This window comes from Anastrepha ludens, chromosome 3 (assembly GCF_028408465.1).
Source record: "Anastrepha ludens isolate Willacy chromosome 3, idAnaLude1.1, whole genome shotgun sequence".
Classification (NCBI taxonomy): domain Eukaryota; kingdom Metazoa; phylum Arthropoda; class Insecta; order Diptera; family Tephritidae; genus Anastrepha; species Anastrepha ludens.
This window is the reverse complement of record NC_071499.1, coordinates 21,624,366-21,746,261: the sequence shown is the minus strand read 5'-3', so window position 1 is coordinate 21,746,261 and position 121,896 is coordinate 21,624,366. Positions and strand designations below refer to the sequence as shown.

The window sequence follows — 121,896 nt, the reverse complement described above, 5'->3', positions numbered from 1 at the left end:
ATTACTGCGCAAAAGGGGTTTTCAAAATTCCGAAGTGGTAACTGCGACGTGGAGGATGCCCCGCGCGCTGGTCGTCCTAAAATCTTTAACTCCGACGCCTTGCTCGAACTCGTGGAAGCTGAGCCAAATTTGACAGTCTATATGATAGCTCAGAGGTTAAATTCATCGCATGGAACAGTTCACAGGCACCTGGTTTAGTTGGGGAAATGGGTTCCGCATAGACTTTCCGTCGCCAACCTTCAGCAGAGAGTGAATGTGTGTTCTCAGCTGCTGAAACGGCTTGAATATGAAAGTTTTTTGAACCGTATCGTTACTGGTGATGAAAAATGGGTCCTTTACAATAATCCTGTTCGCAAACGCCAATGGTTAGATAAAGATGAAACACCAGAACCGACCCCTAGAGATGGACTCTCCTGCCTATTTGGTGGGATATGGCCGGTCTTGTTTATTATGAACTTCTGGAACAAAACCAGACGATAACTGCTGATTATTATTCCCATTTCTCATCAGCTGTAAAACCTGAATGAGTCGCTTAACAAAAATCGACCGTCTTTACTGAATAGACGCAAAGTTTTGTTTCACCACGACAACGCAAGACCCCCTCATACCGCAAGGCAAACATTAGGCAAGCTGAACGAGCTCGGATGGGAGCTAATGCCCCATCCCCCATACTCTCCGGATATTGCACCTTGTGATTATCACCTTTTCCGTGGACTTCAATCCCATATGAGTAACAAGAACTACTCCTCAAAAGAAGCTATAAAAAGGGATATCGAAGCGTATTTTGGCTCCAAGGACAAACAATTTTTTGAGCAGGGATTAAAAATTTGCCTAAACGTTGGGAAGACATTGTAAATAATGAAGCAAAATATATTATTGATTAATAAATACTTTAAACACCTTTTTTTTTAATTTTAAAACCACCTTTAAAAAACACACGAACTTACCTGTGTGGACTGATCTGATACTTTGTAACATTTATTACAAATTAACAAGTTTTGATGTTCATGTACACAAAAAACTTACAAAGTAGGGGAAAGTGAGAGAGCAAAATGGCATTTCATTTTGAGGGGAGCTGCAAGTTTTTACTGTATGCATTTATACTTGTAGGAATTTGAAAGTGAGAAAAACTGCTGATCGCAAAGTAAAAAGAAACACAAATTCAAAATTTGCGAATCGAGTAAAGTTCTAAATTTAAATAAAAAATGCGGCTAAAACGGAGAACGAAAGTAAATATACTTTAGACAAAATTTATAAAGTTTATTTCAAGTCATATATGTATTAAATATGTAGGAATCGGGCAATAAAGAATTCGGAATACAGAGCATGCAGCTTCAAATTCAAAATTTTTGTGAGAAATGCAAGTTACATATTTTTTTATTTGTATATTTTTCTATTGAGGTAGGCTAATCACCTAACCTGCCAGAAATCAAATAGATTAACGAAACCAACGAGACACAAGTCTTGTCGACGCCCTATACTCCCTAAAAGAGTAAACAAGGAAAAAACAAATATTTTTCTATTGGGTATTCAAACAGGATTTAAAAACAATTGTTCATGCAGCATTTGCAAAATTGATGTCAAAAAAGAAGTCGGACATCTGGCATTTTCCGATTGTTTGGCACTTTAAAACGGGGAATCCCACAATTAATTTGCTCTCGGTAGAACAGTGCAAAGAAAGAACCAAACGTAATAAATTAAAATAAAATTTCAGTCGTGTTTTGTTGAATAAAAGTCAATTTTATAAACATGGGCACACAGCTTGGAAAAAACTCAATTGAAATCAGAAATTTAATTATTAGTCATCATGAAAAGGGTAAAACCGTTCGGGAAATCGCAGAAATAGTGAATAGACCCTGTTCGACTGTATACGACGTGATAAAACGTTTCAAAGAAACGAAATCCGTGGAAAATAAGAAGAAATCGGGACGACCAAAACTGTTTTCGGATGCAGATGAACGATGGATAATGCAACAAATTAAGAGAAATCTAAATTTAAGCGCTCCTAAGCTCGCAACAGAAGTCGCCCAACACCTTAATATTAACAGCAATCCCGGAATTATACGTCTAGTGATGCAAAAGAATAATTATAGTAGAAGAGTTGCACGAAAAAAAACCTTCATCAACGAGATTAACCAGCATAAGAGAATAAAATTACCAAAGCGTCATGGATTTCGAGTTCTTAAAGCACATTTTATTTGCAGATGAAAGCAAGCTTAAATATTTAGGTCAGATGAACAATCATATGTGGAGAAGACCTAATTAAGAGTTGCTCGAAAAAACTTACGTTCGACAGTTAATCATGGGGATAGGCCGGAAATGGTATGAGGTTGTATGTCCGCTGCTGGTACTGGAAATTTGTGCCTCATTAACGGCAATATGGACCACAAACAATACCTAATAATTCCAAAAGAAAATTCGGTCCAAAGCGCTGAAAAGTTTCCAGCGACTAATTTCCAGTACTATCAAGACAACGATCGCAAGCATGAGGCAGTTGATGCCCATCTGCGGCTTATATAAAACTGCGCTAAAATACTTGAAACACCTCCACAACCTCCAGACATCAATGTAATTGAACATCTGTGGGTTCATTTGGATAAGAAACTGAAAAATCATGTTATTAGAAACAAGAAAGAGCTAAAAGATGCTATTAAAGAAGAGTGGAGGAAAATAGATTCTTTAACATGCAAGAAGCTAGCCGAATCCATGCCAAGAAGACTGAATGCTGTGAGAAAAAAATAATTGCTTCCCGACTAAATACTAATTAATTATATTGTTTTTTCTCAAATAATATTTGCCTAACTCTACATTATATAAATGTCCGAGTTCTTTTTGTCATGTAGTTGGCTAAGTTTTTATATTTGTATTTTCTATATACGAACGAATGAGTTGAAGTTTGTTTATGTTTTTTGTAGTTTTGAAAACTACGCTTGAAGAACGAAAATAAATGAGATACATAAACGCATTAGATTTGCATTTTAGTATATATTTTTTTAATTTAAAACCATATCACTTGGGTGTCCGAGTTCTTTATTGAGCCACTGTATAAATATTTCTGAACCACAGTCACCAATCACCGTTGCTGCAGTTCCCAAAATACAAATCAGAGGCATTGAAAGTATCCGTTGTGTTGTATGCTTGTACTTCTTAATTTGGCAATATACATACATATATACATACATACAGCAAGGAAGCAAAAAAATATGAAAAAAGCTGTGTTTGCAACAAGACAATTTCCAATGGAATATCCTTCAACTAACAGGGAGGATGAAATGGAGCAAATTATTATGGACAAAATGAAATCGTGTGATGCCTAAGATTATTTTTTTAATTGAATACGGTAGCTCAACGGAAAAAATTTTACTTTTTGTGGTTTTTCCCGCTAACAACTTAATCAGTTGTTCGTAAAACTTGCAAATTGTTACTGGTTTTGCGGTCACGTACTTTTTTATATTTTTCGCTTTGATAACGAATTCTCGGAAATTAAGTTACTGGATTATTTTTCAATCTTATAATAGTAAGAATAATATTTGAACTAAATTTTAGCCGCGCTCAAGTTTTAACGTTTTTATAGTATATGCATACATATATTTTTATATGTATGCGTAGTGCCAGCTACGCAGTTAAAATTTAGTCCCAAGGCGGAGGCGAATCGATTGGACAATCTTTATTATTTTTGTGTCGAACCATTCATGAAATTTATTTTTTAAAGATAATACCTTTCAAATGTTGGCTGCGACTGCGCAAACCGTGTAATTCGGCCATCCGTAACCATCACATTTGAATGACTCGCTGGAGGACAACGGTCGGTATCTCGTGAATAACTTTAGCAATATTGGCTTCCGATGCCTGAATCGAAGATGGTTTATCCACAAAGCATTTAGACTTAGCCTCGTCCGTTATTATTGGTGCGTTTTTTCTGGCAACCCACCATTTCGCCTATCAGCTGTTCATCATCCCGTGAAGTGTGAATGCCCCAAGTTTTGAAACGAGTTCAAGGGCGCGCTCTCACTTAAAATGAAAGAGTTTCGTACCCTATGCTATGGGTGCCACACACATAATCACATAAATCTGCTGATCGATCCAATTTATGGGCAACACTCGATTCGATTAGATTAATGCCATAGTCATAACCGTAACCCAGGCTCATTAATTTAAGGTGGTGTCACTAGACCAATAACACTGTTATGTACGTTTGATTGTCAAAGCGAAGTATTAAAAAACTTGAAAACACGTAATAAATTCGCCTTGTTTCATTCTGAGCTAACATGGACACGGCGAAATGAAAAAAAAACAACTCAGCTGATTTACCAACACCACCTTTAATAGATTCGCCTTGACCGTAACCGTACAGACCAATTAATTGACTTTTGGTTTTTCGCCGTAACCATAAGCAGCTGATTGTTGATTCATTGCATTGTGGTATATAATGCCATTATATTATTGAATAAATTACTAATTACCTAGTCACTGCTCATGATGTTATGTTTTCTTTAGATTCTGCCTTTTCGATATGAACAAATAAATGACAATTTATGCAAATATCAGTTGTTTATGATATGCCACCCATAGTAGATGACAGAAAAAATCATTGTGGTTAACAACACGGTTCAAGTTATTACGTTATGGTATGCCACCTCTAATTCAATCGTAAATCTGGCAGTGCTTCAGACCTTTAAATGCAACACTGACAAATATGTATGCAGTAGTTTTCTGTCAAACAAAACAGTTGATATTTATTTATATTTTTTATCAGTAATTTTAGAAATAGGTGGAATGGAGTTTTAATATAAATTTGTTAGAGTCAAATTGTATTGTTTAAATTTTATTTTGGCAAATGAGAGAAATAACGCATCAAAGTTGGCACTCTTTCTGTCGTACTTGTCTCCAGGAATTGGGAGAAAAGTCATCCCTATCGGGTGAAAAGTATAGACTGCATGATAGTGAGGATCTCGAGAAGCTAGTAATAGCGCACAGTTCAATGGCATTAGCGGAAGATGTTGAATTACCCGAGTTCGTATGTGATGTCTGTTATGAGAAGTTGCAGTCTTTCTACGATTTTTCTTGTAAAATTAAGCAGTCAATTTGCATATTATCGGATATACTCAAAGATAGCAATGCCAATAAAGCCATCGAAGAGAATAATATGTTGGACAGTGGTCAGAGAAATGAAGAACCCCTGGAAATTAGTGATAATGGCGGTTTGAGGACAGGAACTTGCTCAAGTTCACATCCAACAAAAAGTCGGGACCAACTTCAAAACATCATCGAAAACACGGTAAATGTAGGAATAGTTGTAAAAATGTTCCACAATTTTCTGTTGTAGCTTATAAAGCAGGTTAGATTTTAATATGCTTACTTTTCATTTACAGGTTGTAAAAGATTTAAACGATCCGCTTGATTCCTATAAGGACATGAAGAATGTCTATAATGAGGAAATCTTCTATGAAATTGGAATCGGATTGCAAAGCAATATAAGCGGCACAAAATCAAATGCAAAAGATTTTACCACCATAACACCAGAGTCTTCAAAGCATGAAGATGCATTAGAAGATTTAGAATTTTCTACAGATTGTGAAAATTATGAGGATAGATTAGCGAGTCTAGATATTTATACACAAACGCCAGCTTTGCAGGACAAAAAGGGTGACACCAGCTGTGATAGATTAATTGTTGAACGTACGAATAAATCACCAGGGACATCAGGAAAGGGAAAGAGTGGAAAATACAGATTAAAAAATAATAAAATTTCGCCACATAAAGAGACGAAAAAAACAACAAAAGCAGTTAAAATCGTGTCAAGAAAAAAAGCCACTAAACATGGTCAGAGCGATATTAGTGGTATAGCTAAATTTCAATGTGAACAATGTCCTCGCCGTTCAGTTACGTGGGAAAATTATGAGGCTCACTTACGCACCCATCAAGGTCTCAAACCATATCTGTGTAACGAATGTGGTCACAGCTTTAATAGAGCAGCCCATTTTCGTGCCCACGTACGTGAAGTTCATGCACCTGTGACACTACAATTTATCTGTTCCTTCGAGGGTTGCAGCAAAATTTTCAAACGAGAAGGCTCATACAAAATGCACTACCGCCTCAAACACTCACCGGCTTATGTCAATCGCGAACCTAAGAAATATATTTGTGAGGATTGTGGAGGCACATTCAAAAATGGAACGAAATTTAAAGAACATCGTTATAAACATGCACCCGTCGAGGAATATCCATTCAAATGTAACGAGTGTGGCAAACGATATCGTTCGAAACGTACTTATAAGGAACATCAGTTGCGACATTCGGGCATAAAAAATTTTGTTTGCCCGCATTGTGGCATGAGAAAAACTACACAAAATGAATTGCGATCACATATTAACTACCATACGAAAGAGAAACAATGGCCATGTTCAAAGTGTCCAAGTGTATTCAATAGTTCGGCGAACCTGGGTATGCATGACCGTATTGTGCACAAAGGCATACGACGTTTCGCGTGTAGCTACTGTAATCAAAGTTTCGGAAAGCAGGACACTTTAAAGCATCACGAAATGCGTCACACTGGCGAAAAACCTCACGGATGTGAGTTGTGCGGTAAACGATTTATTCAAGTGGTTGCGCTACGTGCACACATGAAGACTCATAATAAACAAATCTCACGAAAGTCCATTAAAATACCAGAAAGAGAAAAGCCTGTAATACTTGCGCAAAGCGTTCTGCGATACGAAGCAGAAGGTATTGTGGCAAAAATAGATTAAAATATGTTGTTGTTATGGAAACTATAATTGTGGTTTTACAATTTTTTGTACAAATAAATTAAACATTTGTATTTGAACGACGTATTGTTGCCTGCCTGGGTCAGCTGTAAGGAAGTCTTTGTTTTGGTAAATGGTCGTATATTTTTTACTAGCAGTGAGTGCAAAGCAAGGCGCATTTATTAAAGGTGATGGCACTAGACCAAAAACAATGATTTGTACGTTTGACTGTTACGGCAAAGTGTCATCTATGGCAAAGTATTGGAAAAGTAGAAAACAAGGCGAATTTATTACAGGTGACAGCAAACACATATAAGTAAAACCCTACATGTATTTGTTGTTGCGTTTGGTCCAACCATCACGTCAAAATCAGCAAGCAACTGTAAACATACCAATACATACAAACAAAGCATATCATTTTGACGTAAGCCATACCTACGGTGAAAAATTCAGCTGGGTGAATGCTGTCACCTTAATAAATCCACCTTGGTAGAAAACAAATAATTAATTCGCCTTGTTTATACTGTGCTGACACAGCGAAATAAATCAAACAAATCAGCTGATTTACCAACACCATTTTTAATAGAATCGCCTTGGTGTAAGGCGAATTTATTATAAATCCACCTTGAGGTACTGATGCCAAAAATAGGGATATTTCCCTTTGTAGTACTTTCCAATAAGAAATTTGCTAAAAGAACAACAAATATGAAATTTAAAAAAAGTACGCTTTTCATGTATCAGGTGTTCTTTTAAAAGCTTGAAAACTTAATATGATATTACAAAACAGAAATATTATTAGAATGAATCATTTTTATTATAATTTGTTTGATAAATGTTCGGCATTTATTTCTTGGACATGATAACCGGCATATGTCCGCCGCAGCTACGAGTTACATGGTCAGCGTCTAGTGTTTTTAACGTGAGTACCTGCTGGCGACAGCTCAAACCCACGGTACCCAAAGGCACACGGATCAAAACAATGCGTTAATCAGCGCCCCAAAAATGCAAATGGCATGGACACACTAACCACCTTGGTAGGGCTCGAGGCCTACCCATACCTCTGCCGTTCTGAAGGTCCCGGCACCTGGTTACAATGCAACTCTACATCGAGCCAAAGGCTCTACCCGCGCTTTAGGTCTCAACCACAGCCACCACGAAAACCTCCCCGAAGGGCCGTTCCCAAGAACAGATCAGAGCGAACTCTGAGGGCTCCTGTTCCCCGTGGTACCGAGTTATGGTCTCCGGTAAGACATCGTACCCGAAGACACTGCCAGTTGAGCATCCATACTACTCAGGCACTAGTAAACCTAGATTTTAGTCGCCTTTTACGACAGGCATACCTTACCTCGGGCATATTCTAACCCCTGCACCGCTGGGGGAGAGCTACATGATCAATCCGGTCAGTCCAAATTTTTGGCGTCAATGGTGACTTTAATATTTCAATAAATCGAGTGTTAAGTGAGTTGTATAGCAAGTTGCGCGGTCTTTTTGGAACCAAATGGCGGCGATGTTTAGCTGATTAATTTTTGGAAACATAACTTTGGAAACAAAAATTCAATCAGCTTAGCTCGATAGCGATCGTTATTCGCCAGCTCTTTCCTCATTTCGAAAGAAATGATGATGCCGCTAGTGCTCTATGAACATTGCAAACAGTTTTTTTTTTTCAAAGTAAATTTCTATAGTTGGAAAGCGTTGTTCTGGTGTTAAAGGATTGATGATGAGTTGCCAAACATTACCGAACAGCAATATGAGCACAGTTTGCCATTCTCAGCACCAAATATATTGTGTTGAAAACAATCACGCTATTTGACGTTTCAGGAAACGCAAGTTTTAAACAACTTTTATGGCAAAAAAATGCAATACTGCTGTAGAAGATACATATATCTCTTGAGTATAAAAACATAACAGTTGTATTTAATGAGAAAAGCAACTAATTTCAAAAGTTTTCCATTGATCAACTATGTATGAAATTTTATGCCATAAATAAAAACTTTAAAGATGATTACGATTTTCTAGTGAAGTGAAATATTCAAAAAAAAAAAAACAAACATGAGAGTGAATGCATAAAAGTTAAGCGGGGTAAAATACCCTTTTTTGGCGTTTTTGGAGGAGAAAGAATATGGCAAGTGTGGTGAAGAGCATGCTGATTTAGACTGGATGGAATTCAAAAAGCAAAAACGAAATACATGTACGTGTTTACTTAAATGCGGATGCCATCACCTGTAATAAATTCGCCTCGCCCAATACTTTGCTTTGACAATCAAACGTACAGAACATTGTTGTTGGTCTAATGCCACCACCTTTAATGAATGCTCCTTGCGTGCAGAGCAAGGTGGATTTAATAAGGTGACAGCATTCACCCAGCTGAATTTTTCGCCGTAGGTATGGCTTACGTCAAAATGATATGCTTTGTTTGTATGTATTGGTATGTTTACATTCGTATGTTTACATTTGCTTGCTGATTTTGACATGATGCTTGCACCAAACGCAACAACAAATACATGTAGGGTTTTACTTATATGTGTTTGCTGTCACCTGTAATAAATTCGCCTTGGTGCAGAGGTACCGTGCGCTCAAGTTGCCATCGCTGATAAATAAGAACATAAGAACGTTGCCTGGTAGTATTGTGGCAACACTGTTCTACTGTTAAATATGACAACAACGCCAACATTCAGTCAAAATCGATTATCTTGAGAGAAAATTTATAGTTCTGGCAGGAGTAAATTAAAAATAACAATTGTGCAACGGTTTAATTGAAAAGAAAAACCATGAATCAATTATCACGGAATAATATGCAAGAATTTTGTCGAACCTGCCTCAGAAGTTTGCAAAAACGTCGCCGGCAAGAGAGGGAAACGACGCCCACTAATTTGGAATTGCTGACGACCTTTGGAAATGATTCTGATTCGATAAAGAGTTATAATCTAAGCCTTTTGCCCCAATTGCGAAAACTATTCGTATTATTTACCTCATTGGATATCTCCGAGGAAGGTGATGAAGATGCGTATCCGCGAAGCCTCTGTCAGCTGTGCTATGACAAGATGATCGACTTTCAAGAGTTTCGCCAGTTAGCGATTAATTCAGCGGAAGTCTTGTACAAAATTGTAAACAGTTTAGATGATGATACGATAAAATCAACTGAGGACACTGCCAACCTACAGCCGAATGAAAATCATGCAATAGCATGCAAAACAGAACTTTTAGAAAGTGGTTACCAAAATAGGGACGATGACGACGACCAGCTGGTAAGAAGCACAAAAAAACTGTAAAGTAAACTTTTTTTAACATTATATTATTGTCAACATTTTTTTGTTTCCTGCTTTTCCGCTTCAGCTTTTACCCGAACTTGCAGATTTGATGGAAACATCAATAAAAACAGAGCCGTCTATTGATATTAATAGATCTAATATCCCTTCTTCTGAAATAATACTGCCGAACAATGATATTTCGAAAAATCCTTTCACTGCGGTTGTTAAGAACGAAATTGAATCGGAGTGTGACGAGGAAGAAAACAATTCAATCAGTGATGATGCCGATGACGAGGAACACACGTTAAGAAATGAGACAAACACGTCCAGGAGATTGCGTAAAAATGTATCATCTACTGTCGGAATTAGACAACGGTTTTGTGGCCAGCCACGAAAACGTGATCGCAGCAAGAAAGCACTGAAGTGTCCTCGCTGTGATAAACAGGTGTACAAGCAGGTTTACCTGGATGCGCACATACGCGCTATACATGAAGGCTATGAAAAACCATTTCTTTGTACGCAATGTGAAAAAGCATTTACACGCTACGGTCAATTACATACGCACATTGAGTCGCAACATTTATCAGAAGACAACTTTTCATGTGATTTTAATGGTTGCGATGCTGTTTTTAAATCGAAAAATACGTGGGAGACACATAGACAAGTGGTACATACGAGTAAGTTTGTTGTTTATTTAATTGCCTTATTATATTAATATTAGCTTCCCTATAATTAAGCCCTATTTCGTTGTGGCCTCCAAGAAATGTTAGAGTTTCATAATACACAGCTCAGTAACGAAATTGGGACGGATCACATTTGTCATCAGTGCTTCAAGAAGTACAGCTCCAAACGCGCTCTCACTGAGCATCTGAAACGACATGCCCAAATCAAGGATCACGTTTGCAAGGTGTGTGGTGCAGCCAAGGTGACACGTACAGAGCTGCTAACACACATGCGCACACACAAACCCAATTTAGAAAAGTTCAAGTGCAGCATTTGCCCACAAGAATTTAATCACAAAAACGCTATATCCAGACATGTGCGAGTGGTGCACGAAGGTCAACGTCGTTTTCCTTGCAGCTATTGCCCAAAGCGTTTCGGCACCCGTAATTCGCAAGTCTGTCACGAACGTTTGCACACTGGTGAACGTCCTTTCAATTGTAAGCTATGCAACAAACGTTATGCACAGGTGGAAGGACTAAAATCACATATGAAAAGTCATGATAAGAATTTGCGTAAATATGTATGCTCATTTTGTTCGCAACGATTCATCACAAGGAAAAATCTGATAGATCACGAAAAGCGTCATCGAAGTGATAAACCGCATATATGCAATGCTTGTAGTCGAGGCTTTTTTTCGAAGGAAGATCTTCGCGTGCACAAACGGGCACATACCGATGAAGAACTACGTGAGAAGACCGAGCGGCGGAGGCGTTATGAGACGTTTCAAGAAGCTGGTGATAGTCTTGGAGAGCAGGCGACGGAATCAGCTGGTGAAGGAATTTTAGGCTATAGCAGTTCGCAGAGCAGTAACTGAAGGAGTGGATTATTTTTCATAAACATGAAGACTTTGTGGAATAACTCAGCAAATTTATACGCATGTATCAATCAGTACATAGATATAGAAGTGCTATATAATGCCACAAATAATTTTAGTTTTAAATATGCAGTTTGCAAAGATATATGAATTGAATCCACACATAAAATGTACCTCAGAAAACTTCAGTCGAACAAAGGGAGAAACGAGATTGTTAGTATTCTTGCTTTGTTCATTCTTGAAGATCTCATAAAATTTATTTTCAATTATCTTGAAATTTCAATACACTTTAGCATTACTTTCAGTTAAAACTGTTTTTGTGACAACCTTTTTTTAATAAAATTGAGCCAAAAATTAAGAATCTCGAAACTGTTATTTACGACTTAACCAGTTCTTTCATATGACTACAGAAGGGCTTATCTGGCTATTTGAGTGAGGCATATTATTATTATGTTGGGGGGCAAAAGAAGTCCGTTATTTTCCCGGTAGCTGACTGTAGTGATCAATATCACGTAAAGATTATCTATGTCGCATAGTACCGATTAAACATTTTAAAGTTTATGTGCGTTGTCAAGGTGACACGCTAAAAAATTTGTTTGCTGTTTTTTGTTTGTTTCATTCAGTTGTGAGTTACAGGGTGCTAACAATGGAAGTCAACAAAGAAAAAACTCGATATATTTAACAGTTTTCCTTTGATACAGGCGAAAATGCAAGCCAGTTTATGAATGTGAATAAAGAAATTTAAAAATGTTTACGTCAAAATTTTAAAGTTTGTGCGTAAGTTTCAAGTTACTCAAAAATCGCGTTGATTTTTTTAAATTTGTTTCTTGCATACGACGCTGAGATTATTTCTATTTACGGTCGCCCATCGGCAGGCAATGGCAAAGCTTGCGATTAGTGGAGCTCATATCACACACTACAGCTACGACCGGATAGCTTGCATTTTGAAGTGCCAAAATTATGGAAAACAAAATGTCTTTCGTCATTTGACAATCAAAATTATAATATACGGGCTGCTTCCACAACTTTCGTAAGCCACGTGCCATCACTACTTGAACGTAGTTTGCGGGCTTTCGGACGTGGTCTCCTGCTTGCTCATATTCATATGATTCGACGACTTTCATTTCATCGAAAGCGAGAACACAAATTTTGTCATCATCACTAAGTTCAGACAATTGTTTCATGGAATCAATTGAAGCAGTTAGGATACCCTCGCTTATATCAATTTTGCGATACCAGCGCTGTAGTGTAGTCTCGTGAGGAAGCGGAAATCCCTTATCATACAAATGGTTGTATGCCGGGGCTCCGCTGCGTGCAAGCATATGGCGCTTGATATGTCTTCCCATGACCACATCACCTTTCGATCTATAATAAATAGATTAGTATAAAATGTTTTTTGGAAATTAAAAATGAGACATACCGGGGAAAACTATTTTCCGAATTTGGCCTGCGGTAAAAATGCTTTTAAAATTATTCACTACTAAATTCGCTTCCTCCAATTGGATTCTTAAGTCCTTCGCCTCTGTTTTCAATCGCCGCATTTTCTTTTTGTGCTCAGAAATTTCTAACCTTATTGAGGAACCCACTGCAAAACTAGAAGCACATTTGAAAATTGTTATGTTTGAAATTGTCAACGAATAAATGCTGCTTTTGTTCACTTCCTCCATTGAGTTTCACTATCCTTAACCGACACTTTACTTACGGGTAAAGAAATAGGCAACCTAATTATACTAATCAATATATAATATTACGTTATAAAATTAATTAAATCATTATTTTATACATACTTATATGGCGTATCAAAATTTTGTTCAACGTTAGGTATTTCTTCTACCATCGCGAAATCGGATCTGCATTTCAATAATTTATTTATAATTTTTTCTTTTTTCAACATCTACGCTTACTGTGTTTTCATCAAAATACCGGAATCAGGTATTTGCCACTTCAAACTAGTCCTATACAAATCATCAAAGTTGACACTTCTTATAAACTAAAAGATCACCACTTACCCTAATTTTCAAAATCTTCCGCTGGAATCGGTGGCATGTAATTTGACGTACTTGCGCGAAGGGGTGCAGGTTTGGGAATGGCTTTTGGCAACAATCGTACGGTTTGGCCCGTGTGGGCAATATCCGCCTAGGCAAAATGGTCTACACATATTACGTTTTTCCATCGTAGATCCATTCGACACGAATTGATCCATACTTGCCGTTTTCCTTCCTCAGCGGGAACTGCGAAAAAGGTCCTTTGCCCTTTTTAACTACTTTTGCACATACTTTACATTTTTTCATTTTGGTATATGTATATTATTTTAATATTGAGTTCAATTCAAATTTAAAAATTTCAACGTACAATCACAAATGTAAACATACAAATGTATACATACCAATACAAACAAAGCATTTGTTCATTTTGACGTAAGCCATATCTACGGCGAAAAATTCAGATGGGTGAATGCTGTCACTTATAATAAATCCACCTTGGCTCTGAGTGTCGCAAAGTACCGATTAAACATTGAGTATTTCTGCCATGAAAAAACTCATAAAAAGCATATGCATTTGGAGGCGCATAAAACTGCGAGTAAAACTGTAAAATAAAAATTGTCGGTTTATTATGCAAAAATATAACTAGATAAATTTGCCTCAAATATACATACATATGTAACCAAAAGAAATCAAACCTAAGAGGAAAAGCCAAGGTGCATTCATTTTTTGTACGTTTGACTGTCAAAGCAAAGTATTGGCGAAGTAGAAAACAAAGAATGAATTCGCTTAATTTCATTTTGGGCTGACAGTTACATGGACACAGCGAAAGAAAAAAAAAATCAGCTGATTAACCAACTCTACCTTTAATGATTCGCCTTGGATTCAACTATAAGTTAAACAGGTACAACTTTTAAATGAGTTTCTAATTAAACGAATTTATAACGAAGTGCAAATTTTTCTTTTCCATTTGATCCATGATTTATATCCAATGAAATATTTTTAGAAGCGTCAAAAAATTGTTTGTTCATATGAAATATTTGTAACTGTACCTTAATTCAATCAGTAAAAAACAAAATACTCGCAAAAAGCCTATTGTGAACTGGCAGTAATAAGTGAAGAAGCATTGAGTAAACGTCAGTCTGATTTGCCGAAATTTCTTTTTTATAAATTGGTTAAATTAAAAAGGACGTAAAACTTTGTATTTAAAGCACTTCATACAAATTTAAAAAGTGTTTTCTTTTAATTTTAAGAAATCATAAGTAGTGTGAAAGTTTTTCCTTTAACAAGTGTGATGAACCCCTGTGCTGTACCAACGCAACGCCCAGACGTGGATGGCGACGAGCGCTGGATTTGGTATGAAAATTAGTTCCCGATCTAATTGACACGCTCTACAAGCGCGTTGAATATCTCTCAGTTGCTAATCTTATTTTTTTTTGTTTCGTTTAATTTTTTGTAGCATTCATCGTCGCTTCATTTCCGAATGTCGTGAGAAAGATCCTGACGTCATATTTCTAGGGGATTGTGTGTTAGAAACACTGCAGGATACCGAGACATGGAATCAATATTTTGCACCAATGCATTGCCTTAACTTTAGTATACGCGGCGATCGAACGGAAAATGTGCTGTGGCGCGTAGAAAATGGGGAACTGGACAATGTTAAACCCAAGGTAAGATCCTACACAAATCACAGGCCATTTTTTTAGACCAAAGCTAATAAGTAATTTGAAATCACTAAATAAGAGTTTAAATTAACAAACAAATACCCTAAACCAATTTGGGTTCTGATTAAAAACAAAGGACTGCTTAGTTAACATGCTCTCGATCCCTATAACCGGTGTGAGAAATTATCAGACCCATTCAGCGGATTGAGGGCATTGAACGTTAGACAAGAAAAGCATTAATATAAGAAAGTATAGCCAACATTTACTTTAGTTCCTCTTAATGCCATTTACCACTCAATTAACGTACATGTTTCTAATTAAAATACAGATTATTGTGTTGCATGTGGGTACAAATAACATTGAAAACAGTGCTGAACAGATAGCAGAAGGCATTGTTGAAATAGTACATAGAATACGAGCGAAACTACCGGGCACATATATCGTATTACCAGTAAGTTTTAAATAAAAATATTTCAACTACATATGCACATATGCATTCTTACGTTTAATTAATTTTTTTTTGCAGACTTTACTGCCTCGTGGCCATCTACCGAATAAGCTGAGAGAGAAAAACGCCGAAGTAAACCGAATTGTTAAGGAAAAGGTGATCGGACTGAATCAGGTGCAAACGGTTTGCATCGACAAAGGTCTGTTGCAAACAGACAATACCATTAGTCATCATGATATGTTCGATTATAAGAACTTGACGAATAGTGGAGCGAAAAAAGCCTTTGAACCGGTACACGATTTGCTTTCACAAATTTTGAATGAGAACGAACCGGAAAAAGATCTTACTCCATCGGAATAGTTGCTTGTAAAAACGGTGTTCGAACCATCGAAAGTCGCAAACTGTAGACACCGTCTTCAGCGTTACGGCAACGGCATCACAAGAATTGATTGAATAGAAAAAAGACTACAAACGCCAGACGAAAAGTTTTCTTGGCAGCTTAAAGCGGCAACTGGTCATTTTACAAATGCTCACACACTAACGCTAATTTATTTACACAAAAAAAAAAAAAATATGTCTCATTAACTAAAATATATTTTATATTATTTATTACATATATTAATTTAAAATGCATGGATTTATAACGGAACGTGTATATGTAAATTTTCCAAAGAGTATGATGGCCTCTGCGCTTGCATAAATGAAAAAGAAAATTCTCATATCTACTTTTGATAGGAATATGCTTAGAAAAGATCTCAAAATCAATTGTAGATGTGAAAAGAAGAAAACATTCCACATCACATACATGAATAAAGAAATAAAAATAAAAAATTAGCGCCACCTTACGAATTAAAAGAAAAATAATAAAAATAAATCAATATACATACATATATTTATATATATTCTTTCATATTATTTTGTCTATCTGAAACGCACCATATTTGTATCTTTATTTTTTTGTTTTCTTATTAAATTATAAATTCCATAAATATACTTACTATTTTAAGTTGAAAATAAATAAAAACAAATATTTTTCATGCAGAGTTTAGTTGTTGTAACAACAGAAAAAAACATTCTCCATCAGTTTTTCGTAATGCCGCTGCAGTACGTACTTATCCCCCTCAGATACTCGTATGAACTCGAGCAAGCATCAGAAGCCCGAGAAAGAGGGAGAGACCCGAGAGAGAATGAGAGAGAGAGTGAGAGAGAGACCGGGGAGAGAATGAGAGAGAGGGAGGTAAAGAATATATATCTAAATAAATTCACAATATTTGCAGAGAATAAAAATAGACAAAATTCACGAAAAACGGAGAAGGGTCGACCGGTGTAGGTAAACGCCGGACACAAACCGTGGCAACAACGCGCTTTACTCCGAGCGTTTATCACCCGCACAAACGCAGCGATTCCAGGACCGCAGCAACGGCACAAATTACCGCAAGGCAATACCAATAAATCCGACGTCGAAATGGATAGCACTTAATAGTACGCACAAGCACTACCCAAGAAACGGAAATAAGTTCCAAAAAGTAGGCACCAAAAAAACGCCAAAAAAATTGGGACCAAAAAACGCCCCAAACAGTAGGCACCAGGAAATATAACGCCAAAAATATATTTCCTACATGTTTGCACCAACAAACAAGCGCCAAAAAGTGGGCAGTGTAATTTCTCACTAGAAATTAGCAACCACAAGGAAAAACTCAGGAAAAATAGCCTGAAGTGTATTTAAGATATATATAAGGTATATCTCTCTCTCTCTCCTTTTGCCCTACGTTATATCTATTTTCTCTCTCGCGGAACGAAAATGCCCAAAACGTTGCATGGCCTTGAAATTTTACTCTCCAATCTCGCTCGTTCATCGACGCCTAAGAAGTTTCACTTCAAAAATGCATTGGTTGTTAAAAATACCAGTACTCGGAGAAGCAATTAATATTAAAAACAAAAACGATTTAAAACTGCTGATGACAAGAAAGTTCAATAAAAATAGAGGAACTGATATATCAAATAAATGTACACTTCTGCTAGATGATTGGTCGAGCTGCTCCTATTTGTGGCTTACGTCTTTTAAGTCAACTCCGAACGGCAAATGGTTTTTATGAGCAGCTTTTTTATGGGGTTAAGGCTAGTCAGAATTTTCAAAAAAAAAAAAATTTGTTTTTGCATTTTCTTAAAGTATAATATCTTAAAAATATTGTGTGAAAATTTAAAGTGAATCCGACAAATACTTTTCGAGTTATTCAACAATTAACAAAGGGCGCTCGGGCGCTCCGCAGCGTTTTGGAAGCTGCTATGACGGCTGAAGAACTATTATATGGCCGAGGAATAGATGACACAGAGTAAATAATTCGTATAACTCTACATGAATCGATAACAAAGCTTTCAATGCGTTTTTCTCAAAACTATGTTTTTTTGAACTGGTGATCACTGCAACCTAAATCCCGCTTGGTAGATAAAAAACTTGTGCCTGATCGAAGGATTTTTTTAACCTCTTCAGGGACGAATTTCTTAAAGTGAAAAAACGTTAATTTTATTTTTAATGTTTTTCCTAGTTATTCAAGCTTACATTTATAACAATTCAGTAAGATAAGAAAAATATAGAAAATAGTAATTTTTACAAAAAAAAAAAAAAAAAAAAAAAAAATAAGGTCCACATATGTGGCCATTTAGCGTAGAAAATTTCAAAAAACCTAACCGTACACATATGTGCCGATGTCCCTGAAGAGGTTAAATTTCGATTGCTTTAAACAATTAATTGTCGGTTTTTTTCTCGAAAATTTTAAAAATATTTCCTGAGGCCGTCATATTGTTAATTTTGAAAAAAAAGCTTCGGTCAGGCACTTGTTATGATCAAGGGTCTTCTGGAGAAACGGACTGCATACAAACCGCGATAACTTTTACAATTATTATTATTTTTTTTTTTGAAGTTTTGCTAAAGTCAAGTCGAAACATGATGTATTAATGCTACGTTTTTATTTTTGTAAAATAAAGCAACTGACTAGCAAAAAAAAATTATTGAAAATCATAATTTTTTCGGGCCTCTGACTACCCCTAACCCCTTCATCCGACTCCGAACGGCAAATTGAGGAGCTTTTAGGGCAGAAAACAAATCGGAGGTTTGCCATTGCCTGTTGGGGGCGATCGCTATTAGAAAAAAACCCGTTTTCTACATTTTGATGTTTCATGGTGTTTAGAACCTACGACTTCCAAATGGTAGTCTCGCACCAAGCCATTCAGCTACGGTGGCCGCTTTCCGAACTTTCTTCTTCTTGATTGACGCTATTTTTGCCTAGCTCAACAAAGCGCGTCAGTCGTTTCTTTCTCGTGATAACCGGCGCCAGTTGGAAACATCAAGTGAAGCCAAGTCCTTCTCTACCTGATCCATTTGATCCCATTCCGAGGAGGCCTTCCTTTTCCTCTGTTACCACCAACTGGTACCGCATCGAATACACTCAGAGCCAACACCCAACGTAGCCGCGGGATCTTTATTCGCTGCGCAACGTCTATGCCGTCGTAAAGCTCATACAGCTCATCGTTCCATCGCTGTCACAGTCAGCAACGTGCAAAGGTCCAAAAATCTAGTGCAGAATCTTTTTCTCAAACACTCAAAGCGACGCTTATCGGATGTTGTCATCGTCCACGCTTCCGCGCCATACGTTAGGACGGGCATGATGAGAGCCTTGTAGATTATTAGTTTTGTTTGTCGAGAGTGAACTTTACTACTCAATTGCCTATTTAGGCCAAAGTAGCAGTTGTTGGTAGGAGAGATTCTCCGTTACATTTCAAGGCTGCACGGAAATATTAACACAGTCTGCCCTTCTCAGCTGTCAAATTGTCTGGCTATCGGCTTGATGGAAAAAATAATGAGATGGCGTCTATCCTGGTACCGTTACTTTGCTTTCAGCAAATTTGACAATGAGTGACGTCGTATTAGCAGCAGTATGGCCAGATTACCATTTTCGTAACTTAAAAGGAACAAAAAATTAAATTTTCACTTTCAAATTAACAAATTTTATTAGAACCAACAAATTTGTATTGACATTAAAATGTTCTCAGAGTGACTCTTTTTAACATTCCTTTGTTTAATAACTCATTTTTTTTCGGTAGCCTTAAATTAAAAAAAGAAACTTAAAAATTTTCGCATTTTGGCTATAAAAAAGCACTAAATTCATTGCAAAGAGCTAATGGTTGGCAACACTGCACAACTCAGCTAATGCGACGTCACGCGCTCTCTGATGGGTGTATTTATTTTTATTTTTTATTTTTAAAAGCTTACATGATTATAAAATTATAATTGAACTAAGCAAACGCAGCGCTAGCAGCAGGCTTTCGGCTGGCTGGTGATGTATGGTGAATCAGATACGACGGAGTAGGTCGGTGTCCTTCAGAAATTTGTAAATATTTTTGATGTTTTCTTCAGTGGCTTCTTTTAGAAGTAGAAGGGGATCAGTGTTGCTGAAGTGGTGATGCCTTTGAGAAGCAAGTTCTAGGCAGGATACCAGTAGATGATGTACACTGACTGTTGCTTGGCAGAAGGGGCAGGTGTTGGATGTATTACCCTGTAATAGGTGTACGCTAGTAATTATGGTGTGCCCAATACGGAGTCGTGTGTATGGGGTAATGTGGTTGGTGGGTACCGATGATGGATAGGCAGGTTTTGAACGTTTGGGGTTAATGTTGGAATAATGATGTTTATAATACGACCATTCACGAAGTAACTTAGTTTGCCTCTGTTCATGAATAAGTCGGTGTATGTCGCTGGGTAGGATGACTTCTGATGTGACTGTTGGTGTAATGGACATGTCTTTGGCCATTGTATCTACCAGTGTGTTACCCTGGATGCCGGAGTGCCCAGGTATCCACATAATTTTGATGCTACTCCGGTGGGTTATTAGTATGTTTTTGATACTGTCGATTATTTTGCTTGATTTTTTGTGGTTTTTAATGGCTTGGAAGCATGAATCAATTATTAAAGGTTTGCTCACTAGTGACATTCGATTTTAGAGACTCCCTTACAAAAGGTTGTATTTAAGAAGGTGAATAAAGTGGAACAAATTAAATCCTTTTTTGTAAAAATGGTAGTAAAAAAGTATTTTCTTACTTAAATGGAAACAAACTGCGAACGGTTCACAAAAAATTAATTTTAATTAATATTTGAATGTAAAAAATGGTACAAATAGAAATTATTAGCGGAAATTGCCAAGTCTAATATTAAAACAAGAAATTATTTCACCTAATCCAAGATTTTATTTTGTGAATTTAACAATTCAAAACCGATCGCGAAGTTGCGCAGCTTCGCCAATATGCAACTATTTTGTTAAAAAGAAATAAATAATTGGCACGTACAATTCTGCTAGGTGTTTGGCCGAGATCCTCCTCCTATTTGTAGCGCGCGTCTTGTTGTTGTTCCACAAATGGAGCCGTTTTGAGCCGTTTCCGGCAGATAGGTTTTTATAAGAAGGTTTTTCATGCTGGTACTGTGTTTTGCTAAGCCTCCTCTGGACACTTCATCCGTCCAGGGGAAGGTGGGCTCATTATAAACAAGTTCCGTCAATGGCAACTTTTTTATAATGAAGTACGGAATGTTACCGATCGCGTCGGGACTATCCAATTATTCTCCCTGTTGTAATTCTTTGGCAAATGATAGTCTTTGCAAAATATGAATTCCGTCTAAATCACCACATCCAATCTCGGTATGTATTTCATATCATACTATTCTAGTCCTGAACATACCGAAGAAAATTCTTTAGCGACTTGTTGCTCGTAAGCAGACCATTTTGAAAATGAAATGTTTTTTCTACAAATTTTACTTTTCCTCCACTTTTATTCAAAATTTCTAGAGCTAGCAACCCAGTGTCTTGCTAAGGGAGCCGATTTGTCAAGACAGAATGAGAAAGCTGCTTACTGAGCATACCTTTTATCATTGAATCATGGCTTGGAAGCAGGACAAACTGTCGGAGCAAATTATATGTTTACCCTTACTTTTGGCGCAGTATTGAACGGCTTGTAATATGGCGGTTGCTTCAGCGGTGAAAATAGAGCAGAAAGGGTGTAATCTTGTTTCTATCATTCTTGGGCTATCGATATCGATAGTTCTCACGCAGCTAAAGAAGCACCCAAATATCAAAGAAATAAACACGAAAAATCATACTTTTTATTAAAGCCGTACAATTTTTATTTATTTATTAATTTTATGTCTAAAGTGGTTTATAGCTTTTTTATTTCGCTATTAATACAAACTTGAATCACTTAACTCATTCAAATGGAATTTGCAATGCAGAAAAATGGTTTTCAGTTAATTTTTCATTAGCCCGCGTACTCCTCAACTCTGAGAGAGCTATACATTAAATTTTAACACATCCGTGTGATAATCCAACTATTTATGGCATTTCTAAAGGTGCACAGGAGGCATTTTTTAACTTATCTACATATTTACAGTTACAACATCTGTTTGAAGTTTTTGTTTTTTGCTTTACATTACAGTGATATTGGAGGGGAAAAACATTCCACATATAGGCAAACTTTATTGGGTATTCGTGCTTTATTATTTCAGTTTTTTTTTTTAATTCTTAGTGCATTATACCGCTAAGCATTGGAAAGAGATGTTAAGCATAGCAAATAAGTAAATCTAATCTAGAGCAATTCAGATAATTCATTCAACAAACGAGCGAAAATAAAATTAATTCGAATACTGCAAAGCTGTGTATGTACTAGAATTTGCATGGTTTGGAGTCAAGCAAATAAATTCATTTAATTTGAACTAACTTAAACTAGATAGCAGCTAAAATTATCATTGGAATATTACAACAAACACACATACGTAGAGTAGAATGGGGTAAGATAGGTATGGGGGCACAATAGGTAGGTGGGGTTTTCGTCGCACTGTTTTTGCAGAGGTCACTCGTCTTATGTGAATTGAATACGTGGTGGGGAACAACGTTTGCGACTGTTATTTCGGCCGTCACCATTCATTAGTTATCCTAGTTCTGGCGTCGTTTAGTTTTTTGTGAGCTTTTCTCCGACATAGCATTTTTTTTATTCTACGGTGCAGTGCATTTAATGTATGTAAATATTTGTCAGGTGAGTTTTATTTTACGTAGAAAATAATGCTGAACACGAATAATGTGTTAGTTTTTTGATATTATTGTTTAAAAAAAAAATATCGACACTAACATAAAACATGTGCTTGGGGGCACTATAGGTCAGCCGTCTGGGGGCATTATAGGTCACTACTTTTAATTGAATAAAATAAATTTTAATTGTTTTTGCAGCAAAATGGTGCGTAATTATGTGCGAAAAACGCCGAAACGAAATGAAGAGGATGTAAAAAACGCAATCGCGGCAGTCCGAGATGGCGCTAGTGTTCGATCAGCCTCTAAACAATTTAAAATTCCGTTCGAAACATTACGTGCTCGCGTGATGAATTAAAGAAAAATTCCTAACTTTTATAACATGTGCAGTGTTCATACTCTATAAATAAAAGTTAAAACGTTAATTTCCAAGCCATGTACATTGTTCTTTTCCTCTCACACATAGTGACCTATCGTGCCCCCCGATTTTGAAAATATCGAAAAAAGTACCTTTGTCTTATTGAATGCAGCTTCCTAAAAATATTTAGCCAAACATAAGTCAGTATAACCAAAATGTTAGCAGATAAATAACCTTTCAAAATCTTGCTTATTTTTCAAAACCAATGCAAAAACACCGTAGCAAGAGCTCTCCAAAAAAAAATGACCTATCTTACCCCATTCTACTCTACATGCATATACTTATGCATATGCACCTTCATGTAATATCAAACCATACAGTTCAGCTGTACATTTACTCCTATGTAAAATTCATTGTATGTAAGTGGGTGTGTGTGTGTGTGTGTACAGAGCGCTAATTCGGATAAATATGTATGTATATCTTTTATTTTATATGTATATAAAAAAGCAAATAATTGGTACACATCAAACATCCTCATGGGCATCTACATCTACATACAGCCATCTATTTTTCTTTGCTGTTCTATTATTTTCTTATCTTAATCGTACAATATGAAGAACGCAGCACACTTAAAACAATCGACAATCAACCAAATAACACAAAAATCCCCAGTTGTATAACCTTTGGCGGTGAGCAATCCAGACACGCTCCGGTCAGCCCGCCGCCCATCGAGCCAGCTCGCTCAGCTAAACGCTTTACTCGATCTTCTTTTTCAGCTTTTCCTTCAGTAGTCCAGGCAGTAGTGAGACGAGTGCGCATATGGACAGCAATCCCATCGATGTCCATGAGAATGCCTCGCTGGAGCTAGTCATCTTTTGCAATGTTTTACCTGCCTGTATGGCGACGATAGAGGGTGGTGCCACACCGAAGAAGGTGCCCAAAGCGAAGGTGTATACGGGCACGCCGATCACGGGCGATGCTAAGTTGATGAACCAATTCGGCAAGATGGGCGTCATGCGTAGGAAGAGCATATAGTTGAGCAGACTGTCCCGATGCTTCTCCACATGCTTTGACCATTCGCTTGTCTTCTTCGGCCAGAAGTGACGAATCAGTCGACGGCCAACCAAATTGGAAAGGCTGTAGCAAAGTGTTGCACCCAGCGAGGAACAGAAGCAAATGAGGAAGAGAGCGATGGGGAACTTGTAAAGGAATCCCAATAGAATGGATAGAAATAATGATCCTGGAATGGCAAATGTTTGTAGGCTGTGTGTGGAGAAAGTTAAGTTAAGGAAAACAAATCGATTTATATATAAATGGAAATATATAAAATATATGTTTTAAAAGAGTATATAAATAGGAGGTATGGCTACTTTTTTATTCATAATTGGCGCGTACACCCTTTCTGGGTTTTTGGCCGAGTCCCTTCTCATATTTGTGGCGTGCGTCTTGATGTTGTTCCACAAATGGAGAGACCTACAGTTCCAAGCTCAGTCCGAAAGGCAGATATTTTTTATGAGTAGCTTTTTCATGGCACAAATTCACTCGGAGGTTTGCCATTGCCTGCCGAGGGGCGACCGCTATTAGAAAAATGATTTTCTTAATTTTGGTGTTTCACCGAGATTCGAACCTGCGTTCTCTCTAAACCCCGAATTGTAGTCACGCACCAAGCCACTCGGCTACGGTGGTCGGTTAGGTTAGATTAAAATGGTTGCCCAAGGAATATGCACACTTGGACGAAGAATTCAACCAATAGGTCGAAAGGAGAGGTGGGAATGGGATGGTTAGAAGGATGGGTTCATTATATGTGGATTATGAACGATGACTGTGTTGTCGTTGCTTTAATCGCTTTATGCTGCTGATGAAGATCATCAGATTTATAATGTCCAGGCCTGGTATATTAGCAAGCCTAGCAAAGTAGTAAGAGCCACGTTGCCTAAATCTTAGCCCCACAAGAGCAGAGCAGCTAAGGAGAAGGTGCTGAGATGACTCTACCTTATCCTCTATACAGCTGACGCAAAAAGGACTCGAGGTAATTCCAAGTCTCACAGTATACACACCTCGCAGATAGTGCCCCTTGAGGACGCCCACGAAGTTCGAGAGCTGAGATTTTGTCAACCTAGGTAGATCGCTCGAGCGCTCCCGATGAGTACGTAGCGATTTTGCCACCTTACAAGTTTGTGCCCTACTTGCCCAACGCTCGTTGAGCGAGCGCGAAGCTCATATTTCCAGGAGCAGACCACAGATGTTCAAGGAGTTCCCAATTCTCTCGCTCAGGAGCTCAGATGAGCCTTGAGTCAAAGAATTCGGATGCAATCGAACGTCAATCCAGGCATTCCCTGACCAAAAATACACCATCATTGACCCTATCTATTTACCCGTCCTGTTAAATAACCAGATTAACTTTGCGAAGGATTTTATTATGAATTAAAAAAAATTTATTTATTATTATCACCTGCAATATACATCCCTACTCTATCCCTGCACCGCTCCATATGAGTCTCCCATTGTTTTAAAGATAGCTGGAAGTCTTGCGCTGTCAGCTAAGGATGCGTACATGTACCACGGTACCAAATGAGGTGTTTCAATAATTCACAATTCTTTACATTCCCATACAATCCCAGGTGAGGAGGGCTATCTTAAGAACATCCAAAGCTACGGCTCCCTTACTGGGTGAAGGTGTGATATCTGGACCGAGGAAAAAATATTCAGAAGCGCTAGGCAAGAATAGAATAGAATAGGGTCGGATTCGGTCTTAGAAATCATGCCTTTAGCGATATCAACGCGTTCCCTTTGCTGCAACATGGCGCAAACTGAAATCATTAACTACAATGCCTTGGACTCACGATTTCTTCTGAAGCGTTCATGACACTCGTAAACAGTTTCCCAACATTTTTAAGATTTTTGCACCAATGAATCCATTTTTAACGCAAAATTTATCGTTGTTACAAATTGAAATGCATTTTTAAAACTGTAAAAAAATCGGAAACACATGCAGAGTAAGCTTTACTCAAAAGGGCGTAACTTTCACAAATGTCAAGCTATGGGAGAAACTTAAACAGATGTGGCAATCTAACAAAAAACAAAAACGGAACTCAAATCAGTTGACTTAGAGGCACACCTGCCGGTCGTTTCGGGATCATTTTGATCAAGGTGGTATATATATTTTTTTTATAAGCATTGTAACATAATTCTATATCGTCTAAATTACAAATCGGCATCCCTAATTTCGGGTTTTAGATCATCAAAGCAAACTTAAGGAATCCATGTAACGCATACAGGTATAAAAGGAACATTTGCTCATACAGACAAGCTACTCGTCTTAACGACATTAATCGCGAGTCCCTTGCCTCCTTCATCATCCCTTACCATTCTCGCTCCCCAATGTATTGTAGTTATCGGAGTTTAACCACCGGCGACAATTGCAGACGAAGAGCATCAGTTGCCTCGTGTGATTCTCGTTCCTCTGGCATAATTAGGTTCTGGATATTGTAGCACATTAAACTCTTATCCAGAATTGTTCTAGACAACTCAACATACATATGCTCGTTATGTGAAGGTATACCGCATGACACTAACCAACTCTTCACCTACCCACTGAAGCTCATTCGTCTAAAACCCTTTTCCTTTTGGTGAAGACGTGGGTTCATGAGTACGACATGAAATCCAGACATCAGGCTAGTGAGTGGAAAGCTCTGAATGAACCAAGACCAAAAAAACCACGACGTTTTCGATAAAAAATGGAAGTGCTGCTAACGGCTTTTGTGGATTACAACGGTGATGTACACAACAAATTTTTGACAGAAGGTTAGACACTTAATAAGGACTATTATTTGCGCGTAATGAGATATGTACGTGAAATAATTCGTCAGAAAAGAAAGGATTTGTAATAAAACAACCCTTGGATTTTGCACCATGATAACGCACCATCGCCTGGTGCCACCATTATCCGTGAATTTTTGACCAAGAACAAACCGAATATCATCCAACAGCCATCGAATTTACCTGATGTGGTGTGCTGCGATTTTTGTCTGTGTGATTGAGCCAAAAAACCACTATGGAGAATACGTTTTAAAAGCTGAGAAGAAGTAATGGAAAAATCAAAGACGGCATTGGTTATACCGAAAATAGAGTTCCACAAATATTTCGCGAGCTGGGTCAAACGCTTGCAAAAGCAAATTGCAGTTGATGTGGAGTACTTTGAAGACGACAATATCACTTTTGAGAGGTAAACTAGTAAATATTTTGTATTTCCTGAATATATTCCGGGAACTATTTGATCAAGGTGGTTGATATGGTTTGTGTCTATGATGAAAGGAAATTTCTCTCAAAAATCAGGCAATCGCTTGAATGGTCTGCACTACAGCTACAGTGAAACATTATTTCAGCATTCTAAGAGGAGTAAGTACTTGGTTGAGTACTAAATGATGGAATCTCGCCTAAATGATAAATAAAATAATTGTAACCTTATTTTAGATGAGTCAGCAAAAAATACGCGAAAACTTGTTTTCATTTAGGTTTTTTTTTAATTTTTTTTTATAACGCTATAAATAAATTTAAGTATTCAGAAAATTATCATTAGAATGCATAAGTAAGTTTTCTCAAGAAATTGCAGCTAATTCAGTGTCGCAAATTAACAATCAGGAGTTTATACCCATCGATGCGAATTTTCTCAAAGTAATTGCTCGTGCATATTTTACACTTTTGCAATTGTCATTGGCAATAAAATAATGAATGCATAATGAGAAGTAATCAACTTGAAGCTATAGAAACTTAATTGACAGCACGTTGCCCTCTATTTTCATATATTATACATAAGTAAAGTATAGGGTGTCACACTAACAGTTGCTCTAATGATCCTACCTATTTAATGTACTCTGATTTGAATGTGCCTTGGTTTGTGCTCAAACTATTTCAAGTGAAACGAATGCCTGGTTCTGTAGAAGTACAATAACTTCTTCACCAATTACGAACCACTTTGCAGCTCATGGCACCGACATTTGTCCTTCTTCAGAGTGTGAAATTGTCAAAGCAAAATGTAGCAAATGCAAAGTAACGCCCTTTTCGATCACTACGATCGTAATCTTGAGAAATTACCCGCATAACTTATTCGGGTCGGTACGGACAGATGATATGAGCTTCCAAATACAATAGACACATTTTAACAAAATATAAACTAATAAACTGAGGTACTCATTCTAGAGTCAGATCAGTGAACGTTGGGCAAGATCATTGACTTGCCGGAGTTAAGCGACCTTCTCACCGAGACTGGAGCCGGTCGATGGAGTTTCTGAAACTATCAATGCCGCACCTCTCATTAGTAATGGGGGCTCAACTGACTATGAGGAATCCATCCAATGAGATACAATAGTACAACTTACAGTCACTTTTGCAGTAGCGGCATGGATAATTATGCGATGAAGCTTTTCGACTGACACGCGTTTGCGTGGTTGAAATGCAAACATTTTGTATCTCACTTTCTACAAATGCCTAAGGAAGTTTAGTACCAACGCGTAGCCGCCCTGAACCTTTGCCTATATCAAGCGATAAATGAAGAGTTTTTTGTTTTTTTAATCTAAAAGGGCTCCTAGGGGTTCTAATGATGATTCTAAAGTCATTAAGAGCGCACTTTGTGGAGTTCCCTCTAAGGTGTTATCATAATGTGTTTGTGTATACTTTAAACTAACCTCAACAAGACACTGCTAACCACTTTAGACACCGGGTTGTTTGTGATGAGAACACCGGTTAGTTTTTTTTTCAGCGGTAATTACATTGTAAACACGATGTAGAGAATACATACAGAAAGTGGCGCCTTTCGATAACGGCTAAATTATTTTTAGAGAATTTTACAATTGAGAGTGGACAGTACAGAAAATAAACACACCTTTGTGTGCAACTGTATGCACGTGTAGATGTATATCCTTTAAGATGAGGTCCAAAATAAACAAGAGTAATGTGAAATAGGAACGGCAGGATAACTTCTAGTTTATTTATTCAAAATAGTCCCCTCTGGCCTCGATAAACTGTTTTGTGCGATCTAAAAGCTTTTCTAAAGAGTGTTTCAGGTCATTGACTGGAATGTCATTCAGGCTGTCGGTACAAGCCTTTTGTATGGCCTCTTCGAACGCAAAACGTTTTTCTTTCATGGTCAAATGCAATTTTCCGAGTAGGTGAAAGCCACAGGGAGCCAAATCAGGCGAATACGGTGAGTGATTGATTGTTAAAATGTGATATCTAGTCAAAAAATCAGTAACAAGAGTGGATCGTTGAGATGGTGCATTATCATGCAATTAGCGCCAGCTTCCTCCTTCGCGGTATTCAGGCGAATTCGACGAATGCGATGTAACAAACACTTCAAAATGCCAAGATAGAAAATTGCATAGACGGTTTGGCCGGTTGGAACGAACTCCTTGTGGACAATTCATGTTGGAATCGTCAAAACAAATGAGCATCGACTGGATTTTTGACTTCTCCAAACGCGATTTTTTGTGTGGCGGCTCGTCTGGGCCTTCCATTCGGCACTTCGACGCTTAGTTTCCGGTTCATGTTGGAAATACCATGTTTCATTACCAGTTACAATGTTGTACAGGAAGTTCTCGTCTTTTCTCGCCTCTTCAATGAGGTATTTCGAATGTTGAATTCAGAGCAATTTTTGGTCCTCAGTCAACTTGTGCGGAATGAAATGTGCACAGACCTTTCGTAAGCCCAAATGAGCCAAGTTCAAATGCGATAAATCGATGTTTTGGAGATATTCAAATCCGATTCCATGAATTTCAACGATGATTTCGGTTAATTTTTGATAAATTTACGAACAATTTGGATGGAGGATGGATGATTACTGATTTTGGGCGACCCGTATGTTCATTGTCATTTATGTCCTCACGTCCTCATATCCTGAAATGTGTAAACCACTCATTAACTTTGGCACGAGATAAACAATCATCGCCATAAACATTTTTCATCAATTCAAATGTTTCGGTAAAAGTTTTACCGATTTTAAAACAAAATTTGCCATTAGCTCCTCCACTGTTAACACCGTGTAACTCACAACTGAATGGAACAAAAAACAGCAAACAAATTTTTTAGTGTGAAATGTCACCTTGACAACCAGTATAAATTTTAAATTGTTTGATAGATACTTTACGAGATATCCATCTACCGCGAAAATAATGGATTCCTTTTCCCCAAACTAATGTAATACTGCCAAGGGGAAAGTGTTCAGTTTTTTTCCCGAGACTAGGACAAAAATGAGTAGCTTGCTGAGCACCTTGTAACTAATGGCGTTCATAATATAAGCACTTATTTGGCACACAGTTGCTTGGCAGGGAAGGTATTTGCGCACGCGTTCATGCTACCAAATTTTCAACAATTCATTCGTTCACTGTGTGCAGAAGGCATTTACTTCATAAGTAGTGCTCGCACATAATTCAAAATTGGCATTAGAGAAAAGAATTTGAGAAGAGAAAGAAGAAAAATTTAAAAAATAGATGTTAAACAATAGTAAAGACACACTGAAAGCAGCAATAACAATATCAATGAAAGTCGTATGTGACAAATGTATGTTTTTGTGTGTGTGTATAAGTACAGACGAGCACAAGCAAATTGAAATGGGGTCAAGGCAATTGCTGTTACTTTGCTAGCGTCGTATTCGGTTTACCGGCCTCAGTCGCTGTGCTGCGACGCACCTTTAAAATATAGACAATGAAACCTTTAAAAAATTGTATAACATTTGGTGAGGCGGTAGCACACATACATACACATATTCGCATATACTTAAGTGGTAATTTGGCAACTATTTGCAAAATGTTTGTAGCTACAAGTATACATTTTAACTTAGTAATTAAACTCTACTTATAAGTTTGGGTTGAAGAATGAAAGTAAGAATATCCATATGTTTGTGATAAGTATTATTATCAAATTATTTTATATACAATATATTATTATTATTAAACAAATTTAATTGGGATTGTCGAATGTCGATGCAGTTTACAGGTCCACGAGCAAGAAAAATTCCACTAGCCCAATTAAAAGATTTATCCTATTAAGAGGTTATGTACAAATTATTTATTTTTTGTCTAGTTAGAGCAAATTAAAATACGAATTTTGCAACGTTCCCACAATAGTCGGTTCTATGTTACCGAAACGACTTGGCTTTATATCCGGCAAAGGACTGCCTCTTCAGCAGCATTCGCTGTACATGTATGGAGAAGGCTTATGCTGTTACAACAACAACGAATCCCGGTAAAGGAGCACAACAAACTAGTCAGCTAACAGTTTCTGCTTGGGTGCTACCGCCGGTCTCACCCATGTAAACACCTGCTTGAGTCAGAGCCGCCTTCCGTGTACGTCAGCGCAAACCTCCTCAATTACGCCGACGAGATCTAGGGCAAAACGAACAGACAAAACTACTGGACCAGACAGTGTTTAGACGGACTATAAACGACATTCATCGGGAGACCCTTATCAACTTCTTTAGCTCCCGTAATCGGCGTCCAACTACAACCTTCACCAGATGAAGAGTTCCAGGTTACCCGTGAGACCAGCGTAACACTGGCACAATTACGTTCTGGATATTATAGCAGGCTAAACTCCTACTCATCTAGAATTGACCAAGACATACCAAACATAAATATCTTATTTTGACAATCTCCAGGCGAAGACAAATGAAAAATTCAAATCAGCTTTTGTACTAATATCATCTTGAATAGATTTGCTTTGAGTTGTATGTTACAGCTTGCAGGATAAATGTAAACATCAAATAAAAATTTACATTTCATATATCAAGGCGCATTCATTAAAGGTGGTGGCACTAGACCAATAACAATTTTTTGTACGTTTGATTGTCACGGCACGGGCAAAACCACTTAGAGTAACACAAAGGACAAAATATCTAGGACTTGTACTAGATAGGAAGCTAAAAGGGGGCTCACAGTCGCAGACAGAACACGCAAAGCTATGGCCACGTTGTACTCCTGCGGAAGGCTAATTGGGAAGAAAAATCCTGGCTGGCACTTTGTGGCATCCTGGACTAGTGGACTATGCACTCCCGCCTACACTTGCCATTACACCATTTACGATTCTCCTACCCTCAAGGGAAGAGTGGGAACGGGACGATGTAAAACAGGGCGAGTCCATCCATGTACATACAGATGGCTTAAAGCTCGAGGGCAGGTTGGGCGGAGGTGTATACTACGAACATCTGGAGATCTCCTTTTCTCCTTTCGGCTCTCCGACTACTGTAGTGTCTTGCAGGCTGAACTGAAGGCAATTATGAAAGCCACGATAGTGATACAGAGTGATCCGATGTCCGGAAATGACATCTACATTTTCACTGACACCAAGGCGGCGATAGAATCTCTCAAAAAACAGTCGTCAAACTCCAAGGTAACCATGAAATGCCGCGCTTCTCTTAACGAGATGGCTGAGTCATTTCGCTTAAGGATAATATAGGTTCCTGACCATCGCGACATTGAGGTTAACTGTAGAGTCGATGAACTAGCGAGACTCAGCACCAAATTGACCGATGAGTGCATAGACAATGACATAGGGATACCCTTACAAACATGTAAGCTACTCATCTTTGAAGAAATCGTAAGGAAAGCAAACGAAAAATGGCGCAATGAAGCCACCTGTTAAATCGCCCGTCAACTGTGGCCGACTCTCAAAGCTAAACGTACAGAATCTTTGCTAAGCCGCCAAAATAAGCCCAGCCTTAGCACACTGATTTCCGTCATAACGGGACATTGTCTAATGGGATGGGTGTGCAAGCACATGATTTCTATAGAAGTTGTCTAGACGAGAACGAGGAAGAGATAATCTCGCACCTACTGTGCCACTCTTCTGCTCTATCCAGATGCAGGTTTACTATTCTAGGTATACAATTTTTTAATGAGTTGGAAGATCTCAGTTCTGCAGAAATCAGAGATATTCTAAAATTTTTGAAAAGCACATACTGACTTTAGGAGAGATAGGGAGCGTGGGGAGCTTACGCGGCATCACAATGGGCTATGAGCCTGAGTCTGTCCCACATTGCAAAACCGCTTCAACCTAACCTAAGCCTAACCTTACCACGGCAAAGTAGAAAACAAAGAATGAATTCGCCTTGTTTTATTCTGTGCTGACTGCCACATGGACATGGCAAAAGAAAAACAAAAATCTGCTGATTTACCGATACCACCTTTAATAGATTCGCTTTGTCATATACCAGTGGACCAATAAGTAGAAAATAAGGTTTCCAATTTAAACGCAACAAATAATATACATATTTTGGTGAACGTTCCTAATTTTCATTCCACAAGTAATTCGCCATAGGCGTGATCAGCTGATTTTGGCATTCAAATTAGCAAAGGGCAAGAACAAAATAAATGCAAATGCTGTTGCTTTAGTTGTTGCTCTTGTGCCACCACTAGAGTTGGGTTTCGGGAATTTCCCGACGGGAATTCTCGAGAAATTTTCGATATTTTTCCATCCCGAATCTCGAGAATTGAAATTTTTAGCATTTCGGGAAATCCCGAATCTCCAGAATGTTTCAAGATTTCTCGAGAAATCCATTGTTCTTTTTTAATTTTTGTTGTCAAATATTAAGAAAAAAAACAATTCTTTCAAAAGTAAAAGAATACACATACATATGATGAATACCTGGAAACACCAAACTGTAACGGCCATTATGTTACAAAGAATGCACACTACATACTGTTTCGCAGAATCACATACAATTCACACCATAGTTTCAATTGCTATGCGAAAAGCCACAACAGTATACATATGTAACTGTTCCATTTGTTTGTTTGTTTTTTTTTTGTTTTAGGGTGACTACAGAGTAAATGCTAGATGCGTTGCTATGCTATGTCGAGGGAAAGCACTGTAACATCAAGCTAATGAAGTTTAGTTTTATGTGTTTCTTATATGTAGCAGCAGTTAAGCAATTAGAAATGCTTTGAAAATAGTCAAGCAATTTCAATTTGTTCGCAGACTGCACAGACGACGTTTGTAAATTTATTTTTTGTAGTGAGCGGGTGCGTTTCATTTTGTGGTACCTGATTAAGTATAAATTATACACCGTATAATAAAATATTTTGTGGTCCAAATATTACTTATTTTTAAGTTTTGAATCGACGTATCGTTGACTGTGAGTACCGGTTAGTTACTTCCTTTAAAAAACAAAATTTAAAACAAATTTTGAATTTTTAGCATTAAAAATCATGAGTTCAGAATACGAATACGACCAAGTGTGGCAGCTTTTCAAGCGATTTGACGACGAAGCAACATGTTTGAAATGCAATAAAATCATTAAATGCAAGTCATCGTCAACATCTGGACTTCACCGTCACATGGAGAGGATACACAACATGAAGCGAAGGGAACATGAGGCTCCAAAAGAACAGCCACCAGCCAAGAAGACCCGAACTCTTCACAACTTTTTCAATACTTCTTCCTCGCCTGAATCGCTTGAACAAATTGTTGCAAAATTGGCTGCAAAAGATGGAATTCCAATAAACGCGATAACAAAAAGTGAGTTCATTCGTAATTGTATCAGCCGCTTAGGATTTCATCTTCCAAAGTGTCACAAAGCTGTTCTGGGTTTGGTTATGAAGTACTGCACGAAAATAAAAAGCGATTTGAAGATCAAAATTGAAAATTTTAAATCTGCACAGCGTAAGTTCAGCTTGAGCATCGACGAGTGGACAAGCGTGCGAAACCGACGTTACATGAACATCCATATACATATGTATATTATGACGATTGACAATCTGACAACCTTGGCCTGGTTCGCATTCAGGAATCATGTCCCGCTGAAAAAGTATATGAGCTCGTAAATGCAAAGCTTTCAGACTTCAATATAAAACTACAGTCCGACATCGTGGCTATTACAAGTGATGGTGCCAGTGTCATGATCAAATTTGGGAGACTATCACCAGCGCATCAACAGATTTGCTACAATCACGGCATACATTTGGCGGTCATGGAGGTAATGTACCAGAAACGAAAAGTCGCAAACAGAATATACGATAGTGACGTAAGCGATGGAGACGATTCGGATGATAGAGGCTCCGATGAAAATGAAAACTACGCAGCCAGTACTTCATTTTCCGACATTAATGCGGAAAACGCTTCCGATGACGAGGACGACAATATCGTATTTGTTGCTGACAAGACGGTCACTATAAAGTCTGCATTTGAAATCGTAAAAAAGGTTCGCAAGATAGTTTTGAAATTCAAGAACTCGCCATCATGCAGAATAATGTTAAAGAGGTCGAGAAGAAAGAGCTTTTCTTGCTGTTGGATTGCAAAACACGTTGGAATAGCCTGGAAACTATGCTGGCCAGATACATTTGCATCAGCAAGCATGTTCGTAAGGCGCTCGACACTCTTAATTTAAATTTTATGGCCACTACTGACGCAGAAGAAAAGTATTGCGAGGATATTATAAATGCTCTTAAACCTATACGTGTTGCTGTAGAAGCACTTAGTCGCCAAAATGTGAACTTACTTGCTGCGGATTCTATTCTCAAATTTTTGTTCACAAAATTGGAGAATCAGCACACCGAATTGGGCAATGAATTCTTATCCAGCTTAAAAAAAAACTTAACAGCTCGTAGATCTAGCCGTTTGTTATCGGCCTTTAAATATTTACACGATCCAGTTAACAGCTCTAGTGACAAATCTGAATTTTTCCACACCTGTTCTAAAACAGAATTGATAAAAGAAGCCGAAAACTACTTGGTTCGTCTATTTTCTACGAGCATTCAAGAAGACCAAGCAGTGTCTAGTTCTGACGATGATGACGTATTTGCAACCAACAACGTCGATGAAGAAGATATGGAGAAACAGCTTGAAAAATACGTTCAGCAATGCTCAAAACCGAAAGCAGACATTGCGCAACATGCGGCGAACCAGATGTTTTCGTCGCTTAGAAACGAGCTAAAACTATATGAAAAAACTGGAGAGAAAACACAAAATGTTGAAAGACTGATCGGGGCTTTTAACACTGTTAAGCCAACATCGACTCAAAATGAGAGGAATTTTTCTACAGCGGGTAATTTTGTGTCCAAAAAGCGTACGCGATTGTCAGACGAAGCCATTGACAGTCTGTGTTTTTTAAAACACCATTTTGGGAAATAATGTTTACAATCACTTTTTTCCCATATTTTAATAAGTATGTATAATCTTGAATTATTTTTGTTTTGAATTTTTTTGTAATTATTTTTGTTTCACTTTTTTGTTTGCAATAATTGAAATAGTAATATTTTCAAATATTTTTTTATGTAATTTATACTTTAATAAAAATAAATAAAAATAATATTTTATGAAATTCATTGCTCTTACACTGGTTTTAGATTTTTTTTTTAATTTTTTGGAATTTTTCCCGAATTTTCGAGAATTCTCGAGAAATCTCAAAAATTATTTTCGGGAAATCACGCATCTCGAGAATTGAAATTTTCGTTATTTCGGGAAATCCCGATTCTCGAGATTGGGATTTTCTCGGGAAATACCCAACTCTAGCCACCACCCTGTATGAATTCGCCTTGGCCACAAGCGATCAAACTTACGGGTCACTGTTTTCTCAATTTTCCCCTTTCTATTTGTGTTTGACGAAATAAAAATATTTTAAAGCGAAGCACTTTACGCTAAACCACCAAATCAACGTTTGCCTTAGTTCGTGTGCTATATATAAAATTAGTTACACGAAATATTGGCTGAAATAATATTTTGAAATATGTACGCATGTATGTATGTATGTTTGTAGGTATATGCATATGTATGTAGGTATTTAAATGTGTATGTAAGAAGATAAAGGGTGATTTTTTAGCTATTATATTTTTGAACAGTTGGTTTAAACAGCTGACGCCCGTTTCGTGTATTGTTTCACTGTCAAACATCTGCAGTTTGGTCTATAATTTAACCATGAATCCGTCTTACAAACAAACAACGCTTGCAAATCACTGAATTTTATTATACAAATGCGTGTTCTGTTAAGAAAGTTTATCGCGCGCTTCTTCCATTTTATGGTCAGTTTAATCGGCCCACCCACTGAAGCGGCTATTCGAGCTATTGTGACTAAGTTTAGAACCAAATTTACATTATTGGACATCAAACCACCAACACGCTTACGTAGAGTGCGAACTGAAGAAAATATCGCAGCTGTATCGGCCAGTGTTAATGATGACCATCAATTATCGATTCGTCGCCGTTCGCAGCAATTGGGCCTCTGTTACTCAGCAACGTGGATAATTTTGCGAAAGGATTTACACTGCACCCGAAACAATGGACTTGTTGAGAGGCGAGTTCGGTGAACATTTTATTTCACGTTCGGGACCTGTCAATTGGCCACCCAGATCGTGCGATATAACGCCTTTAGATAATTTTTTGTGAGGCTAGGTTAAAGCTCATGTCTATTCAGACAAACCTGCTTCAATTAACGCATTGGAAGGCAACATTAAAGCATTTATATGTGAGATACCGGCCGAAACATTGGAGAGTATGCCAAAATTGGACTAACCGGATGGACTGTTTGAAGCGCAGTCGCGGTCAACATTTGCATGAAATAATCTTCAAACATTAAATTATGTAAATGGACTGTACTATCGATTTAAATTTAAATTAAAATTTCATGCATTTTTCTGAATTTTACGTGTTTTTTTGAAAAACTTTTCTATAGCTCTTAAAAAATCATCCTTTAGATATGAGCTGTTTTGATCAAACCATTGTATTAATTGGAGCAGCATTTCAAAAAGGATACAATACATAAGCGGTGACTACGCCAAACATCACTTCGAAGTAGTACATGTCCTTGTACCGGTCCAAAACTTTGGCTAGCATTTTAGCATCTTGAATATCACGTGGTATTTTAATATGTTGCTTTTCCGATCTGAAAATAATAGAAGGAAAAATATAAATTTAAAGAAATGTATACAATGTGTCAGACATGCAAGGAGAGCAGGGTGAGAGAGAGAGAAAGAGTGAGAGAGCGATTTAGAATCGCGTGCCCGAATATATCGCATGCTAAGAGATTAAAAAAAAAAGCATAGCAAGTTGCAGGTGCAACAGAAGTGCTATACAGTAGGTTCTGTTTTTATGCGGTACATACGTTCCGCAAGAAACAGCATAAAAAAAAACAGCATAAAAAAAGCTACTAGTTCTATAGTAAAACTATAGATACGTTTCAAATGCTAAAACCGCATAAATCTGAAATAATGTAATAAAATCGCATAAAAAAGGGCACTAGTCCCATATTATTACTATAGATACGTTCCATAGACCGCATGAATCTGAAATAATTAAATAAAATCGCATAAACAAAATATTGTATCTTTGAAAATTATATCTTTATATATCTTCCATACTTGTAGGGTTAGCATTTCTGATGTAATCTGTGATGAGTTTTTGCTTAGCTGGTTTAGAATCTTGTTTATATGTACAATTCCCGATAGGTCGACATGCATTTTGTAATTTAAAAAAAAACCGCACTATTTCAAAACCGCATAAAAAAAAGCCGCATAAAAACAGAACCTACTGTATATACAATCAGAAGAAAATAAAAACAGAAATAAAAATTTATACAAAAAATGTTTATTTACGCTTTTCATTGCTTGGCACCGCCAAGTGCCAGAGTGCAGCTATCAAAACATGATAAATTCTTTGAAATTTAATTTCGTTATGACGTGGCGCACGTCGAAATGCGCTTTTAATTTACGATATCTCACACACCAACAGTCGTGCAAATTTAAAATAATCAAAAATGTAAAGGAAATAGAGTAGAAGTGGCATTGAACAGAAACGTGACAGTCGTGTTCGCAGAGCAACGAGTATTCGCTATAAATAATTTGCAGTTGTTGTTACATTTTAATGTGACACGTGTCAAATGAATGCGGTGACTTTATATAGGGTGTTTTATTTTATTTAGCTGCATAAGAACTATCGATGTTATTGTTGTTGTTGTTTTAAAAGTAATAGAAGCCCCGTCAGTGTAGACTATATCATCGGTCGTTTTCGTCTGGCTCATCTAAAGGTAGACCCAGGAAACATGCTGTTTCGACGGGTTGGGTCCACAGGGAGAGGGGTGTTAGATGACTAAGTTTTAAAGGGCATTTGAAAAGGTGGGTAGTGTCGTGCGGGGTGCCTTCACATGCAGCACATATGTTTAGTATGTCGGGGCAATTCTAGATAAGTAGGAGTTTAACCATTCTACAGTAGCCAGAACGCAATTGTGCCAGTGTTACGCGTGTCTCACGGGGAAGCTAGAGCTTTTCATCTGCAATAGGTGGTGGTTGGACTCCGATTACGGCATTCACAGGCAGCCGGTTCTACGTTACCGGAATGACTCGGGACTTTCCCGACCAAGGTCTGCCGCCTTAGTAAATTAGCCCTGTCTAGTGAACAGATATATCGATAACTGTGGTTTGATAACTGAGAATGACAAACTGTGCCAGTGACATTTCTGTGCCGGAAGGTTTGGCAAGTCAGCATGAAACTTTTAATGCCAGAACAACCTTCTCAATTTGTGGACATTTACTTTGAGAAAAAAAAATTGTTCGCGAAGTTCATAAAGCACTGGCGGCATCATCGGTAGTTATTTATTTCTAAATGAGGCAAGAGCTGCTATCCGGCCATGCTGACTGAATTTTTGTTTCCAAAAATTAATCAGTTAAAAATCGACGACATTTGCTTCCGACAAGACGTAGCCGCGCCGTCAGATTAGGTTAGGTTATGGTGGTAGTCGGTTCGTATGACCAACTCACTTAGACCATACAGGTCCGTTGTGATACCACTGTGCGACACGGTAACCCTGTTTATTTATTTTCATGAAACCATTTTGAGGCTCTTATGAAGCGCAGGAGTGATCTAATCCCCACGCCAGACAGTTCTGTAAGAGAATTGCAAAAGTGTTTACCGAGACAACCTGCTCTGATTTTAGCTAAGGCTGGACAATTGCAAAGGAAGTGCTCAACTGTTTTTTCCTCTTCCTCATCTCTATAAATTGTACAATATTCATGAGAGAATACTCCTAGTCTCAAGGAATGCCTGCCAAATTGCCAATGACCGGTTATACAAGTCACGACCTTCGAGATATCATCTCTTGAGAGACTAAGCAATTCCTTTGTCTTTTTCTTGTTTATTTGCGGCTATAGAAGCCTAGCTGTTACGCATGTATCTTAATCTTCCCATGACCTATTGGCCTCTTGGATAATTTTGTTTTTTATTATTAGTTTACTCGTGGCCATAGGCATCCCAATGGTACTTTTGTCACTGAGCAGTTGTAGAACAGTACCTAGCTAGATCATCGGATTTATAGTTTCTCTCAATATCCCTGTGCCCCGGAACCCAAACAAGGCTGACCTTGAATACGACGCTAATATCATTTGATCTTAGTATAGCCGCATTCATTGGCCGCCTGGCTATCCGAGAATATATTGGGCAGTCGCAAAAGTCTTTTCGTATTTTGTCAATAGATGTCGTTGGAGTCATCTCCAGTGCTACCAGTCACATTGTGTCATATCATATGGTGTTAGAAAGGTGACATTTTAAACTTCATTTAACAAAAAAAAAAAATTAAATTCGGAGAAGTTGAAAAAAAGTTATAGCTGTTCAAAAATTAGTGAAAATAATGAAGAAATTCGCTATATTTTGAAATTTTTGTATAAAAAAAAGGAGTCGAAGTTTGATTAGAAATACGAAAAGACTTTTTCAACTACCCAATATTTATAGTCGTTTTTGTTACGGCATGCGTATTTAGATATGTAGCCACTTCTTTTATAGCTAGAACAGCGCGGCTAACAATCGATTTATTTCAAAATTAATTTGGTGGCAAGTTTCTTTCAGAACGCGTCTGTATTGCTTTTTATGGGGCTATTGTTAAATCATTGGCTTATGCCGACAAACCAGCAACTTTTGAAGCCAATATTAAAGCCACCATTGACGCCATGCGGCCCGATTTGTTGGAAAAAGTAGTCGAAAATTGGCCTGACATATTTGCGACCGGATTTCATATTCAAAAAATAAATTCCATGAAATCATCTACTAGATTATAATAAAAAGAATTCATTCCAGCAAAATTTCTCTTTTGTATTATAATTTCAAGTTCTCAAGCTCTTAAAAAAACACCCAATATATAACGAATTCGATTAAAATGATAATAATTTCGAATTAGTAGCGTAATAAATGTTATCAGCCGCTACCAAATTTGTAAGGTTATTAAGGCGCCTATTATGCTATGTACATATGTATGTATGATAGTACTTTAAACTACACACTGTGGTCATTAAATGATTTAATATGGGAAACCGCAATGAGATCTGCAGAAATGAAATTAGCTTATATGTCACGTTTCCAAGAGCGCTTAAATCTAGAAAGTTGACCGAATACCGAATTTTAATATTATCGAACTCAGTCTGAAGATACCCAATCTTTAAAAATTGTTACTGTTATCTGCACATATACACACATATACAGTGAAACCTCGTTATAACGCACCTTGGTAAATCGAATTTTGATAAACATCACAAAATAGGAAAGGAGTAGGACAAAGCAAGTTCTAATGGAAGAATGGGAGAAAATCGGCTCTGATTTTACTAAAAAATTGATACAGTCAATGCCAAACCGATTGCTAGAAGTCATATGGTCCAAAGGAAGACAAACTAAATATAAAACACAAATACTTTATGTTATGGTTTTTTTTTTAATTAATTGTAAGTAATTTTTTGCACATGAATTGGTAACTATTTTATTTAAATAAATTTTCTTATGAGCAAATTAAACATGAATACAAAATTATTAGTACTGAAATGATGCAAATGTTTTTATAGAAACTACTAAATAAATAAAGGAAAACATTTTAGAAAAATGATAAATTTTGCATTTATTAAATAAAGAAGTTTTTTTATTTCTTAAACTAAGAAAATGTAAAATTTTGTATCTTTTAAATTCAGAAAAAAATTTAATTTTTTAAACTAAGAAAAAGTAAAATTTTATCTTTTAAATTAGGAAAATGTAAAATTTTGTATTTTTTAAATAAAGAAAAAAAATTTTAAACTAAGAAAATGTAAAATTTTGTATTTTATAAATAAACATTTTTTTTATTTTTTAAATCAAGAAAATTTTAAATTTTATATATTTTAAATAAAGATTTTTTTTTAATATTTTAAATTAAGAAAATGTAAAACTTTTTCTTTTATAAGTAAACAAAAATTTTGTATTTTTTAAATTAAGAAAATGTAAAATTTTGTATTTTTTAAATAAAGAAATTTTTTTTTTACTTTTTAAATTAAGAAAGTGCAAAATTTTTTATCTTTTAAATAAACAAAATTGTTTTATTTTATTAAATTAAGAAAATGTAAACTTTTGTATTTGTTAAATAAAGAATTTTTTTTATTTTTTAAGCTAAGAAAAAGTAAAATTTTGAATTTATAAAATAAAGAAAGTTTTTCTATTTTTTAAATTAAGAAAATGCAAAGTTTTATATTTTTTAAATAAAGATTTTTATTTTTATTTTTTAAATTAAGAAAATTTTGAAAGTAAGAAATTTTTTTATTTTTTAAAAAAAGAAAATGTAAAATTTTATATTTCTTTAAGAAAAAGATTTTTTTTTTAATTTTAAATTAAGAAAATGTAAAATTTTGTATTTATAATATAAAGGATTTTTTTTTTATTTTTTAAACAAGGAAATTGTAGAATTTTGTATTTATTAAATAAAGAAATTTTTTTTATTTTTTAAATTAAGAAATTGGAAAGTTTTATATTTTTTAAATAAATATTTCTATTTTTACTTTTTAAATTAAGAAATTTACACTTTTTTTATTTTTTAAAGTAAGAGTGTTTTTTTTTATTTTTTAAATTAAGAAAATGCAAGTAAAGAATTTTTTTTTATTCAAAGTTTTTTTATTTTTTAAAGTGAGAGTTTTTTTTTTTATTTTTTAAATTAAGAAAATGCAAATAAAGAATTTTTTTTATTCAAAGTTTTATATTTTTTAAATAATATTTTTAGTTTTTAAATTAAGAAATTTACACTTTTTTTATTTTTTTTAGTTTGAAATTTTTTTATATTTATGTATACTTATATTGTATATTTTAGTGACAACATTTATATTTTGTCCTAAAAACACGGGCAATTTTCCACTAAGCCAATTACTTTTTCGTCATTCTTTTCTGATATTCAAATTTTTATCGCAAATATCAAAACAAATGTAAAGAATTTCACAGCTGGTTACCTTTATGGGGGAAAACCGAGATTCAATAGAAACATACGGCTACGGTTACGGCGTTATGGTGCGACACCTATAATCGTTTACAGTCATGCCCATATATTTGATCAAAACAGCTGATTGCTATGGTTACGGTTAAGGTATGGTTCCACTAATCGCAGCTTTACTGAACACTGACTTTAAAGAAAAAATTTTCATATTGAAAAACGCTGCTAGTTCTTTACTCATTAAAATATATTGAAGTGAGGACGTAATCCTCTTAATTATCTATTTAATCTCCAAACTGAGCATAACCTCAGTGCCCTGTTTACGAATTAACAAAGGTAACCGCAGCCGTATTATTCTGTGTGTGATTTCTTAGAACTAGAAGAAGATAAGTGAAAGGTGTTGGTGATAAGGATTTTGGGAATACAGGAATGTTTACAAATTTTTCGTTATCTTAATTCTTTTGTACTTTACCCAAATTTGCTTATCAGCACAAACAAAAAATATAATTTTTTTCTCCTCGAAATTATGATACCCAGAAATGACACAGTTTTAATTAATTTCCCACGCATTCCCAGCATAGGAACCATAGTAGGAAGCTGCTACAACAACAACAACCATGGGGGACTATTCTTGATTTAAAGAACATCTATTTAAATTTTGATTTTTTTTTCTATGTTTATGCCGACCAACGCCGGGAGGGCCGGCGTAGCACATGCACCTAACGGCATACAAAAAATTAACATCAAATTAAAGATAATTAAATTTGCTATTTTTCGATTATTAATAATTTTCTCTTTAAATTGTAAAAAATATATACAATATAAAAAACGAGTTTTGCAAATAACTGCTTTATTGAAACTAATACATTCATATAAAAAAATATTATGTTAATACAGTGAAATTCCCCATTACGGACAGTCCTTATAACCGGACAGCTCCAATAACCGGACAAATTTTGTGCACACAGGTTTTTCATTCATTTTTTCATATAAATATCATCCTAATAAACGGACACTCTAATGACCGGACGCGGACAAGGTATTTCAAACCATTTTCATAAAAAAATTTCTCATAAACGCTTTGTTGTTCATTATAAAAATGAAATAGGTGATTCCCCTTTTAACATGTATGCACACATTCCAGCCCTGTGTTTTAAATTAAGAGTAGTTTTCCATTCAGTTTGTTAAGTCAGTTGCATGCGAATGGTTGCATTCAAAGTCCGTAATAATATGGCGCCGAAAAAGAAGGTACTTTCTATTAAAGAAAAATTGGAAATTATTAATGTTTTCGAAAAAGATAAATTATCAGTACGTGGAATTGCAAAAAGGTAAAGTATAGTGAGCCCAAAAATTTAATGGTAGGTACACGTTTCTTTTGCTTTGAAAGGTTCAATATTGGGGAAAACTCAAGCTGCTGAAATCAATAAAAATAAAGAAAAACTTCGGTCTAAATGGGAGTCTGCAGTTAATGTTCATCAAAAGCGAAGCTTTCTTAAAGAAGGCGGCTCTGAAATAGACAAGATGTGTTTTAATTGGTTCGCTAAGGCTAGAAGTCAAAACATTCCGATTTCTGGTCCCATTTTGAAAGGAAAGGCAATGGAAATTGCAGGCAAACTGGGTGTACCTAATTTGAATGCTTCAGATGGATGGTTAAACAAATGGCGAATAAGGAATAATGTTGCTTTCAAATGCGTATCTGGTGAAGCTGCAGATGTAAACCAGGATGGTGTCGAACAGTTTAGGACAAAACTGCCATCTCTGTTGACCGGTTACAAGCCTCAAGACATTTACAACCCAGACGAAAGTGCCCTGACAAAACCCTCGCTCTTAAATCCGAAAAATGCGTGGGCGGTACACTATCACAGGAAAGACTCACAATTTTGTTCTGTGCTAACATAGCTGGAGATAAGGAGCTGCTTTTGGTTTGGTAAAGCAGTCCGTCCTCGATCTTTTAAACATGTTCCAATCGCAAAACTGCCAGTGGATTGGAAGTCTAATAAAAAAGCATGAATGACTCGAGAAGTAATGGGTGAATGGCTGCAGCAGTTCAATCGAAGAATGAAAGCCCAGAATCGAAAAATTATCTTGTTTTTAGATAACGCGGCTTCTCACCCAAAGGAATTAAACTTAACCAACATAAAAATTATTTTCTTGCCGCCAAATACATACAACGGCAGTTAGCCAACCCCTTGATCAAGGTATAATCCAAAATTTTAAAACTTTGTAAAGAAGCTTAGTTTTAAAACACTTGCTATCTAAGATTGACGATACAAGTTCAGCCTCAGAGCTTTCAAAATCGATTAATGTACTAGAAGCTGTGTATTTCATTAAAGCATCTTGGGATAAAGTGGAAGCCGCAACCGTCCGAAATTGCTTCCCTAAAGCAGGATTTTTGGAAACTTATGAGGATCTTCCAGATTTCGATTTTGAAGATGATATTCCACTGGCAATCTATACTAGGCTTCAGGAAGGACTAAAAATATCGAGAGTCACTTTGAAAATGAACATTTTAAATTAAAGCAATCAATGTTTAAGCAATGAAGCATTACCGAATTTTTTCAATCAAACTAGTATTGAAATGTAAAGACTTGTACAATGTACTTAATCGATATATGTACATATATGTATTTATATGTATTACTAAAGTTTGCAAATATTCTCTACTTCCAAAAATTTCTTAAATAAACTATGTACAAAACAATTTATATGTGTGGTATATATTTTGTGACCTCATCCCTTATAAGCGGACACCTCCCATAGCCGGACAAAAACACTGCGACGGTGAGTGTCCGGTTATAAGGAATTTCACTGTAAATAAATTGACAAGTAAATATATAAATTTTAGACCGAAATTAGTGTTTAATCCGAATTAACAGCCACAAAGTGCGTTGTCATAATTTTTTCCCCGTTTTATTTTTTAAATTAAGAAAATGCAAAATTTTATATTTTTAAATAAATAATATTTTAATTTTTTAAATTAAGAAAATGTAAAATTTTGTATTTATTAAATAAAGATTTCTTTTTAAACTAAGAAAATGTAAAATTTGTATTTGCTACATAAATTTTTTTTTTTATATTTATTAAATAAAATTTTTTATTTTTATTTTTTACATTAAGAAAATGTAAAATCTACACCTATTTTTGTTTTTTTTTAGTAGGAATTTTTTTTATCTTTTTAAATTAAAACAATTTTAAATTTTTTCGAAAAAGCTATTATTTGGGAGGTCAACCCTTTTATTGTCTGAATTCAAAAATTTCCAAAGAATTTTTTAGCGGGGCTAACTGCAATACGTGTACTAAGTTTAGGTTATATCGGTTAAGGGGTCCTGCTGGTATAGAGCTCGAAAATTTATGGGTATTTTCAGGAGATTTTTTACATAAAAAAAAAATTAAAAACGATATTTAAATTTTTTATCTAACTTTTTTGCATACGAAAATGAAAAAAAAAATGGGTTTTAATAATAATTTAAAAAGCCAAAAACATTATTAATCAGTATGACTGTAGCTATGCCCCGCTACTAAAATAAAAAAAAAATTGACAAAATGGCGCGGTTTTGAATTTGTCACTCTAAAAATCGGGGTTTTTTAGTTTTTTAATAAAAAAATACGAAGTAATAGAAATAATAATATGATTCCAGTACGGGCGATAGCCATTGATGTTGTGAACAACATATTAAAATTTTAGACAATTCGGTTGAAAATTTTCATTTTTTTGTGATAACACCAGGCCGAGATAAAAGAGTTTAAAGTTTGAGGTAAATGAGTTTAAAGTTTGACGTACAGGAGCGCGCGGACCACTCTCTACCTAGTTAATGGGCTGTAGAAGCTATAATATTGGGAATTTCCGCATGAAAATTTCACAGTGTATTCTTAAGATGCTACACTTTCGAAATATCGAAAAAACAGAAAATCTATTTTTTGAAATTTCTAGACCACCGGGTCCCCTTAAGCGCTTACTGAGATACATACATATCGCACCCTAAATACAAAAGGGGCACAACTCAAAATTTTCCACACTCGAGCTTGACTTGTTTACAGTAGCACAGAAAACAAACTATGTGACATATCACGCTGAAATTTGCCATGTAAGCTTATAACAGTCCTACCAAAAAACAAAAAAATTATTTTTGCCATATGTCATCCGCGGACCGTTTTGTTGATAACGTCTCGTTCATATTTGAGCAGAAGTACATTTTGAGTTGTGACCCTTTTGTATTTAGGGTGCGATATATTTCATCATAAGTTGGTGCGCCCATTTTGAAAAATATATAAAAATCAAATTTATTGTTTAGAATTCACTCTACATATAAATTTTGAGTAATTGGATTACAGCATTTACATAAATATCGCAGTTTTTGGAGCTTTCATAAGTACCGTTATATGGAAGACGGACTTGGGTTTGATCATATTTTATCCATTTGCATAATTCAACCAGCCTAGACAGCCTGAATACCCAGTGTAACAGTTACATTGCAAAAGCTAATTTAGTTTCAAAGAAAACTATTTTTGAAACCAGTTGAACTACTGCAGGTTTCGACATTTTGCACTAGCACTAATTTTTTATATTATATACTCGTATACCTATAATTGGCGCTTATACCCTTTTTAGGTGTTTGGCCGAGCTCTTTCTCCTATTCGGGAGGTGCTTCTTGATGTTGTTTCACGAATGGAGGGAACTACAGTTTTAAGCCGACTCCGTACGGCAGATATACTATTTTTTTGTCTTTATGAGGAGCTTTTCATGGCAGAAATACACTCGCGGAGGTTTGCCATTGCCTGCTGCAGCGCGACTGCTATTCATTTTGGTGTTTCACGGAGATTCGAACCTACGTTCTCCGAGTTCCGAATAGTAGTCACACACCAACAATTCGGCTACGGTGGTCGTACCACGCTGAAAACATCGGTTCTAATCCGATCGCCGAAATTAAGCAGCGTCGGGCGCGGTTAGTACTTGGATGGGGGACTACTTGGGAACTGCTCGTGTTTGTTGACCTACAACAGAAATTTTTTAGTGGTAGTTAAAATAAGGGTTTCATTTTCACTAAATGCTCAGTTTTCAGTTGTTTAACTATCAGCTTATTGCAATAATTATTTAGTGCATGTACTATGCACAACTGACCACTGTGCAGAGGAAATGTGCACATATATTCGTACACGCCTTTTAAATTTTTTAAATTATTATGGATTTATGAAATAAAATATGCATATATTATATATTATGTATGTATGTAAGTATGTGCAGAAATTTGTGAGCTCTAAACCAATTGACGCGGAAGAAACGATGGAACGACATCTTCTATAAGAGATACTGCGCTCATACACTAAATTAAATTCCGCCCAAATTTAAACACTTCTCAGCATTTTTTTTTTGTCAAGATAGTGGAAAATATACAGATAACCACGGAATTGAAAGTAAAAACTAAGCATGATTAAATGACGAAAGTGAATGGGTTCTAAAGTGTACTTTTATGTGTGTTGATGTATGTATGTATGTAAGCATCTATTTACGTACATTAATGCTCTGAATTAAAATATATTATTGTGTATGCTTTTGAATACTTTCGCCCTTTGATTACACCTGTGCAAACTGAACAGCGCACAGACGGATTATGTAAGTATACGTACATATGTATGTATGCATGTGTGGAACGAGGAGGAGGAGTTATTTTCTATTCAAATGGGTTTAGCTTTCCTACTAGTGCTAAGAGTGTGGAACATAGCCAACAAAACCCACTTTTTGCTCCATGAAAAAAGACTTGGCGTAAATGAATTCTATTTTTAAATGTAAGAAAATACACCTGCCTAACAAAATTGATAAAGGAAAACAAACAAAACAGACTTATAAATTTAATTACTAGTTTAAAGTGTAACGCTCGTTTTACTCCATATTTCATGGTATAAGCAGGGGGGAACGAAACATTCATTTGTTTGGAACAGGTTCAATGATGTAAGCTAATAACCCTAAATGGAGAATATTATTCTTGTTTGAGCATTTGATCAAATATTGTACACACATACGTATGTATAATACTTATACATGAACAGGGACACGTACTTATACATGTCAGTGGATTTTTGACAAAAGTACTTTAATCGACTTTGCACTTTCTACCCGTCAATCACTTATTAAATCGTTCAATTATTCATTATTCAAGAATCCTTTTAATAAAGTCAGATTTAATGTATCAGAAGATTTAATCTAAATAGTATTAACTTTCTTTTAACAGTACTCGCATTGGGGATATTTTGTTATCTTCAGAATTTAAGGCAACTAATCAGAAACTCTGCCACAATCGCTTAAACGGTTACAGCGCTAGTCAAGAAGAGGAAGAATTATCAGCTTTTTCTTCGGTGCTATCAAAAAGATAATTAAATTAGTTCAGATCAGTTCATAATTTATTTTAAGTGTTTCCGAATGTTAAGTGGTCTCTATTAGTAGTTTTTCATTGCAGATATTTTTTAGGAAGTTTGATATTGCCTGCTTGCAGACGCACACTGGCAGATCAGCTCGAAGTTCTCGTACACTAAATATTAAGTTTCGGGAAAAATAAATCCATTATTTCCGATCCATTACTTAAATCCATGGCTGATCTATAACTCGTAAAGCATCGATCAAACAATTTAAAGTTTATGCTCGTTATCAAGGTGACATTTCACACTAAAAAAAGTCCTTTGCTATTTTTTGTTGCTTCCATTCAGTTGTGCGTAACAGGGTGTAAACAATGGAAGTCAACAAAAAAAAAAAAAAAAAAAATTCGGTACATTTTACAGTTTTCCTTTGATAAAGGGGAAAATGCAAGTCAGGCCACTGAAATTGGGAATGGTGTTTATGGTGCTGATACTGTCACAGTTAACTATGTGCAATTTTGGTTTCGTCGATTCCTTTCAGGCATTTTTGATGTTAAAGAAGATGTCTATAACGTTGAAAATGTTGAGAAAATCACAGATATAATCGAAGTTGATCGGCATGTTAGCAGTCTTAGCATCGCCCAGGAGCTAAAGATCGATCATAAAACAGTTTTAAATCATTTGCGTAAAAATTTTACGGAATAATAATTGATTTATTTTCGCCCCAAACTAATATCTGAGTTCAAAGACATTAATAATAGCGAAATTCACCAATGGAAGGTTCTAATTTCCGATTGAATCCTACAGCGTCCGGCAAAGGCCATAAATTTAATTTGAAAAATTACTTATATTCAATTCAAAGTAAAAAATGTTTATATACAGAATCAATTTACTTTTGCTCGTTATGACCACTTTTTGACTCGACTATGGTCTTGAGACGGTCCAGAAACGAGTCGCAAGCTGCCCGAATGTGACTTGCAGGTATTTTGGCCCACCAGCGGACAATGGCTTTTTTCAGCGCCTCGAGACTGGTGAATCTTTTGGTTCGGACTTTGATCTCCAAAATGGCCCAAAGAGATTAATCCATCGGATTCGGGTCTGGTGAATTTGAGAGCCACTTTGTGGACGGTATGAAGTTCGGAACTGTTCAGTTTACTCGAGCTTGTGTGGAAATGTCAATTACAAAGTTCATGCTCAATTAAAAAATTAATTTGTGGGAAGACTTAATTAAGTATTTTGATTAAAATAATCCAAAAATTACCGTTAATTATGAAGGTAAAAAAAAATATAATTAAATGTTGTTGTAGCAGCATATGCATTTCTCAAACATATACGGGGAATGCCGCTGGAGTGACAGTCCTTATATTATATATATATGTATATATATAATTGGCGCGTACACCCTTTTTGGGTGTTTGGCCGAGCTCCTCCTCGTATTTGTGGTGTGCGCCTTGATGTTGTTCCACAAATGGAGGGACCTAAAGCTTCAAGCCGACTCCGAACGGCAGATATTTTTATGAGGAGCTTTTTCATGGCAGAAATATACTCGGAGGTTTGCATTGCCTGCCGAGGGGCGACCGTTATCAGAAGTCTTTTCCTTCATTTTGGTGTTTTCACCGAGATTCGAACCGACGTTCTCTCTGTGAATTCCGAATGGTAGTCGCGCACCAACCCATTCGGCTACGGCGGCCGCGTCCTATCAGTGACAGTCCTTAGCCCGATATAAATCCGGGTCGTTCCGTTAAAGATTGTCGTGGGAACGAAAAAAATTAAATCACTTGGCTTTTTTAACAACCATCTCTCTGCTTTGCATAACAAGCATCACACATATAAATGTTAAATAGGCAAATTTTTTCCGACTGACTTTTTGAAAATTCGAAATTTCGATCACATTTATTTTCGATTCCTGTCCATAGCACCTGACATATGTATGTATGTACACACGATATGTACCTTCTGGGTGAAAATGTTGGAAAAATGTGTCACAAAAAGGGCGCAACACTAAAATTTCTATAAGATATCTACATACATATGTACAAAAGCATGCATGAATCGACAAATATTTTACACATGCTAATAAATAAAACTAAACAAATAAAAGACAAGTGGCGCAAACCAATGACAAAAAGCAACACAACAATAATTTGTATGCTGCTGACTTTGAAGCGATCACCCCATCGACTCGTAACAAACTACTACTACTTACTCATCCAATTCGGGAAATATCATGTATACGTAGGCCATAGCGAATAAACTCGTAATAAAGATCGCGGCCAGTATGACTAGAGATCGTTTTGTTGCATTTCTCTCATCGGCAGACATTGCCTGCTTCTGCATTTTCGGGGGGTTTTGTTTATTTTCCAAAGTAGCCGCGTTGGTCGCTGTCTGCGAGCCTACCGTTGTCATTTCATTGCCATTGGACATTAAGCGGCCGGAACCGGATTGCATGTGCTCAGTGACAGTGAGATCTGAAACGACAACCAGTACATTAAAACAAGAATACCTAAATTTTGCATTTGGACATTCTCAAAATCATCGCCAATTATTACCTTTTGCTATAGTTGTAGTTGTTGCTGACGCTGCGGCTGCTGTAGCTGATGTTGTTTCCGCCGCTGCTTCTAAAAACTGGGTGTTTTCAAACTCCATCAATGTAGTTGTATGAATATTCACTAGACTTTAATAAACTTTTTAATTTCGATAAGTTCCTATTTTTTTAACTTTAACTTTAGGTTACATACACGTTCACAAATTCCCGATTTATTCGTTTCCCACACACACACTGCAAAATTTATTTATTTTCTTTGTCTGACTTCCACTTAGCTTTTTCGCTATTTGTTGACTTCCGTATTTACCTATTGCACACTTGCACACAAAAAATTTGTTGCTTTTAAGCTAATTGTAATCACTGAATATGGAATAGAACGTTTCTTTTTTAACAGCAAGCGGAAAACTTATTGCGAAAGGAAAATATTTGCTTGTATGGCACTTGCACTTGTTCGCGTTATACATTTACTACCGTGCAGATTTTGGTATATACAGAAGTACGTTTGAAAACGATGTTTTTGAATTTATACTACAATTTTTTTGCACATTATTTATATGATTTAACTTCGCCTTAAGGTAATCACAAATAATTTTATACCTAAATTTATTCTTTTGCTATTCACGTTGCGAATAAACTACAAATGATTATCGCGCAGCTCAAACAAACCAAACGAAATCCAATCAACGTATGAAAAGGGAACAAAAATGTGATAAAGTGTGACTGAATGAACTTCTTCTTGTTCGTTACTGTGAACTGTACAAAAATACAGGGGTGGCATTCAATGTATAATTGTCTGCTTTTAATTTCAAGCAGCAGCATGTGGGCAAAGTGGCATGCAACGAATAAATTCATATGCATCATATAGCTGAACCAGACAGACTGAGTTAATCGATATTAGAGGCGCAGGTGATTCTGATTAAAATGTAGTGAGGCAAACGGTTGTCACGCCAATTAGTGAACAGCTGATTTGCTTATTGGATAGCTTTGTCAGCAAAAGATGAACCACAGGCAACAAATACGGGCAAGAGCTTCCCTGATACTAAGAAATAATTATTTACTTCTCCAGCTGATAGCCTCCGTTGCTAGCTTCACGTTATCCTTTTGTTTATTTAACAATTCTATTGTTATTCGGAGCTCGCGAGAGAACGTAGGCTCGAATCTCGGTGAAACACCAAAATTAAGAATTTTTTTTTTCTAATGGCGATCGCCCCTCGGCAGGCAATGGCAAACCTCCGAGTGTATTTCTGCCATGAAAAAGCTCATAAAAATATCTGCCGTTCGGAGTTGGCTTAAAACTGTAGATCCCTCCATTTGTGGAACAACATCAAGATGCACACCACAAATAGCAGGAGAAGCTCGGCCAAACATCCAGAAAGGTGGTACGCGCCAATTATATATTGGCTTGTTACTTAAGCTTAAAAAAAAGAAAAATAAAAATTATTTATTTTAAAATAATTTTGAATTTGCAATTTCTCAAATTACTCCGAAATATCAAAACAAGTAATGTGATTTTGAATGCCTTTTTTGTTCTTCTCTTTAAAAGCTACATAATTTTTCATTCACCGTAGATTTTAACTGAAATATTTCGGATATTTCCTTATCCGTTTAAATTATGAGAATTAAAGCTAGTTGCCGATCCACATTAGCTGCCTTTAATTCCTGAGATGATTCCGAATTAAGTCGTTAATCCCGATTAACGCCACTGTTTGTCTAGGCTATTAGGCTATTTTCCCACTTAATTCGAACATAATCGAAAGATGGATATAAAAGTGATTTCTCAAGGATTGGCTAACGAATATCTGCTGAAAAAATGCAACAGAATAAAATTTAAAAAATTATTTCAGAGGCTTTTAATTATTGTAGTTAATTTGTTTAGTTATGAAATGACAAACTATCCAATCTTATAGCAAGACTTTTTTAACATTTTATTCGATTGACTCGTGATGTTAATATTTTTTAATCGGTGCTTTAAAAATTTTGCAGTTGATTTCTTTTCTTGTTAACATTAAATTATTAGGAAAACAAACAAACAAATGACAGAGATAAGCACTCAGAACTGTAGTATAAAATACAAAAACATAAATTGTAGAAGAAATCAACCAATATGGAGTTTTCGTGTATTCGCCAATAAGGTTTTGTTGATTATTTTGTAAATTATCCGCAATGATCTGAAGCCTTCTACAAGGAAACCTAAGAGTCAAGCTACATCTGGTACCACTAAGGACTAATAGGTCTAAGAGATTGCTTTCAGCTAGCCAGGTCAACCTAACCTAACCTAACCATCAATGATCGAAGTAACATAATGCCAGCTGTTTAGACCTTCGTGCATATGGAATTGTCATTTCAATTCATCATCTGGCCAGTTACCACCGGTTAAAGATTATACTAACTGGACATTGAGAAAACAGCCCGTAATAAAATCTTTAAAGGGTCTTCCATTTAATTTTTAACTCTGTTGGCAGTGACCACACTTATTCCACAGAAACTAGCTAAAATATTTGAAAAGCTTCCGATTTAACTGAAGTCACTCCAATCAGTTCAGTCACTAGAGTTATACTTTTTCTTTGTTTTTTTTTTTACTTTAAATTTTACTTGAGCGCTTCGCAACACTGTTTAGTCAATATGATTAGTAAATCCCGCTCAGCTGTTCCAATTTTAGCGTTTAAACAAATATTTCGATTTAAATTTAAGCAAAAGGCGGGTGATTACATCTCCTACTGCCCCGAAATGGACCATTGCTTCAACGGCGAAATTGCGATACCCGAAAGCCAGGTGAATTTGGAAGTCTCCCTACTGGGTGGACAAAGTTTTCGGTTAGAGTAAGTGCTTGCAATTTGTACCACATTATTAATTAATTATTTATTGCAGCTGGAGGAAAGTAGAACAATCAACTGCATCAAAGTTGCCAGAATTGCATGGAGTGGCCTGCAATGCATTTTGGCAGTTGAGCCAAAGTGCTGCCTCTATTTTATACAAAGTGTATCCAGCTCCGGGGATGTTCAATAAGAAATCGTGCAAAAATGAGTATTTTAGAGACCTACTGCGTCGCTATTTGCGCCTGGACTTTGATTTAAATAAAAATTTGGAGAGTTGGCGTGCAGCGCACGAACACTTTGCAACTATCACGCCGCACATGAAAGCGGTTCGTGTGCTGGATCAAGAACCACTCGAGAATATATTGTCGTTTATTTGCAGTCAAAATAATCACATTAAAAGGTATGAATTCAAAGTATTGAGCACTGTTTGTTTAGTTTCTCGATGAGAAAAGCTAGCCACAGTTCGGAAACGACCCGATTTCATATCTGGCCAAGGGTTGCTACTCCAGTAACATTATCTAAACAATTATGGAGAATAGTTAGGCTGTTACAACAACACCAACAAGTGTCATGCATATAATAATTTATAGGACATTCGGAGGTTTGTCCTATTTCTTCTTTACTTATGATGCATCACTCCAATATTTTTTTAAACAAGAAAATAAGGAGTGATTTGCCTTCCCACGACAGTTGGTTCCACGTAACTGGAACGACGCGGATTTATATTCCGCCAAGGACTATCAGTTCAGTAGCATTCCTCATATATATATGTATGTATGTAACTACAACGGAGCAATTTAACTATCATACTTTACTAGAATTTGGGATCATTATTCGAGTATCCCCGCAGCACTCCATTGAGTGTATACCATTACTTCACATTGTTCGCTATATATTTCAGTGTATTTTGCGTTCCTGTTACATTGCATACCCTATGAGTAAAGAGTTTACTTCATAAAGGAGTAATGAGAAAATAAATAAAAAATATTTCGTTTACCTCTTAAACGAGAAAAGAGGCGCCACCACAAACCGCTTCATTTGGTAAGAGAATAAAGAATTTTTTCCTAACTAATTTATATTTCCAATGATTGGATTTTCTATAAAAATAAAAGTATACTTATAACCAATATCCATTAATAGCTGCCAAAAGGCAGTGGTGTTGTTAAAAAAAAAAAACACTATTTGTTTTGTCTTGAAATCGCAGGTTGCGGACAGTAAATCACTAAACATATCGCCAACTTAGAGTGAAAAGTTGCTAAGTCCACTTTTCCACTTTTCCTAAAAATGTATATTTTAATGGAAGAAACAAGAAAAATAACAAAATGTATCCTTTCCTAAAATATCAAACAACCTTTTTTATTTCTAACCGTTTCTATTCAGTTCATTCATAAGCAACTTTGCTAAGCCCAAACTACTCACCGAAAATGTGATAAGTTTCAAAAAAACACAACAACTTTTCACCAACGTTGTGGATGTAGATACTTTTGGAGTTTTTTTAACTTGGAATACGTGTAATTTTATATTAAAGATGTTGAAGAAAATTACTTTGAAATATTCTTGTTTTTTTTAATGAAATTTTGAAAACTTTTCACTTTAAGCTAAGCCTATAAAGCTGCTTTTCGGATGCAAGCAGATTTTGCATATTTGATATCAAATTGTGGTGAGGAACTCTGGTACAGCGCTGAATAAAGAAAATAAATGGTGGTGTGGAAAAATGGCAGTTTATTGATTCAACAATGGATAAGTTGGCTTCTTTGGATATTTTAAAACAAAAATTAAAGCGAGGCGTTAAAATACTGGGGTCATCATCTGCTTTCAAAAAGACTATGACCCCAATTATACAACTCATATAGTAAAGTTATGGGTTCTCTATAATATCCTCGAGCTATTGCCAATAGCCTTCACAAACGCCAGACTTAAAGCCTAATATTTATGGGCGCTTCTGAAAATAAATACAAAGAAATACCGAATTACAAGCAAAGAAGAGCTCTTGAAAGATGTTTTATTGGAGGAGTGGCACAAGTTTGCTGTCGAAGAGACTACCAAATTGGTTGACTCTATACTCAATAGAGTTTCTTTCTACTTTTCTCTGATATACGATATATCCGATATATAAGACTACAATTTTCGTAGTTCTCTCTTCATTAAAGGTGGACAACCAATGTTAAATATTTCTTTTAAACATTTTCCCGGTAGGATCGTGTACTGGAAGACTAAAATGGAGTTATCTTTGCATTTTTCGCGATTTTGTCTGTTACAACACCAAAAAAACAAATAATATAATTTTCCAGAAATCTGCATAGTAAAATCTTCAAAATTTAGACGAAAATTTGTTGAATTTGTCTGAATTTCGGTTAAGTTTGAAAGTTTGATTTAAATTGTTTTGGTTAAAGAATGGACAATATTAAAAAAAAAAATAATAATAGCAAAATTTTAACTCGAAAAACATTGAAAATATTAAAAAAAGGAGAAATAACAGAAAAATTTTACCTCGAAAAACATTGCAAATTTTAAAAAAAGAAGAAATAGCAAAAAATGTTTAACTCGAAAAACATTGAAAAATAAAAAAAGAAATAAAAAAGCTTTAACTCGAAAAGCATTGAAAATATTAAAAAAAAGAAATAACAACAAAATTTTAACTCGAAAAGCATTGGAAATATAAAAAAAAATATAACAGAAAAATTTTAACTCGAAAGACATTGAAACTATTAGAAAAGGGGGAAAATAACAGAAAAATCTAATCGGGAAAAACATTGAAAATATAAAAAAGAAGAAAGAATGGAAAAATTTTAACTCGAAAAACATTGAAAATATTAGAAAAGGAAAAATAACAGACACATTTTCACTCGAAAAACATTGAAAATATTAAAAAGGAAGAAATAACAGAAAAATTATAACTCGAAAAACATTGAAAAATAAAAAAAAATATGAAAAGAACTTTAACTCGAAAAACATTGAACATATTAAAAAAAAGAAATAACAGAAAAATTTTTACTCGAAAAACATTGAAAATATTAGAAAAGGAAAAGTAACAGACAAATTTTCACTCGAAAAACATTGAAAATATTAAAAAAGAAGAAATAACAGAAAAATTATAACTCGAAAAACATTGAAAATATTAAAAAAGAAGAAATAACAGAAAAATTATAACTCGAAAAAAATTTAAAAATAAAAAAAAAAATATGAAAAAAACTTTAACTCGAAAAACATTGAACATATTAAAAAAAAGAAATAACAGAAAAATTTTTACTCGAAAAACATTGAAAATATTAGAAAAGGAAAAGTAACAGACAAATTTTCACTCGAAAAACATTGAAAATATTAAAAAAGAAGAAATAACAGAAAAATTATAACTCGAAAAACATTGAAAAATAAAATATGAAAAAAAACTTTAACTCGAAAAACATTGAACATATTAAAAAAAAAGAAATAACAGAAAAATTTTAACTCGAAAAACATTGAAAATATTAGAAAAGGAAAAATAACAGACACATTTTCACTCGAAAAACATTGAAAAAAAAGAAATATCAAAAGAACTTTAACTCGAAAAACATTGAAAATTTAAAAACAAAAAAATAACAGAAAAATTTTAACTCGAAAAACATTGAAAATATAAAGAAAAATCATCATGCACCACTGTAAATTTGGGGGCCGTAGAGTCGACAGAATAATAATGTTGTTGTTCCTGTTTTAGTAGCTTAAACATTCTTCATGCTTATACGGGCAATGCTGCTGAAGTGGTAGTCCTTGGCCGGATATGAATCCGGGTCGTTCCGGTTACGTAGAACCGTCTGTTTTTTTCTGTTTGGTTCGGGCCCTCGCCTTATTTGAAATGGTGCTTTTTAAGTGTTTCTTTAAAACCATTTAAAACGGAAACGAAAAACGATTTTTTATTTTTGTTTTCCGTTTGTTTTTATGCATTTTGAAAAAAATAATTTTTTTTTAGCCATATGAGGTTCATTCAAAAAGTTGTCAGCCTTCGAAAAATGGTCTTCCAAAAAAAGGTATGTCGCTGGCGACACGGATTCCGGGACTCACAGGTGTCTAAAATCAAAAAGGCAAAAAGGTTCTTGTTCAGTATGAATATGAGTATGAATGTGAACTAGATATGATCTTAAAAAAAAAAATTGATACAATCGTTTAAAGAGGAAAACCATTTGACCCTTTTTTCACTTTAAAGGTCGAAAAATAAATACTAATTTTTTTCCCAAATGATCGTAGTCCAAACGATAACGACATCAATTATATGTCATTTAAATTTTATTTTATCAAAATTGGTTTGGTAGAACCGGCTATATCTGTGTCCATCGTCCATGTGAAGACCATTATTTGAAGGCTGACAACTTTTTGAACGAACCTCGTATGTCAAAAAATACTTTTTTTATGTTTTTTATGGATCAAAAAATAAATATCCAAAACAAAAGAGACGTTACCATCTGCATCATTTCCTAACCTCAATTTTTGGCTGATTGCTTCAGCTTAAGAAATATTTTTTGCATCTAATTTTTATAGTTTTTTAGGATGCAAATGAAAGCATGTAAAAATGTTGCTATAATTTTACTTATTTTAATTTTATTCAAAAAAACAAAAAAACCTAAAATAAATTTGCCAAACGAAACAGAACACCGAACTACATCCTTACAAAAGAAAATCAAACTCTTCAAAACTAAATCTACTTCATTCCTTTGCTTTCTTATTGTTGCCTTTTTCACATCCTTTATGTGTCTTTATAGAATTTCAACAATGATTGACTGGTTTTGCTCCAAATATGGCCAGCGTATCGGACACTTTAACGAACGCGAGGAATATACATTCCCAACTTTATCAGTTTTGCTGGAGAATCAAAAAGAGGTATGCCGCCACTTATTAAAATATTTTTCTTACTTTTTTCACAAACCCCAAATATATTCCATGCAGCTGGAACTCATGCTACGTGAAGCCAAATTTGGCTATCGTGCAAAATTCATTGCCCAGACTATTGCGAAAATTGTCGACTTCGGTGGCGAAGCGTGGTTTGACAAGCTTCGCGCCATGTCCTATGCCGACGCGCGTAACGAATTGGTACGTCTACCTGGTATTGGTTACAAAGTTGCCGATTGCATTTGTCTTATGTCGCTGGGCCACCTGGAGGCAGTGCCTATCGACACGCACATTTATAAAATTGCACAAACTGTTTACATGCGACAACAATTGGCGAAGGTGAAGACGGTGACGCCACGCATTTATGAAGAGATCGCAAATCATTTGCGCACAGTTTACGGCCCGTATGCGGGTTGGGCGCAAGCGGTGCTATTTTGCGCCGATCTGCAACAATTTCAGACAACAAAGGAGTCAGCTAAGATTCCCTGTCTCAAGGAGAAATCGGAGAGTTGTAGCGCAAAGCCGAAAAAGAAACGAAAATGAAAGGCTGCATGTTGCACAAGCGCTTTTTTTTGGTTTTTTTACAAATATATTCTATGTTTATTAGATTCCACTGTGTTTCGCAACAGAGTAAATTTTCTTGTTTTTTTTTTCTTATTTTGTATAAACTTTTTGTATAAATAGTACGCCATACGCAGTATGTGTTGTCTCTATCGTTATGTCGCCTTGGAAAAATTGTGATGCTCAGTATTTAATTGCATGCCAGCCGCATTGTTTACGCTAATCTGCAATTCGGAATAAAGTAAATCATATTTTAAAAGAGATACCAAGTGATTTTGACTGCCACACTTACACTTTTTTCGTCGTACGCATTTTCTTGCAAAGTGCACTTGTATGGGGTGGTTTTTGTAAATAAAATTGCCGCTTACTAGTCGTCACGTTGCCTCAATACTTGTCGTCATCAGTTTGATGCGAAACTCACGTGTCCTACGCGTATTTAGCCATCACCATGTAACGTTTGGTCTTCTTCTGCATTGTCCATTGACTTGGAGTCGCCTTGCACCTGAAAGGAAGGCGAGAATTAAGGGTTAATTAAAACACAAATTCCATGCCAACTATGGAATAATTATTCTAGATTATTAGCATTACTATGTATATAAATGGTAAGGTTAGGAAGGAAACAGATAGACTAATCATAACGTGGGTTCTCAATATGCTGAGTAATAGAACGACAATCTTTGAAACTGGACCAAAAAGATGATGTGTCAAATCAACCAAAGGACGCTCCAAGGAGGCGTTTTATCACCGCTCCTTTGGCTATTGATCATTCACGAGCTTCTACAGACTCTCGCCGATCTCGGATACGAAGTTCAGGGCAATGCTGATGATTTAGTCATCATGGTTAGAGGCAAATATGACTCTACTATAACTGATCGCATGCAACTAGCTCTCGACATTACGCAAAACTGGTGTCGGGAGAAAGAACTTTCGTTAAATCCGAACAAAACATGGGTGGTACCCTTCACCCGAAGAAGGAAATTAAGTCTAGCGACCCTTAAACTAGGGGCGCCGACTTAACTCTATCTGGGGACATGAAATTACCTGGAAAAATCACTTATCGTACATCACAAATAAAGCCTTGAGAGTAATATACGTATGCCAAAGGCTTTACGGTAAAACATAGGTTCTGCGGCCAAAGATGATGGCATGGTTTTATAATACAATAATAGTGCCAATGATTACCTATATATATATATATAATTGGCGCGTACACCCTTTTTGGGTGTTTGGCCGAGCTCCTCCTCCTATTTGAGGTGTACGTGTTGATGTTGTTCCACAAATGGAGGGACCTACAGTTTCAAGCCGACTCCGAACGCCAGATATTTTTGTTTATAAGGAACTTGTTCATGGCAGAAATACACTCGGAGGTTTGCCATTGCCTGCCGAGGGGCGACCGCCAATGACCATATGCGGTGACCAAAAGTAGACAAAACTAAGACTCAGACAACACTTAACAAGGTATTCAGAATAGCCTCTCCGAGCGTAACGGGACCAATGCGAACATGCTCCACAGCGGCTTTAGAAATGGTCACTGGACTCATTCCAATATATCTTGTAGCCAACTGGAAGCCAACTCAAAGAAGGCAATCTTACAGGACATATAAGGATTTTGGGTTCAATCCTGAACTCTCCCAGCCTGACAGTTAACGACAAGATGCAAAGGAAACTAGAATTCTCCAAGAAATTTAAAGTCCAGAGAATTTTGTACGGGGAAGCATACGCAGTGTCAATATTAATATTCTCTGTGAGAGTCAAGCAGCTCTAAAATCGCTGGATAGCTTCTCATTCCAATCAAGGTTGGTCTGGGAATGTTTTAAAATCATCAACACCCTAGCATCAAGAAACTTTATTAATTTAGGGGGCAAACACTCCCTTCATAGGTCCTGAACCTTTCTGCGGGGTAAATAACAGCATCAAAAGTGTCTTTCTGCGTGAACAGGAACAACGAGGCCTGATCGATTATAGATCTAGAACGGATAAAGGCAGAAGCAATCCTTAGCCTAAGCAGAAAGGACATACAACTTTACACTGAACTACTAACAGGATACTGAAAACTTAATTATCACATGGAAAATATAGGTGCGATAGAAAACGATTCCTGTAGACTCTGCAAAGAGGCACAAGACACAGCAGAACACGTTCTATGCGACTGCCCAGCAGTGGCACGACGCAGACTAAATTACCTGGGAAATGGGGTTATAGATCCAAACTTCCTGGCAGAAATTAAGCCTACAGCAGTTTTAGGATTTATTAATAGCCTAAAACTGTTTGAGTAGGCCACATGTCTGCACAATAGATCTATTCAGGTCGCAGTGCGCAAACAGCCAAACAATAATAATAAATGCATATGTATGTATGTATTTATGTACCGGTAAAATATAGTTACATTTTCAAAGTTAGGTTAGGTTGAAGCGGTTGTGCACTGTGGGACACACTCAGGCTCATAGCCCATTGTGATGCCGCGCAGGGAACTTGTCTTTATCTCTCTTAAAACCAGGGTATACTTTTCAAAAAATTCCTGATTTCCACAGAACGAAGGTCTTCCAATTCATTAAAGAATTGTCTACCTAAAATTGTAAGCCTGCGTCTACTTAGAGCAGGTCAATAGCACAAAAGGCAACAAAAGGTTTGAGACGAAATCTCTAAACAGAGGAAGATAAAGTAAAGTGTTCCATAGGGTGGTATCGTTTCACCTTTGCTTTTCAACTTCTACATATCGAAGCTTACCTAGCCACCAGAGGGAGTTTCCCTGATCTCCTGAGCTGACGATTGTACGATAATGACGTCGGGCAATGACATTGATGGCCTGTGCGCCAAAGTAAACGACTACCTCACCTGCCTTTCTCTAAGTCTACGGAGACTTTCTTTACCACCTGGACAAAGGAGGTCAAACTACAGTTCAAGGTCAAAGTCGACGACACACCAATACCGACTGTTAACAACTCCAAAATCTTGGGTGTTAATATAACTTTTGACAGTTTGCGCTCCTTCTCTGCGCACACAACCGCAATAGCCACTAAAGTCTAAAATCGTAATAAGGTCCTTAAATCGTCAGCCGGCAGTAGTAGTCGGGGCAAAGACAAAAAAATGTTTTTAGGCGACATTAAAGCAATTGACCAACCGGTTCTAAATTACGCTGCGTCTATCTGATCGCCTGGAACTAGTGATTTGCAGTGGACTAAGTTTCAGACATGCCAAAGCCACGATATTCGGACAGCGACGAGATGCCTCCTGATGTGTCCACTACAACACTTACATAACAAGGCTCAGATGCTCCCTGTGAAGGAGCACAACAAACTGTTCAGCAAGCAATTTCTGCTAGGATGCTACCGCTTCCCAGGCACGTCAGAAGACACCTCTTCAATTACGCCGACGAGATTCAGGACAAAACAAATCGACAACTACTGGACCGGACAGTGTTTAGACAGACTATAACCGATATTCATCGGGAGACACTTACCGCCTTTTTAAGCTCCCGAACATCGAATGCCGTTATCGGCGTCCAATCACCACCCATAGCAGATGAAGAGCTCCTGCTACCCCGAGAGATCCGCGCAACCTTAGCACAATTACGTTCTGGCTACTGTAACAGGTTAAACTCTTAACTATCCAAAATATATACCACATACGAGTACTAAACGTATGTATGTCCAGCATATGAGGGCACCCAGCACGACACTAACCGCCTTTTCACATTCCCCCGTCAAACCCACTCATCTAACACCTCTCTGCCTCTGGACCCAACCTGTCAGATTAGCTAGACGAAGATGACCGGTGATCTACATAACACTGACAGGGTTAAGTATATTGCTACAACAAGAAAAACAACAGTGCTTTATATTAAATAAATAATTGATGCGTAAACTTGTGTTTAACCCAGCTCCTTCTCCCATTTGGGACGTGCGTCTCTTTGTCGTTCCACAAGTGGAGGAACCGATAGTTTTAAGGAGGAGTTTGTTCATGGCAGAAATACACTCGGAAGTTGGTCATTGCCTGCCGAGGGGCGACCGCTATTAGAAAACTTTTTGTATTATTTGGTGCTCATGCGCGGGGATTCGAAACTACGCACTTCTGAATGGTAGTCACGTAACCATTCGGCTACAGCGGCCATCTCTGTAGTTAACAAAAAAATGTACAGCCTTGGCTAGACTTTCTGACAGAGAATATTACAGGCCTAGCATACACTTATCCAGAATCGTCTACATTTTCACATCTGCGCGCAAAGAAATAAGGCTCAGTGGTATGTCTTAACTATAGTGAATATCAACAAAATTGCATTACTGCGCTAAAAACATACTTTATATTTTCGATGTTTTCCCTCCTTATCGTTTTCTTGCGGGCTATCCGATCCATCGGTAGTTTTTATAAAAGATGAGTAGAAAGACGAGAAACTGGAACCATCCATGTCGTCGCTGTTTCCATTGCTGTCTGTATTGGGCTACAAAATATAACCAGAAAAATTATATGAACTACTGGTTTAATACCAATTGGGTCTAAAAATTAAATTTCTTCCGATTTTATATACAACAAAAAAAAAAAAAAAACAAACAAAAACTCCAATTTCAACTTACGCACCTTCAGATCATTTGGATTGTGTTGATCCGTAACGTAATCGCCAACAACCGATGGAATTGGCGAGTCAGCTATACCCTTTTTGGAGGAATCCGAAGGTGCCTTCATAGGTGCACATATAAATTAAAAATTATAATAATAATAATAAATAATACTAATAATACAAAATATTCAATTTAACCAAGGCTTGAAAGTCCCTCACCATATTCGAACCCGGTTCGGCCTTTATAGACGTCGCCTGCGACGATGGACGTTGGGGTTGAGCTGGTGTGATGGAATGGAAAGCGCCTTGTGGCTTCGTCGGCGTTGGGGCCAGCATAACCGGTTGACTCTGTGAGTTAATAACGCAAAATTAATACCGTTAAAATTTATTTATTTCATCCACTAACCGTTTTAAAAGCGTTCGTACTGCTCGACTGCTCTGACAACGCCAGCGAGTTGCCAATATTCGAAAAGGACATGGGCTGGTACATCATTGCCGTTGCGGGATGTGTATAGAACAGAGACGGGTGGGGATACATAAGTCCGGTCATGTATTGCAACGGCAGCGCCTGCGCCGACGTGCTTGGCATATCGGACACAGCTGGCTTTGCTGGAGCTTGTGTTGCGGCAGTCGCTGTCACTGGTATGTAGTAGAATGTCGGAAAGATGCTGTGCTGAGGTGTGAAACCGCTTTGCGCCACAGTTTGCGATGTGTGCGAAGATGTAAGACCGACCGAGAAGGGCGGCCAAAGATTAACGTTGCGCGAACAGGAGAGACCGGCGGCAGCGTACGATGTATCGCCCAGCGTCGTTTGTAGTGTACCATAGGCTTTGTTGCTCGAACTCACTGCCAAGTTGTGGTGATCTACATATTCGCGTTGTGCATCCATTACGTTCGTGTGCTGATGTTTCGGCTTGTTGGCATCTCCCTCCCAAGAATGTGAGCCGCCTCGCTTTAGTCCATGCCCCGGTCCGCTATACTCCATCACCTTCTCGGAAACCTTCTTACTCTTCTCACCACAACGACCACGTGCCTCTCTATGTTTCTTCAGCATAAATTTCTCCATTTCATCGTTGTGCTTGTTCAATAGCGATTCGGTCAATGTCACCAGCTGGGCACTGCCCGACGAGGTGCCGGTGTTGCTTGTGTTTGCAATGCTGCTCATGTGTATGTTGCTGCCGGAGGTAAAATTTCCCGACGACCCACTACCACCACTACCTTCGAAACATTGCACCGGACTCAGTGTATTCCGTGCATCGGCCGAAATACTGTAAGATTTCTCGTTCTTCATGGGATCGTCTTCGACGGGCGCGGTGACAGGCTTGCTGTTAAAAAAACGTTGAAGATTTTCATTATAATTCAATTGGTTGTAACTAGGCGGCGTTTCCGTTGAACTTTTGCTATCGTAGTAGTCGTGGTGTGGTGATATCTCGCCCAACATTACCGAATCTCGTTCAGAGACGGTCAACTCGTTTTCATGTGGTAGCTCTAGCTTGAGATCCGTGCGGGTGACCTCATCCATTAAAGTTTCCATGAAGGAAGCTAACGCTTGACAACGACGTGAAACCTCCTGCTTTACCGTGTCCGAAGGTCTCGATATTGTTTCCTCGAGTAATTTGAGTATCTCATCTCTTATGCGCATATTGCGACTACGCACCTCATCAGAAAGTTTTGGCTTGTTGGCCGGCGCCAAATCGAAAACATTACAATGCTTCGGACCTGGAAATATATGAGTGATTGCACTAAATGATTTGCAGCTTGCCATTTCACTTTATCGCTTACCTTGAAATACTCTATGATGGCCTATAACAAATTCCAGTTTACGAGACCACGGATTTACGAAACTTGTCCACTCCGTCTCCATCAGTATATAGCAACCGTTCTGTATCAGAAAACGATACGGCTTGCTGCAGAATGAAGCGCCCGCAGTTTGTCCCTTTTTCATGACAGTTTCATAGATTTCCTTTAAAACCATCAGATCTTCTGGATGATAAAAGTCAAATATTGTACGTCCAATCAGATCTTGGGGTAAATAGCCCAACGTCGACACCGCAGCGCTATCCACATGTGAAATGATACCCGTTGCTGTGTGTCGTATTGAGAATTTCGGACTCTTGCGCGAGAGTATTTCATCTGGCACTGAAACGGGAAGTGCAATCGAGTGCGCAAATGTAAGCGAGCCAACAAATACCAAACAAAAAATCTATACATACCAATATAGGAGCTCTTAATCGGCGTAGCACATATGACTAGCAACATATTGGTTCCATTCGAGACCAGGTTGTCGGGGCGCGCTTCTTCGGGCGCTTCACGGAATGTGAGTCCCAAACGGAATGGCTCGTAGCTAACCGGGCGTCCAATGACGCCATAACCTCGAGATTTTAAGCCGCGATAACGACGTAGCATCACACAGAAGGTGGTACGCGCATCCTTCGGTTCGCTGTTGCGAGACTCTGCAATTGGTATGCCGGTAGTGATTTGACTAGCAAAGGTGGCGCGGTCTTTAGGATGTACGAAATCGATGAATGAACGCCCCAGCCACATGTCACGTGGAAAACCGAGCACATCTGTTATGCTGGGTGTAGTGAAGAGCACGATGCCGTCATGCATTGATATGACGCAGCAGAAACTCTCCTGCGATTGAGAGGGTTAAAAGGGTTAAAGGGGATAAATAACGAAAGGTTAAAGCTACAGATTAAAAAATATAAATTAAAACTAGAAGTTCTTTATGTTTTGCAACGAACTGGCATAAGTAAGTTCCTGTTTCTACAATGTGGTTTTTTTTTCATTATTACAGATTTTGTCGTAGCTGGTCCCATACCCAACGCACAATCAAATATGATGGGACGCTTCGCCTTCTCACATTAGCTTGTTCTGAAACTGATGTTCGTGAGTTACCCATAGTATACTTGGGGGAAGCCCCGAATTTGCCCGTTGCTGCTTGAACCATATGTAGAAGAATCGCCCTGGCCACTCCAAAGTGAATAGCAATCTGGTACTTTCGCCACTTACGTGAACTTCTACACACGGAACCATCCATTCAGAGGAAGATTCTGCAGTTCCGGCTTTGAAAGTATTCGATACGGTGCCAGCTGGTGGTAGCAGAGGAAGAGGAAAAGCTCTTCTGCGTTGGAAAGATCAGGCGGAGAAGGACTTTGCCTCACTTAGAATTTCGAAATGACGCCGGTTAGTACGAGAAAGAAAGGACTGGCGCATTTTGGTAGACTCGGCTAAAATCGCTTAAGCGGCAATCAAGTAGAAGAGGTATAAATACCCTTAATATAGTCCGAATATCCCTATGGCCATTACTATCAGTAGTATTGGCACTGCCTTTCTAAATTCTCTATAGGCGCAACCATCATCGACAGTTTTGCTCCGGGGTACGTTAGGTTAGGTACTGCTGACTAATCTGTAAAAAGATCTCACTTAGACTTCTACGGTCGAAGATATTATTTTATGTAATTCTTAATGCACGTCTTCCCGAGTTTTAATAAGCGTTCAGTCTTTTCTCAGCAATATGCTTCAAGGATGAAAAATTTGTTGATCCTAGGCACATTTGTCGAGTCCTACAAAAAGCAGAGCAGTGGCAAAGTAGGTGTTACAAAGTACCCTAGTATGCGTTTCGCTTTGGACTAATCCTATTTTGGCAGCGTGAGGTGAGCCAGACAGCGTTCCGTCAGTACTCCAACCAATATTCTGCAACCTTTCCTAGGCAGTGATAAAATAAAGTTTGCAGTTTTCATATTCCAAGTGCTTAGCAAAATTTTGGCAGTTTTGCACGAGGTTGAGTGTTCCCATATCCACTGCGTTTCCAAAGCCAGTTCCTCATTTGCACAGGGGGACTTTTTCACATAAAAGCTGATACTCGGGCCCATCGAGAAACAACTGGCAACACTTATCGATATAATTTACTACAAAATAACAAAATAACTAATAAAAGGCTTTCAAGGGATCTCCGGTTTCTTTGTACAAAACATTTTTGTTGAAAAGTATTTGAGTTATTAGTTATTAGCAATCAAAATCGGATCTGCATTTCAAAGCTTTCCAAGATAATCATCATTCCCCTGATTTATAAATAGCGGTATTCCTATTGCCTGAACTTAAGCACTTCTATGAAAATTTGCTAGAATAATATTTTAGTTTATGTTTCACCTCACCTCCTTAAGTTTCTCCGCTTTGCCGGAGTTTTCCAATTTTCCTGGTGCCGATTCGCAGGTTCTTTCCGATTTTCCGCCTTGCTGTGTGATAGCTGAAATTAAAAATATGTATGAGGGAGGATATTAACACTGTGCGACAAAAAAGGGTGGAGAATAGTGGGATGGGAAACATTTCTATTAATTTTGTGACCACGACTGCTGAGACGAGAGCTGGTGTGTTGCTGTGATGGGAAAGGGAAACCACTCGACTTCCTCGATTCAAACGAATCGGCATGGGTTCTTTCAAGAGCTGCTACCAACTAAACATGACCTCGATCGAGCTCCTCCTCCTATTTGTGGCGTGCATCTTGATGTTGTTCCACAAATGGAGCGACCTACAGTTTTAAGCCGAAATTCACTCGGAGACTTGCCATTGCATCAGGAGGGGTGACCACTATTGGAAACAACTTTTTCGATTATTTTTTCTTATCATTCGAACTTACGCACTTCCGAATGGTAGTCACACACCAACGCATTCAGCTACGGCAGCCGTTGCAGAAACGCATTCAGTGTCTTTGGGAAGTGGTTTGCCAAATAAAGGGTAATAAGGGCTTTAAGGAACACATTCTCATGCATCGAAGTTCGTTTCTGGAGCTCTGTAACACCCATCGACCCACTCTGGAAAAGATGAACACTAATTTCCGAGAAGCAATTCCAATGAAAAAAGAGAGTAGCACTTGACACGCTGCTGCTGCATCTGCAGTGCCATCTCTTCAAAAATATGCTAGTTTCTGCGGTGCCTGCGCAAAGCAACAATTTTCGTTTGCCATATCTCCACCAAAAGATTTTCACGCTTTCGGACCATAGATTTGTCTTTTTGTTTGAATTTCGACTCGGAGCTATATCTGGCAAAGGACCGTCACTGCAGGAGTATTGGCCGTGCATGTATGGGGAATGTTTATGCTGCTAAAACAACAACAACTTGAACGTAAGCTTTCAAGTAGTTTCCAGCGAAAACTAGTTTTTGCGTTGACAGATTTTACATGGGCGAAAACATGAATTTTCAATCCTGGACAAAAAGCATCATCGCGAAGCTGGCCAAAAAAGGCGATTTGCGTGACTGCGGCAACTGGCGAAGAATAACCCTACCCATCTATAAAATTGTGGCCACAATCACACAAAGCAGACCTCAATGTATCGAACGCCCCTTAAGGGACGAATAAGTTGGACATCGCTCTCACCGAAGCTCTGTTGACCAAACCAATACTCTTTGCGTCATAATAGAGCAATAAGTTGTGTGGCGCTCCCTGCTTTTCATGCTGTTCGTTGACTTTAAGAATGCATTCGACACAATCAAACGAGACTCGATATGGCTGGCGTTGAGTAGAAAGTGAGTTCCCGCTAAGATAATCCGCCTCATGGGAGCCCTTTACGAGAACTCCGAATTGGCAGTGCTTCACAACGGCAACATCAGCGACCCACTCACCACCAACGCAGACGTAAAGCAAAGTTGTACCTTGTTGCCACTTCCTTCGCCATCGTCCTAGACGACGTTATGAACCAATTGACCCTGCACTAAAGAGGCATCGTATGGAGTTTCACCAGATATCTTGAGGACCTGGACTTCGCCGATGACATCTGCCTACTCTTTCACAAATTTACTGACATGTAAGCGAAGGCGGACAGACTAGTCATGTTGGCATGTTGGATGAAGGCTATGAGAGTAAACCAAAATGAAGCAAGGTAGATATTGGTTGGCGGGCACTTGGTGGAATTTGTCGAAAGCTTCTGCTTCCTCCGCTGCACTATCACAGTAGACGGCGGGGCAGATGAAGGGCCGCGTTCATTCGAATGCATGCAGTATGTACGAGCTCGCAAATCTCTAGGCGCTCTAAACTGCTAATATTCAGCTCATGTGCGAAGTCAGTATTATTGTACGGAAGTGAAACATGGCTGGTTTCTAACACCATCATGCAGAGGCAATGATTTGCCAACAAATGCCTCCGGAACATCTGGCCTCATCATTCTGGCCGAATACGTCCAGCGACGACGCGCTGTGGAGATTAACGATTGAGGAACCCATTCTATGGCAAATCAAACGCAGAAAATCACGATGGATAGGTCACACGCTTAGAATCATACAAGATAAGATCATGGGAATGGCACTGGACTGGAAGCTTCTAGGGAGCAGAGATCGTGGTCGGCCCTAGATTACTTGGAGAAGGGCGATGTTGTGCGAGCTAGCAGATGCCGACACCACATGGCACGGCGCAAAAACAATAGCCCGGAATCGTCTGCGATCGAAGAGTCTTGTTGAGACTCTATGCTTCTGAGCGTAGTGAAAGTAGGTAGGTGAAATGGTTGAAGTGCCAGTCTGGCACTCCTCAAGTAGGAGAAGAAGTGTAATGGAGAAGATTGATGCCCAAACCTGGACATTTACAGAGAAAGTGCTCAACAGTCTCCTTCTCTGAAAGATCCCCACGGCTTCTTCAATGGGGGTTAAATAGTAATCCTAGCTTAACCGCGTATGTGCCGATCGTCCAGTGACCGGTAAACACAACTACGAGTTTGGAAATTGAATGGCAAGGAGACCAAAGTACTTTCTGGGGCCAAAAGATGTTCCAAATCTTCTGCGCTGTCCTCGGAAATAAGTTGAGCGATTCCCTTTTAATAACAGACAGGGGGATGCCAATGAGCCAATAACCGGGCAGGAGGTCTCTGGGGCCAATTCGTTCCCTTCCTGGCAAGATCCCCAGCAATTTCATTTCCCTCTATGTTCCTATGTCCCTGAACTCAGATCAAAGAAATGTTACCTGCAAACCCAAAAGATTTGATCTTCTCCTTAAAGGAGTTTCGTTCGGGGGATGCCAATGAGCCAATGATCGGGTAGAAGGTCTCTAAGACCAATTCAGTCGCGTTCCTAGCAAACTAATCAGCAATTTCATTTCCCTCTATGTTCCATGTCCCTGAACCCAGATCAGAGAAATGTTACCTGCAAACCCAAAAGATTTGATCTTCTCCTTAAAGGAGTTTCGTTCTGCACCATGGCGTCATCAGAGCCTTGACTGTGGCTTGACTATCAGAAAAAATGTTAATATCTCCCGCTTCCACGTTTCCTAAATATTTTGCATGCCTGCAGGATCGCAAAGACTTCTGCTTGAAAAAACTAGCAGTATTCAGCAGTTTAAAGGATATAGATAAATTGGCAGGCAATTTCAAGGAAGTAGATGAATTGGCTGATTTAGAGAAAACCCCTGCTCCGAGTCCCGATTCCATCTTGGATTCGTCAGTGAAGACAGAGGTGCAAGCTTCGGTGCAGATTTTACCCTCGATCCAATCCTGCCTATTTGGAAAGATTGCCCTAGCACGACCCCAAACTCTAGTTTGCGTATAGAGAGATCTGTTCGAAGTTCGGCGAAATACGGTGTTAAGTGCCCGAAAATGCTACCAGCGAAGTGACTAAGGAATCGAAAAATAAAAAGTTTTCGATGTCGGTCCGATCAGTTTATTGGAGTTAATTGCGTATTAAATTGGTATTTATTTTATGAGATTACTAAAACTCACTTGATAATGGTGATGGTGTGGGTAACTGCAATGAAATCTCCGACTTAGTTTGCTCGGTAGTCTCCTTCTCCAACAAGATTGACGTCTCTTTATTTTCCTTGAGGCGGCTGCATTGTGCTACGATTCCTGAATGTATTGATTGATAAATGAATAATTGATGTACATATGGGTGTGTGTGCGTGTACTTATACAATATTTGGAAATTGCGTACAAGAGACGAAAGTATTAATTTACCGATTGCCTTGTCACAGGCCAGTGCGATTTGCTCCTCGCTCTGTGGTTCGCTGGTATTTGGAACATCATCCTGATTTTCCAGAGTATTTGTTTGTGTTGAGCATTTCAACTTCTTCTTCTTGCGTGCCTTATCTTTGACGCGCTTAATGTGCATGTCACTACTGTGATTTGAATGGAAATACAAACAAACAAAAAAATTTTGTTTAGCGAATTGTATTGGCATGAGAATTAACGTAATAACGTCTTCTCCGAAAAAGGTTTTAGGCAAATCGATTTAGCGGATTGGGTTACATACCTGCTAGCTTGCGTTGATGGTTTGCCGCCATAGCCGCTGCTGCCGGACGAGTGGCTACCGCTGAGACGTGATTTGGAGCTGCCACTGGGGAGAAAATTTAAAATACGTAACTTATTAGTAATTATTCTTATTTATTTAGTCATTATTTAGCAAATTTTCATTAGAAACGAAAATTGGATGTATGTACGTAGAGTAAAAGTCGCTCTTTTATTTTTCAATTCAATGCAAAATATTCAAATTTTTTTATTTCATGTTTTATCCCTATACTGGAACACTAGCTCAGCAGGGCTACAAGATGGCTCGCAAAAATGGTTCCAAAACGCTTCAGGGCGTAGGAGCAGGAATAAGGGCCTAAAGCTCACAAATTTTTAACGCAGTGTGCAGATAAGAAATACTTGACTACATCTCTATACGAAACATCTGGCCCCAGCCTCACATCAGCATGGCTTCTGAAGAGTGCACAGTAGCACCACAGCACTCACCGCCATAAACACCCAGATAAACCGCGGACTTAACTAAAACATCACTGTAGCGCTGGATCTGAAGAAGGCTTTCGACACAGTCAGCCACTCAAGGCTACTAGATGACATTATGCAGTCGACACTCCCGCCAGGGCTGAAGAGGCGGTCCGCGAATTCTCTGAGTGGTCGTGCTTTTTTGAGACCAAATCTCTAAACAGAGGAAGATAAAGTAAGGTGTTCCTCAGGGTGGTGTCCTTTCATCCTTGCTTTTCAACTTCTATGTATCGCAGCTGCCCCAGAGGGAGTCTCCCTGATCTCCTACGCTGACGATTGTACGATAATGGCGTCGGCCAATGACATTGATGGCCTGTGCACCAAAGTAAACGATTATCTCACTGACCTTTCTCGCTTCTTCACTGCGAGGAGTCTACAATCTAGCACTAAGTCCGCAGCGACCCTCTTTAGCATCTAAACAAAGGAGGTAAAACTACAGCTCAAGGTCAAAGTCGGCGACACACCGACCGACTGTTAAAAACCCCAAAATTTTGGAGTAACCTTCGACAGTTTGCTGTCCTTCTCTGCGCACACAACCGCAATTGCTGCTAAGGTCCGAGAGACCCACGTAACCTTTGCACAAGTACGTTCTGGCTACTGTAGCAGATTAGACTGCTACATATCCAGAATTGAACCCGACATACTAAATATATGTTCAGCATGTGAAGGCACCCCGATCACCACTATCAAACCTACTCATCTAACACACCTTTCCCTTAGGACCCAACCTTTCGAAACAGCAGGTTTACTTGGCCTGCCATTAGATGAGTCTAGACGAAGACGACCGGTAGTATGCTGCCAGGGTTTAATATGCTGCTACAACAACAACAACAACTGAGTGCAGATACAACAATTTTCCATGCGGGGCATTTTGCCATAATGAAAACAGTGGAAATCGTATCCGAAACAGGGCCAGTCAGTCCGTCCTCAAAACCTTAAACATTTAATTCAAAAGTCCTTATAGATTGGAACAATGGGTGCATTTGGCGACTATTAATCAGGTCTTCCTGTTTTGGGTACCAGAACATGAGGGACACGAATTAAACGATAAGGCAGAGTTTTATGCCAGAAAAGGGTCGGATTTAACAAAAGCAACCTAAAACAGGAAACCAAAAAAATGAATCCAAATAAAAAGAAGGAAATACTGGAATGGAACAAACGGCCTTAATCACTCCAAAATGTTCCTGAATTTTAATACTAGCGGAGCAAAATCTGCACAGACAAAAGGGTCCTCAGATTACTCTGTGGAGCACTTACCAGTCGCTTTGGGTGCAATAAACACCTCAATTCAATAGGACTATCTAGTACTGGTTTATGCAGGTTGTGCTGTGTTGAAGAAAAGCCTATGGAACACTTAATCACGTCACAGGAGATTCAGAATCCTGGACTCGTACCTAATAAAGGGCTGGTTTGACTCTTCGCAATATTAATCAATTAAAATAAAGCTCTTAGGGGCGGCACACAGTAGATCAATCTGGTCGCAGTACATGAACGCCTTAGCCTAACCGGTACAACTATTACCATTACTCTAAGGGTATTCCAAATTCTTCAGCTGCTACGACTAAATGTTATGCCGTAACATTTCTTTAAAATGGAGGTAGTGGCTGCAAGTTTTTTGCTTTGACGAGGATGTCTTTGACGGCGGAAATTTGTTGTTTCAAATACCTTTACGAGGGTTGGCTTTTAACAGAGTCGCCTATTTGGTATTATTATCATAAATTTACGTCTAACGTTTTCAAGTTTTATTTCTACTTGCTTCAGAGAGTTGAAAAATTCTTCTCTCCTAAAAGATGGAATTAACTCGTGAAAATTTTTGTGCGATGATTCTTATGATTTAGGTTAGGTTAGGTTGGCCTGGCTGGCTGAAAGCCATCACATAGACCTATTGGTCCTTAATGGTACTAGAGGGAGCTTGACGCCTACATTTCCTTGTAGTAGGTTTCTTGTAATAAGCCTGCGTCTTTTGCGAATCTAAGTAAGCTTTGAAGCTGTAACCCTGAGAGACGTTCTAACCCCTCATATTGTAGAGGTATTTGTGCCAGAAGTAATTGTTGTTGTGCGTCATATTGAAGAAAGCAAACTCGTTATGTCATGTGATATATCGGGAGACGGAACGATTCTTGGGCATTAGTGGAACCAGCATACACTCAATATTGCATGAGCATTTGGTGATCTAGAAGATTTGTTCTCGTTGAATATCGGATTGGATACCGAAAAAAGGACTCGTGTTGACTGGCGTAAAGAAATGTTGAAGAAATTCAGTCGCTGTGGTTTAAAGTACGTCTTATGATATCGTAACGGGTGACGAATTTTGGACCTATGCATATGAGCTGGACACAAAACAGCACTTGACAGTATGGATTTTCTAAGACGAGCATAATCCAGCAAAAGTTGTTCCCGGAAGAAGCACCTCAAAACGAATGAGCGCCTGTTTTTCGGAAAATCTGGTCATATCGCAAATGTATCACTAGAGAAACTTAAAATAGTCAATTCTGAGTGGTACAAAATCATTTGTTTGCCAGAAGTTTTGGGAGAATCAAAGAAAACCTACCGCCGAAGACGAATTATCCTTCACCTTACGTATCGACTTACAATGTTGCCGAAAACCCTTTACCCGTGTGACAGCGAATGATACATCAAAAAAAATTTCCAATGCCTCTCTTCCAGAAGTATCTATGTGTAAATCAGGACTAAGTGGTTACTGGAATTTGTTTTAAATTTGATTCATAACTGCCCATCTATGTATAAATATACTTATATAAGTAATTATATGTATGTATGGAAATGCAATTAGATTGTAAAACGCAATATATTTTATGGCAATTTTCCTGCGTTATCTTCTTTCTGATTGTTGGGTACTTTGTTGCCACTTTATGGTTATATACCAGTGTACATACATACATACATAAATATTGCACTAAAATAGTTATTCATGGTTATCATGCAGGCATGGAAATAAATATAGGGTGCCCTTTTGAGATCGATAATTTAGATTTAGCGCTTTGCTCATTAGATAGTTTGAAACTGGAATGAAATAATTCATGTTGTAGTCTGTAGGCTTCTTGCCAGTTAAATCCAATGAAACAGAATCGAGATATGGATGTTGAAGATTGTTCAGCAACACTTTGCACTACAGCAGCAATATTTTCAACAAAACGTCCAGTTTTTGGTCTGCCAATGCTTTTTCTATACTCGACAGAACCAGTTTCTTGAAATTTTTCGACGAAGCTGTGAATTGTCGACTCATTTGCGATATATTGTTTTAAAGGTCGATTATTTACATAATAAGTTTCAATAATTTTACATTGTTTTATAGTGTAAATTGTTCATCTGTCTACTTGGCAAATGCCAAAGATGACATAAAAAGGTACCGTCTAGGAATTATTCACTACTGATATCTAGGCGTCACTTTTGAAATACCCCCTTTTATATACGTATATTTGGCGTGTGTTCGGTTGAGCACTCCTTCAATTTGTGATGTGAGTCTTGATGTTCTTCCACAAATGCAGGGATCTACAGTTTTATAACGCCTCCGAGCGACAATTGGTTTTTGTATGAGAATCCATGGGGAAAATATTTTTAAAGGTGTGCTCTTTAGCAGACCATTATTCGGCTCTGAGCGAATTCAACGTTGAAATAGCTTATAGGCTGCTGTCACTGTGTTGGTGATATACGAAAAAAATCAACAAATTAAACTTCGTTGCTGTCTGAGCAACGACTGATTGGACAAGTGTGTGAGTATATGTGAAATGATCGTTCAGAATTCGGCTGCCGAATCTCCCAAGCGACGTAGCGGCCGAAGTTCCCCTCACAATTTGCTTCTCCACCATGGTTATAGAGCAAACCTTGTAAATTTATCATCCTTGGAACCAACCCATTTGGCTATACACAATGGAAATGTAAACTCTGAAAGACATTATTTCGCACTTGTTACGTTAAAGCGTAACAACTCAAAATCTGTAAAATTCCGTAAATATTAATAATATATTACAAGGAAAAAAATATGTAATTGCACGAAAATATCATTAAAAACAATATAACGGTTGTTTCATTCTTAGTTGTTTAGTAGTTGCGCTAAAATAAAAAAATTTTGAGTTGTTACTCTTTTCCTGACATTTTTTTATACACTTAGTGGTATATTTTAAACAAACCGTTTGGTACCGTCAGGCACAATTCAAAATGTTACACTTTATGTGACACAAATTTGTTCAAACACTTGGAGACAACTAAAAATATAACTCTTTAGTTGAGACAAAAGAAGTCATTCTGAAAACAAAGAGAGGGTCATAACGGTTTTTTTAACGAAAGACTAGACAAACCACTGAATGATTTTTACAGTGGGTAGAGATGACCACCGTACATTGTTTTCTTGCAAAAAACTAAAATTTGGAAATTTTGAGTTGTTACGTTTTAACGTAACAAGTGCGATTTGCATACTGAAAGATGGTACAAAAAAAAAATCATTTGCATTAAAAAACAAAATTAGTACGCCCGCTGTGTAACACTCTTTATAAAGGAGAGTAACAGTATTGCCCCCGAATCGAATTGAAGTAGGCAGAGTCTTTGTTGTTGTTGAAGTGGTTGAGTATTTCCACTGAAACAATCCTAATTAGTGGCCAGCACCGTTTTACTACCACTTTTCTTTTTTTTTGTCTTAGTCAGATCCATTTAGTGAGGTCCAAGTATAGCAGCAAATTCTTTATCTCGATGTCTGAGATATCATTAATTTGCTGCAAGAAAGGCTCAAGAAAGGCTTTCCGAAGGAGTGGAGTCGTTCCCTAGCTAGCCCTGGACATTGCCATAAGCTGTGGAAAATCCTTTCTTTCACCCCTTCCGCTTGACAGCTTCTGCAGATAGGATTGAAGGGGAGGTTTAGTCTAGCTGCATGATTCCCTACTTTCCAATGGCCTGTAAGGGTTGCAGTTATACGTGGAATGTTTGGACGAGAACACCCTAACATATCATTCCTCCTTTGGATTTTGTACAACGGCCAGGTGTTTTTTTGTTGTAATAATGTAGTTAATTGCTTCCATCTTCTTTCCACTAAAGCATGATAGTGTGCGGCAATGGATGCTTTTAATGTGTTGAGTGGGGTGGATACCACCGCCTCTGTCTAGTGTCGAACCTTTTCTTGCTAGCTCATCCGCTATCTCATTACTCCGTATGTTCCTATGTCCGGGTACCCATATCAGAGTAATTTCAAGCCGATGACTAAGTAATTCTAGTTCCTCTCTACACTGTAAGACTAGCTTGGATGAAATGCAGTTGGAGTCTAAGGCCTTGATAGCTGCTTGACTGTCTGAAAAGTTGGCTACCCTTGCACCAACTCCCTTGTAGAGTTTTAGTGATTTGCATGCTTCTCTGATCGCTAGAAGTTCTGCCTGAAATACGCTGGTATAGTCAGGAAGTCTAATTGACTGAGATAGGTTGAGTAGCTCCAGCTCCCGCACCACAGTTCAACTTAGAACCGTCAGTCTATATTTCAATGTCGTATCTTCCAATCACCTTCTGTTTGTTCCATTCGGCTCTCGGTGGAAAACGTACCGCAAAGTCTCTCTGTACTCTACGTTGGACCTCCAGCTGAGTTTGGGATCTAAGATAACACCTAGGTATTTTGCCCGTTGGGTTAACGTAAGACTAACGCCGTTTAGTTATGCAGAGTCTTTAAATTTTTCCAGAAAAATTGATCAGTTGTTTTATTTTTTGAAATGTAATTCCCATTTACGTAAATCGCATGTGAATGAAATTCAAACAAGCACTTGCAAATGAAAACGGTAACAAAGGCATAGTGCATTAAAATCCCAAGGGGTATTCACCACACTATACTTTTGCACTTCCCCTACTCAGCCAGTGTGCTCTAACTCCCCATACTCTAATTGCCCTAGTAATTTTTAAATTCATAGTACAAAGTGCGTTTATGAGTAAAAATAGAATTTGTTTTTGTACAACGTAAATATTTCTTTTATTTAAATCTTACCTGCGTTGCGACTGCGAGTTGCTGCAACTATTCGAATATGCAGAGTCCGAAACTTTAGTGTTGTGTGTGGATTCCGTTGATTCTCCCTCCATGATTTTATGAGTATTTCAATAAGATATTTAAAAAAATATGCACAATTGTTTTTTTCTAGACTTGTATTCAAGTATTTTAGTATGTGTTGAAAAATACTTTTATAAAAAGTCACACTGCACTTTTACGGTGTAAAAGATTGTTTTTCAATTAATTTGTTTTTTAATTAATATTACACTTAAGTATAAGAGTATGATCTCTTTCTGTTCAGCTTTTGCGATCTGTGAATAGGGAGATAATTCGTTTAGTTCGAAATGTCGCATTTATTGTCTTTTAACGAATATATTTTCTTATTATTTTCTAGGTTTAACAAACATGCGTTTGGTTAGTTTTCAAGTTATAAGCAAGTAAATGATTTGCACAAATTGCACAAAGTTTTAGTTTTTTATTCAAAACTTTTTTTTTATTTAAATATGCACCTATGTATGTATATCAATTATTTTTCTTTTCCACTTTTATTAAATACTTTTTATGCCTCTCACATATTTTGGTATTCACCTCACTTGAATTTTCTTATTTATATTTGACTGCAAATCACAGATAATTATTAAAGATTTTTCATTCCTAAAATAATAAATACTTTTCACTCCTAAAATATTAAATACTTTTCACTCCTTTCCGTTGTCCGTTTGCTGTCACGAAATACTGTTCGACGGTATTTCTACGACTGAGCGCTCCTGTCGCCTCTACAATTTGTTTTATTCACAAATCTGTTATCACACAATCACGTTTCAGTGCCATCGCCATCGCCAACATCAATACCAAGCAAGCACCAGCACCATCGGCACCTTTCGTATGTGCGCTAGGTGATGTGACCAAAAACAAACGCTTCAACGTCAGCAGCGCAGCTGGGGCCAAGGCGATTCACACATGTCTGCACGTTCTTCGGCCGTCTCTGCTTCTTTCACACACGCACACACACACGTTGTGTGTGCTCAGCGACGGCATGCCCTCCAATGCGAGCAATCAATAAGTACGCGTATGTACGTATGTTCGGTAACCATTGCAAAAACATATAAGAAGGGGTTTGTGGTGGTGTATTATTTTTAGATCAATCGGCCTTTATCTTCGTACGATTATTGTCAACATTTATAACACGAATCTATGCATTCACTTTTTCAGAAACTCAAGTAAGGATTCGAGTTGCCTTGCTTTGTAGTTGTTTAGTGGTCAGAAAAGAAGAAGGGGACGGGGGGAAAGAGGAAAGATGAGTGCAAACCTACTGACTGACTATTTACAAATAAAACTGTAGATGAATCCTTGGGGGTGTGCGCTGCGTTGAATAGAATCAGGAAGGCTGTTAGATTGTATAAGAAATCAAGTGAGTTTTTACACAAAGTTGCTCTGCTCGACTCACTTTTGTGGCTTTGCAAGTTTTCTATTTGCTTTTTAGCGCTTTTATTTTAAAATATAACTTTTCAATTTCTATTTTCTTTCTCAATAAACAGAAGGAGAAAAGTTTGACAGTGCACATAACGAAGTTGAGGGCTCTTAGCTTCTCACTTAAAAGAATTCATTTAAATTTACATTTGAAGGTTAAAGGATATTTTTATAGTTTTTACATATCTCCCATGAAAATAGTTGCCATAAAAAATATCTAAGCGACGATCTACTACAGTGCACTTTAATGTGCTGTTGACCCAGTTCTGCTGACGAAGGTTGCTTCAAGCTTGGCTAAGGTGGCCAAAAAAAGAAGTGAAGTTGCGACCAAATGCAGTACTATGAACGCGTCTGTGAAGGCATGGCTCCAAGAAAACGAACTAGAACTAGCGGATCATAAAATCGAACGAGTGGTACTAAGCAGCCGGAGAAAGGTGGAACGGGTCTCCATCGGAGTTGCAGATCACACCATAGAGTCCATTATACACCTAAGGTACCTCAGCGTCTTCATAGACAACAGGCTATGCTTCAAAGAACACCTCTAGCAAGCCGGACGCAGATATGCTAAGATGTGTAACTTCCTTTCCAGAATTATGCCGCCCGTTGGCGGACCTAACCCAACATCGAGGTTACTTCCATCAGTTAGTAAGTCGACAATGCTCTGCGCAGCTCTGATTAGGGGCAGAAGCTAAGCTGTCTAAATCGTAGTACACCAGAGAACTGAAAGGGGCATACAGTTTAGCTAATCTCAGAGTGTATAGGGCTTTCCGTACAGTCTCCGACGAAGGAGCTGCTGCGCTCGCATTGAGCTCGAAGTTAAAGCAGCGGGAGCAATGTGGCTTCACCGCGAACGGGGCGACCGGGATAAGAATAGCTGGCAGAAATACACATTGATGAATAGCAACGGTATTGGGACACAGCGCAAAGTAGAAGATGGACACTCCACAATTCCAGACTTGCGAAGCTGGAGGGAACGAAAACATGGGAAACTAAATTTCTATGTGACCCAGTTCCTTTCTGGTCACGAGTATTTCGGACAATATCTGCAACGATCTAAACATGTCAGCGATCCATACTGCCAATTTTGTGTCGATTAAGTTGAAGGACCTGAACACGCAGTATCGGAATGCGTGCGATTCACGGAACTGCGGATACTGGTCGAACGAGTACTGAACTGCAGACTGAGCGCATATGAACTCGTTCGACAAGTGTTGTCTTTGCCTGAAAAGTGGAAAACTGGAAGCAATTATGTCCATAAAGTCGAATTGTCGCATGAGATACACGGAACTGCGGAGACTGGTCGAACGAGTACTGAACTGCAGACTGTGCTCATATGAACTCGTTCGACAAATGTTGTCTTCACCGGGAAACTGGAAACAACTGTTTTACATAAAATCAGCAAAGATAAGACTGTGGCAGAATGATCCAGCCCGCGAACCAATGACGTAACTGAACTTAAACTTAATTTACCTGCCCTGTGAAGGAAAGCCTTCAACGTGGGTCCCGCGGGGACTGACAGGTATGAGTGGTGGGGGTGGTTTTAGTCCGCAGGCACTTTGCGGATCGGGCCTGCTTATAGCACGGGCTATTAGTGTCTTTAGAAGATTTAACCTCCAGGTCCGCATACCAGAAAAAAACCTGTCCAAGATGCGATAAGGCTTCTGACTGTTGATCCTTGTAGTGTCAGGCTCACTTTAATTGTTTGATCCTTGATAAGAATCATAGGTGCCTGGTGTTTTGAGCGCCGGAAGAGTCATCTTGTGGCAGTTCTGTGCTCGGAGTACATGGATATTTAATCTGCATCTTCTGCTTCTGTCGGCCGAGTGTTTTGTTCTCAATTTCCGGATGTTCGAATGTGAGTAACAAATGACATAAGCACTAAGGGAAGCCGCCGGAAGATCCTAAGGTCCTTAGGCTAGACTAGACAGGCGTGACTTAGAAAGAATGAAAACAGCACTAGGTCCCTTATCAATCCAGACCGCCCTTTCATTGGTGCAGTGATTAGTATCATTGTCGAAGCCCAACACAGGAAGCGTATCGGGGTTTCTTCTAGTTACTTACCTCGCAAAACTGAGGAGGAGGTGGGTAGGGTTGATTAATTTCTCTACCATTGTTCTGCTCTTGTCAGAATGCGATATTGGATGACTGGCAGATTGGAATCTGCAACCATCTACAATATTTCATCGGTTTTTTATAGAATCGAAGTGGTTTCATTACATCGACAATTAGAGGGTGAAACTTGAGCCCAAACAAGTAGTATGACATCGGGTCTCCAGGTTTAAGTGAGCCGCTCTACATTCTCTTGGATAATGACAACCAACGTAACTTACCCTAAGGATGTCTAATGAACTGTGAGATGTCTAACTGTGAGAACATCATTCTAGGCTTCGGTTTCTATAAGAATAAAAGGATGGGAAGGGCTCAATGATGGTGCATTCGAAACTGGTCAGGGAATGCCTGGTTTTACTTTCGATCACATTCGAATTCTTTAACATAAGGTTCATCTGGGTACTTGGTCATAGCGGCATTGCGGGAAACTGCAAAGCTGATGAGCTGGGCAGACAAGGGACCTGTGGGGTAGTTTTCCCGCGAAAGGATCCCCTTGACAATGTGCGTTCTACTCCTGGAAGATGGGCTTCACGTCAACTCAGTGAGCGCTGGGCAAGTACACAAACCTGTAAAGTCGGGTGTAGCTCGGAGGTTTTCGAAAGATCTTCTGAGAATTTCAAAATCTCAGCTCTCAAATTCGCGAGGTATGCCTGCCGTGAGTCCTGGAAGTACTTCGAGTACTTTTTCCGTCCGCTGTATGGAGGATGAGGTGGAATAATCTCAGCACCTTCTCCTTCGCTGCTCTGCTTTCGCGGGACTAAGATTTAGGTATTTTGGTTCTCACTTTTTTCCTACGCCTGCTGATATAGCAGATCTTGAGCGGCTAACATAACCACAAATCAGTCACCTTTGTCTGCTTTGTGATGTAGATGATTAGGCATTCGAGGATGTTTTGAGCACATTTTTCTTGGCCAGACAGAGACTGAGACTTTTCTGCTCTAGATTGAAACTTTTTCTGCAGTCGAGCCTTTAAAGTAATCATCTACCCTGATATAGCGGGAAGCAGAAGCTTGGACGACGACAATATCCGATGAGGCGTCTCCTGGAGGGTTTGAGACAAAGATTCTGCGGAAGATTTTTGTACTTTTGCACCTTTCCGATGACGAGTATCGTAAGCGATGAAACAATGAGCCGTATGAGCTTTACGGCGACATAGGCATAGTGCAGCAAGTAAAGATCCAGCGGCTACGTTGGCTGGGTCATGTCGTCCGAATGGATACAAACACTTCGGCTCTGAAAGTATTCGATGCAGTACCAGCTGGTGGTGTTTTGTTTTGTGACAAGTTCGAACAGAAAACTGTCAAACTTTCTACTAAAACTTAGAAGGAAAGTCATTCGGTTGATGGTCGGCATCATTACAGGACACAACCCATTGGAATCATTGAGGATCCAATGTGCCTGTCGTGCTTGGAGGAGGCGGATAGCACTGAGCACTTTCTCTGTGAGTGTCCTAGAGCAAGGCTACGACTATTGGGTTCCGATGTCGTGAGAATGAGTAATATTCATTCTCTAAAACTGGAGGATATTTACAGATTTGCCAAAGAATCTGGAAAATTCTCACAGGACTAACTGTCTCTATCTCTGTCTCTATTCTTTCCTATCTCTTTCTCTGATACTTTTCTCCTTCCCTCCTTGACTATCTACCCCCTTTCCAGAGCTTTAAATACAATGGGCTCTTTAGCCTGAGTGTTTTAGAAGCCACCAAATCTCCTGGTGCTCCTTGGCTCGACCTTTTCAAATTTCAATTTCAACCAGCTGGTGGTAGCAGAGGAAGAGGATGGCTTCCTTTGCGTTGAAAAGATCAGGTGAAGAAAGACTTGGACTCATTTGGTGTGTCCAACTGGTGCCGGTTAGCATGAGAAAGAAACGAGGTTATCACGCTTATCAAGAAGAAGAAGCAGATATAGCGGGAAGGAGGCTTGATCAAGGAAATTTCTTCTCGCTGGCGAATTTTCAGGTCCATAGACCTATTTTTTTAATGCTATAGGCTGATTTTTGGAAGAAATTTTGGAAAGACTGAGAATGCTGAGAAATGATCGATTTTCAGTTTTAGACCAGGTATGCCATCGTATTAACGACCAATGATGATTTGACATCAGTGACGGAAAGTAAAGAATGGATTTGATAGACGCTACCAAAATAACATGACCGCCACACCCTCTCATCATCGATCCGTCCCCACAGAAAACCCTATACAAACCACAACCCGCACATCTGAAACTTTCCACAAGTCATTCTCGTCAACTGCAGTGCCCCATTGGTATATCTATTATTCGTTAATTTATTTGAGCTGAGAGAGCTGTACATATGTATATATGTGAACAAAATCATGTTTGTTTATATTCTTTATTCCGTTCCTATGACTCAGTACCCAGCACGAGTTTCGGCGAACTGCAAAAAGCCTCACGTTGGCGCAAAAGTAGCTAAACGTATCGTTGCATGAAAAATACTGGAATACCTTTTCGTTCTAGCTGCCCATACTGCATACAGTGAAACTGGCCGAGCCTCAGTCGAAAAAGCGTGCGCGCTCAAAGCTCAAGCGGAACACTCACACAAATACACGGAAATTCTTTTGTGCATATTCGTAGAAATGCCATTGCACGTACAAATGCACGTGCAGCCGCATACGCTGTAGTGGCTTTACACAGCGCACGTATCCCAACCCACAGGCGCACATACAAACATATACATACATACATGTGTGTATTATGTTACACGCAAATGTATGAGGAGCAGTGAATGCAAGCAGCGACGTTAACGTGAACGTCAACTAATCATCTGGGGCGCTTAGTAACCCAACAAACAAATATTGGAGAAAGGGGAAATAACTGCATCGAAGTGGGTGTAAATGAGGAAGAACCCTAAAATCGAAATTTTCGGCAGCACAGCGGCCATCTGTACTGGTACGAGGGTTGCCTTTTATATTTTGCGCCTTTGCAACACCACGAGAGATGGGCTGTCATTCGATATTTTTATCGAAAAGTTGGGAATTTTTTAGCTTAAACTTACGAGGTGTGTTCAAAAAGTGTCGCGAATTTTGTGTTTTTTCAAAAACTATTTATTTATTCATTAATGTTGATTTTATCCCCTTCAAAGTAATCCCCATGAGATATTATGCACTTGTGCCTACGTTTTTCCAATCTTCGAAGCACTTCAAAAAATTATTTTTTCTTATCTTGTTCAGTTCCTCCTTCGATGCCGTCTTTATCTCGTCAATCGTAGCGTAGCGTCGTCCTTTCATGAGCCTCTTCAGCTTTGGGAACAAGAAAAAGTCACAGGGGGCCAGATCTGGGGAATACGGTGACTGTGGCATCATTAGTGTGTAGCAAAACTTTTTCATTCGACCGAATTTGGCGCGCTTTTTTCGGTCTTGGTTCATGCAGCCGCGTCCATTGGGATGATTGAGCTTTGGTTTCCACGTCATAACCATAAACCCACGAGTCGTCACTAGTTATGACCCTCTGAAGCAAATTTGGGTCGTCGCGAACAGAGTCCAACATCTCATTAGCAATGTTCATGCGATGCTGCTTTTGGTCGAAATTGAGCAAACCAATTTTTTGGCGACCCGTCTCATGCCCAAATCATTGAAAAAAAAAAATCGAATGGCACGAGCCAATCGATATGTCTCGGTCCTCCTCTCTAACGGTGGTTCGACGATTGGCCAATACCATTTTCTTCACTTCATCAATTTATTTGTCTGTTGTTGAAGTGCTCGGGCGTCCGGCACCGATAAACGTTGCTTTGGCCCATAGTAGCTTTTCCGTATGATACAGTCAACATTCGGAATTTTCACCCAACATTTGATACAGGTTCTTTGATCCATCTTTTTGAATTGATAAAATTCCAAGACGGGCCGAAACACGTGCAAGCAAAGCAGCCGTAAACATTTAACTGAACATTCAAAATGGCCGAACTCGTCGGCATGAGTGAGAGACATGAGTACCAACATATCGCCACAAAAAATCGAAATTCGAATATACGTAACCTGGGAAAATTCAAAATTCACGATATTTTTTGCATACCTCGTACATATGTATAATCTTTTTACTTATGAGTTTCATTTGTCCTTTTCTCAGTGAGTTGAAAAATTTATCTCTCCCTTAGATATTTGGCCGAGCTTCTCCTCCTATTTGTAGCGTTCGTCTTGATGTTGTTTCATAAATGGAGGGACCTATTCTTTCTAACCAACTCCGAACGGCTGATATTTTTTATGAGGGGCTTTTTCGTGGCAGAAATACATTCTGGGGTTTGCCATTGCCTGCTGATGGGCGACCGCTATAAGAAACAACTTTTTCTATCATTTTGCTGTTTCATGGATGGAACCTACGCACTTCCGCATAGTAGTAACGGTGGTGGTGGTTTGGCTACAGCGGCCGAGATGCAATTAACTTGGAAAACGGGACTAAGATGGTCTTATCATCATCATCAGCACTTGTCGTTACTGCTCTGTGTGACCTTTGGCCTGCTGCACAAAATGTCTCCCTTTGCTTTTAAATTGGTTGCAATTTAAAAATTTCAAATCTGGCAGTTTTTTGGCTTATCTCTTCTTCTATTGTGGAAAACACCCCATATGTGCATGAGGTAAACTTTTGTAAAAAAATCTAGATTCCGAATTCAACTCAAAGTTTAACCGCTTTTGTTTACTGGGAAGCGATTTACTACTTGTAATTGGTACGAGAGTACGAGCGTACGAACACTGTTGTGGGTGCGTGTGAATATATTCGCTCGAAAATTTACTCAACATAAAGTAATGGTAATAACAGTTATAATAGTATTTATTTACATAGAAGTCAACTGTTGCTCTTTGCAAAATGTGGAGATAAAGCTGCTGACTTCCTTGATAGAGAGTGTAAAGGGATGCTGAACGAGGAGTGCTTATAAAATAAATAACTAGACTGGCGTTATAAAACATACGGTTTTTTTATACATATTTACACTAAGCGAAATAGCTACACACACTCACAAAATTATTCACACAACCACTACTTTTTAATTCGAGAAGCTGCATCTTGAGAAGAAATTAATGTACAATAATTAAAAATATTATTCTAAGAAAAAATACAAAAATGTATTGTTTATTTAAAACTAACATAAACTTAATAAAAATTTACTCTATGAATGAAAAATTAGCAAAAATCACAGAATTCTTCATATTATTAAGGGACAAAATTATTCACAGAACTCAATATCACAAATAAAATATTGAATTCAATGAAATTTTAATAGTTAGTAGGCCTTTCTTTTTATCTGATGACTCCATTAAGTCTATTCGGCATAGAGTTAACTAATTTTTTTAGTCATATTTAGACTCAAATTTCGCTATTCTTGTTGGAGTATCTAATTTAGTTGGGTTTTTTCTAGTTATGCTAATTTTAGCGACACACCTACCGAGTCCAAACGACAAATGTTCGATGGGATTCAAGTCTGGAGATCGTGGTGGTGTTGGAAGAATGTGAGCCACATGATGTATGATCCACATGCGCACATTGTGCTTGGTAGCATTATCTTGTTGAAAATAAAAGTTATTTCCTACTCACAGTTTTTGCGTACTTTCATGCAGGTTTTCTTTTAAAATATTATGGTAAAGAGATTTATCCATAATTCCATCAATAAATACAGGATTACCCATGCCTGCCGTTGACATACATCCCCACACCATTATATGGTATAAGTCTTTTGCAGAGGGCCTACAAGTCGCGGAAGGTTTGCTCCGATCTGGTCGCCCATCAACGTCGACAAAGTCAAGAAAATGGTGCTAGAAAACCAACATTTAAGTTTGAGGAAGGCAGCTCGTGACAAAACCACGTCAAAGTCGGTCAAAAGTGAAATTTCTGCTACTCGTTTTCTTTGATTATCATGGTGTTGTGCACTCGGAGCCTTGGAATTCATTCCAAATGGTTCCACGGCAAATAAAGAATATTATTTGGAAGTTATGCGACGCATTTAAAGGGTGCTTTGATGCCTGGACTAATCGTTGTAATAAGTGTATTACTTCGAATGGAGCCTGTTTTGAAGGCGAAAAAATAAATGTTGATGATTAAACAACAGCCTCTGGCGGCTGTGCGGAAGACATCGAAAACAGAATAAATAAGTCGCTGCAAGCATTCGGTCAATTGAAAAACATCTGGAGCTCCTCATTCTTGTCGCGTGGCACCAAACTAAAAATATTTAATTCCAACGTCATATCCGTTTTACTATACGGATGTGAAACATGGAATGCTGCGCCACGGCTAATACAACGCATGCAATCTTTTACAAATCGTTGCCTTAGGCGTATACTAAAGATAAGGTGGCCACAAACTATATCCAACGACAGACTGTGGGAGCTGACGAACCATACGCTCATCAAAACAAATATTCTGAAAAGAAAGTGGAACTGGATCGGCCATACGCTCAGAAAACCCGCACAAGATATCACGAGGCAAGCCATTGAATGGAACCCACAGGGATCACGCAGAAGGGGACGCCCAGCGCATACTTGGAGAAGACAGCTAGAGAAGGAGATAACATTAAGTGAAATGAACTGGAATGAAATTAAAAGAATGTCATTGGACAGGGACAGATTTAAGAGTTTTGTTGTAGCCCTATGCTTCACTATGGAGTAAAAGGAATAAATATAAACAATTATTTTGTGTTGTATTGATCAATTCCCGGTACTTTTTTGACAGAATTAGTGTCCTTCGATGACACGACGACTAGTATCAGCTACAATAAATAACGGAGGACGTGGAAGCTGTTCAATTACAATACATTTATTACAAAAAGAAAAATTGTTTGTTTAGTGTCCTATAACGGACGGCAAGTTCGCTCAGTGTATTTATTATCATCTTCAACAAAGGAACACACACCCCTTTTATTTTTCTATAACGCTTAAAGCGACTCACGGCGGAATAATAAAGTTGAAGTGATAAGGTTTGGTTTCTCTGTTCATTTTCTGACATGCGGCTGCCTTGTATTTTACAATGAGGCCTTTATTCGTTGGACGTTTCATATTTTGCTTCTTTGCAGGCATTTACATATACTTAAATGCCTCGTTTTCTCTCTCGTGGACACACTAAATGAAGCCACGTCTTCTTCACCTGATCTTTGCAACGTAGAGGAGGCCTTCCTCTTCCTCTGCTACCAGCAACTGATAACGCATTGAATACTTGTAGAGCCGAAATACTTTCATGAAATACTTTCGGTGGGTAGTTTTTTAAGCATCTTCCAAGCGGAAATGTATGCCATCTGTCTATGGTCAGAGATAAACTTAGACAGGAGCTTCCGGCGGCACTCAAGGATTTGTCTTTTTGCAAGATTAAGTCTTCACTGGTCCTTGAGTGTATCGAGAAACTGAATATCTTAGGAGCTAGCAATCATATCCGCCTAATTTGGGTCCCAAAACACAAGGGTATAACTAGGAACGATGTAGTGGACGAATTAGCAAGAAAGGCTGTGGCCTCAGCATTAGTAAGGCCCGAGCCTTTCCTTGTTTAGGAGTGAAGAGCTAAAGCTAAGGGTGTTTACCTGGCACCAAACTATGGGGATACGCCAGGCGAAACTCTTACTTTACCTTCTCCTTGAATGCAGCGCTATAGCGCGGAGAAAGTTGAGATATGTCGTTCACTCGCAGCCAAAAGAAAGGCACATATGCCCAGTCTAACCCAGCTCTATCTTAAGTTTAATAAGGGAACTGGGTTTGGATGAGGTACTGTGATGAGTAAAGGGCACAAAAGACCATCAGGCCGAAGTGCAAATCTCAAATAAATCTAAATCTAAGTTCTACGGAAGGAAATATTTGCAGTTTGCCTGAAATATTAAAATGGACAAAATGCGATATTTACACATGTATGCACACTTGTACAAAGAAATGCAACCTTGATCAAAACCTTCCCGGAATATATTTATAAAATTTAAAATATAAGTTTATTCCTCAAAAGTGATGTTATCGTCTTCAAAGTACTCCCCATTAACTGCAACGCACTTTTGCAAGCGTTTGATCCAGCTCGCGAAGCATTTCTGGAACTCCATTTTCGGTATAGCCATCAGAGCCGTCTTCGATTCCATTACTGCCATTCGGTTGTTAAAACGCGTCCTCAGTACCCCGTAGTGGTTTTTTTCACTCGATCAAACAGAAAAAAACTGCAGGGAGTCACTCGCGCACTGCTCCGGATAATTAAAATTCCTCCTACACAAAATATGTAAAAGCCTCAACGAAGATGCCAGATAAGCGCGAAACAGAATACATGCAGGGAAACTGTATAGGAATGTAAGAAATGTCTTGAAACACTGCACATTCCTGATTGCTTTGATATATAATTTTTACAGTATTCATTGATATTTCATCATGGAAAGACTTACGCCTCAATAACTTTTACAAATCGTACAAATGTACTACGGAAATCGACGCTCTGTTATGTGTGTTCATCGCGCGCTCAGGTCAATTTATGGTACACATAACCGTCCTACGTTTTGTGGTGCGGCCTATGGCGAGACCTCGGCCTCAGTAGTCTAGCGTAAGTGCTCTAGTCTGCCATCACAGACGTTATGTGTTCGAATCCCACGTAAAGCACGGACCTCGCACTTTTCCAAATTTACCTACTTTCCCTGTTTCTAAATTAATTACAAAAAAAAAGCTACAATTCCATTCCTCAACCCCAAAAACTTATCATTTCCTTACTCCCGCACAAAAGTCAGCGCATTACTTGCATTGTGGCTGCTAAAACAAGCCAAAATCAAAAGAAAAAGACACATTTATACATTGCATCAGTGGCGCCAGCAAAAGGAAGCGGGCAATCGGGATCATAGCGTAGACACACCAAATTTAGCGAAGTCCTCAATGACCTGTGTGCTCCTTCTGCCAGAAAAATGTAACACACAGATGGCGTTTCAAGCAGTAAGAAGGCTTTGTTCCTAAGCAACGACAGGTGGGCAGTCCCGCTATTTAGAACTGGTAGCGCCACGCTTCGCGTACCCTGCCAGAAATCAAATAGATTAACGCAACCAACGCAAGACGGAGTCTACTCGAGGCCCTATGCTCCTGAGTGGAGTGTACAAGGAAAAAAATGACGAGACCTAGACGAGACTGGCGACAATGTAAAAGTGAATGGCGAACGCTATCGCGACATGATAAACGACTTTTTGGCTTTTGGAAATTTAAGCCCGTGATCTCCACAACGTTTGGTTCCAACAGGACGTCGATAAAATAAGATACCTCTAAATTAATCACCCTTTATAATGTGCTATAATGTGAATTATATAAATAATAGCATGAACGCAATCGATTATAGCCTCACAAGAGTGATTTTCTTCCGAGGTTTCTTCAGCCTTTATAGGTTAGGTTAATTAACTTGGTTGTCTGAAAGCCATCACATAGACCTATTGGTCCTTAAGAATATCAGATGGAGCTACATCTTTACGTTTCTCTGCAGTAGACATCTTGTAATAAGTCTGCGTCTTTTGCGCATCTAAGTAAACTCTGAAGTTCTAACCCCGAGATACATTTCAACTTCTCGTATTGTGAAGGTTCTAAGCATTACATTCGTATTCTAGCTAATGCAGGACAAGAACGTAGAAAGTGTGCTAGAGTTTCCCTCTCTTCCAGCTCTTTGACAATCTGCAGTTATCATTGTTTGTAATTTCTACTTTGTAGGCGTGTGTCGCTGTGGCCTGTCGTTCACCTATGCTAGTTTTACTTTCTTTTCTAGACAGAGCTACTACGAATCTGGCGTTTTTATCTCCATTCTGTGTGCACATCATTTTCGCGAGGTTTGATTGTTCCACCTCCTATCTATCCGTATTTGCATGCCTGCAACGATGCCACTGTAGATCCCCTTTAAGGGTTCTTGCTCAAATGTTCCACAACTTCGTTCCCTGCAATGCCCTTATGTCCGGGTGCCCAACAGATGTGCAGCCGTCTGTCTGCGGCCTGTCTCTCTATGGCTTTCCTGGGTTTATTGCTCTTATCGCTGCTTGACTGTCCCGGTATATACATATTTATTTTGGAGTTACTCGATGTTTCTGCAATTGCTAATTCTGCGGCTTTTTTTACACCAATGATTTTTGCTTCAAAGATACTGTGGTGGTCAGTTGCGCAATAGATTCCTGCACCTTTATAAGTATTATGTATTCTATATATAAGCCAAATTATACTACAAACTCGCCATCTGAGGGATTGGGCCCAGCAAGCACTGTTTTCGTATTTTCACGGATGGCTCCAGGACCGAGCACGGTTCTGGCTGTGGTGTCTACGTGGAATCCAGCGGGACAAAACTACACTTTTCTCTTGGAATGCACGCATCTGTGTTTCTTGATGGCCTCTGAGGCCAACCGGAGCCCGTTACGCCATTCCCTTCTGTAGCCAACAAAGCCACGGTTAGCAAAAGGTTACTTCAACCCACAAGGGACCTTGGCAGGCTGAGAAAGGCTGCAAATGGTCAAAACTGATGCTACCTCCATGTCCGACCAACTGTCGCAGATTCTCCTGTCATTAAGAAGAAGAGACTATAGTCAGCTGGGTGGATGACGGGCCACTTTCTGTGGCCATCGTTCGAATGAGGTCTGAGGGCTTTGGCACTGATGTGTTAAGAAGCGATCACCTTGGCTTCTTGGCACCACAAAATCTACTCAGATTTCTTCGGAGGTCAGGTAGATTTAAAGAAAATTAAAAAAGGGAACCCGAGTGCAGCACAATGGACTGTCTGAGTGATGCACTAGCTAGTTGCCGCGGCAAAAAAAAAGGGATTAAGATTGCTTTACAGCGCCTTCCAGGTCTGAGCTGCTCGTACGCTGAAAATTCCAAGCCTTTAGCTCATTGAGAAAAAATCTATAGTTCGACTGCAAAATTTTTTAACGAATATACGCGAAAGAAAGTGACCTAAAGAAAATGTTTTTAAAATCGCCAGTGTAAGCATAGTGTTAGCTGTCAAGCGGTATACTCATTTAAAATTCTACAATTAAATTTACCCATTCGAAAGTGTTTTTTTTTTTTTTGTTCTTTAGCGCAGTATTTGTCTGTAACTAAATTGCAAATCATATTCCGCGTGATTTTTATATAACGCAAAGTAAATTTGTATTTTTTTATTAAGCCTTTGGGGGTTTTACCATTCTAGACGCGTGTCGGCATTTAGCCGCCCAAATTAATTCGTAGCTGCAAGGCTTGCGACTTCTGCCGTTCTGAGCGATAAGATACGCATAGGTATAGTAAAAAAATCACGTTTTCATTCAAAGACATTAGGGGCCATTAGCGATGAAGTCTTATCTTCCTTATAATGTAAACAAACTTACGATGTGAGACGACGGTAGAGTCAGAACGAATTGCAGTTCTTCGATTCTGTCTCTCAGTGTCACTGCCAGAGGAACCAGCTGGCTTTTTATATATTTTATATGTATTTTATCCTCGCACGATGGCTAAGCGATTGAGAGATGATACGTTAGATACCTGTAGGGACAGTTCTGACGAATATTACTTTGAATCTGATAAGACGGAAGATGACGGCATTACTTCGTCAAGTGGAAGTGAAATCCGTGCAATAAGGATTTCAACATTAGTAGTGATTTTGTTTATAATAAATTTTTGATTTTATGAAAAATGTTTATTGTGTTAAATAAAGCCTTAGTTTCTACAATGTTCAACGTATTTATAATCTTAACTGCGCACTCCAATACCTTTCGTCCTCAGCGACGCTCGCCCGTCCCCAAGGGGTTAATAACTTTATTTTACTGAATTTTTTTTTTCAAAATTTTTCTCATGCGACTTTTTTTTTAGTTTATTCGTTTCATGCGCATTTTCAATTGTGAGGTGAATACTGTTTTTGTTTTTTCAAAAATATTTTAATTTAAAGACATTAAAATTATTTCAAATCTTTTTTAAATTTAGCAAAATCTGTTTTAAAATTAAGATAAAAACGCAAAGCAGTTTTATATTTTATTTTCTCAATTTGTTTTGTTTCAAAATTTGTGCCATGCGAAGTTTTTTTAGTGTATTTATTTCATGCGCAAATTCAAATGTGTGGTGAATACTGTTTTTTTTTTCAAAAGTATGTTAATCTGAATAAAATTAATTCAAATCTATTTAAAATTTAATAATTTTTTTTTAAATTTAAGGTAGAAACGCAAAGCAAATTTATATTTTATTTTCAACAATTTCATTATGCTGAATTTTTTTTCAAAATTTGTTTCATACAAATGTTTTTTTTAGTTTATTTGTTTCATGCGCATTTTCAAATGGGTAGATTTTTTTCAAAAATATTAAAATGAATTCAAATCTATTTAAAATTTAGCAAAATCTGTTTTAAATTTAATATTTTTTTTTTAATTAAAGATTCATTATGCTGAATTTTTTTTTTCAAAATTTGTGTCATGCGAAGTTTTTTTAGTTTATTTATTTCATGCGCAAATTCAAATGTAAGGTGAATACTGTTTCTTTTTTTTCAAAAGTATGTTAATCTAAAGATATGAAAATTAATTCAAATCTATTTTAAATTTAATAATTTTTTGCTTAAATTTAAGGTAAATACACAAAGCAAATTTATATTTTATTTTCAATAATTTCATTATGCTGAATTTTTGTACAAAATTTGTTTCATGCAAATTTTTTTTAGTTTATTTGTTTCATGCGCATTTTCAAATGGGTAGTTTATTTTCAAAAATATTAAAACGAATTCAAATCTATTTAAAATTTAGCAAAATCTATTTTAAATTTAATATAAAACACAAACATTTTTTAATTATTTTATTTAATTTTTTTTTTTACCTTTTCTCAAGTGCTCATTTATATAACACAAATATAATAGTTTATGATTATTTTATACTTTCGCATCACTTCATTATACATACGTACACAAAATTTGTATTTTTCCCTTGCACTTTCCCTCAATAATGTTTCAATAACACTTTTTCTTAAATTCACTTTGCTAGCACAAAAGTTTCACTTCAGCATCTCAACAATATTTTGCATTAAGCAAATATTAGCAAAATATTAAATCGCAGAGTTTTGTTGTACGTTCAATGCCATTCAAGTGCAGCTCGGTTGCTCATTGTCATTTTACTGTAAATATGCAAGCATGTATGCTTGTGTGTGTGTGGGTCTATTCGTAGCTGAACCGTTTTCACATGCGCCAACAACTTGTCACCGGAGAATTCATAAAAGCACTGAAATGCCAGCAAAACGTTTCCATAATATTTGACTCAATTCGCAAATAGCGTTAGACGTATTGGGGCTGCCACAAACAAACAACTGTTGAATGAGTGCGAGTGCTATTTGAATGGACAGCCAGCAGCCAGCTAAATATGTAGATATATGAAAAATGCACTCAGAGCAAATGGTGTAAGTTATTTTTATTCTGACGCGCATAAATTTTTGAAAGCAGTTGCGGATACTCGAACGGACTGCATCTAGTGGACACGGGGGTTACTATTAGCGTGGAATATATTCCGGGATCCAGCAACAGTAGTGCCGGGTATTCTTACAGAAGCCATAGTTGTTGTGCCTGAACTGATAATAAAATGTTTTAAATCGGTTTATGACCAGATTGGATTAAAATTGAAGAAAGGCACTGGGCCAAAACGAGTGAGCAAAAAGCGAAAATATTTGCTGAGCACCTTGAGGAAACCTTTAGCCCAAATGACGGCTACGATGTAATCGAAGCAACAAGCAAAAGTTTGCATGAATGCGTTGTTCACATTACTCCAGCTACCAGCCAAAAGAAGTTGGCAAAGAAATCAATAAAATGAAGCTGAAAAAGTCTCCTGGTTTTCATTTAACACCCGCAGAAGTGCTACAAAAACTCCCAATGAACTGCCTAATTTACTTGACGAGAGCTTTTTGTTTTTCGTCGGGACAGACTAGCAAGTACAGCACTCAGACACAATTAAGTCCATTGTACTGCACTCGAATTCCCTTTTTAATTTTCTTTAAATCTACTCAACCTCCAAAGAAATCTGAGTAGATCTTGTGGTGCCAAGGAGCCAAGGTGGTCACTTCTTAGCATATCAGTGCCAGCGACCTCAAGTCTGATTCGAGCGAAGACTGGGCAGACGCACAGAAAGTGTTCCGCCGTCTCATCCTCCTCTCCACATGCTGGGCAGAGTGCGCTGTCTGAGATGCCTACTTTTTCCATGTACTTTGCCCATAGAAAGTGGCCCGTCATCTGTCCAACCAGCCTCCTACAGTCCTCTCTGCTTAGTGAAAGGAGGAACTGCGACAGTCGGTCGCACATGACAGGTAACATCAGTTGTATTCATCTGCAGCCTCTCTCAGCCTGCCAAGCTCGCTTGTGGGTTAGAGTAACCCGCATACTAACCGTGGCTTGGATGGCTGCAGAAGGGAGTGGCAGAACGGGCTCCGGGCCAAGGAAGTTGGCCTGACTTGAGCTTACTTAATAAGTGCTCGAGCTTGAGATATGTGCCATTATACTGGAAATTCACGGAAGTTATAATGATACCCAAGTCTGGAAAATCTAATAACGAAGTCTCGAATTTTTTCCAAAATGCTGCTAGCATAATTCTGCGAGGTGCTTTCGTCATATCTCAATGACAGGCACTTTTGCATTAAATACGAAAAAGTCTATTCTGTTAAAAAAAAAAGCGCTGACGTACCACAAGGGAACATCTTGGACGCTCTGCTGTATCTCCTCTACACACAAGACCTACCATCGGCAAACCAGTATGCAACTGCAACATTTGCAGATTATACGGCGCTACTTGCCGGGCACAATACAATTGCAGATGCTGCTACTAAGCTTCAAGATCCTGTCAACCAGACTGCTTCCTCGGCCAAAAAGTGGAGGATTCAACTAAACAAGAGCAAATTAGCCAACATAGCCCCCTTTTCTCTGAAAAATACTGAATACAAACCAATCTTTATGGATGAATCGACAATCCCATATGCCAATGAAGTCAAGAGAAGGAAAGGAAAGCGTACGTAAAATAGAAACGTGGCGAAATCGATTTGAAATTCAAAAAAACTATCTCATTAAGCTAAATGTAGTTGATGAGCGAAAGAACGCAAAACCAAGTTTGTGCTTCCGTGTCATTTTATTGCCACATCCTCCCTACCAACAAGTGATGCGGTTACACCTTCGCGACTATATCCAGTATGTGGGATTGAGAAACCTTTTAAGGTTGATTACGTCTATTCCGGCCAGCTCTTCGAGGTTATCAAAAAGCGGTTTGCCAAGGGTTAACAACTTCGCCTTCCATAGGCCAGGGTATTCACAGATAATGTAGAAGATAGTTTCCTTTTACTCCGGTTGAATACAACTATGGCAGTATATATTGTAAGGGATACCCATTTTGCCTGCCTGCTTTCCTATGTATCAGATGCCGGCTATCACTGCCGTGAGTCTGCAGACATCCCGTCGTTTCATATTTGCCAATGTTGATGTTTGTTTGTGGTTGTAGGTGGACCAGAAAAGGTGGGAATAGAATACTGGAATGGATGTGGATTGGTCACACTTTACGCAAAGAAGCCGGTAACATAGCGAAGAAGGCAATGAAATGGAACCCACTCACAGCGAGAGGAAAAGCGCCTGATAGGGCAAGGGAAATCTGGAAAAGAACTGTGGATCGCGAGACGGCTTAACTCGGGTTAAGCTGGAAGTAGATGAAGATGTTATCCAGTAATCGGACGAGATGGCGCATAGGTGCTATGGGTGCCCTATGTCTCGCTAGGTATTCAAGGAATCAATGATGATGACCTCATGGTCTTTTGTGCCTCCTTCTGCTGACTTTGCAGATTATCTGATCCCTCCATCTACAAACCGCGATGCGTTGATATTTTGAGGAAATTGCATTTTTTATGCATCCAATATACTGATTCCGCAATAATGTTATTCATGGCAGATCCCCCTCTTGCCAGTTCATTCGCTTTTTCGTTTCCTTCAATGTTCCGATGTCTTGGGACCCAGATTACGGTGACGTTATGGCTTACTTTCAAGGTGATAAGGCTTTGTTTTGTTTTGTTCCACCAGCTTAGAGGTTGTTGTAACCGAATACTGTGCTTGGATTGCAGCTTGGCTATCCGAAAGAGTAGCGATATTGCGGTTAAAATAGAAGTTCATGGAATGGCATAGCTGACATGAAAATAAGATAGTCACAATATATGTTTTCTAAGTCGCGATGCAATGCATTCTACCGCAGGTCGACACACTATTTTTGGCTTGACAGCGAGTTGTATTCATCTAAGCGAGTACCTCCCTAGAAGTGGTGTTATAGGCTCGACTTTGTGTGTGATGTACCTGGAAGTCGAAGAGACTGCATTTGATTTTTTATGTGAAGCAGACTGATTCTCCGACCGGCGCCGTAGCGAATGGGTTGGTGCGTCACTGCCATTTGGAGTATGTAGGTTCGTAGGTAGTCGTCTTAAAACTGTAGGTCCCTCCATTTGTGGAACAACATCAAGATCTACACCACAAATGGGACTAGGAGCTCGGCCAAACCTTAAACAGAAATGTACGCGCCAATTATTTATTTATTTTAGACTCCGAGGTTTTGATCTCATGAAACTCCAGAGAACTTAGAAAATCTAGTGGACTGAGTGTGCACCATGGCTGGAGCAAGTTAATGACTCCATACCTTGACTAACTTGAAGTGCCCATAAAAATATATCAGCAGATCTTCACTATTAACACATTTTGACGCCAAGCAGACGTAGTAGCGATATATCAGCACGAATATTGTGCCGACGTCGCGGCGAGAATTTCTCTTAGTGTTCGTAAATGTGTTACACAAGCACGACGGCGCTACTTTGTGCATCAATATTAACTCAAATTGCCAGCGCGCACGTTACGACAATTCCAACGAATGCCGCCTTCAGCTGTGCCACCTCACCGACACACTTAAGTCACGTCTTGTCACACGTGAGTTTGAGTGAGAATTTTGTTGTTTTCTTGTTTTGCTGTGTTATTGTTTTGTTTACTGCCAAAGTGTTCTCATTTGTAGCTGCTCCATTATGCATTCCGGTATTCGTAAATAATCGTAGCTATACAAACACACACATTTTGCACTTTTAATGTGCAATTCATAAAAACGAATGGTTGTCGAGATAGATAAACAAGCGCGATGTGGTGAGGTAAGCGACAAAGTCCATTGAAAAAGCTTTCGAAGCTAACCAATCGTTTCAGAGAAGAGCGAGCGATAGGTCAGGTCAAGCAGCAAACTGACAAATATCAACGGAATGCCTTTAGAAAAGTGGTTGCGCCACTACTTAGCGCGGAAACTTGCCGGGCTATGCTATTTGCAGTTTTTATTGCTTGTTTTTGCGAAAGTAATTTATTTGAACGCTGACGTTTGTTTACGCTCGCAGTGGTAGAACTTTAGAACTTTGGGCTTAATTCTTTGTAAGTATGCAACTAGCAGACTCACACTGGCTAAAAAAAAAAAAAAAAAGCACACCAACCCTGCAGAGAAATCCAGTGTTGTGAAATTGGTTCGCTTCTTTGGAATTAGGACCACGACTAGTGCGCGTTGAGAGAAGATGGCAGAGAAGCTGTTTTGTGTAAGCAATCACCTTATTTTTTATAACGATGGCCCAAGTAGTGTCAGAGCAGCCTCTTAAGATACAGCTGAGGCTGCTCTTCCTCAGCGAAGTAATACTTCGGCTTATTAGTCCAGTCAAAAGAGACAAAAAAAATAGCCAACTAAGTAATTTTAGGAGTATGCGAGTTTATGGTTTTATTATGTAAAACCCATCACTGTGAACTTAAATTTGAGTTTTCGGGGTCGGGGGTTGTGTCCCGCGGCCGCCATCTTGGAAATAAGGGTGCAACTGGTTTTTTGCGTTTATCTCGTGAATTCCGAAAGTTACGAACATTTTGTGAGATACTTTTTTGTAGACAATAATATTATCTACAACTTTCATTCAAAACTTTTTATTGTAAAATTAATAATAAAAAAGTTATAAACAAAATTACGCGAAAAATTAAGGGATGAATTGTTTTAAAGCGTAATAACTTCTTTTTTATAGATTTAATGGAAAATATACTTCAGAGCTTTTTTATAGAGCATTCTTTTGTGAACATTTTTGTCTATAAGTTTTTTCCGCTATCTTTATTTAGTCGTATGATTTTGAGCTGCTAAGCGGAGCAACCAATACATTAGCGAAGCGCGTACATGATTACACAGGCCGACAAAATTTAACCAACATTCAGACCCAGAAACTAGACTATATATTTCCGAAGGTTTATGATGCGCTGAATCCAAATCTGGCCTCAGAATTGCTCTATCTGCTCTGGTTTTCGAGATATCCTAACCTAAAAGTGCAAAAAACACCATATTTGCCCATATTTGAGGTTATGTAGCCTTGCAGATGTTTTCTTTCACCAAAATTAAAGGATGGCATCTTTAAATACAAGCCTTCTTTTTTCAAATGGCGTTTTGTTTGCTCAAATATCATTTTTTTTTCGCAGAGATATCGCATTTTGAAATTTTCATGTTTCGAAATTTTCCTACACCTGAAAATCGATTAAGATAACATAGACATGATATAGTCGATTACTAATTTTCTTGGGTTTGAGGGCCTGAAATATATGGATTAATAGTATGTAAATTTGGAGTTTGTGGGTAAGCCTGCTTGCGGCATGATAGGGGTGGTTTCTAGGGGTTAGGGCTGTGTGTGACTCGGTACCCAAAGGTTAGATAGTGTAGGGGTGTGGTGAGTCAGCACACTTATGGTGTGAGACAAAATTTTAAGAAAAATAAGACTCAATTCAAGAAAATTAGTAATCGACTATATCATGTCTATGTTATCTTAATCGATTTTCAGGTGTAGGAAAATTTCGAAACATGAAAATTTCAAAATGCGATATCTCTGCGAAAAAAAAATGATATTTGAGCAAACAAAACGCCATTTGAAAAAAGAAGGCTTGTATTTAAAGATGCCATCCTTTAATTTTGGTGAAAGAAAACATCTGCAAGGCTACATAACCTCAAATATGGGCAAATATGGTGTTTTTTGCACTTTTAGGTTAGGATATCTCGAAAACCAGAGCAGATAGAGCAATTCTGAGGCCAGATTTGGATTCAGCGCATCATAAACCTTCGGAAATATATAGTCTAGTTTCTGGGTCTGAATGTTGGTTAAATTTTGTCGGCCTGTGTAATCATGTACGCGCTTCGCTAATGTATTGGTTGCTCCGCTTAGCAGCTCAAAATCATACAACTAAATAAAGATAGCGGAAAAAACTTATAGACAAAAATGTTCACAAAAGAATGCTCTATAAAAAAGCTCTGAAGTATATTTTCCATAAAATCTAATATAAAAAAGAAGTTATTACGCTTTAAAACAATTCATCCCTTAATTTTTCGCGTAATTTTGTTTATAACTTTTTTATTATTAATTTTACAATAAAAAGTTTTGAATGAAAGTTGTAGATAATATTATTGTCTACAAAAAAGTATCTCACAAAATGTTCGTAACTTTCGGAATTCACGAGATAAACGCAAAAAACCAGTTGCACCCTTATTTCCAAGATGGCGGCCGCGGGACACAACCCCCGACCCCGAAAACTCAAACTTAAGTTCACAGTGATGGGCTTTACATAATAAAACCATAAACTCGCATACTCCTAAAATTACTAAGTTAAATCCTCTTTTGACTGGACTATATATGGGTTTCGAGACATAGATGTATTGACGGAAATTGTAAGGCCGATGAGCTAGCAAGAAAGGGTACTAATCTTACACTGCTTGCAAACAGAGGCAATAGTGGAATTAATATGGTAACTTGCAGATTAAGGATAAAAAATAATATTATCCCGGCTTTTACTCTATTACAGTCTCGCATCATGAGTACCGTATTGGTTCGTAAATGATGAATTCGGTCTAGTTTTGAAGCACTAATGTGCTCCACTAGTTAAAAGTTTTCCTGCCGGGACGAGACGATAATTTGGAATTTGAGAGAGTATTGGAGAGCTTTGCGATAGCTTATTGTATTGTTGTAGTTGGTTTTTTTTATGTTCACCCACTAGAAATGCAATTTCAGCGTCTTGTGTGCATACAAATTTAATTAAGAATTGGCTTTACACGCATTTGTTCGAGTGTGTGAGTGTGTGTGCGAATTCGTGCATGCAAATAATGCGACCGGTCGCAGAAGCTTTTATTATAATTTCTTGTTTTCAGAGACGCACAACCCGAGGCGCCTTTTGTATGGAAAATTTATATTGCAAAAAAATTGGGACTTCGAATGCCAAAGTTCACTCCATAACTGGCCTATATGAATCTGTATTTTTATACGAAAAGGCAAATCTACAAAATAGAGATGAAAAATTTCGAGAAAATCCGGGTGTTTCGCCTTCATAACCCATTTTTCTCCCCCTACGAGTACATATACGCGGTTGCCGTAGCTGAGTGGTTAGTGCGTGACTATCATTCGGAAGTGCAAATGTTCGAATTTACGTAAGTACATCATCACTCCTTCGTCTCCGTTGCGGAGCATAGGGCCAAAATAAAATTTTTCCATTTTGTGCGATTCCCGTATATAAAGGGTGGTTAAATTTCAAGGGCCGGTGTTGATTTTGAATAAAATACAATTTTTTTAGAAAAATATTGTTATTTCTCTTTATTACGATAATATTGGTGTGGCTCAATTACGTATGGAATATTGGCCAAATGGCCGCCACGGCCTCAGCGGCACACCTCCATCCGATGGTCCAAATTTTCGATGACGCTGAGGCATAATTGAGGTTCTCTGCCGTTAATGTGCCGAATTATCTCATCCTTTAGCTCTTGAATTGTTGCTGGCTTTTCAACGTACACCTTTTCTTCCAAATAACCCCAAAGAAAGAAGTCCAACGGTGCCGTTGACGTTTAGATGTGGTTCACATTCAACATCGGCCCGTGAAATTTAACCACCCTTTATTTTTCAGTTGCTGCCAGGTCATTGTTTTGTCCACGGCTTTGTAATCCTCTTCGATGCTGCGTCGCCAAGAGCCGCTAGGTCTGCCTCTTCTGCGCTGTCCTTGGGGGTTCCAGTCCAACACTTGTCTGCTGATTTCAGTGGCACCTTTCCAAGCCATTTCCATTTACGTTCTCTTATTTCAGTTGCGATTGGTTTTTGATGGCATGCAATGCAATTCGGTGTTAGATATCAAGTTGCCTGGCCCTGAGATACGTAGAATGCGTCTCAAGCAGCGGTTCACGAACACTTGAAGCTTCTGTACAATTTCCGCAGACAGACACCATGTTTCACAGGCGTGGAGCAGAATTTCCGAATATAAATGAGAAAAAAGCTTTTTATATTAGCGGTCGAACCTCGGCAAGTTTATTTATGCCTTCAAAAAGCTCCTCATAAAAAATATCTGCCTCGTGGAGTCGGCTAGAAATTGTAGGTTCCTCCATTTGTGGAACCCCAAACTATATGCCATAAGTAGGAGGAGTATCTCTACCAAATACCAAACAGAAGTGTAAGCGCCATTTATTTTTTATTTTTTTATTTTTCTCCGTTACACTTAAAAAAATTAATGGGCCAGCCGTCCAATAAATAGAAGTAAATGAAGGATACACTTAAATTTTATTTACACTGAACTTCTTATAACCAATTCGATCCCAATGTTAACACTAATTAAACTGCCCAGCAACCCGTCCCGAACTCGACTGCTTGATCGTTGTGGCTGTAACTTGCTTCGCACCTTCGTTCACCGGCAGCGGTGCAGTTCTAGCATAACTTATTTACAGCCCGTTGCCTGAGACTGTCTTTTGGCCTTGACTTCACACGGGTGCAACATAGAATGCAGTTGGTGATGTCTCCCATTGTACTTTGTGATAAAATTAAAAGTCTCCCGTTTCGCTAAACGAATTTGCTGACACTGCGACACGCGTAACAGGCAACGGTAGAAGCGTCGCAGCAAATGCGACTGGTGCGTGTAAATTTATATTATATTTATTTTTTTTTTTTTTCAAAGGTAAAAATCGTTAATTTATGTATTTTTAATAATAAAAATTAAAAACAAGAATTTTGATTTGATTTTCGGTGTCCAGTAAACGGTACCACTATTGGGCTAATGTTCCGCCATTCCCTGGGAACAACCGTTTACTCGGTACTGAGGTTCCTGCAATTGGCAAGTACACCATAGCGATTTTGTTTAGGTACGGATACATATTTCTATGGGAACTCCCTTGAAAGGTGAAAGCGGTGACGACAATGAATTCTGAAATATGAAATTCTGAGTCAACTTTGGTTCTGTCATTTTCGAGTGCCCTGATTTTTAAATTTGTAAACGTTAATTGTTTTTGATAACGCCAATTGTCGCGGTCGAAGCTAACGTCCTTCTCAGATTCCTCAGTGGACTCATTTTCCACAATCGTATATTGCATGCGCGTCACCACGTAATTGTTTTTATGGTACCTTTAAGTGAGTACTTTAGCTTTGGCTTTGTCGGAACTCTCAAATGACGCACCTCAAATCGCACATCCAATGCTGTTGCTATTAACAAGGACGATCATTGCTCAAGTTTACTTTTGTTAAAAGGAGTACTCCTAAAAAAACGCTGCAAGTTGCAATTTTGAATAAATAGCTTCTCATATTCTGTGATCCTGCAGTCATGTAAAATGCTTAGGAAACGAGGGCGCGAGGAAAATATTAACATTTTTTTCGATACTCAAGCCGCGATCAAGGCTCTGACGACGCCATGGTGCAGATCCAAACTATTCATCTCCTATAAGGAGGAGATCAAATCTCTTGGATGTGCAGGTGACATTTCTCTGATCTGGGTTCCAGGACATAGGAACATAGAATAAGAGGTCAGAGGTCGACTAAATTGGTGTCTGAGCTCTTCTACACGATCATCGTCAACCCCCTGATTGTGGTTAAAGGGGAATTGCACAACTTATTTCTCAAGAAAGCGCAGAACAGATGGAGCTCCATTTGTGCGTGTGCTATTTCGAAAACACGTAACGACTCACACAAGAGAATTTTTGATCATATAAAAGCTCGAACTAGTGAATGATTCACCTTAAAGCTCTCATTTGGAACTTAAAGATTTCTTTTTGTTCCCGAACATCGAAAATAAATATATTTTTCAACGTAATAAAAAAGCTATTAGTAATAAAAGTCTTTAAACAGCTCTGTTTGGAGGTACCCACTTCTGAGTGGCAAAAGTGGCAAGCGAATGCAAAAGAGTATTGAATTCCAGGGAAAATATTTTGAAAAATTATAAAGCCAGTTTCATTATTATTTTCTCGTGTTTTCATTATTGGGCGCAAAATGTAAAAGCAATCTTCGTACATGGTATAATTAATAATAATAATACAATATATATATAATTCTATGGGTAAACAGTGGAAAAGTAGAGCACTGGTATTGGTACCGGGTCACTCTTCTGTCTTCTTCTTCTGTATTGCTTATTCGTTTACGAATGTGTAGCGATCATACAACATTTTATATCTTTTTATTTTTTAACTATTGTACATTACTCAAAACATATTAATTTATATTATTTACAATTTCTTTATAAATATCTCTATTTTTAGCTGCATCCCATAATTCCGCAACATTGCATATGCCCGTCCAATGCCTTATATTTCGTAACCATAATAACTGCTTCCACCCAACGCATCGTTTCCCTTCAATTTCTCCTTGCAGTATTAATTGTAACATGTGATATTTGGTGTTTCTCATGATACGTCCAAGATAAGCTGTCTTGCGACGTTTTATTGCTTGTAGAAGTTCACGTGCTCGATTAACTCGTGGTATAACCTCTAAGTTAGAAACCAGATGGGTCCACGGAATTTTTAAAATTCGCCTAAAAATCCACATTTCGGAGGCCTCGAGTCTGTTTATGTCAGAGACTTTGAGTGTCCAACATTCCATGCCATATAAGAGCACAGGCCACACATAACACTTAACAAAACAAATTTTTAGATTCATATCAAAGTCATGGCAGCTTAAGATCTTTCGAAATTTGCAAAATGTAGATCTAGCCATTTCCATTCGGGTTTTTATTTCGCCTGATGTGTCCCAATTTTCATTCAATCAGCATCCAATATACTTGAAATTTGAAACTTTTTCAATTTTTACATTATGAACCATCAGTATTTGATTAATGCCTGTCCCTGCGCATGCATGAATTTCGTTTTATTAATGGTAATTTTAAAACCGTAATTTTGCTCTGATAAAAAATTTTATTTAATATCGTTGCAAATCGTTCAAGTTATCTGCTAAAAGTGTGGTGTGGTCAGCGTATCTAATATTATTTATAAGCACGCCATTAACTTTAATGCCTTCATGTGAATCTCAAAGAGCTTCTTGGAAGATTTTCTCAGCGTAGATGTTGAAAAGGCGGCCGCCGTAGCCGAATAGGTTGGTGCGTGACCACCATTCGGAGTTCATAGAGAGAACGTAGGTTCGAATCTCCGTGAAACACCAAAATTAAGAAAAATTTCTAATAGCGGTCGCCCCTCGGCAGGCAATGGCAAGCCTCCGAGTGTATTTCTTCGGCTTAAAACTGTAGGTCACTCCATTTGTGGAACAACATCAAGACGTACGCCACAAATAGGAGGAGGAGCTCGGCCCAACACCCAAAAAGGCTATACGCGCCAATTATATACATATATAGATGTTGAAAATGATGGGTGATAATATACATCTTTGCCTAAAGCCTTTAAGAATGGAGATTTCCTGTGATTTTCCATTGTCAACATTAATTACGGCAATCTGGCTCCAATAAAGGTTTCTTAAACATCGCAACTCTTTTGTGGCAATATCGAGTGATGGTAGGATGTTAAAGAGCTTGTCATATTGCACTGTGTCGAATAATTTTTCATAGTCTAGAAAACACATGAATACCTCCTTTTGCACATCTTTGCAATTTTGGGCAAGAACATGAACACAAAACAGCGCTTCACGAGTTCCAATGCCATTTCTAAAACCGAATTGCGTAGGGCCCATGGCTTCTTCACATTTTTTATTAATTCTATTGTGTATAATTAAAAAAAAAAATTTAAGGAGTGATTCATGAGACTTATGAGCCTATATTCCTCGCACTTCTTTGCGTTGGATTTTTTTGGCAATGTTATGAAAACGGATTTTAACCAATCCTGTGGAAACTGTTCGGTATCGTAGATGTGGTTACAAATGTGGAGAAGTATCTGTAAACCTTCTTCGTCAATTAATTTTAAAATTTCTGCAGGAATTTCGTTGCTTTGTTATCTTTTGAGGAAGGTACAGCCTTTTCTATTTCGTTTAATGTAATGCTGTAACCACTGACGTCTTTTGGTTGGTTAAAAGGTGGTCGATTGTCATTAAATAGATTAAGGACATATCGTTCCCAAAGAAGTTTCTTTTCGTTTGTGTCTATTATGACCACATTCTTTTCATCTAGTAGCAAAGGTGTCTTCTTTTTATTGTGAACTCTGCAAGTTCTTTTGATCATTTTGTGAAGATTGAAATCATCATGTGCAGCTTGCAGTCTCTCTATTACATCGCATTCATTTTTTAGCCACTCAGTTTTCGCAACCCGCACTTTTCGACGCAGCAGGGTCACTCTATATGTTACATTTCAGTGTTGAGAATTTGGCGTTTGTGGGATAAGAGAGCAATTTTTCAGAAATATTCTCTAAAGTGGAAATTTTAAGTGATTTTCAGCATTTTATAGAAATGTTATGCTTATATATAAAATGAGCATGCATACACACACACAAATATATATACTTAAATATATATAAATAACCATGAGAATGAACCTCCATCGCTGAACTTGTTTGAATTAGACTTGTAAATGAATTTAATATTTCGCATTATTTAAAAATAATAAACGCCTTTTTAGTGCAAAATTAAAACTCGCTCAACATGCAATCAAATCTTAGCCATCACTCCGTTGAATTTGTAACAAACTGAGATTCAGATCGGGCAATTTGCGAAGCCACGCAACACCCGCTAGAGTGTCTCGAAATAGATTTCATGCTACCAGGTGCTTAGATTGGCGGGAGGGGATATTTCATTTAGTTTTTAGTTGCATACATTTTTTTGATTGAAAAATAAAAATAACTAATAATTTAGCTATTTTTTACGTGAAGGTATAACTTATTAGGATTTTAATCGTAATATTACAATAAAATGGGATTTCTAGTTTTCGAAATGTTTTGGAGAATTCATTTATGATTTTTTCTTTTGTTGAAGCAGCCAAACGTTTCAAACTTTCCGAAAAACCAGAAAACTACATGAACAAATGTGAGTTCTAAATTGAACTACGGAATGCAGTTTATTAGTTGAACCTCAGCAAACCTGCTTTTTCTATGGTGTTACGAAGGTAGATGAAATGGTTAAGGCATCAGTTTGGCACTCTCCAAGTAGCACTAAAGCGCCATTTCGATACCATTATGAGACCTGCAACGGGCAGATATCTACAGCCAGCCAGAGAATTTGAAGTAATGGAGAAAGTTAATGGGATTTAAGTTGGTGCACTGCCCCAGGCTGTCGAAGAAGGCCCAGCACTCAGTGACCTTAATCGTCCAGCTGCCAAACCCGGACATTTACAGAGAAAATGCTCAACAGTCTCCTTCTCTGAAAGGCCCCACAGCGTCTGCCATGGGGATTAAATGATAAACCCAGCTTTTCTGCGTGTGTGTCGCTCATTCAGTGACCGGTAAACACAACTACGAGTTTGGAAATTAAATGAAGTGGAGTCTCCACAATTTTCTGAGTCCTCCGTCTATTGTATTGGGACCACACTGTTTCCTAGCTCATGGAAAAACGGAGCTCCATCTCTTTTGCGCTTTCTTAAGAAATAAGTTGTGCAATTTCCCTTTAACAACAGTCAGGAGGATGTCACTGACAGGGAAGGAGTTCTCTGAGACAAATTAAGTTAACTCCTTCCTGGCAAATTAATCAGCAGTTTCATTTCCCTCTGTATTCCTATATCCTGGAACCCAGATCAGAGAAATGTCACCTCTACACTCAAGATATTTGATCTCCACCTTATAGGATTTAACTAGTTTGGATCTGCACCATGGCGTCGGCAGAGCCTTGACCGTGGCTTGACTATCGAAAAAAATGTTAATATCACCCCCGCTTCCACGTCCTCTAAGCATTTTGCATGTCTGCCGGATCGCAAAGGTTTCTGCTTGAAAAAAAAGTAGTATTCGGCAGTTTAAAGGAGATAGATTAATTGGCCGACTGTCGATTCCATCTTGGAGCCGTCAGTGAAGGGAGAGGTACCACCTTTGATGCCGATTTTTCCTCGTTAAAATCCTGTCCTGGCACGACCCCCAAACTCCAGTTTGCGTATAGAGAGATCAGCACCAAGTTCACATAAATAGGATGTTAACCCTTTCGCGATACTGTTGCCATATGGCAACAGTAAACTTTAAAAGGTCGTCAACACTCTCTTATAAACTTTTATCAACTTTTTTGTTACATATTTTCAAAAATTGAAGTTTAATGGTTAAACAGAAATAAAATAAATAATAACCGCCCATTATATATTATATCGGTAATACAACATTTTTAAAGAAAGCCTTCTGGCATATAGCACTTCACTCTGAAATTTGTATTTTACATTTTTAGATTTTTGAGGCATTTTGGGCAAATGTTTTCAACAATTTTTGAATAAAGTATATAGAAAAATGTTCAATCTGTCATTTGGCATATAAACATTTTTTCGCTCGCTAAGCTTGTTGCCATATGGCAACAAATTTCTCGTATGGTGTTAACCTGTATTAGATTGCAGAAGAAGTTTATTTGCGATTGAAACCAATACAAAACATTTATTGCCGTATGGCAACATTAAAAAAAAAAACACTTAAAAAAAAAAAAAAAAAAATTATTTGTATTCTTATTGGTCCTAAAATAAATACTCAGACAAAAATTTGGGTTTTTTGGATGGCGCAATAAAAAGATGTAGCGAAAGGGTTAACTGCTCAAAAATGCTACCATGTCCCTTAAGAGGTTGTCTCCAGAGGTCAACCTCGTTTAACCTCATTGCACTTTGAGCAGCAATGGAAATTACGTAAAAGTCGATAGGAAGTAAGTGCAAAATGACATTCAGGGCAGCATTGAGACAAGTTCTACAAGCTCCTGAGATGTCAATACAAGCAGTGCTATGCATTTTTCCCAGTTTATGGATATTATAGCCCTTCCGAAGAGTTTCCCACCAAATCAGGCATTTATTTTTGGAAGGTTTAAAGGTAAAGGAAATTTATGCACGAATGTTGAAAGTGTATAAGGACTTTTAGCCATCAATCAGTACAGTAGAAAGATAGGTTTCTGAATTTAAACGTGGTCGCACAAGCCTTGAAAACAATGCACGTCAAGGACGTCCAAACACCAGCAATCGTAGAAAAAATATAAATATAAAAGATTTAGTAGAAGCCTTAGGCATCTCATTGGACAGTGTAAGCAAAATTTTTCATCATGGATGAGACTTGGAACTATCTCCATGATCCTACATCAAAACAAGAGGCCAAAGAGTGATGTGAATCTGGTTCTTCGGTTACGAAACGAGTTCGGGTCCAGAAATCGATCAAGAATCAGTTTTTAGGGATGGGAAGGGAAGTTTTATGTGGATTACTTGCAAACTGGTAAAGAATAAAATCTGAATATTATTGCAACCGTTTAGATCAGCTGAAGGATTCGTTAAAAAATGCCCAGATTGCATAAGAAAAAAATCTTTTTTCCTCAGAGCAATGCAGAAAAAAGGGCATTCTTCCAATGGTTAAAATCCATGAATTAAAGTTCGAATTGCTAGAGCATCCACTGTATTCACCAGATTTGACCTTTAGCGACTTCCATCTTTTTCCAGACGTAAATGATGAGGTCATAGCAGCTGTGGAAGCGTATTTCGCAACGCTTCCAGATTCTCACTTCAGGGATGGAGTTCATACACTGGAGTCTCGTTAGAACGAAAGAATTGATACTCAGGGAGATTTTACTGAATAATGAAGTGCATTTCAAACCATAAAATTGTGTTTTTCTCATCGAACCCAAAACTTATGGAACAATCAGTACTCCTGAAGGCTGAAGAGTGAGCAACATTGTTGATCAATTAAGAACCCGACTTTTTCTGGGGAAGCGAGAGAGCTGCTTGAGTAAGGAACCTTTTATTTTTGATTCTTGGCTATTGCTCATAAATTGAAATTTTGATAAGATGATAATTCTTCATCAATTGAACGTGCCAAATGCTATATTTGCTACTCTTAGTATATTAGAAATTTTCGTTGAAGAGGGAAAGTGCTAAAATGTTGCTCAATCGAAAGTAACTGACCACGCCTCTGTCTCTCCATATAACGAAAACAAACTTGCAAAAATTATAAAATGCTTGGGAGCTGTTTTAATCGGATAAAATGTTGGCGTCGTCAATTTCCGTGTTTGTTGATTGACTGGACTTCAAGTATTCGTTCTAATTTGTCTACTTTGCCCTTCTTTTTCCTTCTTTTTGCAATCTTTTGTAGCAGCGAAGCGCCGAGTTTACTATTCGGGAAACTTTACTGCTGTTTTCTTCGTCGGCATTGGATGTAGAAGGAGGATGTTTTGAAGAACGATGTTCATTTCCTTTTCGGAATAAGAAAGGGCATCGTTTTTAGGGTTAGCTGCCTGGATAAGGATAGATCACCAAGTATTAGTTCGCTTACTAACTGCATCAGCTTTCCGTTTGAAAAAACGTTCTTTGTCTCACCAAGTTAGTGGCCGTTTAATGAAACATTTTAGGCCATATAGCGAGATAAGGGTCGTTTGAAAAGTCCGTGCAAAATCAGAGAGAAAGCACTACTGGTGCGTATCGAGGTTATTTTTAGTTAGTACCATCTCTTGGAAGAACACACACCAAGTTTCAGCCAGAACCGTCTATTTCTTGGCATTTGGCCCTTGTTTGGCATTCGTTTGAATGAGGAAGTCGAGTGATTTTCCTCTTCCATCACGACAACGCACCAGCTCACGCCTCAGCAGTGGTGGTGGGGAAAATTAATAGAATTCTCTAGACTTGGAACCCTCGGACGACTACAGGGTCCGGCACTCGAAGTGTAACCAACTAAAAATGCCATAAATTTTGTGTGGAAAATTACTTTTATCCAATTCAAAGTCAAAAAATGTTTGAAAATAATAAAAAAATAAGAATCAATTTACTTTTGCTCGATATGGCCACCTTTTGCCTTGACTGTGGCCTTGAGATGGTCCAGAAACGAATCGCAAGCTGTCCGAATGTAACTTGCAGGTATTTTGCCCCCCTCGAGACTGGTGAATCTTTTAGTTCGGACTTTGCTTATCAAAATGGCCCAAAGAGTATAATTCATCGGTGTCGGGTCTAGTGAATTTCAAAGCCATTGTGTGGACGTTATGAAGTTCGGAACGTTGTTTTTGTAGCCATTTTAGGTTCGCTCGCTGCGCCATTCTTGGTTCACAGCTGCACGAGCGGACTGAAGTTAGTTACACTTCGAGTGCCGGACCATGTATTTGTTCCCGAATTTCATGAAATGGCTGGCGGGAAAAAGATTATATTCAAACAAGGAGGGGATTGCAGAAACGAATCGCTATTTTTTGACTTGGTCAAATCCTACTATTCAGAAGGGACCAACAGACTCGAACAGCGTTGGACGAACACTATAAATCGAAAAGGAGGCTATGTTGAATAATGAAAAAGGTTTACCCCAAACATTTAAGTAATTTTTATCTTTGGATACAATTTTTGGACTATATACTTCTCAAACGACTCTTGCATAATGATCCGTTCACATTGGTGCCTCAACCAGGCATTTCACTGGAAATACAGCTCCGAGTCATCACTGCAGGTAAATGTTTTACTTTCGGAAGAACACAAACAGTTTCAACCTGTTCAAAAATATCCTCCTGCGCGCTTTGTTTACTGAATCCCTTATGTTTTCTTAAAAGTGCAATACTTTTGGCTGCCACTGCTTTTAGCAAATGCCTCATTCGCACCAAGTGAAACTTTAGCCTTCGATCTTCAAGTCTCAGGAATTTGTATAGAATTTTAGTGATTCAGCTTATTTTTTATGGGGTTAAATCAGTCCCTCGCCGCCCCCATCTGTGCCGCAGTATATCCCACACACACACACACACACACACACACACACACACACATACATAAATACACACACACAAACACACATGGAAGTACGCATATAAAGCAACATAAAGGCTTGTGAGCAGACAAAGAAAAGTGTTAAAACAGAAAAAATATCAGCCTCAGCTTGACACACCAACAAGCGGTTGGATTAAATTTTCTTCTGCGTGCCCCTGCAGCAGCATTCACCAATTTTTGTAATATGAATTTCGTATATGAATATGAGTAGAGTTGAAGCGATTCTGGCGTGTCTTGAGCTGTGCTCAAGTGTGTGCTGCTGATGTTGGCAGTTGGTTTCGTTGACGTGTGGCACGCGGGGTAGGGTGTAGAGGCATGTTTTAATGGGCCTATTGTGTGTTAAATCGACACGGGCGCTACTTTCCCACGATACATGAAATTTTCCCATCACTTAATGGCCCACACTGTTGCATGCTAATGTGCATACATACATACATACATATAAATGTACATACATACATACTTACCTACATACATATGTACCTACATATGTACATACAGAGGTATGTAAAATAAAATGTACTCAGTAGCAGAATCAAAAACACTTCGCATACAAACATGCAGACATACCTTAATTGGAGTAGTTGGTGTCAAAATGTGGGGAAAAAGTAATCAAAGATGCTGCTGCTAGCAACGTCAGTTATTGTAATGCTGTGTATTAGTCGAAAACGACCACTTTCCAAGCGAATTTATAACAGAAAACTTTTGAAAAACTGCAATATCCATAAATTTATTACAAAATATAAACTACATTATTGCAAAAAAGTAACGGCAATGGTTCTATAAAACGCAAAATAATTGTTTAATCATCAAAATTTATTTGGACGCCTTCAAACTGGGTTCCATTCGAAGCAGTACACATATGTCAACGATTAGTCCAGTCACCAAAGCACCTTTCAAAAGCGTTTGAAGAAATCTTCTCCAGCTCCTTCAGCGGATTCTCCTTAGTGGCCTCTATCGACTCAAAGCGGCGTCCGCGGTGTGGCAATTTAGGTTTTGGGAAAAGTAAACAGTCACAGGGGGCTAAATCCGGTGAATGCGGTGATTGTTCGGTGATATTTATCGAGTTCTTGGTCAGAAAAGTGTTCACAATATGAACCTTGGAGACGGTGCGTTATCATGGTGCAAGATCCATGAGTTTTCTTCCCACAAATTGGGCCGTTTCCTACGCACATTCTCACTCAAACGTCGCAAAACTTCCAATTAATATTCTGTATTTACCGTAGCGCCATTTGGAATGACTTCCGAGGGCACAACACCCGGATAATCAAAGAAAACGAGTAGCTTGATTTTCACTTTTGACCGACTTTGACGTGGTTTTTTGGAGTTCGGCTTATGTGGATAGCGCTATTCAGCCGCCTGTTGATTGGTTTGCATGCCAAATTCATATACCCACGTCTCATAAACAGTTATGATGTGCTGGATAAACGTGGGGTTCGAATTCACTTGCTCAAGCGTGTCGTCAGCCATCTTCTTTCAATGAATTTTTTTGAAAGATATTCAACTCTCTTGGAACGAGTCGAGCAGCCACGCGTCTCATGCCCAATTGATGGTGTAAAATGTTGCGAATCGATTCGTGAGACACGCTAAGATCTCGAGCTGCCTCCCTCAAACTTAAATAATGGTTTTCCAGCACCAATTTCTTGACTTTGTCGACGTTTTCATCCCTTGAAGACGTTGATGGGCGACCAGATCGGGGCAAATCTTCCACGACTTCTCGGCCCTCTGCAAAAGTCTTATGCCACTCGTAGACCCGTGTTTTTGATAAAACATACTCACCATAGGCTTTCTGCAACATTTTCAACTATTTGGCACACGAAATCCCGTTCAAAACACAAAACTTAAGACAAATTCTTTGTTCGATATTTTTATCCACAGTGAAAAACGCAGAGCACACCTGCGCTTGACTGATATAATTAAATGCCAAAAACAAGCTAATTGACAGATCCAGCTCAAATCCTGCGACATTGTAGAGGACAGGTGTACCAACATTCCAGCAAAAAAAAAAAAGTTAGACATTTTTGTCCTAACCCTCAAGTGAGTGCACCAAGTCTACTTCCTTTATTAGAGGTAATTTGGAGCTCTGAAAAGATTCCCAACGAGCTCAAGGAAGGTTTTACTTCGCTCATACCGAAGAAAGGGAATTTATTTGAATGCAAAAATTGGAGGGGCATAAGACTGTAAAGTATAGTGAAGAAAATAAATAGCGCACGTAATAAACAAACGACTGTCAGATGCCCTGCTTAGTGGCTTGAGGAAAGAACAGGTGGACTTTAGGCCACGCTGCCCTTGTGCCGATCGCATTTGCACCCAGAGTTATACAAGGTTAAAATAAACAAGGCTGAGCTGAAATATTGGGTTGGGGAAAAAGTATTGTCGTATTTTGTCAATTGAGCGCAACATTTAAACATATCTTTCGTTGTACTTATTACATCGGGTCACACTAAACGGCGATTTGAAGACGACAATCTGTACTACAAGTGTCTCTCTGACAGTATTGTGATCGTACATTTCAGTCTTAAGTTATAGCGCGTCAAAGATGGAGTCCACCAAGCAAGAAATTCGTCATATTTTACGTTTTTACTACCTTAGAGGTAAAAATGCAACGAAGGCGGCGGCAAAAAATTGTGAAGCTTATGGGCCTGATACTGTAACGATTCGCACAGCACAGCGTTGGTTCGATCGATTTCATTCTGGTGTAGTAGATGTCGAAGATGCACCCCGTACTGGTAGGCCAATCGTCGTAAACTGACTGATAAAATCGTTGAAATTATCCAAAGAGACCGGCATGTGAGCATTCGCTTGATTAGTCAGGAACTAGGTGTAGACCACAACCATTGCAGAAGATTTGATTCCAAAAAAAGCGGGATGTTTGGGTGCCACACGTGTTGACGCAAAAAAAAACTCTTGGACCAAATCAACGCTTGCGATTCTCTGCCCAAACGTAACGAACTTGACCCATTTTTGAAGCGGATGGTGACTGGCGATGAAAAGTGGATCACGTACGACAACGCCAAGAGAAAAAGATCGTGGTCGAGAAGCGGCGAGCCGGCCCAAACCATCGCCAAGCCCGGATTAACCGCCAGGAAGGTTTTGCTGTGTGTTTGGTGGGATTGGAAGGGAATTATCCACTATGAGCTGCTCAACTATGACCAGACCCTTAATTCGGTTCTCTACTGTGAGCAACTTGACCGTTTGAAGCAGGTGATTGACCAGAAACGGCCAGAATTGGTCAATAGGAATGGTGTTGTGTGCCACCAGGACAACGGTCGTCCCCACACATCTTTGATGACCCGCCAGAAGCTACGGGAGCTCGGATGGGATGCCCTATCGCACCCACCATATAGTCCGGACCTGGCACCAAGTGACTATCATCTCTTCCGGTCCATGCAAAACGCCCTTGGTGATAATAAGTTGGCCTCAAAAGCCCTTGCGAAAACTGGTTGTCTGAGTTTTTTGCAAATAAGGAGGGGGGGTTTTATAAAGGGGGGATAATGAAGTTGCCTTCTAAATGGCAGCAAGTTTGCGAGCAAAACGGGGCATATTTGACTTGAATCAGTTAATTCTAAGTACGTTAAATAAAGTGTCAAATTTCGATCACAAATACGACATTTCTTTTTCCTTGGGTTGGGAACAGGAGCTTTGTTCTGACAACTTCGGGTTTATTTATTCAAAATAGTCCCCTCTGGCCTCGATACACTGTTTTGCGTGATCTAAAAGCTTTTCGAAAGAATATTTCAGGCCATTCACCGGAATGTCCTTCAGGACGTGGGTACACGCCCTTTGGATGGCCTCTACGGACGCAAAACGTTTTCCTATCATGGCCAAATGCAATTTTTCAAATAGGTAGAAGTCACAAGGAGCCATATCAGGCGAATACGGTGAGTGATTTATGGTTAAAATGCGATTTCCAGTCAAAAAATCAGTGACAAGAGTGGATCGATGAGGTGGTGCATTATCATGCAATAAGCGCCAGCTTTCTCCTCCGCGGTATTCCGGCATTTTTGATAAATTTACGAACAATTTCTGTGGAGTTTTCAGTGATTACTGATGTTCATTGTCATTTATGTCCTCACGTCCTCATATCCTGAAACGTGTAAACCACTCATGAACTCTGGCATGAGATAGGCAATCATTGCTATAAACTTTTTTCATCAATTCAAATGTTTCGGTAGAAGTTTTACCGATTTTAAAACAAAATTTGATATTAGCTCTTTGCTCGAAACATATTTTTGTACCGATGATACAAACATACTGACACTTTAGACGCAATAACTTCGCTTCCACTGAACCGAATGTCACCAAGCTTTCACTGGAAGTCAGCTCGGGATGCAACTTCCAATGCACTAACTCCTTAAAAAGATGGCGCCATTTCGGACTTCACCTTGTACATCAAACTTTCAGTGTCGAGACGTTAAGTAAAGATCAAAATAAATATTCCTCAAAAACATTTTTTTAGTTAGTAAAAAACAAATTTCGATGATTCGTTTTGAGCCACCTTGAATATGTATATGTATACGTACATTCATCAAACAGATTAACGAAACCAACGCAAGACAAGTCTTGTCGAGGCCATATGCTCCCGAGAGGAGTGAACAAGGAAAAAAAATGTACATTCATACATATTAAAAAAACAGACTAAAATTAGAATCTATTCATGCATGTAAAAATCGTCCCATAAATCTCCATTGCCAATTTATGAAAACCTTCAAAGTGTGCCCTCAGTGAGCCATTCAACGTTGTTTTGGACTGCTAAACCCTTATTCCAAGAACCGTACACCTTGTTTTGTTGTTTTAGCAGACAATAACAACAAAAGTAAATGACAAATTAATTATTTTTAAGTGTATGTGGAGTGCTAATGAGCTGCTGGGAGCGTTAAATGAGTTGACATTTGTTGTGACAGAATAAATAGACTTTGCATGGAAACATTTCACTTATCTATGTACGTAGGTATGTCTGTGCATGTAAGCTGCATATGTGTAAGAGTAGGACCTCTTCTATATGTGATTTGCTGTTCATAGCCCACACGTCTTCGTAGTTTCAAATTGAAAACAAAAGCGATTCGCTTGTTTTACGCTCGAACTTCTCGAAAAACATTGTTCCACATTGTCCGCAAGCACTGGCATCTAAAAGTATCATACATTTCATACTCCCAAACAAGTCTGAGTACATGCCTTTATAAATATTCCTACAATTGGACAAACTCTGATGCGGGTATCGCATTCACTTTTGTGCACAACAAATTTTATTGTACGGCCCAGCGCAAAGGCCGCGCTCCTCGGTAGTGGCGCATGCGCGACAATGGCACGAAAAAAGCATAAACTACTTTCGGGTGGCATAAACTAACACATGCATACACATACCTGTACTGAAATCTACATCTAATAATGAGCACCCCAGCAGGGAAAATGACTAGTTGTGAACTGGAATGCTACCAGTTTTCAGATTTCAGCTCAACGAGTTCGTATTCTATCTTTATTCCAATTTAGTTAGTTGGCTTGTTAACGAAATCTTTAATTGTTTTGTTATTCAATGGCCATGCATTAGCAAAATGCTAGTTAGGTTAGGTTAGGTTAAATGGCTGCCCTAGCTTAGGGCACACTTGGACAAATATTGAAAATTCGTCCGTTGTGATGCCATACATGGGAGAGGAGAAAGGAGAAGGGAAGGAAGAAGGAGTATTGGGATTTGAGACGATGATGGCCATGCATTTTACGACGACGCCGACGGTGGCTGATTTGCATTCGTAGTTAGCCGAATTTATGATATTTACACCGGCTATATCCGTAGGCGTAGCAAAAAAATTAGAGCCCAGATGCCTTTGCCAGACGAGGACAACCGAGAAGGAGGTGTTGAGATGATTCCACCTCGTCCTCCAGACAGCTTCTGCAGAACGCACTTGAGGCAATCCCAAGTCTCACTGCATGAACACCTAACGGACAATGTCCGGTAAGGATACCCACCAAATTCGAGAGCTGGGGATTTGTTAGCCTTGGGAGTTCCCTCCCCGATCTACCCGTGGCCAGAAGGATCTCGTGGCCTTGCACGTTTGCGCACTCGCTGAGTTGACTCGAGGCCCATCTTTCCAGGAGCAGACTACAGGTTCTTAAGGGAACCCCAATTCTTTCATTTCGCGACGAAATCGTCTCCAAAGTTCCCTGTTTATCCAGCTCATCACAAACCAGCAGTTTCTCTCTATGCCGCTGTGACCGGCAACCCAAATGAGCCTGATGTCGAAGTATTCGGATGCAATCGAGAGAAAAGCCAGACATTCCTCGACTAATCTCGAACGCACAAACAGCGAGCCCAAGGCCCTAATTGCCGCTTGGCTATCGGAGTAAATATTTACTTCCTTAACGGTAATAACCGAAGTAAGCAACCAGTCCACCGCTTCCTTAATTGCGGATACCTCCACTTGGAAAACATTACAGTGGTCCGGGAGCCTAAATTTAAGTTCGATGGGAGGCTCCTTACAGAATACTCCCCCACCAACCCTTCCGTCCAACTTCGAGCCATTCGTGATACTAGTTAAGGGGACTCGGTGCTCTAGAGCACGAAAATTTCAATTTTTTTCACGATTTTGTTTTTTGCCATTAAAAATTAAAAAAAACGATATTTCAACTTTTCGAGTTTATTGCTACATCTAGCTATTGAAATTATGATTCTAGTTCCGACGAAAGCCATACATGTTGTGAATTCAAATTTCAAGAGATTCGGTCGAACTTTTTTTTTCATCCCCGACGTGCTGAAAAAAGTCGTTTCCGTCGATAAATGAGTTTAAAGTTTGACCCATGAGGAGCGCGCCTAGCGCTCTCTACCAAGTTAGTGGGCTGTAGAAGCTATAATATTGGGAATTTCCATATGAAAAGTTCACAGTATATTCTTAAGATACTATACTTTCGAAATAACGAAAAACCTGATCCTATTAAAATACCAGCCGTACCAGCCCAACCAAACTCTAGCCCAAAATGTCTCTAAACGAACCATTTTTAGACCAGTTATTTGTTGTCCGAAAAGAAATTGCCGATTTTTCAAAAGAAAGTGAATACATTTTTATTAAAACATCGAATGAACTTTAATCAATTATATATTTTCCATTTTGTTCGATAACCTTTTGCCATCTTTCCGGTAAATCCTTTTCCGGCGCTCATAGAACTTCTGGCCTTTACATATTTACAAAAAAAAAACTGAAACAAGTTCTTTTTATAGTCTCGCCATTGCCGAAAGTTTTAACATTTAAGGAGTTCTGCAAATAGCGAAACAAATAGTAGTCTGACGGTGCAAGGTCAGAGCTATATGGTGGATGCATCAAAAGTTCTCAGCCAGGCGCTCTCAGTTTTTGGGGCGAGTGACCAAAGATGTATGCGGTCTAGCGTTGTCCTGAAGAAATATGGAACCTTTGCGAGTGATCAATTCTGGTCGCTTCTTCTTGATGGCTGTATTCAATTTGCCCAATTGTTGGCAGTAGACATCCGAATTAATCGTTTGGTTCCTCTGAAGCAGCTCAAAATATACCACACCATTCCAGTTCCACCAAACTGACAGCATAATCTTCTTTTGGTGAATATCAGCCTTTGAAGTGGTTTATGGCGCTTCATAATACTTGGAACATGCTCGTTTTCTATTGACGTTATTGTAGACAATCCATTTTACATCACCAGTGATAATAATAGCTTC

General features: G+C 38.2%; 5 protein-coding genes and 1 pseudogene across 8 annotated transcripts; 4 read left to right on the top strand and 2 right to left on the bottom strand.

Annotated features, from left to right (window-relative positions):
* Nucleotides 1–4,719: 4,719 nt before the first annotated feature.
* Nucleotides 4,720–11,887, top strand: LOC128856594 (uncharacterized). Its single transcript, XM_054091904.1, has 5 exons — nucleotides 4,720–5,278; nucleotides 5,373–6,740; nucleotides 9,506–9,991; nucleotides 10,080–10,671; nucleotides 10,732–11,887. Exons 1-5 carry the CDS (start codon nucleotides 4,838–4,840, stop codon nucleotides 11,529–11,531), a joined length of 3,687 nt encoding a protein of 1,228 aa, XP_053947879.1. The 5' UTR covers nucleotides 4,720–4,837; the 3' UTR covers nucleotides 11,532–11,887.
* A 2,730-nt stretch (nucleotides 11,888–14,617) lies between these two features.
* Nucleotides 14,618–16,498, top strand: LOC128856308 (platelet-activating factor acetylhydrolase IB subunit beta homolog). The gene is made up of 4 exons (XM_054091604.1): nucleotides 14,618–14,869; nucleotides 14,973–15,183; nucleotides 15,506–15,628; nucleotides 15,704–16,498. Exons 1-4 carry the CDS (start codon nucleotides 14,808–14,810, stop codon nucleotides 15,983–15,985), a joined length of 678 nt encoding a protein of 225 aa, XP_053947579.1. The 5' UTR covers nucleotides 14,618–14,807; the 3' UTR covers nucleotides 15,986–16,498.
* A 5,266-nt stretch (nucleotides 16,499–21,764) lies between these two features.
* Nucleotides 21,765–52,818, bottom strand: LOC128857135 (transmembrane protein 41 homolog). 2 transcript variants are annotated; one of them, XM_054092727.1, is made up of 5 exons: nucleotides 52,316–52,818; nucleotides 52,127–52,251; nucleotides 51,784–52,045; nucleotides 37,785–37,913; nucleotides 21,765–24,310 (listed from the first exon to the last, which is right to left on the bottom strand). In XM_054092727.1, the coding sequence occupies exons 2-5, from the start codon at nucleotides 52,221–52,223 to the stop codon at nucleotides 23,803–23,805; spliced, it is 996 nt and encodes a 331-aa protein (XP_053948702.1). In that variant the 5' UTR covers nucleotides 52,224–52,251; nucleotides 52,316–52,818; the 3' UTR covers nucleotides 21,765–23,802. The 2 variants fall into 2 exon arrangements, with proteins under 2 accessions (XP_053948702.1, XP_053948701.1); XM_054092726.1 differs by having other exon boundaries at nucleotides 52,127–52,356; nucleotides 52,720–52,785.
* On the top strand, nucleotides 48,103–48,222 carry LOC128859448 (5S ribosomal RNA; annotated as a pseudogene).
* A 1,909-nt stretch (nucleotides 52,819–54,727) lies between the features above and the next one.
* Nucleotides 54,728–60,622, top strand: LOC128857134 (N-glycosylase/DNA lyase). Its single transcript, XM_054092725.1, has 4 exons — nucleotides 54,728–54,935; nucleotides 54,991–55,338; nucleotides 59,672–59,789; nucleotides 59,856–60,622. Exons 1-4 carry the CDS (start codon nucleotides 54,745–54,747, stop codon nucleotides 60,339–60,341), a joined length of 1,143 nt encoding a protein of 380 aa, XP_053948700.1. The 5' UTR covers nucleotides 54,728–54,744; the 3' UTR covers nucleotides 60,342–60,622.
* LOC128857133 (period circadian protein) lies at nucleotides 60,493–96,388 on the bottom strand. Of its 3 annotated transcripts, none has more exons than XM_054092721.1 (14): nucleotides 95,948–96,388; nucleotides 79,636–79,946; nucleotides 73,144–73,227; nucleotides 72,849–73,009; nucleotides 72,615–72,740; nucleotides 69,072–69,163; nucleotides 67,128–67,548; nucleotides 66,697–67,053; nucleotides 65,321–66,633; nucleotides 65,134–65,262; nucleotides 64,935–65,033; nucleotides 64,657–64,797; nucleotides 60,652–60,861; nucleotides 60,493–60,583 (listed from the first exon to the last, which is right to left on the bottom strand). In XM_054092721.1, the coding sequence occupies exons 2-13, from the start codon at nucleotides 79,725–79,727 to the stop codon at nucleotides 60,796–60,798; spliced, it is 3,081 nt and encodes a 1,026-aa protein (XP_053948696.1). In that variant the 5' UTR covers nucleotides 79,728–79,946; nucleotides 95,948–96,388; the 3' UTR covers nucleotides 60,493–60,583; nucleotides 60,652–60,795. The 3 variants fall into 3 exon arrangements, with proteins under 3 accessions (XP_053948696.1, XP_053948698.1, XP_053948697.1); XM_054092723.1 differs by having other exon boundaries at nucleotides 96,031–96,388; XM_054092722.1 differs by having other exon boundaries at nucleotides 96,035–96,388.
* Between the last annotated feature and the right edge of the window lie 25,508 nt (nucleotides 96,389–121,896).

Excerpts from the sequence above, each read along its gene's own strand:
- LOC128856594 (XM_054091904.1), top strand. The coding sequence starts at position 4,838 with ATGAGAGAAATAACGCATCAAAGTTGGCACTCTTTCTGTCGTACTTGT. Across the intron at positions 9,992-10,079 it reads ACGATGACGACGACCAGCTG|CTTTTACCCGAACTTGCAGA; the intron begins GTAAGAAGCACA and ends TTTCCGCTTCAG. Across the intron at positions 10,672-10,731 it reads TAGACAAGTGGTACATACGA|CCCTATTTCGTTGTGGCCTC; the intron begins GTAAGTTTGTTG and ends CCTATAATTAAG.
- LOC128856308 (XM_054091604.1), top strand. The coding sequence starts at position 14,808 with ATGAACCCCTGTGCTGTACCAACGCAACGCCCAGACGTGGATGGCGAC. Across the intron at positions 15,184-15,505 it reads TGGACAATGTTAAACCCAAG|ATTATTGTGTTGCATGTGGG; the intron begins GTAAGATCCTAC and ends ATTAAAATACAG. Across the intron at positions 15,629-15,703 it reads GCACATATATCGTATTACCA|ACTTTACTGCCTCGTGGCCA; the intron begins GTAAGTTTTAAA and ends TTTTTTTTGCAG.
- LOC128857135 (XM_054092727.1), bottom strand. The coding sequence starts at position 52,223 with ATGGAGTTTGAAAACACCCAGTTTTTAGAAGCAGCGGCGGAAACAACA. Across the intron at positions 37,914-51,783 it reads ATATTTCCCGAATTGGATGA|ATCGGAAAAGCAACATATTA; the intron begins GTAAGTAGTAGT and ends TATTATTTTCAG. Across the intron at positions 24,311-37,784 it reads GTAGTCACCGCTTATGTATT|CCTACAAACATTTGCCATTC; the intron begins GTATCCTTTTTG and ends CTCCACACACAG.
- LOC128857134 (XM_054092725.1), top strand. The coding sequence starts at position 54,745 with ATGATTAGTAAATCCCGCTCAGCTGTTCCAATTTTAGCGTTTAAACAA. Across the intron at positions 54,936-54,990 it reads CTGGGTGGACAAAGTTTTCG|CTGGAGGAAAGTAGAACAAT; the intron begins GTTAGAGTAAGT and ends TATTTATTGCAG. Across the intron at positions 55,339-59,671 it reads CAAAATAATCACATTAAAAG|AATTTCAACAATGATTGACT; the intron begins GTATGAATTCAA and ends GTGTCTTTATAG.
- LOC128857133 (XM_054092721.1), bottom strand. The coding sequence starts at position 79,727 with ATGGAGGGAGAATCAACGGAATCCACACACAACACTAAAGTTTCGGAC. Across the intron at positions 73,228-79,635 it reads AACTCGCAGTCGCAACGCAG|TGGCAGCTCCAAATCACGTC; the intron begins GTAAGATTTAAA and ends TTTTCTCCCCAG. Across the intron at positions 72,741-72,848 it reads GGCCTGTGACAAGGCAATCG|GAATCGTAGCACAATGCAGC; the intron begins GTAAATTAATAC and ends CAATACATTCAG.